We start from the raw sequence: 144,179 nt of genomic DNA on the forward strand, positions 1-144,179 counted from the left end.
TGTTGGTATCAGTTAGAAGTCTCTTTCCGATAAAATTCCACCAAGCTATTATTAGGGGGTTGTACTAGTGGACTTTCCCAAATATTGATTTTAGGGTTCATTTTTAGTGCGTGAAATAATTTTCTCTTTATTATAGTTTTCAAATTTTTTTGCACACATGAACTCGAAAATTTTCATTTTGTTGCGATCATATATCTTTTTTGTTTACGAGAAAAAATGGGAGAGTGGAAACTCAAGTTGAGGATCTGAAAAAAAAAATTTGAACTTCCAAAATGGAAATGCACAAATGCTGAGAGAGATAATTCCAAAAAGCATCTGTGATTTGTAAGGAAAGGCAAAAATTGGGTTGTTTGGCTCTGGTAAATATCCAACCACTTGAGAATTTAACTTTTTCTACTCCCCCTAATTTTTCGATCACTTGGCCACTTGCATCCTCAACATCCTTGTGGCATGCACATCCACCACACTTAAAGCATGTTGGGATCACTTAGAAGTCTCTTTCCTATAAAATTCCTCCAAACAATTATTAGGGGATTGTACTAGTGGAATTTCCTAAACATGGATTTTGGGGTTCATTTTTAGTGGTTGAAATAATTTTCTATTTATTGTAGTTTTCATATTTTTTTGCACACATGAACTCTAAAATTTTCATTTTGTTGCGATCTTATATCTTTTTTGTTTTCGAGGAAAAATGAGAGAGTGGAAACACAAGTTTGGATCTGAAAAAAAAAAATGAACATCCAAAATGGAAATGCACAAATGCTGTGAGAGATAATTCCAAAAAGCATCTGTGATTTTTAAGGATAGGCAAAAAGTGGGTTGTTGGGTCTGGTAAATATCCAACCACTCGAGAATTTAACTTTTTCTACTCCCCCTTATTTTTTTATCACTAGGCCACTTGCATCCTCAACATGCTTGTGGGATGCACATCCACCACACTTAAAGCATGCTGGGATCAGTTAGAAGTCTCGTTCCTCTAAAATTCCACCAAGCTATTATTAGGGGGTTGTACTAGTGGAATTTCCCAAACATGGATTTTGCGGTTCATTTTTAGTGCGTGAAATAATTTTCTATTTATTATTATAGTTTTCAAAATTTTTTGCACACATGACCTCCAAAATTTTCTTTTTGTTGCGATCGTATATCTTTTTGGTTTACGAGGAATAATGGGAGAGTGGAAACTCAAGTTTGGATCTGAAAAAAAATTTGAACATCCAAAATGGAAATGCACAATGCTACGTGAGATAATTCCAAAAACCATCTTTGATTTTTAAGGATAGGCAAAAAGTGGGTTGTTTGGTTCTGGTAAATATCCAACCACTAGAGAATTTAACTTTTTCTACTCTCCCTAATTTTTTGGATCACTAGGCCACTTGCATCCTCAACATGCTTGTGGCATGCACATCCACCACACTTAAAGCATGTTGGGATCAGTTAGAAGTCTCTTTCCTATAAAATTCCACCAACCTATTATTAGGGGGTTGTACTAGTGGAATTTCCCAAACATGGAATTTGGGGTTCATTTTTAGTGCGTGAAATAATTTTCTATTTATAATAGTTTTCAAATTTTTTTGCACACATGAACTCTAAAATTTTCATTTTGTTGCGATCATATATCTTTTTTGTTTACGAGAAAAAATGGGAGAGTGGAAACTGAAGTTTGGATCTGAAAAAAAAAATTTGAATATCCAAAATGTAAATGAACAAATGCTGAGAGAGATAAATCCAAAAAGTATCTGTGATTTTTAAGGATAGGCAAAAAGTGGTTTGTTTGGCTCTGGTAAATATCCAACCACTTGAGAATTTAACTTTTTCTTCTCCCCCTAATTTTTGGATCACTAGGCCACTTGCATCCTCAACATGCTTATGGCATGCACATCCACCACACTTAAAGCATGTTGGGATCAGTTAGAAGTCTCTTTCCAACCAAATTCCACCAAGCTATTATTAGGGGGTTGTTCTAGTGGAATTTCCCAAACAAGGAGTTTGGGGTTCATTTTTAGTGCGTGAAATAATTTTCTAATTATTATTGTTTTCAAATTTTTTTGCTCACATGAACTCTAAAATTTTTATTTTGTTGCGATCTTATATCTTTTTCGTTTACTAGGAAAAATGGGAGAATAGAAACTCAAGTTTGGATCTGAAAAAAAAATTTGAACAATCAAAATGGAAATGCACAAATGCTGAGAGAGATAATTCCAAAAAGTATATGTGATTTTTAAGGATAGGCAAAAAGTGGGATGTTTGGCTTTGGTAAATATCCAACAACTTGAGAATTTAACTTTTTCTTCTCCCCCTAATTTTATGATCACTAGGACACTTGCATCCTCAACTAGCATGTGGCATGCACATCCACCACACTTAAAGCATGTTGGGATCAGTTAGAAGTCGCTTTCCTATAAAAGTCCACCAAGCTATTATTATGGGGTTGTACTAGTGGAATTTCCGAAACATGGATTTTGGGGTTCATTTTTAGTGCGTGAAATAAGTTTTTATTTATTATAGTTTTCAAATTTTTTTGCTAACATAAACTCTAAAATTTTCTTTTTATTGCGATCTTATATCTTTTTTGTTTACGAGGAAAAATGGGTGAGTGGAAACTCAAGTTTGGACCTGAAAAAAAAAAATTGAACATCCAAAATGGAAATGCACAAATGCAGATAGAGATAATTCCAAAAAGTATCTCTGATTTTTAAGGATAGGCAAAAAGTAGGTTGTTTGGCTTTGGTAAATATCCAACCACTTGAGAATTTACCTTTTTCTACTCCCCCTAATTTTTGTATCACTAGGCCACTTGCATCCTCAACATGCTTGTGGCATGCTCATCCACCACACTTAAAGCATGTTGGGATCAGTTAGAAGTCTCTTTCCTACAAAATTCCACCAAGCTATTATTAGGGGGTTGTACTAGTGGACTTTCCCAAATATTGAATTTAGGGTTCATTTTTAGTGCGTGAAATAATTTTCTCTTTATTATAGTTTTCAATTTTTTTTGCACACATGAACTCGAAAATTTTCATTTTGTTGCGATCTTATATCTTTTTTGTTTACGATGAAAAATGGGAGACTGGAAACTCAAGTTGAGGATCTGAAAAAAAAAAATTTGAACTTCCAAAATGGAAATGCACAAATGCTGAGAGAGATAATTCCAAAAAGCATATGTTATTTGTAATGAAAGGCAAAAATTGGGTTGTTTGGCTCAGGTAAATATCCAACCACTTGAGAATTTAACTTTTTCTACTCCCCCTAATTTTTCGGTCACTTGGCCACTTGCATCCTCAACATCCTTGTGGCATGCACATCCACCACCGTTAAAGCATGTTGGGATCACTTTGAAGTCTCATTCCTATAAAATTCCACCAAGCTATTATTATGGGGTTGTACTAGTGGAATTTCCCAAACATGGATTTTGGGGTTCATTTTTAGTGCGTGAAATAATTTTCTATTTATTATAGTTTTCAAATTTTTTTTCCACACATGAACTCTAAAATTTTCATTTTGTTGGATCTAATATCTTTTTTGTTTACGAGGAAAAATGAGTGGAAACTCAAGTTTGGATTTGAAAAAAAAAAATTTGAATATCCAAAATGGAAATGCACAAATGCTGAGAGAGATAATTCCAAAAAGTATCTGTGATTTTTAAGAATAGGCAAAAAGTAGGTTGTTTGGCTCTGGTAAATTTCCAACCACTTGAGAATTTAACTTTTTCTACTCCCCCTAATTTGTGGATCACTAGGCCACTTGCATCCTCAACATGCTTGTGGCATGCACATCCACCACAGTTAAAGCATGTGGGGATCAGTTAGAAGTCTCTTTCCTACAAAATTCCACCAAGCTATTATTAGGGGGTTGTACTAGTGGAATTTCTCAAACATGGATTTTGGGGTTCATTTTTAGTGCGTGAAATAATTTTCTATTTATTATAGTTTTCAAATATTTTTGCACAAATGAACTCTAAAATTTTCATTTTCTTGCGATCTTATATTTTTTTTTTTATGAGGAAAAATGGGAGAGTGGAAACTCAAGTTTGGATCTGAAAAAAAAATGAACATCCAAAATGGAAATGCACAAATGCTGAGAGAGATAATTCCAAAAAACATCTGTGATTTTTAAGGATAGGCAAAAAGTAGGTTGTTTGGCTCTGGTAAATATCCAACCACTTGAGAATTTTACTTTTTCTACTCCCCCTAATTTTTGGATCACTAGGCCACGTGCATCCTCAACATGCTTGTGGTATGCACATCCACCACACTTAGAGCATGTTGGGATCAGTTAGAAGTCTCATTCCTCTAAAATTCCACCTTGCTATTATTAGGGGGTTGTACTAGTGGAATTTCCCAAACATGGATTTTGGGGTTCATTTTTAGTGCGTGAAATAATTTTCTATTTATTATAGTTTTCAAATTTTTTGCACACACGAACTCTAAAATTTTCTTTTTGTCGCGATCGTATATCTTTTTTGTTTACGAGGATTAATGGGAGACTGGAAACTCAAGTTTGGATCTGAAAAAAAAAATTTGAACATCCAAAATAGAAATGCACAAATGTTGAGAGAGATAATTCCAAAAACCATCTTTTATTTTTAAGGATAGGCAAAAAGTGGGTTGTTTGGTTCTGGTAAATATCCAACCACTAGAGAATTCAACTTTTTCTACTCTCTCTAATTTTTGGATCACTAGGCCACTTGCATCCTCAAAATGCTTTTGGCATGCACATCCACCACACTTAAAGCATGTCGGGATTAGTTAGAAGTCTCTTTCCTATAAAATTTCACCAAGCTATTATTAGGGGGTTGTACTAGTGGAATTTTCCAAACATGGATTTTGGGGTTCATTTTTAGTGCGTGAAATAATTTTCTATTTATTATAGTTTTTAAATTTTTTTGCACACATGAACTCTAAAATTTTCATTTTGTTGCGATCTTATATCTTTTTTGTTTACGAGGAAAAATGGGTGCGTGGAAACTCAAGTTTGGATCTGAAAAAAAAAATTTGAACATCCAAAATGGAAATGCACAAATTGTGAGAGAGATAATTCCAAAAAGCATCTGTGATTTTTAAGGATAGGCAAAAAGTGGGTTGTTTTGCACTGGTAAATATCCAACCACTTGAGTATTTAACTTTTTCTACTCCCCCTAATTTTTGGATCACTAGGCCTCTTGCGTCCTCAACATGCTTGTGGCATGCACATCCACCACACTTGAAGCATGTTGGGATCAGTTAGAAGTCTCTTTCCTATAAAATTCCACCAACCTATTATTAGTGGGTTGTACTAGTGGAATTTCCCAAACATGGATTTTGGGGTTCATTTTTAGTGCGTGAAATAATTTTCTATTTATTATAGTTTTCAAATTTTTTGCACACATGAACTCGAAAATTTTCATTTTGTTGCGATCTTATATCTTTTTTGTTTACGAGGAAAAATGGGAGAGTGGAAACTCAAGTTTGGATCAGAAAAAAAAAGATTGAACATCGAAAACGGAACTACACAAATGCTGAGAGAGATAATTCCTAAAAGCATCTGTGATTTTTAAGGATAGGGCAAAAATTGGGTTGTTTTGCACTGGTAAATATCCAACCACATGAGAATTTAACATTTTCTACTCACCCTAATTTTAGGATCACTAGGCCACTTGCATCCTCAACATGCTTGTGGCATGCACATCCACCACACTTAAAGCATGTTGGGATCAGTTAGAAGTCTTTTTCCTATAAAATTCCACCATGCTATTATTAGGGGGTTGTAGTAGTGGACTTTCCCAAATATTGATTTTGGGGTTCATTTTTAGTGCGTGAAATAATTTTCTCTTTATTATAGTTTTCAAATTTCTTTGCACACATGAACTCTAAAATTTTCAATTTTTTCGATCTTATATCTTTTTTGTTTATGAGGAAAAATGGGAGAGTGGAAACTCAAGTTTGGATCAGAAAAATAAAAAATTGAACATCCAAAATGGAAATGCACAAATGCTGAGAGAGATAATTCCAAAAAGTATCTGTGATTTTTAAGGATAGGCAAAAAGTGGGTTGTTTGGCTCTGGTAAATATCCAGCCACATGAGAATTTAACTTTTTCTACTCCCCCTAATTTTTGTCTCACTAGGCCACTTGCATCCTCAACATGTTGTGGCATGCACATCCACCACACTTAAAGCATGTTGGGATCAGTTAGAAGTCTCCTTCCTATGAAATTCCACCAAGCTATTATTAGGGGGTTGTACTAGTGGAATTTCCCAAACATGGATTTTGGGGTTCATTTTTAGTGCGTGAAATAATTTTCTATTTATTATAGTTTTCAAATTTTTTTGTACACATGAACTCCAAAATTTTCATTTTGTTGCGATCTTATATCTTTTTTGTTTACGAGGAAAAGTGGGAGAGTGGAAACTCAAGTTTGGAGCTGAAAAAAAAAATTGAACATCCAAAATGGAAATGCAGAAATGCTGAGAGGGATAATTCCAAAAAGCATCTGTGATTTGTAAGGATAGGCAAAAAGTGGGTTGTTTGGCTCTGGTAAATATCCAACCACTTGAGAATTGAACTTTTTCTCCTCCCCCTAATTTTTGGACCACTAGGCCACTTGCATCCTCAACATGCTTGTGGCATGCACATCCACCAGACTTAAAGCATGTTGGAATCAGTTAGAAGTCTCTTTCCTATAAAATTCCACCATGCTATTATTAGGGGGTTGTAGTAGTGGACTTTCCCAAATATTGATTTTGGGGTTCATTTTTAGTGCGTGAAATAATTTTCTCTTTATTATAGTTTTCAAATTTCTTTGCACACATGAACTCTAAAATTTTCAATTTTTTCGATCTTATATCTTTTTTGTTTATGAGGAAAAATGGGAGAGTGGAGACTCAAGTTTGGATCAGAAAAATAAAAAATTTGAACATCCAAAATAGAAATGCACAAATGCTGAGAGAGATAATTCCAAAAAGTATCTGTGATTTTTAAGGATAGGCAAAAAGTGGGTTGTTTGGCTCTGGTAAATATCCAACCACATGAGAATTTAACTTTTTCTACTCCCCCTAATTTTTGTCTCACTAGGCCACTTGCATCCTCAACATGCTTGTGGCATGCACATCCACCACACTTAAAGCATGTTGGGATCAGTTAGAAGTCTCCTTCCTATAAAATTCCACCAAGCTATTATTAGGGGGTTGTACTAGTGGAATTTCCCAAAAATGGATTTTGGGGTTCATTTTTAGTGCGTGAAATAATTTTCCATTTATTATAGTTTTCAAATTTTTTTGCACACATGAACTCCAAAATTTTCATTTTGTTGCGATCTTATATCTTTTTTGTTTACGAGGAAAAATGGGAGAGTGGAAACTAAAGTTTGGAGCTGAAAAAAAAAATTTGAACATCCAAAATGGAAATGCAGAAATGCTGAGAGGGATAATTCCAAAAAGCATCTGTGATTTGTAAGGATAGGCAAAAAGTGGGTTGTTTGGCTCTGGTAAATAACCAACCACTTGAGAATTTAACTTTTTCTACTCCCCCTAATTTTTGGATCACTAGGCCACTTGCATCCTCAACATGCTTGTGGAATGCACATCCACCATACTTAAAGCATGTTGGGATCTGTTAGAAGTCTCGTTCCTATAAAATTCCACCAAGCTATTATTTGGGGGTTGTACTAGTGGAATTTCCCAAACATGGATTTTGGGGTTCATTTTTAGTGCGTGAAATTATTTTCTATTTAATATACTTTTCAAATTTGTTTGCACACGTGAACTCTAAAATTTTCATTTTGTTGCGATCTTATATCTTTTTTGTTTACGATGAAAAATGGGAGTGTGGAAACTCAACTTTGGATCTGAAAAAAAAAAATTGAACATCCAAAATGGAAATGCACAAATGCTAAGAGAGAAAATTCCAAAAAGCATTAGTGATTTTTAAGGATAGGCAAAAACATGGTTGTTTGGCTCTAGTAAATATCTAACCACTTGAGAATTTAACTTTTTCTACTACCCCTAATTTTTGGCTCACTAGGACACTTGCATCCTCAACATGCTTGTGGCATGCACATCCACCACACTTAAAGCATGTTGGGATCAATTAGAAGTCTCTTTCCTATAAAATTCCACCAAACTATTATTAGGAGGTTGTACTAGTGGACTTTCCCAAATTATGATTATGGGGTTCATTTTTAGTGCGGGAAATAATTTTCTCTTTATTATAGTTTTCAAATTTTTTTGCACACATGAACTCTAAAATTTTGATTTTGTTGCGATCTTATATCTTATTTGTTTACGAGGAAAAATGGGAGAGTGGAAACTCAAGTTTGGATCTGAAAAAAATAATTTTGAATATCCAAAATGTAAATGAACAAATACTGAGAGAGATAAATCCAAAAAGTATCTGTGATTTTTAAGGATAGGCAAAAAGTGGTTTGTTTGGCTCTGGTAAATATCCAACCACTTGAGAATTTAACTTTTTCTTCTCCCCCTAATTTTTGGATCACTAGGCCACTTGCATCCTCAACATGCTTGTGGCATGCACATCCACCACACTTAAAGCATGTTGGGATCAGTTAGAAGTCTCTTTCCAACCAAATTCCACCAAGCTATTATTAGGGGGTTGTTCTAGTGGAATTTCCCAAACAAGGAGTTTGGGGTTCATTTTTAGTGCGTGAAATAATTTTCTAATTATTATTGTTTTCAAATTTTTTGCTCACATGAACTCTAAAATTTTTATTTTGTTGCGATCTTATATGTTTTTTGTTTACTAGGAAAAATGGGAGAGTAGAAACTCAAGTTTGGATCTGAAAAAAAAAATTGAACAATTAAAATGGAAATGCTCAAATGCTGAGAGAGATAATTCCAAAAAGTATCTGTGATTTTTAAGGATAGGCAAAAAGTGGGATGTTTGGCTTTGGTAAATATCCAACCACTTGAGAATTTAACTTTTTCTTCTCCCCCTAATTTTATGATCACTAGGACACTTGCATCCTCAACTAGCATGTGGCATGCACATCCACCACAGTTAAAGCATGTTGGGATCAGTTAGAAGTCGCTTTCCTATAAAATTCCACCAAGCTATTATTATGGGGTTGTACTAGTGGAATTTCTGAAACATGGATTTTGGGGTTCATTTTTAGTGCGTGAAATAAGTTTTTATTTATTATAGTTTTCAAATTTTTTTGCTCACATAAACTCTAAAATTTTCTTTCTGTTGCGATCTTATATCTTTTTTGTTTACGAGGAAAAATGGGTGAGTGGAAACTCAAGTTTGGACCTGAAAAAAAAAATTTTAACATCCAAAATGGAAATGCACAAATGCAGAGAGAGATAATTCCAAAAAGTATCTCTAATTTTTAAGGATAGGCAAAAAGTAGGTTGTTTGGCTTTGGTAAATATCCAACCACTTGAGTTTACCTTTTTCTACTCCCCCTAATTTTTGTATCACTAGGCCACTTGCATCCTCAACATGCTTCTGGCATGCACATCCAGCACACTTAAAGCATGTTGGGATCAGTTAGAAGTCTCTTTCCTACAAAATTCCACCAATCTATTATTAGGGGGTTGTACTAGTCGAATTTCCCAAACATGGATTTTTGGGTACATTTTTTGTGCGTTAAATAATTTTCTATTTATTATAGTTTTCAAATTTTTGTGCTCACATGAACTCTAAAATTTTCATTTTGTTGCGATCTTATATCTTTTTTGTTTACGAGGAAAAATGGGAGAGTTGAAACTCAAGTTTGGATCTGAAAAAAAAATTTGAACATCCAAAGTGGAAATGCACAAATGCTGAGAGAGATAATTCCAAAAAGCATCAGTGATTTTTAAGGTAGGCAAAAATTGGGTTGTTTGGCTCTGGTAAATATCCAACCACTTGAGAATTTAACTTTTTCTACTTACCCTAATTTTTGGATCACTTGGCCAGTTGCATCCTCAACATGCTTGTGGCATGCACAACCACCGCACTTAAAGCATGTCGGGATCAGTTAGAAGTCTATTTCCTATAAAATTCCACCAAGCTATTATTAGGGGGTTGTACTAGTGGAAGTTCCAAAACATGGATTTTGGGGTTCATTCTTAGTGTGTGAAATAATTTTCTATTTATTGTAGTTTTAAATTTTTTTGCACACATGAACTCTAAATTTTTCATTTTGTTCCGATCTTATATCTTTTTTGTTTACGAGGAAAATTGGGAGAGTGGAAACTCAAGTTTGGATCTGAAAAAAAAAATTATAACATCCAAAATGGAAAGGCACAAATGCTGAGAGAGATAATTCCAAAAATTGTCTGTGATTTTTAAGGATAGGCAAAAAGTGGGTTGTTTTGCTCCTGTAAATATCCAACCACTTGAGAATTTACATTTTTCTACTCCCCCTAATTTTTGGATCTCTAGGCAATTTGCATCCTCAACAAGCTTGTGGCATGCACATCCACCACACTTAAAGCATGTCGGGATCAGTTAGAAGTCTCTTTCCTATAAAATTCCACCAAGCTATTATTAATGGGTTGTACTAGTGGAATTTCCCTAACATGTATTTTGGGGTTCATTTTTAGTGCGTGAAATAATTTTCTATTGATTATAGTTTTCAAATTTTTTTGCATACATGAACTCTAAAATTTTCATTTTGTTGCGATCTTATATCTTTTTTGTTTACGAGGAAAAATGGGAGAGTGGAAACTCAAGTTTGGATCTGAAAAAGAAAATTTGAACATCCAAAATGGAAATGCAGAAATGCTGAGAGAGATAATTCCAAACAACATTTTTCATTTTTAAGGGTAGGCAAAAAGTGGGTTTTTTTGCACTGGTAAATATCCAAGCACTTGAAAATTAAACTTTTTCTACTCCCCCTGATTTTTGGATCACTAGGCCTCTTGCATCCTCAACATGCTTGTGGCATGCACATCCACACTTAAAGCATGTTGGGATCTGTTAGAAGTCTCTTTCCAATAAAATTCCACCAAGCTATTATTAGTGGGTTGTACTAGTGGAATTTCCCAAACATGGATTTTGGGGTTCATTTTTAGTGCATGAAATAATTTTCTATTTATTATAGTTTTCAAATTTTTTGCACACATGAACTCTAAAATTTTCATTTTGTTGCGATCTTATATCTTATTTGTTTACGAGGAAAAATGGGGGAGTGGAAAATCAAGTTTGGATCAGAAAAAAAAAATTGAACATCCAAAACGGGAATGCTCAAATGCTGAGAGGGATAATTCCAAAAAGCATCTGTGATTTTTACGGATAGGCAAAAACTGGGTTGTTTGGCTCTTGTAAATATCCACCCACTTGAGAATTTAACTTTTTCTTCTCCCCCTAATTGTTAGATCACTTGACCACTTGCATCCTCAACATGCTAGTGGCATGCACATCCACCACACTTAAAGCATGTTGGGATCAGTTAGAAGTCTCTTTCCTATAAAATTCCACTAAGCTATTATTATGGGGTTGTACTAGCAGAATTTCTCAAACAAGGATTTTGGGGTTCATTTTTAGTGCGTGAAATAATTTTCTCTTTATTTTTCTCACATGAACTCTAAAATTTTCATTTTGTTGCGAAGTTATATCATTTTTGTTTACGAGGAAAAAAGGGAGAGTGGAAACTCAAGTTTGGATCTGAAAAAAAAAATATGAACATCCAAAATGGAAATGCACAAATGCTGAGAGAGATAATTCGAAAAAGTATCTGTGATTTTTAAGGATAGGCAAAAAGTGGGTTGTTTGGCTCCGGAAATATCCAACCACTTGAGAATTTTACTTTTTCTACTCCCCCTAATTTTTGGATCACAAGGCCACTTGCATCCTCAACATGTTTGTGGCATGCACATCCACTACACTTGTTGGGATCAGTTAGAAGTCTCTTTCCTATAAAATTTCACCAAGCGATTATTTGGGGGTTGTACAAGTGGAATTTCCCAAACATGGATTTTGGGGTTCATTTTTAGTGCCTGAAATAATTTTTTATTTGGTATAGTTTTCAAATTTTTTTGCACAGATGAAACTCAAAAATTTTCATTTTGTTGCGATCTTATATCTTTTTTGTTTTCGAGGAAAAATGGGAGAGTGGAAACTCAAGTTTGGATCTGAAAAAAAAAAATTTAACATCCAAAATGGAAATGCACAAATGCTGAGAGAGATAATTCGAAAAAGCATCTGTGATTTTTTAGGATAGGCAAAAAGTGGGTTGTTTGGCTCTGGTAAATATCCAACCATTTGAGAATTTAACTTTTTCTTCTCCCCCTAATATTTGGATCACAAGGCCACTTGCATCCTCCACATGCTTGTGCCATGCACATCCACCACACTTAAAGCATGTTGGGATCAGTTAGAAGTCTCTTTCCTATAAAATTCCACAAAGCTATTATTAGGGGGTTGTTCAAGTGGACTTTCCCAAACATTGATTTTGGGGTTCATTTTTAGTGCGTGAAATAATTTTCTCTATATTATAGTTTTAAATTTTTTTTGCACACATGAACTCTAAAATTTTCATTTTCTTACGATCTTATATCTTTTTTTTTTTACGAGGAAAAATGGGAGAGTGGAAACTCAAATTAGGATCTGAAAAAAAAAATTGAACATCCAAAATGGAAATGTACAAATGCTGAGAGAGATAATTCCAAAAAGCATCTATGATTTTTAAGGATAGGCAAAAAGTGGGTTGTTTGGCTCTGGTAAATATCCAGCCACTTGAGAATTTAACTTTTTCTGCACCCCCTAATTTTCTGATCACTAGGCCACTTGCATCCTCAACATGCTTGTGGCATGCACATCCACCACACTTAAAGCATGTTGGGATCAGTTAGAAGTCTCTTTCCTATAAAATTCCACCAAGCTATTATTAGGGGGTTGTACTAGTGGAATTTCCTAAACATGGATTTTGGGGTTCATTTTTAGTGAGTGAAATAATTTTCTATTTATTGTAGTTTTCATATATTTTTTGCACACATGAACTCTAAAAATTTCATTTTGTTGCGATCTTATATCTTTTTTCTTTTCAAGGAAAAATGAGTGAGTGGAAACACAAGTTTGGATCTGAAAAAAAAAATGTACATCCAAAATGGAAATGCACAAATGCTGAGAGAGATAATTCCAAAAAGCATCTGTGATTTTTAAGGATAGGCAAAAAGTGGGTTGTTTGGCTCTGGTAAATATCCAACCACTTGAGAATATAACTTTTTCTACTCCCCCTAATTTTGGATCACTAGGCCACTTGCATCTTCAACATACTTTTGGCATGTACATCCACCACACTTAAAGCATGTTGGGGTCAGTTAGAAGTCTCGTTCCTCTAAAATTCCACCAAGCTATTATTAGGTGGTTGTACTAGTGGAATTTCCCAAACATGGATTTTGGGGTTCATTTTTAGTGCGTGAAATAATTTTCTATTTATTATAGTTTTCAAATTTTTTTCCGTACATGAATTCTAAAATTTTCATTTTGTTGCGATCATATATCTTTTTTGTTTACGAGGAATAATGGGAGATTGGAAACTCAAGTTTGGATATGAAAAAGAAAATTTGAACATCCAAAATGGAAATGCACAAATGCTGAGAGAGATAATTCCAAACAACATCTGTGATTTTTAAGGATAGGCAAAAAGTGGGTTGTTTTGCACTGGTAAATATCCAAGCACTTGAGAATTAAACTTTTTCTACTCCCCCTGATTTTTGGATCACTAGGCCTCTTGCATCCTCAACATGCTTGTGGTATGCACATCCACCACACTTAAAGCATGTTGGGATCTGTTAGAAGTATCTTTCCAATAAAATTCCACCAAGCTATTATTAGTGGGTTGTACTAGTGGAAATTCCCAAACATGGATTTTGGGGTTCGTTTTTAGTGCATGAAATAATTTTCTATTTATTATAGTTTTCAAATTTTTGCACACATGAACTCTAAAATTTTCATTTTGTTGCGCTCTTATATCTTATTTGTTTACGAGGAAAAATGGGAGAGTGGAAACTCAAGTTTGGATCAGAAAAAAAAAATTGAACATCCAAAACGGAAATGCACAAATGCTGAGAGAGAAAATTCCAAAAAGCATATGTGATTTTTAAGGATAGGCAAAAAGTGGGTTGTTTTGCACTGGTAAAGATCCAACCACATGAGAATTTAACTTTTTCTTCTCCCCCTAATTTTTGGATCACTAGGCCACTTGCATCCTCAACATGCTTGTGGCATGCACATCCACCAACCTTAAAGAATGTTGGGATCTGTTGGAAGTCTCTTTCCTATAAAATTCCACCAAGCTATTATTAGGGGGTTGTAGTAGTGGACTTTCCCAAATATTGATTTTGGAGTTCAATTTTAGTGCGTGAAATAATTTTCTCTTTATTATAGTTTTCAATTTTTTTTGCACACATGAACTCTAAAATGTTTATTTTTTTGCGATCTTATATCTTTTTTATTTATGAGGAAAAATGGGAGAGTGGAAACTCAATTTTGGATCAGAAAGAAAGAAAATTGAACATCCAAAACGGAAATGCACAAATGCTGAGAGAGATAATTCCAAAAAGCATCTATGATTTTTAAGGATAGGCAAAAAGTGGGTTGTTTGGCTCTGGTAAATATCTAACCACATGAGAATTTAACTTTTTTTACTCCCCCTAATTTTTGGATCACTAGGCCACTTGCATCCTCAACATGCTTGTGGCTTGCACATCCACCACACTTAGAGCATGTTGGGATCAGTTAGAAGTCTCTCTCCTATAAAATTCCACCAAGCTATTATTAGGGGGTTGTAGTAGTGGACTTTCCCAGATATTGATTTTGGGGTTCATTTTTAGTGCGTGAAATAATGTTCTCTTTATCATAGTTTTCAAATTTTTTTGCACACATGAACTCTAAAATTTTCATTTTCTTGCGATCTTATATCCTTTTTGTTTAGGAGGAAAAATGGGAGAGTGGAAACTCAAGTTTGGAGCTGAAAAACAAATTTGAACATCCAAAATGGAAATGCACAAATGCTGAGAGAGATAATTCCAAAAAGCATCTGTGATTTTTAAGGATAGGCAAAAAGTGGGTTGTGTTTGTCTCTGGTAAATATCCATCCACTTGAGAATTTAACTTTTTCTACTCTCCCTAATTTTTGGCTCACTTGGCCACTTGCATCCTCAACATGCTTGTGGCATGCCCATCCACCACACTTAAAGCATGTTGGGATCAGTTAGAAGTCTCTTTCCTATAAAATTCCAACAAGCTATTATTAGGGGCTTGTACTAGTGGAGTTTCCCAAACATGGATTTTGGGGTTCATTTTTAGTGCGTGAAATTATTTTCTATTTATTATAGTTTTCAAATTTGTTTGCACACATGAACTCTAAAATTTTCATTTTGTTACGAACTTATATGTTTTTTGTTTACGACGAAAAATGGGAGTGTGGAAACTCAAGTTTGGATCTGAAAAAAAAAATTTGAACATCCAAAATGGAAATGCACAAAAGTTCAGAGAGATAATTCCAAAAAGCATCAGTGATTTTTAAGGATAGGCAAAAAGAGGGTTGTTTGGCTCTGGTAAATATCCAACCACTTGAGAATTTAACTTTCTCGACTACCCCTAATTTTTGGATCACTAGGCCACTTGCATCCTCAACATGCTTGTGGCATGCACATCCACCACACTTAAAGCATTTTGGGATCAGTTAGAAATCTCTTTCCTATAAAATTCCACCAAACTATTATTAGGGGGTTGTACTAGTGGAATTTCCCAAATAAGGATTTTGGGGTTCATTTTTAGTGCGTGAAATAATTTTCTATTTATTATAGCTTTCTAATTTTTTTGCACACATGAACTCTAAAATTTTCTTTTTGTTGCGATCTTATATCTATTTTTTTTACGAGGAAAAATGGGAGAGTGGAAACTGACGTTTGGATCTGACAAAAAAAATTTTGAACATCCAAAATGGAAATGCACAAATGCAGAGAGAGATAATTCCAAAAAGTATCTGTGATTTTTAAGGATAGGCAAAAAGTAGGTTGTTTGGCTCTGGTAAATATCCTACCACTTGAGAATTTAATTTTTTCTACTCGCCCTATTTTTTGGATCACTAGGCCGCTTGCATCCTCAACATGCTTGTGGCATGCACATCCACCACACTTAAAGCATGTGGGGATCAGTTAGAAGTCTCTTTCCTACAAAATTCCACCAAGCTATTATTAGGGGGTTGTACTAGTGGAATTTCTCAAACATGAATTTTGGAGTTCATTTTTAGTGCGTGAAATAATTTTCTATTTATTATAGTTTTCAAATTTTTTTGCTCACATGAGCTTTAAAATTTTCATTTTGTTGCGCTCTTATATCTTTTTTGTTTACAAGGAAAAATGGGAGAGTGGAAACTCAAGTTTGGATCTGAAAAAAAAGAATTTGAATATCAAAAATGGAAATGCACAAATGCTGAGAGAGATAATTCCAAAAAGTATCTGTGATTTTTAAGGATAGGCAAAAAGTGGGTTGTTTGGCTCTGGTAATATCCAACCACTTGAGAATTTTACTTTTTCTACTCCCCCTAATTTTAGGATCACAAGGCCACTTGCATCCTCAACATGCTTGTGGAATGCACATCCACCACAATTAAAGCATGTTGGGATCAGTTAGAAGTCTCTTTCCTATAAAATTCCACCAAGCGATTATTAGGGCGTTGTACTAGTGGAATTTCCCAAACATGGATTTTGGGGTTCATTTTTAGTGCGTGAAATAATTTTCTATTTATTATAGTTTTCAAATTTTTTGCACAAATGAACACCAAAATTTTCTTTTTGTCACGATCGTATATCTTTTATGTTTACGAGGAATAATGGGAGACCGGAAACTCAAGTTTGGATCTGAAAGAAAAAATTTGAACATCCAAAATGGAAATGCAAAAATGTTGAGAGAGATAATTCCAAAAAGCATCTGTTAGAAGTCTCGTTGTTATAAAATTCCACCATGCTATTATTTGGGGGTTGTACTAGTGGAATTTCCCAAACATGGATTTTGGGGTTCATTTTTAGTGCGTCAAATTATTTTCTATTTATTATAGTTTTCAAATTATTTTCTATTTGTTGCGATCTTATTTCTTTTGTTTACGAGGAAAAATGGGAGTGTGGAAACTCAAGTTTGGATCTGAAAAAAAAAATTTGAACATCCAAAATGGAAATGCAAAAATGCTAAGAGAGATAATTCCAAAAAGCATTAGTGATTTTTAAGGATAGGCAAAAACTGGGTTGTTTGGCTCTAGTAAATATCCAACCACTTGAGAATTTAACTTTTTCTACTACCCCTAATTTTTGGCTCACTAGGACACTTGCATCCTCAACATGCATGTGGCATGCACATCCACCACACTTAAAGCATGTTGGGATCAGTTAGAAGTCTCTTTCCTATAAAATTCCACCAAGCTATTATTAGGAGGTTGTACTAGTGGACTTTCCCAAATATTGATTATGGAGTTCATTTTTAGTGCGGGAAATAATTTTCTCTTTATTATAGTTTTCAAATTTTTTTGCACACAGGAACTCAAAAATTTTGATTTTGTTGCGATCTTATATCTTATTTGTTTAGGAGGAAAAATGGGAGAGTGGAAACTCAAGTTTGGATCTGAAAAAAAAAATTTTGAACAACCAAAATGTAAATGAACAAATGCTGAGAGAGATAAATCCAAAAAGTATCTGTGATTTTTAAGGATAGGCAAAAAGTGGATTGTTTGTCTCTGGTAAATATCCAACCACTTGAGAATTTAACTTTTTCTTCTCCCCCTAATTTTTGGATCACTAGGCCACTTGCATCCTCAACATGCTTGTGGCATGCACATCCACCACACTTAAAGCATGTTGGGATCAGTTAGAAGTCTCTTTCCTACCAAATTCCACCAAGCTATTATTAGGGGGTTGTACTAGTGGAATTTCCCAAACATGGAGTTTGGGGTTCATTTTTAGTGCGTGAAATAATTTTCTAATTATTATTGTTTTCAAATTTTTTTGCTCACATGAACTCTAAAATTTTTATTTTGTTGCGATCTTATATCTTTTTTGTTTACTTGGAAAAATGGGAGAGTAGAAACTCAAGTTTGGATCTGAAAAAAAAAATTTGAACATCCAAAATGGAAATGCACAAATGCTGAAAGAGATAATTCCAAAAAGTATCTGTGATTTTTAAGGAAAGGCAAAAAGTGGGTTGTTTGCCTCTGGTAAATATCCAACCACTTGAGAATATGACTTTTTCTTCTCCCCCTAATTTTATGATCACTAGGCCACTTGCATCCTCAACTAGCATGTGGCATGCACATCCACCACACTTAAAGCATGTTAGGATCAGTTAGAAGTCGCTTTCCTATAAAATTCCACCTAGTAATTATTATGGGGTTGTACTAGTGAAATTTCCGAAACATGGATTTTGGGGTTCATTTTTAGTGCGTGAAATAAGTTTTTATTTATTATAGTTTTCAAATTTTTTTGCTCACTTAAACTCTAAAATTTTCTTTTTGTTGTGATCTTATATCTTTTTTGTTTACGAGGAAAAATGGGAGAGTGGAAACTCAAGTTTGGACCTAAAAAAAAAAATTTGAACATCCAAAATGGAAATGCACAAATGCAGAGAGAGATAATTCCAAAAAGTATCTCTGATTTTTAAGGATTGGCAAAAAGTAGGTTGTTTGGCTTTGGTAAATATCCAACCACTTGAGAATTTCCCTTTTTCTACTCCGCCTAATTTTTGTATCACTGCACTTGCATCCTCAACATGCTTCTGGCATGCACATCCACCACACTTAAAGCATGTTGGGATCAGTTAGAAGTCACTTTCCAACAAAATTCCACCAAGCTATTATTAGGGGGTTGTACTAGTCGAATTTCCTAAACAAGGATTTTCGAGTTCATTTTTTGTGCGTTAAATAATTTTCTATTTATTATAGTTTTCAAATTTTTGTGCTCACATGAACTCTAAAATTTTCATTTTGTTGCGATCTTATTTCTTTTTTTTTTACGAGGAAAAATGGGAGAGTTGAAACTCAAGTTTGGATCTGAAAAAAAATTTGAACATCCAAAATGGAAATGCAAAAAAGCTGAGAGAGATATTTCCAAAAAGCATCTGTGATTTTTAAGGATAGGCAAAAAGTTGGTTGTTTGGCTCTGATAAATATCCAACCACTTGAGAATTTAACTTTTTCTACTTCCCCTAAGTTTTGGATCACTTGGCCAGTTGCATCCTCAACATGCTTGTGGCATGCACAACCACCACACTTAAAGCATGTCGGGATCAGTTAGAAGTCTCTTTCCTATAAAATTCCACCAAGCTATTATTAGGGGGTTGTACTAGTGGAAGTTCCAAAACATGGATTTTGGGGTTCATTTTTCGTGTGTGAAATAATTTTCTAATTATTATAGTTTTCAAATTTTTTTGCACTCATGAACTCTAAATTTTTCATTTTGTTCCGATCTTATATCTTTTTTGTTTACGAGGAAAATTGGGAGAGTGGAAACTCAAGTTTGGATCTGAAAAAAAAAATTATAACATCCAAAATTGAAAGGCACAAATGCTGAGTGAGATAATTCCAAAAAGCGTCTGTGATTTTTAAGGATAGGCAAAAAGTGGGTTGTTTTGCTCTGGTAAATATCCAACCACTTGAGAATTTACATTTTTCTACTCCCCCTAATTTTTGGATCTCTAGGCAATTTGCATCCTCAACATGCTTGTGGCATGCACATCCACCACACTTAAAGCATGTTGGGATCAGTTAGAAGTCTCTTTCCTATAAAATTCGACCAAGCTATTATTAATGGGTTGTACTAGTGGAATTTCGCTAACAAGTATTTTGGGGTTCATTTTTTGTGCGGGAAATAATTTTCTTTTCATTATAGTTTTCAAATTTTTTTGCTCACATCAACTCTAAAACTTTCATTTTGTTGCAATCTTATATCTTTTTTGTTTACGAGGAAAAATGGGAGAGTGGAAACTCAAGTTTTGATCTGAAAAAAAAAAAAATTTGAATATCCAAAATGGAAATGCACAAATGCTGAGAGAGATAATTCCAAAAAGCATCTGTGATTTTTAAGGGTAGGTCAAAAGGGGGTTGTTTGGCTCTGGTAAATATCCAACCACTTGAGAATTTAACTTTTTCTACTCCCCCTTATTTTTGGATCACTTGGCCAGTTGCATCCTTAACATGCTTGTGGCATGCACATCCACCACACTTAAAGCATGTTGGGATCAGTTAGATGTCTCTTTCCTATAAAATTCCACCAAGCTATTATTAGGGGGTTGTACTAGTGGAATTTCCCAAACATGGATTTTGGGGTTCATTTTTAGTGTGTGAAATAATTTTCTATTTATTATAGTTTTCAAATTTTTTTGCACACATGAACTCTAAAATTTTCTTTTTGTTGCGATCTTATATCTTTTTTGTTTACGAGGAAAAATGGGAGAGTGGAAACTCAAGTTTGGATCTGGAAAAAAAATTTGAACATCCAAAATGGAAATGCACAAATGCTGAGAGAGATAATTCCAAAAAGCATCCGTGATTTTTAAGGATAGGCAAAAAGTGGGTTGTTTGGCCCTGTTAAATATCCAACCACTTGCGAATTTACCTTTTTCTACTCCCCCTAATTTTTGGATCACTAGGCCACTTGCATCCTCAACATGCTTGTGGCACGCACATCCACCACACTTAAAGCATGTTGGGATCTGTTAGAAGTCTCGTTCCTATAAAATTCCACCATGCCATTATTTGGGGGTTGTACTAGTGGAATTTCCCAAACATGGATTTTGGGGTTCATTTATAGTGCGTCAAATTATTTTCTATTTATTATAGTTTTCAAATTTTTTCGCACACGTGAACTCTAAAATTTTCAATTTGTTGCGATCTTATATCTTTTGTTTACGAGCAAAAATGGGAGTGTGGAAACTCAAGTTTGGATCTGAAAAAAAAATTTGAACATCCACAATGGAAATGCACAAAATGCGAAGAGAGATAATTCCAAAAAGCATTAGTGATTTTTAAGGATAGGTAAAAACTGGGTTGTTTGGCTCTAGTAAATATCCAACCACTTGAGAATTTAACTTTTTCTACTACCCCTAATTTTTGGCTCACTAGGACACTTGCATCCTCAACATGCTTGTGGCATGCACATCCACCACACTTAAAGCATGTTGGGATCAGTTAGAAGTCTCTTTCCTATAAAATTCCACCAAGCTATTATTAGGAGGTTGTAGTAGTGGACTTTCTAGAATATTGATTATGGGGTTCATTTTTAGTGCGGGAAATAATTTTCTCTTTATTATAGTTTTCAAATTTTTTTGCACACAGGAACTCAAAAATTTTGATTTTGTTGCGATCTTATATCTTATTTGTTTACGAGGAAAAATGGGAGAGTGGAAACTCAAGTTTGGATCTGAAAAAAAAAATTTTGAACAACCAAAATGTAAATGAGCAAATGCTGAAAGAGATAAATCCAAAAAGTATCTGTGATTTTTAAAGATAGGCAAAAAGTGGATTGTTTGGCTCTGGTAAATATCCAACCACTTGAGAATTTAACTTTTTCTTCTCCCCCTAATTTTTGGATCACTAGGCCACTTGCATCCTCAACATGCTTGTGGCATGCACATCCACCACACTTAAAGCATGTTGGGATCAGTTAGAAGTCTCTTTCCTACCAAATTCCACCAAGCTATTATTAGGGGGTTGTACTAGTGGAATTTCCCAAACATGGAGTTTGGGGTTCATTTTAGTGGGTGAAATAATTTTCTAATTATTATTGTTTTCAAATTTTTTTGCTCACATGAACTCTAAAATTTTTATTTTGTTGCGATCTTATATCTTTTTTGTTTACTAGGAAATATAGGAGAGTAGAAACTCAAGTTTGGATCTGAAAAAAAAATTTGAACATCCAAAATGGAAATGCACAAATGCTGAGAGAGATAATTCCAAAAAGTATCTGTGATTTTTAAGGAAAGGCAAAAAGTGGGTTGTTTGCCTCTGGTAAATATCCAACCACTTGAGAATTTGACTTTTTCATCTCCCCCTAATTTTATGATCACTAGGCCACTTGCATCCTCAACTAGCATGTGGCATGCACATCCACCACACTTAAAGCATGTTAGGATCAGTTAGAAGTCGCTTTCCTATAAAATTCGATCTAGCTATTATTATGGGGTTGTACTAGTGAAATTTCCGAAACATGGATTTTGGGGTTCATTTTTAGTGCGTGAAATAAGTTTTTATTTATTATAGTTTTCAAATTTTTTTGCTCACATAAACTCTAAAATTTTCTTTTTGTTGCGATCTTATATCTTTTTTGTTTACGAGGAAAAATAGGAGAGTGGAAACTCAGGTTTGGACCTGAAAAAAAAAATTTGAACATCCAAAATGGAAATGCACAAATGCAGAGAGAGATAATTCCAAAAAGTATCTCTGATTTTTAAGGATAGGCAAAAAGTAGGTTGTTTGGCTTTGGTAAATATCCAACCACTTGAGAATTTACCTTTTTCTACTCCTCCTAATTTTTGTATCACTAGGCCACTTGCATCCTCAACATGCTTCTGGCATGCACATCCACCACACTTAAAGCATGTTGGGATCAGTTAGAAGTCTCTTTCCTACAAAATTCCACCAAGCTATTATTAGGGGGTTGTACTAGTCGAATTTCCCAAACAAGGATTTTCGGGTTCATTTTTTGTGCATTAAATAATTTTCTATTTATTATAGTTTTCAAATTTTTGTGCTCACATGAACTCTAAAATTTTCATTTTGTTGCGATCTTATTTCTTTTTTGTTTACGTGTAAAAATGGGAGAGTTGAAACTCAAGTTTGAATCTGAAAAAAAATTTGAACATCCAAAATGGAAATGCACAAATTCTGAGAGAGATAATTCCAAAAAGCATCTGTGATTTTTAAGGATAGGCAAAAAGTGGGTTGTTTGGCTCTGGTAAATATCCAACCACTTGAGAATTTAACTTTTTCTACTTCCCCTAAGTTTTGGATCACTTGGCCAGTTGCATCCTCAACATGCTTGTGGCATGCACAACCATCACACTTAAAGCATGTCGGGATCAGTTAGAAGTCTCTTTCCTATAAAATTCCACCAAGCTATTATTAGGGGGTTGTACTAGTGGAAGTTCCGAAACATGGATTTTGGAGTTCATTTTTCGTGTGTGAAATAATTTTCTATTTATTATATTTTTCAAATTTTTTTGCACACATGAACTCTAAATTTTTCATTTTGTTCCGATCTTATATCTTTTTTGTTTACGAGGAAAATTGGGAGAGTGGAAACTCAAGTTTGGATCTGAAAAAAAAAATTATAACATCCAAAATTGAAAGGCACAAATGCTGAGAGAGATAATTCCAAAAAGCGTCTGTGATTTTTAAGGATAGGCAAAAAGTGGGTTGTTTTGCTCTGGTAAATATCCAACCACTTGAGAATTTACATTTTTCTACTCCCCCTAATTTTTGGATCTCTAGGCAATTTTCATCCTCAACATGCTTGTGGCATGCACATCCACCACACTTAAAGCATGTTGGGATCAGTTAGAAGTCTCTTTCCTATAAAATTCCACCAAGCTATTATAAATGGGTTGTACTAGTGGAATTTCGCTAATATGTATTTTGGGGTTCATTTTTAGTGCGGGAAATAATTTTCTATTTATTATAGTTTTCAAATTTTTTTGCTCACATGGACTCTAAAACTTTCATTTTGTTGGAATCTTATATCTTTTTTGTTTACGAGGAAAAATGGGAGAGTGGAAACTCAAGTTTTGATCTGAAAAAAAAAAAATTTCAACATCCAAAATGGAAATGTACAAATGCTGAGAGAGATAATTCCAAAAAGCATCTGTGATTTTTCAGGGTAGGTCAAAAGTGGGTTGTTTGGCTCTGGTAAATATCCAACCACTTGAGAATTTAACTTTTTCTACTCCCCCTTATTTTTGGATCACTTGGCCAGTTGCATCCTTAACATGCTTGTTGCATGCACATCCACCACACTTAAAGCATGTTGGGATCAGTTTGAAGTCGCTTTCCTATAAAATTCCATCTAGCTATAATTATGGGGTTGTACTAGTGAAATTTCCGAAACATGGATTTTGGGGTTCATTTTTAGTGCGTGAAATAAGTTTTTATTTATTATAGTTTTCAAATTTTTTTGCTCACATAAACTCTAAAATTTTCTTTTTGCTGCGATCTTATATCTTTTTTGTTTACGAGGAAAAATAGGAGAGTGGAAACTCAAGTTTGGACCTGAAAAAAAAAATTTGAACATCCAAAATGGAAATGCACAAATGCAGAGAGAGATAATTCCAAAAAGTATCTCTGATTTTTAAGGATAGGCAAAAAGTAGGTTGTTTGGCTTTGGTAAATATCCAACCACTTGAGAATTTACCTTTTTCTACTCCTCCTAATTTTTGTATCACTAGGCCACTTGCATCCTCAACATGCTTCTGGCATGCACATCCACCACACTTAAAGCATGTTGGGATCAGTTAGAAGTCTCTTTCCTACAAAATTCCACCAAGCTATTATTAGGGGGTTGTACTAGTCGAATTTCCCAAACAAGGATTTTCGGGTTCATTTTTTGTGCGTTAAATAATTTTCTCTTTATTATAGTTTTCAAATTTTTGTGCTCACATGAACTCTAAAATTTTCATTTTGTTGCGATCTTATTTGTTTTTTGTTTACGAGGAAAAATGGGAGAGTTGAAACTCAAGTTTGGATCTGAAAAAAAAATTGAACATCCAAAATGGAAATGCACAAATTCTGAGAGAGATAATTCCAAAAAGCATCTGTGATTTTTAAGGATAGGCAAAAAGTGGGTTATTTGGCTCTGGTAAATATCCAACCACTTGAGAATTTAACTTTTTCTACTTCCCCTAAGTTTTGGATCACTTGGCCAGTTGCATCCTCAACATGCTTGTGGCATGCACAACCACCACACTTAAAGCATGTCGGGATCAGTTAGAAGTCTCTTTCCTATAAAATTCCACCAAGCTATTATTAGGGGGTTGTACTAGTGGAAGTTCCGAAACATGGATTTTGGGGTTCATTTTTCGTGTGTGAAATAATTTTCTATTTATTATATTTTTCAAATTTTTTTGCACACATGAACTCTAAATTTTTCATTTTGATCCGATCTTATATCTTTTTTGTTTACGAGGAAAATTGGGAGAGTGGAAACTCAAGTTTGGATCTGAAAAAAAAAATTATAACATCCAAAATTGAAAGGCACAAATGCTGAGAAAGATAATTTCAAAAAGCGTCTGTGATTTTTAAGGATAGGCAAAAAGTGGGTTGTTTTGCTCTGGTAAATATCCAACCACTTGAGAATTTACATTTTTCTACTCCCCCTAATTTTTGGATCTCTAGGCAATTTTCATCCTCAACATGCTCGTGGCATGCACATCCACCACACTTAAAGCATGTTGGGATCAGTTAGAAGTCTCTTTCCTATAAAATTCCACCAAGCTATTATTAATGGGTTGTACTAGTGGAATTTCGCTAATATGTATTTTGGGGTTCATTTTTAGTGCGGGAAATAATTTTCTATTTATTATAGTTTTCAAATTTTTTTGCTCACATGAACTCTAAAACTTTCATTTTGTTGGAATCTTATATCTTTTTTGTTTACGAGGAAAAATGGGAGAGTGGAAACTCAAGTTTTGATCTGAAAAAAAAAAAATTTCAACATCCAAAATGGAAATGCACAAATGCTGAGAGAGATAATTCCAAAAAGCATCTGTGATTTTTAAGGGTAGGTCAAAAGTGGGTTGTTTGGCTCTGGTAAATATCCAACCACTTGAGAATTTAACTTTTTCTACTCCCCCTTATTTTTGGATCACTTGGCCAGTTGCATCCTTAACATGCTTGTTGCATGCACATCCACCACACTTAAAGCATGTTGGGATCAGTTAGATGTCTCTTTCCTATAAAATTCCACCAAGCTATTATTAGGGGGTTGTACTAGTGGAATTTCCCAAACATGGATTTTGGGGTTCATTTTTAGTGCGTGAAATAATTTTCTATTTATTATAGTTTTCAAATTTTTTTGCACACATGAACTCTAAAATTTTCTTTTTGTTGCGATCTTATATCTTTTTTGTTTACGAGGAAAAATGGGAGAGTGGAAACTCAAGTTTGGATCTGTAAAAAAAATTTGAACATCCAAAATGGAAATGCACAAATGCTGAGAGAGATAATTCCAAAAAGCATCTGTGATTTTTAAGGATAGGCAAAAAGTGGGTTGTTTGGCTATGTTAAATATCCAACCACTTGAGAATTCACCTTTTTCTACTCCCTCTAATTTTTGGATCACTAGGCCTTTTGCATCCTCAACATGCTTGTGGCATGCACATCCACCACACTTAAAGCATGTTGGGATCAGTTACAAGTCTCTTTCCTATAAAATTCCACCAAGCTATTATTAGGAGGTTGTACTAGTGGACTTTCCCAAATATTGATTTTGGGGTTCATTTTTAGTGCGTGAAATAATTTTCTCTTTATTATAGTTTTCAAATTTTTTTGCTCACATGAACTCTAAAATTTTCTTTTTTTTGCGATCTTATATCTTTTTTGTTTACGAGGAAAAATGGGAGAGTCGAAACTCAAGTTTGGATCTGAAAAAAATAAATTGAACATCCAAAATTGAAATGCACAAATGCTGAGAGAGATAATTCCAAAAAGCATCTGTGATTTTTAAGGATAGAGAAAAGTGGGTTGTTTGTCTCTGGTACATATCCAACCACTTGAGAATTTAACTTTTTCTTCTCCCCCTAATTTTTGGATCACTATGCTACTTGCATCCTCAACAAGTTTGTGCCATGCACATCCACCACACTTAAAGCATGTTAGGATCAGTTAGAACTATCTTTCCTATAAAATTCCACGAAGCTATTATTAGGGGGTTGAACTGGTGGAATTTCCCAAACATGGATTTTGGGGTTAATTTTTAGTGCGTGAAATAATTTTCTATTTATTGTAGTTTTCATATTTTTTTGCTCACATGAACTCTAAAATTTTCATTTTGTTGCGATCTTATATCTTTTTTGTTTTTTTTGAGTAAAAATGGGAGAGTGGAAACTCAAGTTTAGATCAGAAAAAAAAAATTGAACATCAAAAATGGAAATGCACAAATGTTGAGAGAGATAATTCCAAAAAGCATCTGTAATTTTAAGGATAGGGGAAAAGTGGGTTGTTTGCCTCTGGTAAATATCCAACAACTTGAGAAATTAACTTTTTCTACTCCCCCTAATTTTTGGATCACTAGGCCACTTGCATCCTATACATGCATGTGGGATGCACATCCACCACACTTAAAGCATGTTGGGATCAGTTAGAAATCTCTTTCCTATAAAATTCCACCAAGCTATTATTAGCGGGTTGTAATAGTGGAATTTCCCAAACATGGATTTTGGGGTTCATTTTTAGTGCGTGAAATAATTTTCTATTTATTAAAGTTTCCAAATTTTTTTGCACACATGAACTCTAAAATTTTCATTTTGTTGCGATCTTATATCTTTTTTGCTTCGAGGAAAAATGGGAGAGTAGAAACTCAATTTTGGATCTGAAAAAAAAAAATTGAACAGCCAAAATAGAAATGCACAAATGCTGAGAGAGATAACTCCAAAAAGCATCTGTGATTTATAAGGATAGGCAAAACGTGGGTTGTTTCGCTCTGGTAAATATCCAACCACTTGAGAATTTAAATTTTTCTACTCCCCCTAATTTTTGGATCACTAGCCCACTTGCATCCTCAACATGCTTGTGGCATGCACATCCACCACACTTAAAGCATGTTGGGATCAGTTAGAAGTCTCTTTCCTATAAAATTCCACCAAGCTATTATTAGGGGGTTGTACTAGTGGACTTTACCAAATATTGATTTTGGGGTTCATTTTTAGTGCGTGAAATAATTTTCTCTTTATTATAGTTTTCAAATTTTTTTGCACACATGAAGTCTAAAATTTTCATTTTGTTGTGATCTTATATCTTTTTTGTTTACGAGGAAAAATGGGTGAGTGGAAACTCAAGTTAGGATCTGAAAAAAAAAAAATTGAACATCCAAAATGGAAATGCACAAATGCTGAGAGAGATAATTCCAAAAAGCATCTGTGATTTTTACGGATAGGCAAAAACTGGATTGTTTGGCTCTGGTAAATATCCAACCACTTGAGAATTTAACTTTTTCTTCTCCCCCTAATTTTTAGATCACTTGGCCACTTGCATCCTCAACATGCTTGTGGCATGCACATCCACCACACTTAAAGCATGTTGGGATCAGTTCGAAGTCCATTTCCTATAAAATTCCACTAAGCTATTATTATGGGGTTGTACTAGCGGAATTTCCCAAACATGGATTTTGGGGTTCATTTTTAGTGCGTGAAATAATTTTCTCTTTATTTTGCTCACATGAACTCTAAAATTTTCATTTTGTTGCGAATTTATATCATTTTTGTTTATGAGGAAAAATGGGATAGTGGAAACTCAAGTTTGGATCTGAAAAAAAAAAAATTTGAACATCCAAAATGGAAATGCACAAATGCTGAGAGAGATAATTCGAAAAAGTATCTGTGATTTTTAAGGATAGGCAAAAAGTGGGTTGTTTGGCTCTGGTAATATCCAACCACTTGAGAATTTTACTTTTTCTACTCCCCCTAATTTTTAGATCACTTGACCACTTGCATCCTCAACATGCTTGTGGCATGCACATCCACCACACTTAAAGCATGTTGGGATCAGTTAGAAGTCTCTTTCCTATAAAATTTCACCAAGCGATTATTAGGGGGTTGTACTAGTGGAATTTCCCAAACATGGATTTTGGGGTTCTTTTTTAGTGCCTGAAATAATTTTCTATTTGTTATAGTTTTCAAATTTTTTTGCACACATGTAACTCAAAAATTTTCATTTTGTTGCGATCTTGTATCTTTTTTGTTTACGAGGAAAAATTGGAGAGTGGAAACTCATGTTTGGATCTGAAAAAAAAAAATTTAACATCAAAAATGGAAATGCACAAATGCTGAGAGAGATAATTCGAAAAATCATCTGTGATTTTTTAGGAGAGGCAAAATGTGGGTTGTTTGGCTCTGGTAAATATCCAACCATTTGAGAATTTAATTTTTTCTTCTCCCCCAAATTTTTGGATCACTAGGCCACTTGCATCCTCCACATGCGTGTGCCATGCACATCCACCACACTTAAAGCATGTTGGGATCAGTTAGAAGTCTCTTTCCTTTAAAATTCCACCAAACTATTATTAGGGGGTTGTACAAGTGGACTTTCCCAAACATTGATTTTGGGGTTCATTTTTAGTGCGTAAAATAATTTTCTCTATATTATAGTTTTAAATTTTGTTTGCACACATCAACTCTAAAATTTTCATTTTCTTGCGATCTTATATCTTTTTTGTTTACGAGGAAAAATGGGAGAGTGGAAACTCAAATTAGGATCTGAAAAAAAAAATTGAACATCTAAAAATGGAAATGTACAAATACTGAGAGAGATAATTCCAAAAAGCATCTACGATTTTTAAGTATAGGCAAGATGTGGGTTGTTTGGCTCTGGTAAATATCCAACCATTTTAGAATATAACTTTTTCTACACTCCCTAATTTTTTGATCACTAGGCCACTTGCATCCTCAACATGCTTGTGGCATGCACATCCACCACACTTAAAGCATGTTGGGATCAGTTAGAAGTCTCGTTCCTCTAAAATTCCACCAAGCTATTATTAGGGGGTTGTACACGTGGAATTTCCCAAACATGGATTTTGGGGTTCATTTTTAGTGCGTGAAATAATTTTCTATTTATTATAATTTTCAAATTTTTTTCCACACATGAACTCTGAAATTTTCATTTTGTTGCGATCGTATATCTTTTTTGTTTACGAGGAATAATGGGAGATTGGAAACTCAAGTTTGGATATAAAAAAAAAATTTGAACATCCAAAATGGAAATGCACAAATGCAGAGAGAGATATTCCAAAAAGCATCTTTGAATTTTAAGGATAGGAAAAAAGTGGGTTGTTTGGTTCTGGTAAATATCCAACCACTAGAGAATTTAACTTTTTCTACTCCCTCTAATTTTTGGATCACTAGGCCACTTGCATCCTCAAAATACTTGTGGCATGCACATCCACCAAACCTAAAGCATGTTGGGATCAGTTAGAAGTCTCTTTCCGATAAAATTTCACCAAGCTATTATTAGGAGGTTGTACTAGTGGAATTTCCCAAACATGGATTTTGGGGTTCATTTTTAGTGGGTGAAATAATTTTCTATTTATTATAGTTTTCAAATTTTTTGCACACATGAACTCTAAATTTTCATTTTGTTGCGATCTCTTATCTTATTTGTTTACGAGGAAAAATGGGAGAGTGGAAACTCAAGTTTGGATCAGAAAAAAAAAATTGAACATCCAAAACGGAAATGAACAAATGCTGAGAGAGATAATTCCAAAAAGCATATGTGATTTTTATGGATAGGCAAAAAGTGGGTTGTTTTGCACTGGTAAATATCCAACCACATGAGAGTTTAACTTTTTCTACTCCCCCTAATTTTTGGATCACTAGGCCACTTGCATACTCAACATGCTTGTGGCATGCACATCCACCACACTTAAAGAATGTTGGGATCAGTTGGAAGTCTCTTTAATATAAAATTCCACCAAGCTATTATTAGGGGGTTGTAGTAGTGGACTTTCCCAAATATTGATTTTGGAGTTCATTTTTAGTGCGTGAAATAATTTTCTCTTTATTATAGTTTTCAAATTTTTTTGCACAGATGAACTCTAAAATTTTCATTTTTTGCGATTTTTTATCTTTTTTGTTTGTGAGGAAAAATGGGAGAGTGGAAACTCAAGTTTGGATCAGAATAAAAGAAAATTGAACATCCAAAATGGAAATGCACAAATGCTGAGAGTGATAATTCCAAAAAGTATCTGTGATTTTTAAGGATAGGCAAAAAGTGGGTTGTTTGGCTCTGGTAATATCCAACCACTTGAGAATTTTACTTTTTCTACTCCCCCTAATATTTGGATCACAAGGCCACTTGCATCCTCAACATGCTTGTGGCATGCACATCCACCACACTTAAAGCATGTTGGGATCAGTTAGAAGTCTCTTTCCTATAAAATTCCACCAAGCGGTTATTAGGGCATTGTACTAGTGGAATTTCCCAAACAATGATTTTGGGGTTCATTTTTAGTGCGTGAAATAATTTTCTATTTATTATAGTTTTCAAATTTTTTTGCACACATGAAACTCAAAATTTTTCATTTTGTTGCGATCTTATATCTTCTTTGTTAACAAGGAAAAATTGGAGAGTGGAAACTCAAGTTTGAATCTGAAAAAAGAAATTTTAACATCCAAAATGGAAATGCACAAATGCTGAGAGAGATAATTCCAAAAAGTATCTAAGATTTTTAAGGATAGGCAAAAAGTGGGTTGTTTGGCTCTGGTAAATATCCAACCACTTGAGAATTTAACTTTTTCTTCTCCCCCTAATTTTTGTCTCACTAGGCCACTTGCATCCTCAACATGCTTGTGCCATGCACATCCACCACACTTAAAGCATGTTGGGATCAGTTAGAAGTCTCTTTCCTATAAAATTCCACCAAGCTATTATTAGGGGGTTGTACTAGTGGAATTTCCTAAACATGGATTTTGGGGTTCAGTTTTTAGTGCGTGAAATAATTTTCTATTTATTGTAGTTTTCATATTTTTTTTGCACACATGAACTCTAAAATTTTCATTTTGTTGCATTCTTATATCTTTTTTGTTTTCGAGGAAAAATGAGAGAGTGGAAACACAAGTTTGGATCTGAAAAAAAAAATAAACATCCAAAATGGAAATGCACAAATGCTGAGAGAGATAATTCCAAAAAGCATCTGTGATTTTTAAGGATAGGCAAAAAGTGGGTTGTTTGGCTCTGGTAAATATCCAACCACTTGAGAATTTAAGTTTTTCTACTCCCCCTAATTTTTGGATCACTAGGCCACTTGCATCCTCGACATGCTTGTGGTATGCACATCCACCACACTTAAAGCATGTTGGGATCAGTTAGAAGTCTCGTTCTTCTAAAATTCCACCTAGCTATTATTAGGGGGTTGTACTAGTGGAATTTCCAAAATATGGATTTTGGGGTTCATTTTTAGTGCGTGAAATAATTTTCTATTTATTATAGTTTTCAAATTTTTTGTACACATGAACTCTAAAATTTTCTTTTTGTCGCGATCGTATATCTTTTTTGTTTACGAGGAATAATGGGAGACTGGAAACTCAAGTTTGGATCTGAAAAAAAAAATTTGAACATCCAAAATGGAAATGCACAAATGTTGAGAGAGATAATTCCAAAAAGGATCTTTTATTTTTAAGGATAGGCAAAAAGTGGGTTGTTTGGTTCTGGTAAATATCCAACCACTAGAGAATTTAACTTTTTCTACACTCTCTAATTTTTGGATCACTAGGCCACTTGCATCCTCAAAATGCTTTTGGCATGCACATCCACCACACTTAAACCATGTTGGGATCAGTTAGAAGTCTCTTTCCTATAAAATTTCATCAAGCTATTATTAGGGGGTTGTACTAGTGGAATTTCCCAAACATGGATTTTGGGGTTCATTTTTATTGCGTGAAATAATTTTCTATTTATTATAGTTTTCAAATTTTTTTGCACACATGAACTCTAAAATTTTCATTTTGTTGCGATCTTATATCTTTTTTGTTTACGAGGAAAAATGGGAGAGTGGAAACTCAAGTTTGGATCTAAAAAAAAAAAATTTGAACATCCAAAATGGAAATGCACAAATTGTGAGAGAGATAATTCCAAAAAGCATCTGTGATTTTTAAGGATAGGCAAAAAGTGGGTTGTTTTGCACTGGTAAATATCCAACCACATGAGTATTTAACTTTTTCTACTCCCCCTAATTTTTGGATCACTAGGCCTCTTGCGTCCTCAACATGCTTGTGGCATGCACATCCACCACACTTAAAGCATGTTGGGATCAGTTAGAAGTCTCTTTCCTATAAAATTCAGCCAAGCTATTATTAGTGGGAGTGGAATTTCCCAAACAAGGATTTTGGGGTTCATTTTTAGTGCGTGAAATAATTTTTTATTTATTATAGCTTTCAAATTTTTTGCATACATGAACTCAAAAAATTTCATTTTCTTGCGATCTTATATCTTTTTTGTTTACGAGGAAAAATGGGAGAGCGGAAACTCAAGTTTGGATCAGAAAAAAAAAATTGAACATCCATAACGGAAATACACAAATGCTGAGAGAGATAATTCCAAAAAACATCCGTGATTTTTAAGGATAGGCAAAAAGTGGGTTATTTTGCACTGGTAAAATATCCAACCACATGAGAATTTAACATTTTCTACTCCCCCTAATTTTAGGATCACTAGGCCACTTGCATCCTCAACATGCTTGTGGCATGCACATCCACCACACTTAAAGCATGTTGGGATCAGTTAGAAGTCTCTTTCCTATAAAATTCCACCAAGCTATTATTAGGGGGTTGTAGTAGTGGACTTTCCCAAATATTGATTTTGGGGATCATTTTTAGTGCGTGAAATAATTTTCTCTTTATTATAGTTTTCAAATTTCTTTGCACACAAGAACTCTAAAATTTTCAATTTTTTCAATCTTATATCTTTTTTGTTTATGAGGAAAAATGGGAGACTGGAAACTCAAGTTTGGATCAGAAAAATAAAAATTTGAACATCCAACATGGAAATGTACAAATGCTGAGAGAGATAATTCCAAAAAGTATCTGTGATTTTTAAGGATAGGCAAAAAGTGGGTTGTTTGGCTCTGGTAAATATCCAACCACATGAGAATTTAACTTTTTCTACTCCCCCTAATTTTTGTCTCACTAGGCCACTTGCATCCTCAACATGCTTGTGGCATTCACATCCACCACACTTAAAGCATGTTGGGATCAGTTAGAAGTCTCCTTCGTATAAAATTCCACCAAGCTATTATTAGGGGGTTGTACTAGTGGAATTTCCCAAACATGGATTTTGGGGTTCATTTTTAGTGCATGAAATAATTTTCTATTTATTATAGTTTTCAAATTTTTTTGCGCACATGAACTCCAAAATGTTCATTTTGTTGCGATCTTATCTTTTTTGTTTACGAGGAAAAATGGGAGAGTGGAAATTCAAGTTTGGAGCTGAAAAAAAAAATTTGAACATCCAAAATGGAAATGCACAAATGCTGAGAGGGATAATTCCAAAAAGCATCTGTGATTTGTAAGGATAGGCAAAAAGTGGGTTGTTTGGCTCTGGTAAATATCCAACCACTTGAGAATTTAACTTTTTCTACGCCCCCTAATTTTTGGATCACTAGGCCACTTGCATCCTCAACATGCTTGTGGAATGCACATCCACCACACTTAAAGCATGTTGGGATCTGTTAGAAGTGTCGTTCCTATAAAATTCCACCAAGCTATTATTTGGGGGTTGTACTAGTGGAATTTCCCAAACATGGATTTTGGGGTTCATTTTTAGTGCGTGAAATTATTTTCTATTTATTATAGTTTTAAAATTTGTTTGCACACGTGAACTCTAAATTTTTCATTTTGTTGCGATCTTATATATTTTTTGTTTACGAGGAATAATGGGAGTGTGGAAAATCAAGTTTGGATCTGAAAAAAAAAATTAGAACATCCAAAATGGAAATGCACAAATGCTAAGAGAGATAATTCCAAAAAGCATTAGTGATTTTTAAGGATAGGCAAAAACTGGGTTGTTTGGCTCTAGTAAATATCCAACCACTTGAGAATTTAACTTTTTCTACTACCCCTAATTTTTGGCTCACTAGGACACTTGCATCCTCAACATGCTTGTGGCATGCACATCCACCACACTTAAAGCATGTTGGGATCAGTTAGAAGTCTCTTTCCTATAAAATTCCACCAAGCTATTATTAGGGGGTTGTAGTAGTGGACTTTCCCAAATATTGATGTTGTGGTTCATTTTTAGTGCGTGAAATAATGTTCTCTTTATAATGGTTTTCAAAATTTTTTTGCACACATGAACTCTAAAATTTTTATTTTCTTGCGATCTTATATCTTTTTTGTTTAGGAGGAAAAATGGGAGAGTGGAAACTCAAGTTTGGACCTGAAAAAAAAAATTTGAACATCCAAAATGGAAATGCACAAATGCTGAGAGGGAAAATTCCAAAAAGCATCTGTGATTTGTAAGGATAGGCAAAAAGTGGGTTGTTTGGCTCTGGTAAATATCCAACCACTTGAGAATTTAACTTTTTCTACTCCCCCTAATTTTTGGATCACTAGGCCACTTGCATCCTCAACATGCTTGTGGAATGCACATCCACCACCCTTAAAGCATGTTGGGATCTGTTAGAAGTGTCGTTCCTATAAAATTTCACCAAGCTATTATTTGGGGGTTGTACTAGTGGAATTTCCCAAACATGGATGTTGGGGTTCATTTTTAGTGTGTGAAATTATTTTCTATTTATTATAGTTTTCAAATTTGTTTGCACACGTGAACTCTAAAATTTTCATTTTGTTGCGATCTTATATCTTTTTTGTTTACGAGGAAAAATGGCCGTGTGGAAACTAAAGTTTGGATCTGAAAAAAAAATTTGAACATCCAAAATGGAAATGCACAAATGCTAAGAGAGATAATTCCAAAAAGCATTAGTGATTTTTAAGGATAGGCAAAAACTGGGTTGTTTGGCTCTCGTAAATATCCAACCACTTGAGAATTTAACTTTTTCTACTACCCCTAATTTTTGGCTCACTAGGACACTTGCATCCTCGACATGCTTGTGGCATGCACATCCACCACACTTAAAGCAAGTTGGGATCAGTTAGAAGTCTCTTTCCTATAAAATTCCACCAAGCTATTATTAGGGGGTTGTAGTAGTGGACTTTCCCAAATATTGATTTTGTGGTTCATTTTTAGTGCGTGAAATAATGTTCTCTTTATTATGGTTTTCAAATTTTTTTGCATACGTGAACTCTAAAATTTTTATTTTCTTGCGATCTTATATCTTTTTTGTTTAGGAGGAAAAATGGGAGAGTGGAAACTCAAGTTTGGAGCTGAAAAAAAAATTTGAACATCCAAAATGGAAATGCACAAATGCTGAGAGAGATAATTCCAAAAAGCATCTATGATTTTTAAGGATAGGCAAAAAGTGGGTTGTGTTTGTCTCTGGTAAATATCCATCCACTTGAGAATTTAACTTTTTCTACTCTCCCTAATTTTTGGATCACTTGGCCACTTGCATCCTCAACATGCTTGTGGCATGCCCATCCACCACACTTAAAGCATGTTGGGATCAGTTAGAAGTCTCTTTCCTGTAAAATTCCAACAAGCTATTATTAGGGGGTTGTACTAGTGGAGTTTCCCAAACATGGATTTTGGGGTTCATTTTTAGTGCGTGAAATTATTTTCTATTTATTATAGTTTTCAAATTTGTTTACACACATGAACTCTAAAATTTTCATTTTGTTGCGAACTTATATGTTTTTTGTTTACAAGGAAAAATGGGAGTGTGGAAACTCAAGTTTGGATCTGAAAAAAAAAAATTTGAACATCCAGAATGGAAATGTACAAAAGTTGAGAGAGATAATTCCAAAAAGCGTTAGTGATTTTTAAGGATAGGCAAAAAGTGGGTTGTTTGGCTCTGGTAAATATCCAACCACTTGAGAATTTAACTTTTTCTACTACCCCTAGTTTTTGGATCACTAAGCCACTTGCATCCTCAACATGCTTGTGGCATGCACATCCACAACACTTAAAGCATTTTGGGATCAGTTAGAAATCTCTTTCCTATAAAATTCCACCAAGCTATTTTTAGGGGGTTGTACTAGTGGAATTTCCCAAACATGGATTTTGGGGTTCATTTTTAGTGCGTGAAATAATTTTCTATTTATTATAGTTTTCAAATTTTTTTGGACACATGAACTCTAAATTTTTCATTTTGTTGCGATCTTATATCTTTTTTGTTTACGAGGAAAAATGGGAGAGTGGAAACTCAAGTTTGGATCTGACAAAAAAAATTTTGAACATCCAAAATGGAAATGCACAAATGTAGAGAGAGATAATTCCAAAAAATATCTGTGATTTTTAAGGATAGGCAAAAAGTAGGTTGTTTGGCTCTGGTCAATATCCAACCACTTGAGAATTTAACTTTTTCTACTCCCCCTAATTTTATGATCACTAGGCCACTTGCATCCTCAACATGCTTGTTGCATGCATATCCACCACACTTAAAGCATATGGGGATCAGTTAGAAGTCTCTTTTCTACAAAATTCTACCAAGCTATTATTAGGGGGTTGTACTAGTGGAATTTCTCAAACATGGATTTTGGTGTTCATTTTTAGTGCGTGAAATAATTTTCTCTTTATTATAGTTTTCAAATTTTTTTGCTCACATGAGCTCTAAAATTTTCATTTTGTTGCGATCTTATATCTTTTTTGTTTACGAGGAAAAATGGGAGAGTGGAAACTCAAGTTTGGATCTGAAAAAAAAAATTTGAACATCCAAAATGGAAATGCACAAATTCTGAGAGAGATAATTCCAAAAAGTATCTGTGATTTTTAAGGATAGGCAAAAAGTGGGTTGTTTGGCTCTGGTAATATCCAACCACTTGAGAATTTTACTTTTTCTACTCCCCCTAATTTTCTGATCACAAGGCCACTTGCATCCTCAACATGCTTGTGGCATGTACATCCACCACACTTAAAGCATGTTGGGATCAGTTAGAAGTCTCTTTCCTATAAAATTCCACCAAGCGATTATTAGGACGTTGTACTAGTGGAATTTCCCAAACATGGATTTTGGGGTTCATTTTTAGTGCGTGAAATAAATTTCTACTTATTATAGTTTTCAAATTTTTTTGCACACATGAAACTCAAAAATTTTCATTTTGTTGCGATCTTATATCTTCTTTGTTAACGAGGAAAAATTGGAGAGTGGAAACTCAAGTTCGGATCTGAAAAAAAAAATTTTAACATCCATAATGGAAATGCACAAATGCTGAGAGAGATAATTCCAAAAAGTATCTGTGATTTTTAAGGATAGGCAAAAAGTGGGTTGTTTGGCTCTGGTAAATATCCAACCACTTGAGAATTTAACTTTTTCTTCTCCCCCTAATTTTTGGATCACAAGGCTACTTGCATCCTCCACATGCTTGTGCCATGCACATCCACCACACTTAAAGCATGTTGGGATCAGTTAGAAGTCTCATTCCTATAAAATTCCACCAAGCTATTATTAGGGGGTTGTACTAGTGGACTTTCCCAAACATTGATTTTGGGGTTTATTTTTAGTGCGTGAAATAAGTTTCTCTTTATTATAGTTTTCAAATTTTTTTGCACACATGAACTCTAAAATTTTCATTTTCTTGCGATCTTTATTTTTTTTTATGAGGAAAAATGGGAGAGTGGAAACTCAAATTAGTATCAGAAAAAAAATTGAACATCCAAACTGGAAATATACAAATGCTGAGAGAGATAATTCAAAAAAGCATCTATGATTTTTAAAGATAGGCAAAAAGTGGGTTGTTTGGCTCTGGTAAATATCCAGCCACTTGAGAATTTAACTTTTTCTACTCCCCCTAATTTTTTTATCACTAAGCCACTTGCATCCTCAACATGCTTGTGGCATGCACATCCACCACACTTAAAGCATGTTGGGATCAGTTAGAAGTTTCTTTCCTATAAAATTCCACCAAGCTATTATTAGGGGGTTGTACTAGTGGAATTTCCTAAACACGGATTTTGGGGTTCATTTTTAGTGCGTGAAATAATTTTCTATTTATTGTAGTTTTCATATATTTTTTGCACACATGAACTCTAAAATTTTCATTTTGTTGTGATCTTATATCTTTTTTGTTTTCGAGGAAAAATGAGAGAGTGGAAACACAAGTTGGGATCTGAAAAAAAAATGAACATCCAAAATGGAAATGCACAAATGCTGAGAGAGATAATTCCAAAAAGCATCTGTGATTTTTAAGGATAGGCAAAAATTGGGTTGTTTGGCTCTGGTAAATATCCAACCACTTGAGAATTTAACTTTTTCTAACTCCCCCTAATTATTGGATCACTAGGCCACTTGCATCCTCAACATGCTTGTGGTATGCACATCCACCACACTTAGAGCATGTTGGGATCAGTTAGAAGTTTCTTTCCTATAAAATTCCACCAAGCAATTATTAGGGGGTTGTAGTAGTGGACTTTCCCAAATATTGATTTTGGGGCTTCATTTTTAGTGCGTGAAATAATTTTCTCTTTATTATAGTTTTCCAATTTCTTTGCACACATGAACTCTAAAATTTTCAATTTTTTTGATCTTATATCTTTTTTGTTTATGAGGAAAAATGGGAGAGTGGAAACTCAAGTTTGGATCAAAAAAATAAAAAATTGAACATCCAAAATGGAAATGCACAAATGCTGAGAGAGATAATTCCAAAAAGTATCTGTGATTTTTAAGGATAGGCAAAAAGTGGGTTGTTTTGCTCTGGTAAATATCCAACCACTAGAGAATTCAACTTTTTCTACTCTCTCTAATTTTTGGATCACTAGGCCACTTGCATCCTCAAAATGCTTTTGGCATGCACATCCACCACACTTAAACCATGTTGGGATCAGTTAGAAGTCTCTTTCCTATAAAATTTCACCAAGCTATTATTAGGGGTTGTACTAGTGGAATTTCCCAAACTTGGATTTTGGGGTTGATTTTTACTGTGTGAAATAATTTTCCATTTATTATAGTTTTCAAATTTTTTTGCACACATGAACTCTAAAATTTTCATTTTTTTGCGATCTTATATCTTTTTTGTTTACGAGGAAAAATGGGAGAGTGGAAACTCAAGTTTGGATCTGAAAAAAAAAATGAACATCCAAAATGGAAATGCACAAATGCTGAGAGAGATAATTCCAAAAAGCATATGTGATTTTTAAGGATAGGCAAAAAGTGGGTTGTTTGGCTCTGGTAAATATCCAATCATTTGAGAAATTAACTTTTTCTTCTCCCCTTAATTTTTGGATCACTAGGCCACTTGCATCCTCAACATGCTTGTGGTATGCACATCCACCACACTTAGAGCATGTTGGGATCAGTTAGAAGTGTCGTTCCTCTAAAATTCTACCTAGCTATTATTAGGGGGTTGTACTAGTGGAATTTCCCAAACATGGATTTTGGGGTTCATTTTTAGTGCGTGAAATAATTTTCTATTTATTATAGTTTTCAAATTTTTTGCACACATGAACTCTAAAATTTTCTTTTTATCGCGATCGTAAATCTTTTTTGGTTACGAGGAATAATGGGAGACTGGAAACTCAAGTTTGGATCTGAAAAAAAAAATTTGAACATCCAAAATGGAAATGCACAAATGTTGAGAGAGATAATTCCAAAAAGGATCTTTTATTTTTAAGGATAGGCAAGAAGTGGGTTGTTTGGTTCTGGTAAATATCCAACCACTAGAGAATTTAACTTTTTCTACTCTCTCTAATTTTTGGATCACTAGGCCACTTGCATCCTCAAAATGCTTTTGGCATACACATCCACCACACTTAAAGCATGTTGGGATCAGTTAGAAGTCTCTTTCCTATAAAATTTCACCAAGCTATTATTAGGGGGTTGTACTAGTAGAATTTCCCAAACATGGATTTTGGGGTTCATTTTTACTGCGTGAAATAATTATCTATTTATTATAGTTTTCAAATTTTTTTGCACACATGAACTCTAAAATTTTCATTTTGCTGGGATCTTATATCTTTCTTGTTTACGAGGAAAAATGGGAGAGAGGAAACTCAAGTTTGGATCTGAAAAAAAAAAAATTTGAACATCCAAAATGGAAATGCCCAAATTCTGAGAGAGATAATTCCAAAAAGCATCTGTGATTTTTAAGGATAGGCAAAAAGTGGGTTGTTTTGCACTGGTAAATATGCAACCACATGAGAATTTAACATTTTCTACTCCCCCTAATTTTTTGATCACTAGGCCACTTGCATCCTCAACATGCTTGTGGCATGCACATCCACCACACTTAAAGCATGTTGGGATCAGTTAGAAGTTTCTTTCCTATAAAATTCCACCAAGCAATTATTAGGGGGTTGTAGTAGTGGACTTTCCCATATATTGATTTTGGGGTTTCATTTTTAGTGCGTAAAATAATTTTCTCTTTATTATAGTTTTCAAATTTCTTTGCACACATGAACTCTAAAATTTTCAATTTTTTTGATCTTATATCTTTTTTGTTTATGAGGAAAAATGGGAGAGTGGAAACTCAAGTTTGGATCAGAAAAATAAAAAATTGAACATCCAAAATGGAAATGCACAAATGCTGAGAGAGATAATTCCAAAAAGTATCTGTGATTTTTAAGGATAGGCAAAAAGTGGGTTGTTTGGCTCTTGTAAATATCCAACCACATGAGAATTTAACTTTTTCTACTCCCCCTAATTTTTGTCTCACTAGGCCACTTGCATCCTCAACATGCTTGTAGCAAGCACATCCACCAAACTTAAAGCATATTGGGATCAATTAGAAGTCTCCTTCCTATAAAATTTCACCAATCTATTATTAGGGGGTTGTACTAGTGGAATTTCCCAAACATGGATTTTGGGGTTCATTTTTAGTGCATGAAATAATTTTCTATTTATTATAGTTTTCAAATTTTTTTGCACGTATGAACTCCAAATTTTTCATTTTCTGCGATCTTATATCTTTTTTGTTTACGAGGAAAAATGGGGGAGAGGAAACTCAAGTTTGGAGCTGAAAAAAAATTTTGAACATCCAAAATGGAAATCCACAAATGCTGAGAGGGATAATTCCAAAAAGCATCTGTGATTTGTAAGGATAGGCAAAAAGTGGGTTGTTTGGCTCTGGTAAATATCCAACCACTTGAGAATTTAACTTTTTCTACTCCCCCTAATTTTTGGATCACTAGGCCACTTGCATCCTCAACATGCTTGTGGCATGCACATCCACCACACTTAAAGCATGTTGGGATCAGTTAGAAGTCTCTTTCCTATAAAATTCCACCAAGCTATTATTACGAGGCTGTACTAGTGGACTTTCCCAAATATTGATTATGGGGTTCATTTTTTGTGCGGGAAATAATTTTTTCTTTATTATAATTTTCAAATTTTTTTGCACACATGAACTCTAAAATTTTGATTTTGTTGCGATCTTATATCTTAATTGTTTACGAGGAAAAATGGGAGAGTGGAAACTCAAGTTTGGATCTGAAAAAAAAAATTTGAACATCCAAAATGTAAATGAACAAATGCTGAGAGAGATAAATCCAAAAAGTATCTGTGATTTTTAAGGATAGGCAAAAAGTGGATTGTTTGGCTCTGGTAAATATCCAACCACTTGAGAATTTCACTTTTTCTTCTCCCCCTAATTTTTGGATCACTAGGCCACTCGCATCCTCAACATGCTTGTGGCATGCACATCCACCACACATAAAGCATGTTGGGATCAGTTAGAAGTCTCTTTCCTACCAAATTCCACCAAGCTATTATTAGGGGGTTGTACTAGTGGAATTTCCCAAACATGGAGTTTGGGGTTCGTTTTTAGTGCGTGAAATAATTTTCTAATTATTATTGTTTTCAAATTTTTTTCCTCACATGAACTCTAAAATTTTTATTTTGTTGCGATCTTATATCTTTTTTGTTTACTAGGAAAAATGGGAGAGTAGAAACTCAAGTTTGGATCTGAAAAAAAAAATTTGAACATCCAAAATGGAAATGCACAAATGCTGAGAGAGATAATTCCAAAAAGTATCTGTGATTTTTAAGGATAGGCAAAAAGTGGGTTGTTTGGCTCTGGTAAATATCCAACCACTTGAGAATTTGACTTTTTCTTCTCCCTCTCATTTTATGATCACTAGGCCACTTGCTCTCAACGAGCATGTGGCATGCACATTCACCACACTTAAAGCATGTTGGGATCAGTTAGAAGTCTCTTTCCTACCAAATTCCACCAAGCTATTATTAGGGGGTTGTACTAGTGGAATTTCCCAAACATGGAGTTTGGGGTTCATTTTAGTGGGTGAAATAAGATTTTATTTATTATAGTTTTCAAATTTTTTTGCTCACATAAACTCTAAAATTTTCTTTTTGTTGCGATCTTATATCTTTTTTGTTTACGAGGAAAAATGGGAGAGTGGAAACTCAAGTTTGGACCTGAAAAAAAAAATTTGAACATCCAAAATGGAAATGCAGAAATGCAGAGAGAGATAATTCCAAAAAGTATCTCTGATTTTTAAGGATAGGCAAAAAGTAGGTTGTTTGGCTTTGGTAAATATCCAACTACTTGAGAATTTACCTTTTTCTACTCCCCCTAATTTTTGTATCACTAGGCCACATGCATCCTCAACATGCTTCTGGCATGCACATCCACCACACTTAAAGCATGTTGGGATCAGTTAGAAGTCTCCTTCCTATAAAATTTCACCAAGCTATTATTAGGGGGTTGTACTAGTGGAATTTCCCAAACATGGATTTTGGGGTTCATTTTTACTACGTGAAATAATTTTCTATTTATTAAAGTTTTCAAATTTTTTTGCACACATGAACTCTATAATTTTCATTTTGTTGCGATCTTATATCTTTTTGTTTACGAGGAAAAATGGGAGAGTGGAAACTCAAGTTTGGATCTGAAAAAAAAAAATTTGAACATGCAAAATGGAAATGTACAAATTGTGAGAGAGATAATTCCAAAAAGCATCTGTGATTTTTAAGGATAGGCAAAAAGTGGGTTGTTTTGCACTGGTAAATAGCCAACCACTTGACTATTTTACTTTTTCTACTCCCCCTAATTTTTGGATCACTAGGCCTCTTGCGTCCTCAACATGCTTGTGGCATGCACATCCACCACACTTAAAGCATGTTGGGATCAGTTAGAAGTCTCTTTCCTATAAAATTCAACCAAGCTATTATTAGTGGGTTGTACTAGTGGAATTTCCCTAACAAGGATTTTGGGGTTCATTTTTAGTGCGTGAAATAATTTTCTACTTATTATAGTTTTCAAATTTTTTGCACACATGAACTCGAAAATTTTCATTTTGTTGCGATCTTATATCTTTTTTGTTTACGAGGAAAAATGGGAGAGTGGAAACTCAAGTTTGGATCAGAAAAAAAAATTTGAACAGCCAAAACGGAAATACACAAATGCTGAGAGAGATAATTCCTAAAAGCATCTGTGATTTTTAAGGATAGGCAAAAAGTGGGTTATTTTGCACTGGTAATTATCCAACCACATGAGAATTTAACATTTTCTACTCCCCCTAATTTTAGGATCACTAGGCGACTTGCATCCTCAACATGCTTGTGGCATGCACATCCACCACACATAAAGCATGTTGGGATCAGTTAGAAGTCTCTTTCCTATAAAATTCCACCAAGCTATTATTAGGGGGTTGTAGTAGTGGACTTTCCCAAATATTGATTTTGGGGTTCATTTTTAGTGCGTGAAATAATTTTCTCGTTATTATAGTTTTCAAATTTCTTTGCACACATGAACTCTAAAATTTTCAATTTTTTCGATCTTATATCTTTTTTTTTTTATGAGGAAAAATGGGAGAGAGGAAACTCAAGTTTGGATCTGAAAAAAAAATTTGAACATCCAAAATGGAAATGCACAAATGCTAAGAGAGATAATTCCAAAAAGCATTAGTGATTTTTAAGGATAGGCAAAAACTGGGTTGTTTGGCTCTAGTAAATATCCAACCACTTGAGAATTTAACTTTTTCTACTACCCCTAATTTTTGGTTCACTAGGACACTTGCATCCTCAACATGCTTGTGGAATGCACATCCACCACACTTAAAGCATGTTGTGAGATTAGAGTGTAAAGTTCTTTTAGGAATTAGTATCCCACTTAAGAAGTAAATAATGAAAGCCATGACAAGTTAGGACCTCCATGGACATTTGAACAAAGCCCAATTTAAGTTTCATACAATTCATAGGTCTCCTACAATTTCCTCGGCAACTTATCATCATTCAGTAATTTGGGATAATCAAGATATGCTCTAAAAGTAACATTAAATTATTTATTATAAAATAACCATGATTATTTAGGTTTATTATTTGTTGAGGTATATGATTCATTTAGGTATATTATAAAAAATAATCAATCATCTTGTTTACACTACTACACTTTTTATTTTGGGCACTAACACAAAAAAGTACTTTCTAGTGCATTTTACATCGAACACGCTAATATGAAAGAGTGATTTACTTTCAATTTCACTTTTCCTTTCCCCAACGATGTTGTTAACAACAAAAATGGGTATATTGTCCCTTTTGCTTTTATCCTAGTAAAAGATCATACTATTTTTTAAGCCAACTTTTCTATTAATGGTTCCTTTAACTTTCATATCAAAATGTGTATATTTCACAAAATATATTTATATTAGATTAATTATTATTTTTGAAATTATTTTTTACCTATGCTTTTTGAAATAGACTACCTTATTTATAATTTATACTAAGAATTATCTTTATTTTGTTAATTTAATTTAAACTTAAAAAAAATGGAGGGAGATGCACATAACCTCAGTCCCTTGCCCTCCCACGCAATGTTAGAAGTGTCGTTCTTATAAAATTCCACCAAGCTATTATTTGGGGGTTGTACTAGTGGAATTTCCCAAACATGGATTTTGGGGTTCATTTTTAGTGCATGAAATTATTTTCTATTTATTATAGATTTCAAATTTGTTTGCACACGTGAACTCTAAAATTTTGATTTTGTTGCGATCTTATATCTTTTTTTGTTTACGAGGAAAAATGGGAGAGTGGAAACTCAAGTTTGAATCTGAAAAGAAAAATTTGAACATCCAAAATGTAAATGAACAAATGTTGAGAGAGATAAATCCAAAAAGTATCTATGATTTTTAAGGATAGGCAAAAAATGGATTGTTTGGCTCTGGTAAATATCCAACCACTTGAGAATTTAACTTTTTCTTCTCCCCCTCATTTTTAGATCACTAGGCCACTTGCATCCTCAACAAGCTTGTGGCATGCACATCCACCACACTTAAAGCATGTTGGGATCAGTTAGAATTCTCTTTCCTACCAAATTCCACCAAGCTATTATTAGGGGGTTGTACTAGTGGAATTTCCCAAACATGGAGTTTGGGGTTCATTTTTAGTGCGTGAAATAATTTTCTAATTATTATTGTTTTCAAATTTTTTTGCTCACATGAACTCTAAAATTTTCATTTTGTTGCGATCTTATATCTTTTTTGTTTACTAGGAAAAATGGGAGAGTAGAAACTCAAGTTTGGATCTGAAAAAAAAAATTTCAACATCCAAAATGGAAATGCACAAATGCTGAGAGAGATAATTCCAAAAAGTATCTGTGATTTTTAAGGATAGGCAAAAAGTGGGTTGTTTGGCTCTGGTAAATATCCAACCACTTGAGAATTTGACTTTTTCTTCTCCCTCTCATTTTATGATCACTAGGCCACTTGCATCCTCAACTAGCATGTGGCATGCACATCCACCACACTTAAAGCATGTTGGGATCATTTAGAAGTTCCTTTCCTATAAAATTCCACCTAGCTATTATTATGGGGTTGTACTAGTGGAATTTCCAAAACATGGATTTTGGGGTTCATTTTTAGTGCGTAAAATATGTTTTTATTTATTATAGTTTTCAAATTATTTTGCTCACATAAACTCTAAAATTTTCTTTTTGTTGCGATCTTATATCTCTTTTCTTTACGAGGAAAAATGGGAGAGTGGAAACTCAAGTTTGGACCTGAAAAAAAAATTTGAACATCCAAAATGGAAATGCACAAATGCAGAGAGAGATAATTCCAAAAAGTATCTCTGATTTTTAAGGATAGGCAAAAAGTGGGTTGTTTGGTTCTGGTAAATATCCAACCACTAAAGAATTTAACTTTTTCTACTCTCTCTAATTTTTGGATCACTAGGCTACTTGCATCCTCAAAATGCTTTTGGCATGCACATCCACCACACTTAAAACATGTTGGGATCAGTTAGAAGTATCTTTCCTACAAAATTCCACCAAGCTATTATTAGGGGGTTGCACTAGTCGAATTTCCCAAACAAGGATTTTCGGGTTCATTTTTTGTGCGTTAAATAATATTCTATTTATTATAGTTTTCAAATTTTTGTGCTCACATGAACTCTAAAATTTTCATTTTGTTGCGATCTTATTTATTTTTTGTTTACGCGGAAAAATGGGAGAGTTGAAACTCAAGTTTGGATCTGAAAAAAAATTTTGAACATCCAAAATGGAAATGCACAAATGCTGAGAGAGATAATTCCAAAAAGCATCGGTGATTTTTAAGGATAGGCAAAAAGTGGGTTGTTTGGCTCAGTTAAATATCCAACCACTTGAGAATTTAACTTTTTCTACTTCCCCTAATTTTTGGATCACTTGGCCAGTTGCATCCTCAACATGCTTGTGGCATGCACAACCACCACACTTAAAGCATGTTGGGATCAGTTAGAAGTGTCTTTCCTATAAAATTCCACCAAGCTATTATTAGGGGGTTGTACTAGTGGAAGTTCCGAAACATGGATTTTGGGGTTCATTTTTAGTGTGTGAATTAATTTTCTATTTAATATAGTTTTCAAATTTTTTTGCACACATGAACTCTAAATTTTTCATTTTGTTCCGATCTTATATCTTTTATGTTTACGAGGAAAATTGGGAGAGTGGAAACTCAAGTTTGGATCTGAAAAAAAAAATTATAACATCCAAAATGGAAAGGCACAAATGCTAAGAGAGATAATTCCAAAAAGCGTCTGTGATTTTTAAGGATAGGCAAAAAGTGGGTTGTTTTGCTCTGGTAAATATCCAACCACTTGAGAATTTACATTTTTCTACTCCCCCTAATTTTTGGATCTCCAGGCAATTTGCATCCTCAACATGCTTGTGGCATGCACATCCACCACACTTAAAGCATGTTGGGATCAGTTAGAAGTCTCTTTCCTATAAAATTCCACCAAGCTATTATTAATGGGTTGTAATAGTGGAATTTCCCTAACATGTATTTTGGGGTTCATTTTTAGTGCGGGAAATAATTTTCTATTTATTATAGTTTTCGAATTTTTTTTCTCACATGAAGTCTTAAACTTTCATTTTGTTGCGATCTTATATCTTTTTTGTTTACGCGGAAAAATGGGAGAGTGGAAACTCACGTTTTGATCTGAAAAAAAAAAATTTGAACATCCAAAATGGAAATGCACAAATGCTGGGAGAGATAATTCCAAAAAGCATCTGTGATTTTTAAGGATAGGACAAAAGTGGGTTGTTTGGCTCTGGTAAATATCCAACAACTCAAGAATTTAACATTTTCTACTCCCCCTTATTTTTGGATCACTTGGCCAGTTGCATCCTTAACCTGCTTGTGGCATGCACATCCACCACACTTAAAGCTTGTAGGGATCAGTTAGATGTCTCTTTCCTATAAAATTCCACCAAGCTATTATTAGGGGGTTGTACTAGTGGAATTTACTAAACATGGATTTTGGGGTTCATTTTTAGTGTGTGAAATAATTTTCTATTTAATATAGTTTTCAAATTTTTTTGCACACATGAACTCTAAAATTTTCATTTTGTTGCGATCTTATATCTTTTTTGTTTACGAGGAAAAATGGGAGAGTGGAAACTCAAGTTTGGATCTGAAAAAAAAAATTTGATCATCCAAAATTGAAATACCCAAATGCTGAGAGAGATAATTCCAAAAACCATATGTGATTTTTAAGGATAGGCAAAAAGTGGGTTGTTTGGCTCTGTTAAATATCCAACCACTTGAGAATTTACCTTTTTCTACTCCCCCTAATTTTTGGATCACTAGGCCACATGCATCCTCAACATGCTTGTGGCATGCACATCCACCACACTTAAAGCATGTTGGGATCAGTTACAAGTCACTTTCCTATAAAATTCCACCAAACTATTATGAGGAGGTTGTACTAGTGGACTTTCCCAAATATTGATTTTGGGGTTCATTTTTAGTGCGTGAAACAATTTTCTCTTTATTATAGTTTTCAATTTTTTTTGCTCACATGAACTCTAAAATTTTCATTTTGTTGCGATCTTATATCTTTTTTGTTTACGAGGAAAAATGGGAGAGTGGAAACTCAAGTTTGGATCTGAAAAAAAAAATTGAACATCCAAAATTGAAATGCACAAATGCTGAGAGAGATAATTCCAAAAAACATCTGCGATTTTTAAGGATAGGCGAAAAGTGGGTTGTTTGGCTCTGGTACATATCCAACCACTTGAGAATTTAACTTTTTCTTCTCCCCCTAATTTTTGGATCACTAGGCCACTTGCATCCTCAACAAGTTTGTGCCATGCACATCCACCACACTTAAAGCATGTTGGGATCAGTTAGAAGTCTCTTTCCTATAAAATTCCACCAAGCTATTATTAGAGGGTTGTACTTGTGGATTTTCCCAAACATTGTTTTTGGGGTTCATTTTTAATGCGTGAAATAATTTTCTCTTTATTCCAGTTTTCTAATTTTTTTGCTCACACGAACTCAAAACTTTTCATTTTCTTGCGATCTAACATCTTTTTTGTTTACGAGGAAAAATGGGAGAGTCGAAACTCAAGTTTGGATCTGAAAAAAAAAAATTATAACATCCAAAAGGGAAAGGCACAAATGCTGAGAGAGATAATTCCAAAAAGCATATGTGATTTTTAAGGATAGGCAAAAAGTGAGTTGTTTGGCTCTGGTAAATATCCAACCACTCTAGAATTTAACTTTTTCTTCTCCCCCTAATTTTTGGATCACTAGGCCACTTGCATCCTCAAGACGCTTGTGGCATGCACATCCGCCACACGTAAAGGATGTTGGGATCAGTTAGAAGTCTCTTTCCTATAAAATTCCACCAAGCTATTATTAGAGGGTTGTACTAGCGGACTTTCCCAAACATTGATTTTGGGGTTCATTTTTAATGCGTGAGATAATTTTCTCTTTATTATAGTTTTCAAATTTTTTTGCCCACATGAACTCTAAAGTTTTCATTTTCTTGCGATCTTATATCTTTTTTTTGTTTACGAGTAAAAAGGGGAGAGTGAAAACTCAAGTTAGGATATGAAAAAAAAAATTTGAAACTCCAAAATGGAAATGCACAATTGCTGAGAGAGATAAATCCAAAAAGCATCTGTTATTTTTAAGGATATGCAAAATGTGGGTTGTTTGGCTCTGGTAAATATCTAACCACTTGAGAATTTAACCTTTTCTACTCACCCTAATTTTTGGATCACTAGGCCACTTGCATCCTCAACATGCATCTGCCATGAACATCCACCACACTTAAAGCATGTTGGGATCAGTTAGAAGTCTCTTTCCTATGAAATTCCACCAAGCTATTATTAGGGGGTTGAACTAGTGGAATTTCCCAAACATGGATTTTGGGGTTAATTTTTAGTGCGTGAAATAATTTTCTATTTATTGTAGATTTCATATTTTTTTGCTCACATGAACTCTAAAATTTTCATTTTGTTGCGATCTTATATCTTTTTTGTTTTCGAGGAAAAATGGGAGAGTGGAAACTCAAGTTTGGATCTGAAAGAAAAAAATTGAACTTCCAAAATGGAAATACACAAATGTTGAGAGAGATAATTCCAAAAAGGATCTGTAATTTTAAGGATAGGGGAAAAGTGGGTTGTTTGGCTCTGGTAAATATGCAACCACTTGAGAAATTAACTTTTTCTACTCCCCGTAATTTTTGGATCACTAGGCCACTTGCATCCTCAACATGCATGTGGCATGCACATCCACCACACTTAAAGCATGTTGGGATCAGTTAGAAGTCTCTTTCCTATAAAATTCCACCAAGCTATTATTAGCGGGTTGTAATAGTGGAATTTCCCAAACATGGATTTTGGGGTTCATTTTTAGTGCCTGAAATAATTTTCTATTTATTATAGTTTTCAAATTTTTTTGCACACATGAACTCTAAAATTTTCATTTTGTTGCGATATTATATCTTTTTTGTTTCGAGGAAAAATGGGAGAGTGGAAACTCAAGTTTGGATCTGAAAAAAAAAAATTTGAACATCCAAAATGGAAATGCACAAATGCTGAGAGAGATAACTACAAAAAGCATCTGTGATTTATAAGGATAGGCAAAACGTGGGTTGTTTGGCTCTTGTAAATATCCAACCACTTGAGAATTTAAATTTTTCTAGTCCCCCTAATTTTTGGATTACTTGGCCACATGCATCCTCAACATGCTTGTGGCATGCACATCAACCACACTTAAAGCATGTTGGGATCAGTTAGAAGTCTCTTTCCTATAAAATTCCACTAAGCTATTATTATGGGGTTGTACTAGCGGAATTTCCCAAACATGGATTTTGGGTTTCATTTTTAGTGCGTGAAATAATTTTCTCTTTATTTTGATCACATGAACTCTAAAATTTTCATTTTGTTGCGAAGTTATATCATTTTTGTTTACGAGGAAAAATGGGAGAGTGAAACTCAAGTTTGGATTTGAAAAAAAAAAAAATTTGAACATCCAAAATGGAAATGCACAAATGCTGAGAGAGATAATTCGAAAAAGTATCTGTGATTTTTAAGGATGGGCAAAAAGTGGGTTGTTTGGCTCTGGTAATATCCAACCGCTTGAGAATTTTACTTTTTCTACTCCCCCTAATTTTTGGATCACAAGGCCACTTGCATCCTCAACATGTTTGTGCCATGCACATCCACTATACTTCAAGCATGTTGGGATCAGTTAGAAGTCTCTTTCCTATAAAATTTCACCAAGCGATTATTAGGGGGTTGTACTAGTGGAATTTCCCAGACATGGATTTTGGGGTTCATTTTTAGTGCCTGAAATAATTTTTTATTTGTTATAGTTTTCAAATTTTTTTTCACACATGAACTCTAAAATTTTCATTTTGTTGCGATCTTTCATCTTTTTTGTTTACATGGAAAAATGGGAGAAGGGACATTCAAGTTTGGATCTGAAAAAAAATTTTGAACATCCAAAATGGAAATGCACAAATGCTGAGAGAGATAATTCCAAAAAGTATCTGTGATTTTTAAGGATGGGCAAAAAGTGGGTTGTTTGGCTCTGGTAAATATCCAACCACTTGAGAATTTAACTTTTTCTTCTCCCCCTATTTTTTGGATCACTAGGCCACTTGCATCCTCAACATGCTTGTGGCATGCACATCCACCACACTTAAAGCATGTTGGGATCAGTTAGAAGCCTCTTTCCTATAAAATTCCACCAAGCTATTATTAGGGGGTTGTACTAGTAGAATTTCCCAAACATAGATTTTGGGGTTCATTTTTAGTGCGTGAAATAATTTTCTATTTATTATAGTAGTCAAATTTTTTTGCTCACATGAACTCTAAAATTTTAATTTTTTTGCGATCTTATATCGTTTTTGTTTACGAGGAAAAATGGGAGAGAGGAAACTCAAGTTTGGTTCTGAAAAAAAATAATTTGAACATCCAAAATGGAAATACACAAATGCTGAGAGAGATAATTCCAAAAAGTTTCTGTGATTTTTGAGGATAGGCAAAAAGTGGGTTGTTTGGCTCTGGTAATATCCAACCACTTGAAAATTTAACTTTTTCTACTCCCCCTAATTTTTGGATCACTAGGCCACTTGCATCCTCAACATGCTTGTGGCATGCACATCCACCACACTTAAAGCATGTTGGTATCAGTTAGAAGTCTCTTTCCTATAAAATTCCACCAAGCGATTATAAGGGGGTAGTACTAGTGGAATTTCCCAAACATAGATTTTGGGGTTCATTTTTACTGCGTGAAATAATATTCTATTTATTGTAGCTTTCAAATTTTTTTGAACACAGGAAGTCTAAAATTTTCATTTTGTTGCGATCGTATATCTTTTTTGTTTACAAGGAAAAATGGGAGAGTGGAAACTCAAGTTTGGATCTGAAAAAAAAAAATTTGAACATCTAAAATGGAAATGCACAATTGCTGAGAGAGATAATTCCAAAAAGTATCTGTGATTTTTAAAGATAGACAAAAAGTGGGCTGTTTGGCTCTGGTAAATATCCAACCATTTGAAAATTTAACTTTTTCTTCTCCCCCTAATTTTTGGATCACTAGGCCACTTGCATCCTCAACATGCTTGTGGCATGCACATCCACCTCACTTAAAGCATGTTGGGATTAGTTAGAAGTCTCTTTCCTATAAAATTCCACCAAGCTATTATTAGGGGGTTGTACTAGTGGACTTCCGCAAACATTGATTTTGGGGTTCATTTTTAGTGAGCGAAATAATTCTCTTTATTATAGTTTTCAAATTTTTTTGCACACATGAACTCTAAAATTTTCATTTTCTTGCTATCTAATATCTTTTTTGTTTACGAGGAAAAATGGGAGAGTGGAAACTCAAATTAGGATCTGAAAAAAAAAAATTGAACATCCAAAATGGAATTGAACAAATGCTGAGAGAGATAATTCAAAAAAGCATCTATGATTTTTAAGGATAAGCAAAAAGTGGGTTGTTTGGCTCTGGTAAATATCCAGCCACTTGAGAATTTAACTTTTTCTACTCCCCGTAATTTTTTGATCACTAGGCCACTTGCATCCTCAACATTCTTGTGGCATGCACATCCACCGCACTTAAAGCATGTTGGGATCAGTTAGAAGTCTCTTTCCTATAAAATTCCACCAAGCTATTATTTGGGGGTTGTACTAGTGGAATTTCCTAAACATGGATTTTGGGGTTCATTTTTAGTGCGTGAAATAATTTTCTATTTATTGTAGTTTTCTTATTTTTTTGCACACATGAACTCTAAAATTTTCATTTTGTTGCGATCTTATATCTTTTTTGTTTTCGAGGAAAAATGAGAGAGTGGAAACACAAGTTTGGATCTGAAAAAAAAAATGAACATCCAAAATGGAAATGCACAAATGCTGAGAGAGATAATTCCAAAAAGCATCTGTGATTTTTAAGGATAGGCAAAAAGTGGGTTGTTTGGCTCAGTTAAATATCCAACCACTTGAGAATTTAACTTTTTCTACTCCCCCTAGTTTTTGGATTACTAGGCCCCTTGCATCCTCAACATGCTTGTGGCATGCACATCCACCACACTTAAAGCATGTTGGGATCAGTTAGAAGTCTCGTTCCTCTACAATTCCACCAAGCTATTATTAGGGGGTTGTACTAGTGGAATTTCCCAAACATGAATTTTGGGGTTCATTTTTAGTGCGTGAAATACTTTTCTAGTTATTATAGTTTTAAAATTTTTTTCCATACATGAACTCTAAAATTTTCATTTTGTTGCGATCGTATATCTTTTTTGTTTACGAGGAATAATGGGAGACTGGGAACTCAAGTTTGGATCGGAAAAAAAAAATTTGAACATCCAAAATGGAAATGCACAAATGCAGAGAGAGATAATTCCAAAAAGTATCTGTGATTTTTAAGGATAGGCAAAAAGTAGGTTGTTTGGCTCTGGTAAATATCCAACCACTTGAGAATTTAACTTTTTCTACTCCCCCTAATTTTTGGATCACTAGGCCACTTGCATCCTCAACATGCTTGTGGCATGCACATCCACCACACTTAATGCATGTGGGGATCAGTTAGAAGTCTCTTTCCTACAAAATTCCACCAAGCTATTATTAGGGGGTTGTACTAGCGGAATTTCCCAAACATGGATTTTGGGGTTCATTTTTAGTGCGTGAAATAATTTTCTCTTTATTTTGCTCACATGAACTCTAAAATTTTCATTTTGTTGCGAAATTATATCATTTTTGTTTACGAGGAAAATTGGAAGAGTGGAAACTCAAGCTTGGATCTGAAAAAAAAAAAATTTGAACATCCAAAATGGAAATGCACAAATGCTGAGAGAGATAATTTGAAAAAGTATCTGTGATTTTTAAGGATAGGCAAAAAGTGGGTTGTTTGGCTCTGGTAATATCCAACCGCTTGAGAATTTTACTTTTTCTACTCCCCCTAATTTTGGATCACAAGGCCACTTGCATCCTCAACATGTTTGTGCCATGCACACCCACTATACTTAAAGCATGTTGGGATCAATTAGAAGTCTCTTTCCTATAAAATTTCACCGAGCGATTATTAGGGGGTTGTACTAGTGGAATTTCCCAAACATGGATTTTGGGGTTCATTTTTAGTGCCTGAAATAATTTTCTATTTGTTGTAGTTTTCAATTTTTTTTGCACACATGAAACTCAAAAATTTTCATTTTGTTGCGATCTTACATCTTTTTTGTTTACGTGGAAATATTGGAGAGTGGAAACTCAAGTTTGGATCTGAAAAAAAAATTTAACATCCAAAATGGAAATGCACAAATGCTGAGAGAGATAATTCGAAAAAGCATCTGTGATTTTTTAGGGTAGGCAAAAAGTGGGTTGTTTGGCCCTGGTAAATATCCAACCATTTGAGAATTTAACTTTTTCTTCCCCCCTAATTTTTGGATCACTAGGCCACTTGCATCCTCCACATGCTTTTGCCATGCCCATCCACCACACTTAAAGCATGTAGGGATCAGTTAGAAGTCTCTTTCCTATAAAATTCCACCAAGCTATTATTAGGGGGTTGTACAAGTGGACTTTCACAAACATTGATTTTGGGGTTCATTTTTAGTGCGTGAAATAATTTTCTCTATATTATAGTTTTAAATTTTTTTTCCACACATGAACTCTAAAATTTTCATTTTCTTGCGATCTCATATCTTTTTTGTTTACGAGGAAAAATGGGAGAGTGGAAACTCAAATTAGGATCTAAAAAAAAAATTGAACATCTAAAATGGAAATGTACAAAAGCTGAGAGAGATAATTCCAAAAAGCATCAATGATTTTTAAGGATAGGAAAAAAGTGGGTTGTTTGGCTCTGTTAAATATCCAGCCACTTGAGAATTTAACTTTTTCTACACCCCCTAATTTTTTGATCACTAGGCCACTTGCATCCTCAACATGCTTGTGGCATGCACATCCACCACACTTAAAGCATGTTGGGATCAGTTAGAAGTCTCTTTCCTATAAAATTCTACCAAGCTATTATTAGGGGGTTGTACTAGTGGAATTTCCCAAACATGGATTTTGGGGTTCATTTTTAGTGCGTGAAATAATTTTCTATTTATTATAGTTTTCAAATTTTTTTGCACACATGAACTCTAAAATTTTCATTTTGTTGCGATCGTATATCTTTTTTGTTTACGAGGAATAATGGGAGATTGGAAACTCAAGTTTGGATCTGAAAAAAAAATTTGAACATCGAAAATGGAAATGCACAAATGCTGAGAGAGATAATTCCAAAAAGCATCTTTGAATTTTAAGGATAGGCAAAAAGTGGGTTGTTTGGTTCTGGTAAATATCCAACCACTAGAGAATTTAATTTTTTCTACTCCCCCAAATTTTTGGATCACTAGGCCACTTGCATCCTCAAAATGCTTGTGGCATGCACATCCACCAAACTTAAAGCATGTTGGGATCAGTTAGAAGTCTCTTTCCAATAAAATTTCACCAAGCTATTATTAGGAGGTTGTGCTAGTGGAATTTCCCAAACATGGATTTTGGGGTTCATTTTTAGTGCGTGAAATAATTTTCTCTTTATTATAGTTTTCAATTTTTTTTGCACACATGAACTCTAAAATTTTCATATTCTTGCGATCTTATACCTTTTTTGTTTAGGAGGAAAAATGGGAGAGTGGAAACTCATGTTTGGAGCTGAAAAAAAAATTTGAACATCCAAAATGGAAATGCACAAATGCTGAGAGAGATAATTCCAAAAAGCATCTGTGATTTTTAAGGATAGGCAAAAAGTGGGTTGTGTTTGTCTCTGGTAAATATCCATCCACTTGAGAATTTAACTTTTTCTACTCTCCCTAATTTTTGGATCACTTGGCCACTTGCATCCTCAACATGCTTGTGGCATGCACACCCCACCACACTTAAAGCATGTTGGGATCAGTTAGAAGTCTCTTTCCTATAAAATTCCACCTAGCTCTTATTAGGGGGTTGTACATGTGGAATTTCCCAAACATGGATTTTGGGGTTCATTTTTTGGTGCGTGAAATAATTTTCTATTTATTATATTGTTTTCAAATTCTTTTAGCAGCCATGAACTTTAAAATTTTCGTTTTGTCACGATCTTATATCTTTTTTGTTTACGAGGAAAAATGGGAGAGTGGAAACTCAAGTTTGGAGCCGAAAAAAAAATTTGAACATCCAAAATGGAAATGCACAAATGCTGAGAGTGATAATTTCAAAAAGTATCTGTGATTTTTAAGGATAGGAAAAAAGTGGAATTTTTGGCTCTGGTAAATATCCAACCACTTGAGAATTTAACTTTTTCTACTCCCCCTAATTTTTGGATCACTAGGCCACTTGCATCCTCAACATGCTTATGGGATGTACATCCACCACACTTAAAGCATGTTGGGATCTGTTAGAATTCTCTTTCTTATAAAATTCCACCAAGCTATTATTAGTGGTTTGTACTAGTGGAATTTCCCAAACATGGATTTTGGGGTTCATTTTTAGTGCGTGAAATAATTTTCTATTTGTTATAGTTTTCAAATTTTTTTGCTCACATGAACTCTAAAATTTTCATTTTGTTGTGATCTTACATCTTTTTTGTTTACATGGAAAAATGGGAGAAGGGACATTCAAGTTTGGATCTGAAAAAAAATTTTGAACATCCAAAATGGAAATGCACAAATGCTGAGAGAGATAATTCCAAAAAGTATCTGTGATTTTTAAGGATAGGCAAAAAGTGGGTTGTTTGGCTCTGGTAAATATCCAACCACTTGAGAATTTAACTTTTTCTTCTCCCCCTAATTTTTGGATAACTAGGCCACTTGCATCCTCAACATGCTTGTGGCATGCACATCCACCACACTTAACGCATGTTGGGATGAGTTAGAAGTCTCTTTCCTGTAAAATTCCACCAAGCTATTATTTGGGGGTTGTACTAGTGGAATTTCCTAAACATGGATTTTGGGGTTCATTTTTAGTGTGTGGAATAATTTGCTATTTATTGTAGTTTTCATATTTTTTTGCACACATGAACTCTAAAATTTTCATTTTGTTGCGATCTTATATCTTTTTTGTTTTCGAGGAAAAATGAGAGAGCGGAAACACAAGTTTGGATCTGAAAAAAAAAATGAACATCCAAAATGGAAATGCACAAATGCTCAGAGAGATAATTCCAAAAAGCATCTGTGATTTTTAAGGATAGGCAAAAAGTGGGTTGTTTGGCTCAGTTAAATATCCAACCACTTGAGAATTTAAGTTTTTCTACTCCCCCTAGTTTTTAGATCACTAGGCCCCTTGCATCCTCAACATGCTTGTGGCATGCACATCCACCACACTTAAAGCATGTTGGGATCAGTTAGAAGTCTCGTTCCTCTAAAATTCCACCAAGCTATTATTAGGGGGTTGTACTAGTGGAATTTCCCAAACATGAATTTTGGGGTTCATTTTTAGTGCGTGAAATAATTTTCTATTTATTATAGTTTTAAAATTTTTTTCCATACATGAACTCTAAAATTTTCATTTTGTTGCCATCGCATATCTTTTTTGTTTACGAGGAATAATGGGAGACTGGAAACTCAAGTTTGGATCTGAAAAAAAAAATTTGAACATCCAAAATGGAAATGCACAAATTCTGAGAGAGATAATTCCTAAAAGCATCTGTGATTTTTAAGGATAGGCAAAAAGTGGGTTGTTTGGTTCTGGTAAATATCCAACCACTTGAGAATTTAACTTTTTCTTATCCCCCTAATTTTTGGATCACTAGGGCACTTCCATCCTCAACATGCTTGTGGCATGCACATCCGCCTCACTTAAAGCATGTTGGGATCAGTTAGAAGTCTCTTTCCTATAAAATTCCACCAAGCTATTATTAGGGGGTTGTACTAGTGGACTTTCCGAAACATTGATTTTGTGGTTCATTTTTAGTGCGTGAAATAATTTTCTCTTTATTATAGTTTTCAAATTTGTTTGCACACATGAACTCTAAAATTTTCATTTTGTTGCGATCTTATATCTTTTTTGTTTTTGAGGAAAAATGAGAGAGTGGAAACACAAGTTTGAATCTGAAAAAAAAAAATGAACATCCAAAATGGAAATGCACAAATGCTGAGAGAGATAATTCCAAAAAGCATCTGTGATTTTTAAAGATAGGCAAAAAGTGGGTTGTTTGGCTCTGTTAAATATCCAACCACTTGAGAATTTAAATTTTTCTACTCCCCCTAATTTTTGGATCACTAGGGCACTTGCGTCCTCAACATGCTTGTGGCATGCACATCCACCACACATAAAGCATGTTGGGATCAGTTAGAAGTCTCGTTCCTCTAAAATTCCACCAAGCTATTATTAGGGGGTTGTACTAGTGGAATTTCCCTATCATGGATTTGTGGGTTCATTTTTAGTGTGTGAAATAATTTTCTATTCATTATAGTTTTAAAATTTTTTTCCACACATGAACTCTAAAATTTTCATTTTGTTGCGATCGTATATCTTTTTTGTTTACAAGGAATAATGGGAGACTGGAAACTCAAGTTTGGATCTGAAAAAAAAAATTTGAACATCCAAAACGGAAATGCACAAATGCTGAGGGAGATAATTCCAAAAAGCATCTGTGATTTTTAAGGATGGGCAAAAAGTGGGTTGTTTGGTTCTGGTAAATATCCCACCACATGAGAATTTAACTTTTTCTACTCCCCCTAATTTTTGGATCACTAGGCCACTTGCATACTCAAAATTCTTGTGGCATGCACATCCACCACCCTTAAAGCATGTTGGGATCAGTTAGAAGTCTCTTTCCTATATAATTTAACCAAGCTATTATTAGGGGGTTGTACTAGTGGAATTTCCCAAACATGGAGTTTGGGGTTCATTTTTAGTGCGTGAAATAATTTTCTATTTATTATAGTTTTCAAATTTTTTTGCTCACAGGAACTCTAAAATTTTCATTTTGTCGCGATCATATATCTTTTTTGTTTACGAGGAAAAATGGGAGAGTAGAAACTCAAGTTTGGATCTGAAAAAAAAAAAATTTCAACATCCAAAATGGATATGCACAAATGCTGAGAGAGATAATTCCAAAAAGCATCTGTGATTTTTAAGGATAGGCAAAAAGTGGGTTCTTTTGCACAGGTAAATATCCAAGCACTTGAGAATTTAAATTTTTCTACTCCCCCTAATTTTTGGATCACTAGGCCACTTGCATACTCAAAATGCTTGTGGTATGAACATCCACCACACTTAAAGCATGTTGGGATCAGTTAGAAGTCTCTTTCCTATAAAATTCCACCAAGCTTTTATTAGGGGATTGTAGTAGTGGACTTTCCCAAATATTGATTTCTGGGTTCATTTTTAGTGTGTGAAATAATTTTCTCTTTATTATAGTTTTCAAACTTTTTTGCACACATGAACTCTAAAATTTTCTTCTTTTTGCGATCTTATATCTTTTTTGTTTACGAGGAAAAATTGGAGAGTGGAAACACTAGTTTGGATCAGAAAAAAAAAATTGATCATCCAAAACGGAAATGCAAAAATGCAGAGAGAGAAAATTCCAAAAAGCATCAGTGATTTTTAAAGATAGGCAAAAAGTGGGTTGTTTTGCACTGGTAAATATCCAACCACATGAGAATTTAATTTTTTCTACTCCCCCTAGTTTTTGGATCACTAGGCCACTTGCATCCTAAACATGCTTGTGGCATGCACTTCCACCACACTTAAAGAATGTTGGGATCAGTTAGAAGTCTCTTTCCTATAAAATTCAACCAAGCTATTATTAGGGGGTTGTACTAGTGGAATTTCCGAAACATGGATTTTTGGGTTCATTTTTAGTGCGTGAAATAATTTTCTATTTTTTATTGATTTCAAATTTTTTTATAAACATGAACTCTAAAATTTTCATTTTGTTGCGACCTTATCTTTTTTGTTTACGAGGAAAATTGGGAGAGTGGAAACTCAAGTTTGGATCTGAAAAAAGAAATTTGAACATCCAAAATGGAAATGCACAATTGCTGAGAGAGATAATTCTAAAAAGTATCTCTGATTTTTTTGGATAGGCAAAAAGTGGGTTGTTTGGCTCTGGTAAATATCCAACCACTTGAGAATTTCACTTTTTCTTCTCCCCCTAATTTTTGGATCACTAGGCCACTTGCATCCTCAACATGCTTGTGGCATGCATCCACCACACTTAAAGCATGCTGGGATCAGGTAGATGTCTCTTTCCTATAAAATTACACTAAGCTATTACTAGAGGAATTTCCCAAACAAGGATTTTGGGGTTCATTTTTAGTGCGTGAAATAATTTTCTATTTATTATATTTTTCAAATTTTTTTGCACACATGAACTCTAAAATTTTCATTTTGTTGCGATCTTATATCTTTGTTGTTTACGAGGAAAAATGGGAGAGTGGAAACTCAAGTTTGGATCTGAAAAAAAAAATTTGAACATCCAAAATGGAAATGCACAAATGCTGAGAGAGATAATTCCAAAAAGTATCTGTGATTTTAAGGATAGGCAAAAAGTGGGTTGTTTGGCTCTGGTAAATATCCAACCACTTGAGAATTTAAGTTTTTCTACTCCCCCTAATTTTTGGATCACTAGGCCACTTGCATCCGCAACATGCTTGTGGCATGCACATCCATCACACTTAATGCATGTTGGGATCAGTTAGAATTCTCTTTCCTATAAAATTCTTCCAAGTGATTATTAGGGGGTTGTACTAGTGGAATTTCCCAATCATGGATTTTGGGGTTCATTTTTATTGCGTGAAATAATTTTCTATTTATTATAGTTTTCAAATTTTTTTGCACACATGAAATCTAAAATTTTCATTTTGTTGCGATCTGATATCTTTTTTGTTTACGAGGAAAAATGGGAGAGTGGACATTAAAGTTTGGATCTGAAAAAAAAAATTTGAACATCCAAAATGGAAATGCACAAATGCTGAGATAGATAATTCAAAAAAGTATCTGTGATTGTTAAGGATAGGCAAAAAGTGGGTTGTTTGGATCTGGTAAATATCCAACCACTTGAGAATTTAACTTTTTCTTCTCCCCCTAATTTTTGAATCACTAGGCCACTTGCATCCTCAACATGCTTGTGGCACGCACATCCACCACACTTAAAGCATGCTGGGATCAATTAGATGTCTCTTTCCTATAAAATTCCACCAAGCTATTATTTGGGGGTTGTACTAGTGGAATTTCCCTAACATGTATTTTGGGGTTCATTTTTAGTGCGGGAAATAATTTTCTATTTATTATATTAGTGAAAATTTTTTGCTCACATGAACTCTAAAATTTTCATTTTGTTGTGATCTTAAATCTTTTTTGTTTACGAGGAAAAATAGGAGCGTGGAAACTCAAGTTTGGATCTGAAAAAGAAAATTTGAACATCCAAAAAGGAAATGCACAATTGCAGAGAGAGATAATTCCAAAAAGTATCTGTGATTTTTCTGGATAGGCAAAAAGTGGGTTGTTTGGCTCTGGTAAATATCCAACCACTTTAGAATTTCACTTTTTCTTCTCCCCCTAATTTTTGGATCACTAGGGCACTTGCACCCTCAACATGATTGTGGCATGCACATCCACCACACTTAAAGCATGCTGGGATCAATTACATGTCTCTTTCCTATAAAATTCCACCGAGCTATTATTAGGGGGTTGTACTAGTGGAATTTCCCAAACAAGGATTTTGGGGTTCATTTTTTCTGCGTGAAATAATTTTCTATTTATTATTGCTTTCAAAATTTTTTGCACACATGAACTCTAAAATTTTCATTTTGTTGCGATCTTATATCTTTTTCTTTTACGAGGAAAAATGGGAGAGTGGAAACACAAGTTTGGATCTGAAAAAAAAAATTATAACATCCAAAATGGAAATGCACAAATACTGAGAGAGATAATTCCAAAAAGCATCTGTAATTTTTAAGGATAGGCAAAAAGTGGGGTGTTTGGCTCGGGTAAATATCCAACCACTTGAGAATTTAACTTTTTCTACTCCCCCTAATTTTTGGATCACTAGGCCTCTTGCATTCTCAACATGCTTGTGGCATGCACATCCACCACACCCAAAGCATGTTGGGATCAGTTAGAAGTCTCTTTCCTATAAAATTCCACCACGCTATTATTAGGGGGTTGTAATAGTGGAATTTCCAAAACATGGATTTTGGGGTTCATTTTTAGTGCGTGAAATAATTTTCTATTTATTATAGGTTTCAAATTTTTTTGCACACATGAAGTCTAAAATTTTCATTTTGTTGCGATCTTATATCTTTTTTGTTTACGTGCAAAAATGGGAGAGTGGAAACTCATGTTTGGCCCTGAAAAAAAAAATTTGAACGTCCAAAATGGAAAAGCATAATTGCTGAGAGAGATAATTCCAAAAAGTATCTGTAATTTTTAAGGATAGGAAAAAAGTGGGTTGTTTGGCTCTGGTAAATATCGAACAACTTGAGAATTTAACATGTTCTTCTCCCCCTAATTTTTGGATCACTAGGCCACTTGCATCCTCAACATGCTTGTGGCATGCACATCCACCACACTTAAAGCATGTTGGGATCAGTTAGAATTCTCTTTCCTATAAAATTCCACCAAGCGATTATTAGGGGGTTGTACTAGTGGAATTTCCCAAACATGGATTTTGCGGTTCATTTTTATTGCGTGAAATAATTTTCTATTTATTATTGTTTTCAAATTTTTTTGCACACATGAACTCTAAAATTTTCATTTTGTTGCGATCTGATATCTTTTTTGTTTACGAGGAAAAATGGGAGAGTGGACATTAAAGTTTGGATCTGAAAAAAAAAATTTGAACATCCAAAATGGAAATGCACAAATGCTGAGAGAGATAATTCAAAAAAGTATCTGTGATTGTTAAGGATAGGCAAAAAGTGGGTTGTATGGATCTGGTAAATATCCAACCACTTGAGAATTTAACTTTTTCTTCTCCCCCTAATTTTTGAATCACTAGGCCACTTGCATCCTCAACATGCTTGTGGCACGCACATCCACCACACTTAAAGCATGCTGGGATCAATTAGATGTCTCTTTCCTATAAAATTCCACCAAGCTATTATTTGGGGGTTGTACTAGTGGAATTTCCCAAACATAGATTTTGGGGTTTATTTTTTAGTGTGCGAAATAATTTTCTATTTACTATATTAGTCAAATTTTTTTGCTCACATGAACTCTAAAATTTTCATTTTGTTGCGATCTTATATCTTTTTTGTTTACGAGGAAAAATAGGATAGTGGAAACTCAAGTTTGGATCTGAAAAAGAAAATTTGAACATCCAAAACGAAAATGCACAATTGCTGAGAGAGATAATTCCAAATAGTATCTGTGATTTTTCTGGATAGGCAAAAAGTGGGTTGTTTGGCTCTGGTAAATATCCAACCACTTTAGAATTTCATTTTTTCTTCTCCTCCTAATTTTTGGATCACTAGGACACTTCCATCCTCAACATGCTTGTGGCACGCACATCCACCGCACTTAAAGCATGCTGGGATCAATTAGATGTCTCTTTCCTATAAAATTCCACCAAGCTATTATTTGGGGGTTGTACTAGTGGAATTTCCCAAACAAGGATTTTGGGGTTCATTTTTACTGCGTGAAATAATTTTCTATTTATTATAGCTTTCAAATTTGTTTGCATACATGAACTCTAAAATTTTCAGTTTGTTGCGATCTTATATCTTTTTCTTTTACGAGGAAAAATGGGAGAGTGGAAACTCAAGTTTGGATCTGAAAAAAAAATTATAACATCCAAAATGGAAATGCACAAATACTGAAAGAGATAATGCCAAAAAGCATATCTGATTTTTAAGGATAGGCAAAAAGTGGGGTGTTTGGCTCGGGTAAATATCCAACCACTTGAGAATTTAACTTTTTCTACTGCCCCTAATTTTTGGATCACTAGGCCTCTTGCATTCTCAACATGCTTGTGGCATGCACATCCACCACACCCAAAGCATGTTGGGATCAGTTAGAAGTCTCTTTCCTATAAAATTCCACCAAGCTATTATTAGTGGGTTGTACTAGTGGAATTTCCCAAACATGGATTTTGGGGTTCATTTTTAGTGCGTGAAATAATTTTCTATTTATTATAGTTTTCTAATTTTTTTGCACACATGAACTCTAAAATTTTCATTTTGTTGCGATCTTATATCTTTTTTGTTTATGAGAAAAAATGGGAGAGTGGAAAGTCAAGTTTGGATCTGAAAAAAAAAATTGAACATCCAAAATGGAAATGCACAAATGCTGAGAGAGATAATTCCAAAAAGCTTCTGTGATTTTTAAGGACAGGCAAAAAGTGGGTTGTTTGGCTCTGGTAAATATCCTACTACATGAGAATTTAACTTTTTCTACTCCCCCTAATTTTTCGATCACAAGGCCACTTGCATCCTCAACATGCTTGTGGCATGCACATCCACAACACTTAAAGCATGTTGGGATCAGTTAGAAGTCTCTTTCCTATAAAATTCCACAAAGCTATTATTAGGGGGTTGTACTAGTGGAATTTCCCAAACATGGATTTTGGGGTTCCTTTTTAGTGCGTGAAATAATTTTCTATTTATTATAGTTTTCAAATTTTTTTGCTCACAAAAACTCTAAAATTGTCATTTTGTTGTAATCTTATATCTTTTTTGTTTACGAGGAAAAATGGGAGAGTGGAAACTCATGTTTGGATCTGAAAAAAAATTTGAACATCCAAAATGGAAATACACAAATGCTGAGAGAGGTAATTCCAAAAAGTATCTGTGATTTTTAAGGATAGGCAAAAAGTGGGTTGTTTGGCTCTGGTAAATATCCATCCACTTGAGAATTAACTTTTTCTTCTCCCCCTAATTGTTGGATCACTAGGCCACTTGCATGTTCAACATGCTTGTGGCATGCACATCCACCACACTTAAAGCATGTTGGGATCAGTTTGAAGTCTCTTTCATATAAAATTCCACCATACTATTATTAGGGGGTTGTACTAGTGGAATTTCCCAAACATGGATTTTAGGGTTCATTTTTAGTGCGTGAAATAATTTTCTATTTATTATAGTTTTCAAAATTTTTTGCACACATGAACAACAAAATTTTAATTTTGTTGCGATCTGATATCTTTTTTTTTACGAGAAAAAATGGGAGTGTGGAAACTCAAGTTTGGATATGAAAAAAAAAATTTGAACATCCAAAATGGAAATGCACAAATGCTGAGAGAGATAATTCCAAAAAGTATCTGTGATTTTTAAGGATAGGCAAAAAGTGAGTTGTATGGCTCTGGTAAATATCCAACCACTTGAGAATTTAACTTTTTCTACTCCCCCTAATTTTTGCATCACTAGGCCACTTGCATCCTCAACTTGCTCTTGGCATGCACATCCACCACACTTCAAGCTTGTTGGGATCAGTTAGAAGTTTCTTTCCTATTAAATTCCACCAAGCTATTATTAGTGGGTTGTACTAGTGGAATTTCCCGAACATGGATTTTGGGGTTCATTTTTAGTGCGTGAAATAAATTTCTATTTATTATAGTTTTCAATTTTTTTTGCACACATGAACTCTAAAATTTTCATTTTGTTGCGATCTTATATATTTTTTGTTTATGAGGAAAAATGGGAGAGTGAAACTCAAGTTTGGATCAGAAAAAAAAAATTGAACATCCAAATGGAAATGCACAAATGCTGGGAGAGATAATTCCAAAAACCATCTGTGATTTTTAAGGACAGGCAAAAAGTGGGTTGTTTGTCTCTGGTAAATATCCTACTACATGAGAATTTAACTTTTTCTACTCCCCCTAATTTTTGGATCACTAGGCCACTTGCATCCTCAACATGCTTGTGGCATGCACATCCACCACACTTAAAGCATGTTGGGATCAGTTAGAAGTCTCTTTCCTATAAAATTCCACAAAGCTATTATTAGGGGGTTGTACTAGTGGAATTTCCCAAACTTGGATTTTGGGGTTCCTTTTTAGTGCGTGAAATAATTTTCTATTTATTATAGATTTTCAAATTTTTTTGCTCACAAAAACTCTAAAATTATCATTTTGTTGCGATCTTATATCTTTTTTGTTTACGAGGAAAAATGGGAGAGTGGAAACTCAAATTTGGATCTGAAAAAAAAATTTGAACATCCCAAATGGAAATGCACAAATGCTGAGAGAGGTAATTCCAAAAAGTATCTGTGATTTTTAAGGATAGGCAAAAAGTGGGTTGTTTGGCTCTGGTAAATATCCAACCACTTGAGAATTTAACTTTTTCTTCTCCCCCTAATTGTTGGATCACTAGCCCACTTGCATGCTAAACATGCTTGTGGCATGCACATCCACCACACTTAAAGCATGTTGGGATCAGTTTGAAGTCTCTTTCATATAAAATTCCACCATGCTATTATTAGGGGGTTGTACTAGTGGAATTTCCCAAACATGGATTTTAGGGTTCATTTTTAGTGCGTGAAATAATTTTCTATTTATTATAGTTTTCAAATTTTTTTGCACACATGGACAACAAAATTTTCATTTTGTTGCGATCTGATATCTTTTTTTTTTACGAGGAAAAATGGGAGAGTGGAAACTCAAGTTTGGATCTGAAAAAAAAAAATTTGAACAGCCAAAATGGAAATGCACAAATGCTGAGAGAGATAATTCCAAAAAGTATCTGTGATTTTTAAGGATAGGCAAAAAGTGGGTTGTTTGGCTCTGGTAAATATCCAACCACTTGAGAATTTAACTTTTTCTACTCCCCCTAATTTTTGGATCACTAGGCCACTTGCATCCTCAACATGCTCTTGGCATGCACGTCCACCACACTTAAAGCATGTTGGGATCAGTTAGAAGTCTCTTTCCTATTAAATTCCACCAAGCTATTATTAGTGGGTTGTACTAGTGGAATTTCCTGAACATGGATTTTGGGGTTCATTTTTAGTGCGTGAAATATATTTCTATTTATTATAGTTATCAAATTTTTTTGGACACATGAACTCTAAAATTTTCATTTTGTTCCGATCTTATATCTTTTTTGTTTATGAGGAAAAATGGGAGAGTGAAACTCAAGTTTGCATCAGAAAAAAAAATTGAACATCCAAAATGGAAATGTACAAATGCTGAGAGAGATAATTCCAAAAACCATCTGTGATTTTTAAGTACAGGCAAAAAGTGGGTTGTTTGGCTCTGGTAAATATCCTACTACAAGAGAATTTAACTTTTTCTACTCCCCCTAATTTTTGGAGAACTAGGCCACTTGCATCCTCAACATGCTTGTGGCATGCACATCCACCACACTTAAAGCATGTTGGGATCAGTTAGAAGTCTCTTTCCTATAAAATTCCACAAAGCTATTATTAGGGGGTTGTACTAGTGGAATTTCCCAAACATGAATTTTGGGTTTCCTTTTTAGTGTGTGAAATAATTTTCTATTTATTATAGTTTTCAAATTTTTTTACTCACAAAAACGCTAATATTGTCATTTTGTTGTGATCTTATATCTTTTTTGTTTACGAGGAAAAATGGGACAGTGGAAACTCAAGTTTGGATCTGAAAAAAAAAAATTGAACATCTAAAATGGAAATGCACAAATGCTGAGAGAGATAATTCCCAAAAGTATCTTTGATTTTTAAGGATAGGCAAAAAGTGGGTTGTTTGGCTCTGGTAAATATCCAACCACTTGAGAATTTAACTTTTTCTTCTTCCCCTAGATGTTGGATCACTAGGCCACTTGCATCCTCAACATGCTTGTGGCTTGCATATCCACCACACTTAAAGCATGTTGGGATCAGTTTGAAGTCTGTTTCCTATAAATTTCCACCAAGCTATTATTAGTGGGTTGTACTAGTTGAATTTCCCAAACATGGATTTTGGGGTTCATTTTTAGTGCGTGAAATAATTTTCTATTTATTTTAGTTTTCAAATTTTTTTGCACACATGAACAATAAAATTTTCATTTTGTTGCGATCTGATATCTTTTTTCTTTCGAGGAAAAATGGGAGAGTGGAAACTCAAGTTTGGATCTCAAAAAAAAAATTTGAACATCCAAAATGCAAATGCACAAATGCTGAGAGAGATAATTCCAAAAAGTATCTGTGATTTTTAAGGATAGGCAAAAAGTGGGTTGTTTGGCTCTGGTAAATATCCAACCACTTGAGAATTTAAGTTTTTCTACTCCCCCTAATTTTTGGATAACTAGGCCCCTTGCATCCTCAACATGCTCTTGGCATGCACATCCACCACACTTAAAGCATGTTGGGATCAGTTAGAAGTCTCTTTCCTAAAAAATTCCACCAAGCTTTTATTAGGGGGTTGTACTAGTGGAATTTCCGAAACATGGATTTTGGGGTTCATTTTTAGTGAGTGCAATAATTTTCTATTTATTATAGTTTTCAAATTTTTTTACTCGCATGAACTCAAAAATTTTCTTTTTGTTGCGTTCTTATATCGTTTTTGTTTACAAGGAAAAATGAGAGAGAGGAAACTCAAGTCTGGATCTGAAAAAAAAAATTTGAACATCCAAAATGGAAATGCACAAATACTGAGAGAGATAATTCCAAAAAGTATCTGGGATTTTCAAGGATAGGCAAAAAGTGGGTTGTTTGGCTCTGCTAATATCCAACCACTTGAGAATTTAAATTTTTCTACCCCCCCCAATTTTTTGATCACTAGGCCACTTGCATCCTCAACATACTTGTGGCATGCACATCCACCACACTTAAAGCATGTTGGGATCAGTTAGAAGTCTCTTTCCTATAAAATTCCACCTAGCGATTATTAGGGAGTTGTACAAGTGGAATTTCCCGAACATGGATTTTGGGGTTCATTTTTAGTGCGTGAAATAATTTACTATATATTGTAGTTTTCAAATTTTTTTGCAAACATGAACTCTAAAATTTTCATTTTGTTGCGACCTTATATCTTTTTTGTTTACGAGGAAAAATGGGAGAGTGGAAAGTCAAGTTTGGATCTAAAAAAAAAAATTTGAACATCCAAAATGGAAATGCACAATTTATGAGAAAGATAATTCCAAAATTATCTGTGATTTTTCTCGATAGGCAAAAAGTGGGTTGTTTGGCTCTGGTATTTATCTAACCACTTGAGAAATTCACTTTTTCATCTCCGCCTAATTTTTGGATCACTAGGCCACTTACATCCTCAACATTCTTGTGGCATGCACATCTACCACACTTAAAGCATGTAAGGATCAGTTCGATGTCTCTTTCCTATAAAATTCCACCAAGCTTTTACTAGGGGGTTGTACTAGTGGAATTTCCCAAACAAGGATTTTGGGGTTCATTTTTAGTGCGTGAAATAATTTTTTATTTATTATAGTTTTCAAATGTTTTTGCTCACATGAACTTTAAAATTTTCATTTTGCTGCGATCTTATATCTTTTTTTTTTACGAGGAAAAATGGGAGAGTGGAATCTCAAGTTTGGATCTGAAAAAAATAATTTGAACATCCAAAATGGAAATGCACAAATGCTGAGAGAGATAATTCCAAAAAGCATCTGTGATTTTTAAGGATAGGAAAAAAGTGGGTTGTTTGGCTCGGGTAAATATCCAACCACTTGAGAATTTTACTTTTTCTACTCCCCCTAATTTTGGGATCACTAGGCCACATGCATCCTCAACATGCTTGTGGCATGCACATCCACCACACTTAAAGCATGTTGGGAGCAGTTAGATGTCTCTTTCCAATAAAATTCCACCAAGCTATTATTAGGGGGTTGTACTAGTGGAATTTTCGAAACATGGATTTTGGGGTTCATTTTTAGTGCGTGAAATAATTTTTTATTTGTTATAGTTTTCAAATGTTTTTTTCTCACATGAATTTTAAAATTTTCATTTTGTTGCGATCTTATATCTTTTTTGTTTACGAGCAAAAATGGGAGAGTGGAAACTCAAGTTTGGATCTGAAAAAAACAATTTGAAAATCCAAAATGGAAATGCACAAATGCTGAGAGAGATAATTCCAAAAAGCATATGTGATTTTTAAGGATAGGCAAAAAGTGGGTTGCTTGGCTCGGGTAAATATCCAACCACTTGAGAATTTAACTTTTTCTACTCCCCCTAATTTTTGCACCACTAGGCCACTTGCATCCTCAACATGCTTTTGGCAGGCACATCCACCACACTTAAAGCATGTTGGGATCAGTTAGAAGTCTCTTTCCTATAAAATTCCACCAATCTATTATTAGGGGGTTGTACTAGTGGAATTTCCCAAACATGGCTTTTGGGGTTCATTTTTAGTGCATGTAATAAATTTCTATTTATTATAGTTTTCAAATTTTTTTACACACATGAACTCTAAAATTTTCATTTTGTTGCGATCTTATATCTTTTTTGTTTACTAGGAAAAATGGGAGAGTGGAAACTCAAGTTTGGATCTGAAAAAAAAAATTTGAACATCTAAACTAGAAATGCACAAATGCTGAGAGAGATAATTCCAAAAAGTATCTGTGATTTTTAAGGATAGGCAAAAAGTGGGTTGTTTTGCTCTGGTAATATCCAACCTCTTGTGAATTTACCTTTTTCTACTCCCCCTAATTTTTGGATCACTAGGCCACTTGCATCCTCAACATGCTTGTGGCATGCACATCCACCACACATAAAGCATGTTGGGATCAGTTAGAAGTCTCTTGCCTACAAAATTCCACCAATCTATTATTAGGGGGTTGTACTAGTGGAATTTCCCAAACATGGCTTTTGGGGTTCATTTTTAGTGCATGTAATAAATTTCTATTTATTATAGTTTTCAAATTTTTTTGCACACATGAACTCTAAAATTTTCATTTTGTTGCGATCTTATATCTTTTTTTTAACGAGGAAAAATGGGAGAGTGGAAACTCAAGTTTGGATCTGAAAAAAGAAAATTTGAACATCCAAAATGGAAATGCACAAATGCTGAGAGAGATAATTCCAAAAGGTATCTGTGATTTTTAAGCAGAGGAAAAAAGTGGGTTGTTTGGCTCTGGTAATATCCAACCTCTTGAGAATTTAACTTTTTCTACTCCCCCTAATTTTTGGATCACTAGGCCACTTCCATCCTCTACATGCTTGTGGCATGCACATCCACCACACTTAAAGCATGTTGGGATCAGTTAGAAGTCTCTTTCCTATAAAATTCCACCAAGTGATTATTAGGGGGTTGTACTAGTGGAATTTCCCAAACATGGATTTTGGGGTTCATTTTTAGTGCGTGAAATAATTTTCTATTTATTATAGCTTTCAAATTTTTTTGCACTCATGAACTCTAAAATTTTGATTTTGTTGCGATCTTATATCTTCTTTGTTTACAAGGAAAAATGGGAGAGTGGAAACTCAAGTTTTGATCTGAAAAAAAAAATTTGAACTTCCAAAATGGAAATGCACAATTGCTGAGAGAGATAATTCCAAAAAGTATCTATGATTTTTAAGGATAGGCCAAAAGTGGGTTGTTTGGCTCTGGTAAATATCCAACCACTTGAGAATTTAAATTTTTCTTCTCCCCCTAATTTTTGAATCACTAGGCCACTTGCATCCTCAACATGCTTGTGGCATGCACATCCACCACACTTAAAGTATGTTGGGATCAGTTAGAAGTCTCTTTCCGATAAAATTCCACCAAGCTATGATTAGGGGGTTGTACAAGTGGAATTTCCCAAACATGGATTTTGGGGTTCATTTTTAGTGCGTGAAATAATTTTCTATTTATTATAGTGTTCAAATTTTTTTGCTCACATGAACTCTAAAATTTTCATTTTGTTGCGATCTTATATCTTTTTTGTTTACGAGGAAAAATGGGAGAGTGGAAACTCAAGTTTGGATATGAAAAAAAATTTGAACATCCAAAATGGAAATGCACAAATCCTGAGTGGGATAATTCCAAAAAGTATCTGTGATTTTGAAGGATAGGCAAAAAGTGGGTTGTTTGGCTCTGGTAAATATCCAACCACTTGAGTATTTAACTTTTTCTACTCCCCCTAATTTTTGGATCACTAGGCCACTTGCATCCTCAACATGCTTGTGGCATGCACATCCACCACACTTAAAGCATGTTGGGATCAGTTAGAAGTCTCTTGCCTCCAAAATTCCACCAAGCTATTATTAGGGGGTTGTACGAGTGAAATTTCAAAAACATGGATTTTGGGGTTCATTTTTAGTGTGTGAAATAATTTTCTATTTATTATAGTTTTCAAATTTTTTCGCTCACATGAACTCTAAAATTTTCATTTTGTTGCGATCTTATATCTTTTTTGTTTACGAGGAAAACTGGGACAGTGGAAACACAAGTTTGGATCTAAACAAAAAAAATTTGAACATCCAAAATTGAAATGCACAAATGCTGAGAGGAATAATTCCAAAAAGTATCTGTGATTTTTAAAGATAGGCAAAAAGTAGGTTATTTGCCTCTGGTAAATATCCAACCACTTGAGTATTTAACTTTTTCTACTCCCCCTAGTTTTTGGATCACTAGGACACTTGCATCCTCAACATGCTTGTGGCATGCACATCCACTACACTTAAAGCATGTTGGGATCAGTTAGAAGTCTCTTTCCTACAAAATTCCACCAAGCTATTATTAGGGGGTTGTACTAGTGGAATTTCCCGGATTTTGGGGTTCATTTTTAGTGCGTGAAATCAATTTCTATTTATTATAGTTTTCAAATTTTTTTGCTCACATGAACTCTAAAAATTTCATTTTGTTTCGATCTTATATCTTTTTGGTTTATGAGGAAAAATGGGAGAGTGGAAACTCAAGTTTGGATCTGAAAAAAAAAATTTGAACATCCCAAATGGAAATGCACAAATGCTGAGAGAGATAATTCCAAAAAGTATCATGATTTTTAAGGATAGGCAAAAAGTGGGTTGTTTGGCTCTGGTAATATCCAACCTCTTGAGAATTTATCTTTTTGTACTCCCCCTAATTTTTTGATCACTAGGCCACTTGCATCCTAAACATGTTTGTTGCATGCACATCCACCACACTTAAAGCATGTTGGGATCAGTTAGAAGTCTCTTTCCTATAAAATTCCACCAAGCGATTATTAGGGGGTTGTACTAGTGGAATTTCCCAAGCATGGATTTTGGGGTTCATTTTTAGTGCGTGAAATAATTTTCTATTTATTATAGCTTTTAAATTTTTTTGCACACATGAACTCTAAAATTTTCATTTTGTTGCGATCTTATATCATTTTTGTTTACAAGGAAAAATGGGAGAGAGGAAACTCGAGTTTTGATTTGAAAAAAAAAAAATTGAACATCTGAAATGGAAATGCACAATTGCTGAGACAGATAATTCCAAAAAGTATCTGTGATTTTTAAGGATAGGCAAAAAGTGGGTTGTTTGGCTCTGGTAAATATCCAACCACTTGAGAATTAAAATTTTTCTTCTCCCCCTAATTTTTGGATCACTAGGCCACTTGCATCCTCAACATGCTTGTGGCATGCACATCCACCACACTTTAAGTATGTTGGGATCAGTTAGAAGTCTCTTTCTATAAAATTCCACCAAGCTATGATTCGGGGTTGTACAAGTGGAATTTCCCAAACATGGATTTTGGGGTTCATTTTTAGTGAGTGAAATAATTTTCTATTTATTATAGTTTTCAAATTTTTTTGCTCACATGAACTCTAAAATTTTCATTTTGTTGCGATCTTATATCTTTTCTGTTTACGTGGAAAAATGGGAGAGTGGAAACTCAAGTTTGGATATGAAAAAAAAAATTAAAACATCCAAAATGGAAATGCACAAATGCTGAGTGGGATAATTCGAAAAATTATCGGTGATTTTTAAAGATAGGCAAAAAGTGGGTTGTTTGCCTCTGGTAAATATTCAACCACTTGAGTATTTAACTTTTTCTACTCCCCCTAATTTTTGGATCACAAGGCCACTTGCATCCTCAACATGCTTGTGGCAGGCACATCCAGCACACTTAAAGCATGTTGGGATCAGTTAGAAGTCTCTTTCCTACCAAATTCCACCAAGCTATTATTAGGGGGTTGTACTAGTGGAATTTCTTAAACATGGATTTTGGGATTCATTTTTAGTGCGTGAAATAAATTTCTATTTATTATAGTTTTCAATTTTTTTTGCTCACATGAACTCTAAAATTTTGATTTTGTTGCGATCTTTTATCTTTTTTGTTTACGCGGAAAAATGGGAGAGTGGAAACTCAAGTTTCGGCCTGAAAAAAAAAATTGAACATCCAAAAATGGAAATGCACAAATGCTGAGAGCGATAATTCCAAAAAGTATCTGTGATTTTTAAGGATAGGTAAAAAGTGGGTTGTTTGGCTCTGGTAATATCCAACCTCTTGAGAATTTAACTTTTTCTACTCTCCCTAATTTTTGGATCACTAGGCCACTTGCATCGTCAACATGCTTGTGGCATGCACATCCACCACACTTAAAGCATGTTGGGATCAGTTAGAAGTCTCTTGCCTACAAAATTCCACCAAGCTATTATTAGGGGCTTTTACTAGTGGAATTTCCCAAACTGGGATTTTGGGGTTCATTTTTACTACGTGAAATAGTTTTCTATTTATTATAGTTTTCAAAATTTTTTGCTCACATGAACTCTAAAATTTTCATTTTGTTGCGATTTTATATCTTTTTTTTTTACGAGGAAAAATGGGAGAGTGGAAACTCAAGTTTGGATCTGAAAAAAAAAATTTGAACATCCAAAATTGAAATGCACAAATGCTGAGAGAGATAATTCCAAAAACTATCTGGGATTTTTATGGATAGGCAAAAAGTGGGTTGTTTTGCTCTGGTAATATCCAACCTCTTGAGAATTTAACTTTTTCTACTCCCCCAAATTTTTGGATCACTAGCCCACTTGCATCCTCAACATGCTTGTGGCATGCACATCCACCACACTTAAAGCATGTCGGGACCAGTTAGAAGTCTCTTTCCTATAAAATTCCACCAAGCGGTTATTAGGGGTTGTACTAGTGGAATTTCCCAAACACGGATTTTGGGGTTCATTTTTAGTGCGTGAAATAAATTTCTATTTATTATAGCTTTCAAATTTTTTTGCACACATGAACTCTAAAATTTTCATTTTGTTGCGATCTTATATCTTTTTTGTTTACAAGGAAAAATGGGAGAGTGGAAACTCAAGTTTTGATCGGAAAAAAGAAAATTTGAACTTCCAAAATGGAAATGCACAATTGCTGAGAGAGATAATTCCAAAAAGTATATGTGATTTTTAAGGATATGCAAAAAGTGGGTTGTTTGGCTCAGTTAAATATCCAACCACTTGAGAATTAAAATTTTTCTTCTCCCCCTAATTTTTGGATCACTAGGCGACTTGCATCCTCAACATGCTTGTGGCATGCACATCCACCACACTTAAAGTATGTTGGGATCAGTTAGAAGTCTCTTTGCTATAAAATTCCACCAAGCTATTATTAGGGGTTGTACAAGTGGAATTTCGCAAACATGGATTTTGGGGTTCATTTTTAGTGCGTGAAATAATTTTCTATTTATTATAGTTTTCAAATTTTTTTCCTCACATGAACTCTAAAATTTTCATTTTGTTGCGATCTTATATCTTTTTTGTTTACGAGGAAAAATGGGAGAGTGGAAACTCAAGTTTGGATATGAAAAAAAAATTTGAACATCCAAAATGGAAATGCTAAAATCCTGAGTGGGATAATTCCAAAAAGTATCTGTGATTTTTAAAGATAGGCAAAAAGTAGGTTGTTTGCCTCTTGTAAATATCCAACCACTTGAGTATTTAACTTTTTCTACTCCCCCTAATTTTTGGATCACTAGGCCACTTGCATCCTCAACATGCTCTTGGCATGCACATCCACCACACTTAAAGCATGTTGGGATCAGTTAGAAGTCTCTTTCCTATAAAATTCCACAAAGCTATTATTAGGGGGTTGTACTAGTGGAATTTCTTAAACATGGATTTTGGGGTTCATTTTTAGTGCGTGAAATAAATTTCTATTTATTATAGTTTTCAAATTTTTTTGCTCACATGAACTCTAAAATTTTGATTTTGTCGCGATCCTTTATGTTTTTTGTTTACGAGGAAAAATGGGAGAGTGGAAACTCAAGTTTTATCTGAAAAAAAAAATTTGAACATCCAAAATGGAATTGCAAAAATTCTGAGAGTGATAATTCCAAAAAGTATCTGTGATTTTGAAGGATAGGCAAAAAGTGGGTTGTTTGGCTCTGGTAATATCCAACCTCTTGAGAATTTAACTTTTTCTACTCCCCCTTATTTTTGGATCAGTAGGCCACTTGCGTCCTCAACATGCTTGTGGCATGCACATCCACCACACTTAAAGCATGTTGGGATCAGTTAGAAGTCTCTTGCCTCCAAAATTCCATCAAAACTATTATTAGGGGGTTGTACTAGTGAAATTTCCCAAACATGGATTTTGGGGTTCATTTTTAGTGCGTGAAATAATTTTCTATTTATTATAGTTTTCAAATTTTTTTCCTCACATAAACTCTAAAATTTTCATTTTGTTGCGATCTTATATCTTTTTTGTTTACGAGGAAAAATGGGAGAGTGGAAACTCAAGTTTGGATCTGAAAAAAAAAATTGAAAAATCCAAAATGGAAATGCACAAATGCTGAGAGAGATAATTCCAAAAAGTCTCTGTGATTTTAAAGGATAGGCAAAAAGTGGGTTGTTTCGCTCTGGTAATATCCAACCTCTTGAGAATTTAACTTTTTCTCCTCCCCCTAATTTTTTGGATCACTAGGCTACTTGCATCCTCAACATGCATGTGGCATGCACATCCACCACACTTAAAGCATGTTGGGACCAGTTAGAAGTTTATTTCCTATAAAATTCCATCAAGCGATTATTAGGGGGTTGTACTAGTGGAATTTCCCAAACATGGATTTTGGGGTTCATTTTTAGTGCGTGAAATAATTTTCTATTTATTATAGCTTTCAAATTTTTTTGCACACATGAACTCTAAAATTTTCATTTTGTTGCGATCTTATATCTTTTTTGTTTAAAAGGAAAAATGGGAGAGTAGAAACTCAAGTTTTGATCTGAAAAAAAAAAATTGAACTTCCAAAATGGAAATGCACAATTGCTGAGAGATATAATTCCAAAAAGTATCTGTGATTTTTAAGGATAGGCAAAAAGTGGGTTGTTTGGCTCTGGTAAATATCCAACCACTTGAGAATTAAAATTTTTCTTCTCCCCCTAATTTTTTGATCACTAGGCCACTTGCACCCTCAACATGCTTGTGGCATGCACATCCACCACACTTAAAGTATGTTGGGATCAGTTAGAAGTCTCTTTCCTATAATATTCCACCAAGCTATTATTAAGGTTGTACAAGTGGAATTTCCCAAACATGGATTTTGGGGTTCATTTTTAGTCCGTGAAATAATTTTCTATTTATTATAGTTTTCAAATTTTTTCGCTCACATGAACTCTAAAATTTTCATTTTTTTGCGATCTTATATCTTTTTTGTTTACGTGGAAAAATGGGAGTGTGGAAACTCAAGTTTGGATCTAAAAAAAAAAAATTTGAACATCCAAAATTGAAATGCACAAATGCTGAGAGGGATAATTCCAAAAAGTATCTGTGATTTTTAAAGATGGGCAAAAAGTAGGTTATTTGCCTCTGGTAAATATCCAACCACTTGAGTATTTAACTTTTTCTACTCCCCCTTGTTTTTGGATCACTAGGCCACTTGCATCCTCAACATGGTTGTGGCATGCACATCCACCACACTTAAAGCATGTTGGGATCAGTTAGAAGTCTCTTTCCTACAAAATTCCACCAAGTTATTCCCGGATTTTGGGGTTCATTTTTAGTGTGTGAAATAAATTTCTATTTATTATAGTTTTCAAATTTTTTTCCACACATGAACTGTAAAAATTTCATTTTGTTTCGATCTTATATCTTTTTTGTTTACGAGGAAAAATGGGAGAGTGGAAACTCAAATTTGGATCTGAAAAAAAAAATTTGAACATCCCAAATGGAAATGCACAAATGCTGAGAGAGATAATTCCAAAAAGTATCTGTGATTTTTAAGGATAGGCAAAAAGTGGGTTGTTTGGCTCTGGTAATATCCTACCTCTTGAGAATTTAACTTTTTGTACTCCCCCTAATTTTTTGATCACTAGACCACTTGCATCCTAAACATGCTTGTTGCATGCACATCCACCACACTTAAAGCATGTTGGGATCAGTTAGAAGTCTCTTTCCTATAAAATTCCACCAAGCGATTATTAGGGGGTTGTACTAGTGGAATTTCCCAAACATGGATTTTGGGGTTCATTTTTAGTGCGTGAAATAATTTTCTGTTTATTATAGCATTTAAATTTTTTTGCACACATGAACTCTAAAATTTTCATTCTGTTACGATGTTATATCTTTTTTGTTTACAAGGAAAAACGGGAGAGAGGAAACTCAAGTTTTGATTTGAAAAAAAAAAATTTGAACATCTGAAATGGAAATGCACAATTGCTGAGAGTGATAATTCCAAAAAGTATCTGTGATTTTTAAGGATAGGCAAAGAGTGGGTTGTTTGGCTCTAGAAAATATCCAACCACTTGAGAATTTAAAATTTTCTTCTCCCCCTAATTTTTGGATCACTAGGCCACTTGCATCCTCAACATGCTTGTGGCATGCACATCCACCACACTTTAAATATGTTGGGATCAGTTAGAAGTCTCTTTCCTATAAAATTCCACCAAGCTACGATTAGGGGTTGTACAAGTGGAATTTCCCAAACATGGATTTTGGGGTTCATTTTTAGTGCATGAAATAATTTTCTATTTATTATTGTTTTCAAATTTTTTGCTCACATGAACTCTAAAATTTTCATTTTGTTGCGAACTTATATCTTTTTTGTTTACGAGGAAAAATGGGAGAGTGGAAACTCAAGTTTGGATATGAAAAAAAAAATTAAAACATCCAAAAAGGAAATGCACAAATGCTGAGTGGGATAATTCGAAAAATTATCGGTGATTTTTAAAGATAGGCAAAAAGTGGGTTGTTTGCCTCTGGTAAATATCCAACCACTTGAGTATTTAACTTTTTCTACTCCCCCTAATTTTTGGTTCACTAGGCCACTTGCATCCTCAACATGCTTGTGGCAGGCACATCCTGCACACTTAAAGCATGTTGGGATTAGTTAGAAGTCTCTTTCCTACCAAATTCCACCAAGCTATTATTAGGGGGTTGTACTAGTGGAATTTCTTAAACATGGATTTTGGGGTTCATTTTTAGTGCGTGAAATAAATTTATATTTATTATAGTTTTCAATTTTTTTTGCTCACATGAACTCTAAAATTTTGATTTTGTTGCGCTCTTTTATCTTTTTTGTTTATGCGGAAAAATGGGAGAGTGGAAACTCAAGTTTGGACCTGAAAAAAAAAAAATTGAACATCCAAAAATGGAAATGCACAAATGCTGAGAGCGATAATTCCAAAAAGTATCTGTGATTTTTAAGGATAGGCAAAAAGTGGGTTGTTTGGCTCAGGTAATATCCAACCTCTTGAGAATTTAACTTTTTCTACTCCCCCTAATTTTTGGATCACTACGCCACTTGCATCCTCAACATGCTTGTGGCATGCACATCCACCACACTTAAAGCATGTTGGGATTAGTTAGAAGTCTCTTGCCTACAAAATTCCACCAAGCTATTATTAGGGGGTTTTACTAGTAAAATTTCCCAAACATGGATTTTGGGGTTCATTTTTAGTGCGTGAAATAATTTTCTATTTATTATAGTTTTCAAAATTTTTTGCTCACATGAACTCTAAAATTTTCATTTTGTTGCGATGTATATCTTTTTTTTTTTTACGAGGAAAAATGGGAGAGTGGAAACTCAAGTTTGGATCTGAAAAAAAAAATTTGAACTTCCAAAATTGAAATGCACAAATGCTGAGAGAGATAATTCCAAAAACTATCTGGGAGTTTTATGGATAGGCAAAAAGAGGGTTGTTTGGCTCAGTTAAATATCCAACCACTTGAGAATTAAAATTTTTCTTCTCCCCCTAATTTTTGGATCACTAGGCCACTTGTATCCTCAACATGCTTGTGGCATGCACATCCACCACACTTAAAGTATGTTGGGATCAGTTAGAAGTCTCTTTGCTATAAAATTCCACCAAGCTATTATTAGGGGTTGTACAAGTGGAATTTCGCAAACATGGATTTTGGGGTTCATTTTTAGTGCATGAAATAATTTTCTATTTATTATTGTTTTCAATTTTTTTTTATCACATGAACTCTAAAATTTTCATTTTGTTGCGAACTTATATCTTTTTTGTTTACGAGGAAAAATGGGAGAGTGGAAACTCATGTTTTGATCTGAAAAAAAAAATTTGAACATCCAAAATGCAAATGCACAAATGCTGAGAGAGATAATTCCAAAAAGTATCAGTGATTTTTAAGGATAGGCAAAAAGTGGGTTGTTTGGCTCTGGTAATATCCAACCTCTTGAGAATTTAACTTTTTCTACTCCCCCTAACTTTTGGATCACTAGCCCACTTGCATCCTCAACATGCTTGTGGCATGCACATCCACCACACTTAAAGCATGTAGGGATCAGTTAGAAGTCTCTTTCCTATAAAATTCCAGCAAGCGATTATTAGGGGGTTGTACTAGTGGAATTTCCCAAACATGGATTTTGGGGTTTATTTTTAGTGCGTGAAATAATTTTCTATTTATTATTGCTTTCTAATTCTTTTGCACACATGAACTTTAAAATTTTCATTTTGTTGCGATCTTGTATCTTTTTTCTTTACGAGGAAAAATGGGAGAGTGGAAACTCAAGTTTTGATCGCAAAAAAAAAAAATGAAATTCTAAAATGGATATGCACAATTTCTGAGAGAGATAATTCCAAAAAGTCTCTTTGATTTTTAAGGATAGGCAAAAAGTGGGTTGTTTGGCTCTGGTAAATATCCAACCACTTGAGAATTTAAATTTTTCTTCTCCCCCTAATTTTTGGATCACTAGGCCACTTGCATCCTCAACATGTTTGTGGCATGCACATCCACCACACTTAAAGTATGTTGGGATCCGTTAGAAGTCTCTTTCCTACAAAATTCCACGAAGCTATTATTAGGGGGTTGTACTAGTGGAATTTCCCAAACACGGATTTTGGGGTTCATTTTTAGTGCGTGTAATAAATTTCTATTTATTATAGTTTTCAAATTTTTTTGCTCACATGAACTCTAAAATTTTAATTTTGTTGCGATCTTATATCTTTTTTGTTTACGAGGAAAAATGGGAGAGTGGAAAGTCAAGTTTTGATCTGATAAAAATAAATTTGAACATCCAAAATGGAAATGCACAAATGCTGAGAGAGATAATTCCAAAAAGTATATGTGATTTTTAAGTATAGGCAAAAAGTGGGTTGTTTGGCTCTGGTAATCTCCAACCTCTTGAGAATTTAAATTTTTCTACTCCCCTAATTTTTGGATCACTAGGCCACTTGCATCCTCATCATGCTTGTGGCATGCACATCCACCACCCTTAAAGCATGTTGGGATCAATTAGAAATCTCTTTCCTATAAAATTCCACCAAGCAATTATTAGGGGGTTATACTAGAGGAATTTCCCAAACATGGATTTTGGGGTTCATTTTTAGTGCGTGAAATAATTTTCTAATTATTATAGCTTTCAAAGTTTTTTTGCACACATGAACTCTAAAATTTTCATTTTGTTGCGATCTTATATCTTTTTTCTTTACAAGGAAAAATGGGAGAGTGGAAACTCAAGTTTTGATCTGAAAAAAAAATTTGAACTTCCAAAATGGAAATGCACAATTGCTAAGAGAGTTAATTCCAAAAAGTATCTGTGATTTTTAAGGATAGGCAAAAAGTGGGTTGTTTGGCTCTGGTAAATATCCAACCACTTGAGAATTTAAATTTTTCTTCTGCCCCTAATTTTTGGATCACTAGGCCACTTGCTTCCTCAACATGCTTGTGGCATGCACATCCACCACACTTAAAGTATGTTGGGATCAGTTAGAAGTCTCTTTCCTAAAAAATTCCACCAAGCTATTATTAGGGTTTGTACAAGTGGAATTTCCCAAACATGGATTTTGGGGTTCGTTTTTAGTGCGTGAAATAATTTTCTATTTATTATAGTTCTCAAATTTTTTTGCTCACATGAACTCAAAAATTTTCATTTTGTTGCGATCATATATCTTTTTTGTTTACGAGGAAAAATGGGAGAGTAGAAACTCAAGTTTGGATCTGAAAAAAAAAATTTTGAACATCCAAAATGGAAATGCACAAATGCTGAGAGGGATAATTCCAAAAAGTATCTGTGATTTTTGAAGAAAGGCAAAAAGTAGGTTGTTTGCCACTGGTAAATATCCAACCACTTGAGTATTTAACTTTTCTACTCCCCCTAATTTTTGGATCACTAGGCCACTTGCATCCTCAACGTGCCTGTGGCATGCACATCCACCACACTTAAAGCATGTTGGTATCTGTTAGAAGTCTCTTTCCTATAAAATTCCACCAAGCTATTATTAGGGGGTTGTACTAGTGGAATTTCCCAAACATGGATTTTGGGGTTCATTTTTAGTGTGTGAAATAATTTTCTATTTATTATTGTTTTCAAATTTTTTTGCACTCATGAACTCTAAAATTTTCATTTGTTACGATCTTATATCTTTTTTGTTTACGAGGAAAAATGGGAGACTGGAAACTCAAATTTGGATCTGAAAAAAAAATTTCAGCATCCAAAATGGAAATGGACAAATGCTGAGAGAGATAATTCCAAAAAGTATCTGTGATTTTTAAGGATAGGCAAAAAGTGGGTTGTCTGGCTCTGGTAAATAACAAACCACTTGAGAATTTAACTTTTTCTACTCTCCCTAATTTTCGGATCACTAGGCCACTTGCATGCTCAACATGCTTATGGCATGGACATCCACCACACTTAAAGCATGATGGGATCAATTAGAAGTCTCTTTCCAAAAAACTCCACCAAGCTATTATTAGGGGGTTGTACTAGCGCAATTTCCCAAACATGGATTTTGGGGTTCATTTTTAGTGCGTGAAATAATTTTCTATTTATAGTAGTTTTAAATTTTTTTTGCACACATGAACTCCAAAATTTTCATTTTGTTGCGATCTTATATCTTTTTTGTTTACGAGGAAATATAGGAGAGAGGAAACTAAAGTTTGGATGTGAAAAAAAAAATTTGAACATCCAAAATGGAAATGCACAAATGCTGAGAGAGATAATTCCAAAAAGTATTTGTGATTTATAAGGATAGGCAAAAAGTGGGTTGTTTGGCTTTGGTAATTATCCAACTACTTTAGAATTTAACATTTTCTACTCGCCCTAATTTTTGGATCACTAGGCTGCTTGCATCCTCAACATGCTTGTGGCATGCACATCCACCACACTTAAAGAATGTTGGGATCATTTAGAAGTCTCTTTCCTATAAAATTCCACCAAGCTATTATTAGGGGGTTGTACTAGTGGAATTTCCCAAACATCGATTTTGGGGTTCATTTTTGGTGCGTGAAATAATTTTCTATTTATTATAGTTTTCAAATTTTTTTGCTCACATGAACTCTAAAATTTTCATTTTGTTGCCATCTTATATCTTTTTTGTTTTCGAGGAAAAATGGGATAGTGGAAACTCAAGTTTGGATTTGAAAAAAAAAATTGAACATCCAAAAAAGAAATGCACAAATGCTGAGAGAGATAATTCCAAAAAGTATCTTTGATTTTTAAAGATAGGCAAAAAGTAGGTTTTTTTCCTCTGGTAAATATCCAACCACTTGAGAATTTAACTTTTTCTACTCCCCCTAATTTTTGGATCACTAGGCCACTTGCATCCTCAACATGCTTGTGGCATGCACATCCACCATACTTAAAGCATGTTGGTATCAGTTAGAAGTCTCTTTCCAACAAAATTCCACCAAGCTATTATAAAGGGGTTGTACTAGTGGAATTTCCCAAACTTTGATTTTGGGGTTCATTTTTAGTGCGTGAAATAATTTTTTATTTATTATAGCTTTCAAATTTTTTTGCACGCATGAACTCTAAAATTTTCATTTTGTTGCGATCTTATATCCTTTTTGTTTACGAGGAAAAATGGGAGAGTGGAAACTCAAGTTTGGATCTGAAAAAAAAATTTTGAACATCCAAAATGGGAATGCACAAATGCTGAGAGGGATAATTCCAAAAAGTATCTGTGATTTTTAAAGATAGGCAAAAAGTAGGTTGTTTGCCTCTGGTAAATATCCAACCACTTGAGTATTTAACTTTTTCTACTTCCCCTAATTTTTGGATCACTAGGCCACTTGCATCCTCATCATGCTTGTGGCATGCACATCCACCACACTTAAAGCATGTTGGTATCAGTTAGGAGTCTTTTCCTATAAAATTCCACCAAGCAATTATAAGGGGGTTGTACTAGTGGAATTTCCAAAACATGGATTTTTGGGTTCGTTTTTAGTGCGTGAAATAATTTTCTATTTATTATAGTTTTCAAAATTTTTTGCACACAAGAACTCTAAAATTTTCATTTTGTTGCGATCTTATATCTTTTTTGTTTACAAGGAAAAATGGGAGAGTGGAAACTCAAGTTTTGATCGGAAAAAAGAAAATTTGAACTTCCAAAATGGAAATGCACAATTGCTGAGAGAGATAATTCCAAAAAGTATCTGTGATTAAGAATAGGCAAAAAGTGGGTTTTTGGCTCAGTTAAATATCCAACCACTTGAGAATTTAAATTTTTCTTCTCCCCCTAATTTTTGGATCACTAGGCCACTTGCATCCTCAACATGCTTGTGGCATGCACATCCACCACACTTAAAGTATGTTGGGATCAGTTAGAAGTCTCTTTGCTATAAAATTCCACCAAGCTATTATTAGGGGTTGTACAAGTGGAATTTCACAAACATGGATTTTGGGGTTCATTTTTAGTGCGTGAAAGAATTTTCTATTTATTATTGTTTTCAAATTTTTTTGATCACATGAACTCTAAAATTTTCATTTTGTTGCGATCTAATATCTTTTTTGTTTACGAGGAAAAATGGGAGAGTGGAAACTCATGTTTTGATCTGAAAAAAAAAATTTGAAGATCCAAAATGCAAATGCACAAATGCTGAGAGAGATAATTTCAAAAAGTATCTGTGATTTTTAAGGATAGGCAAAAAGTGGGTTGTTTGGCTCTGGTAATATCCAACCTCTTGAGAATTTAACTTTTTCTACTCCCCCTAACTTTTGGATCACTAGCCCACTTGCATCCTCAACATGCTTGTGGCATGCACATCCACCACACTTAAAGCATGTAGGGATCAGTTAGAAGTCTCTTTCCTATATAATTCCAGCAAGCGATTATTAGGGGGTTGTACTAGTGGAATTTCCCAAACATGGATTTTGGGGTTTATTTTTAGTGCGTGAAATAATTTTCTATTTATTATTGCTTTCAAATTCTTTTGCACACATGAACTTCAAAATTTTCATTTTGTTGCGATCTTGTATCTTTTTTGTTTACGAGGAAAAATGGGAGAGTGGAAACTCAAGTTTTGATTTGAAAAAAAAAATGAAATTCTAAAATGGATATGCGCAATTGCTGAGAGAGATAATTCCAAAAAGTCTCTGTGATTTTTAAGGATAGGCAAAAAGTGGGTTGTTTGGCTCTGGTAAATATCCAACCACTTGAGAATTTAAATTTTACTTCTCCCCCTAATTTTTGGATCACTAGACCACTTGCATCCTCAACATATTTGTGGCATGCACATCCACCGCACTTAAACTATGTTGGGATCCGTTAGAAGTCTCTTTCCTACAAAATTCCACGAAGCTATTATTAGGGGGTTGAACTAGTGGAATTTCCCAAACACGGATTTTGGGGTTCATTTTTAGTGCGTGTAATAAATTTCTATTTATTATAGTTTTCAAATTTTTTTGCTCACGTGAACTCTAAAATTTTAATTTTGTTGCGATCTTATATCTTTTTTGTTTACGAGGAAAAATGGGAGAGTGGAAAGTCAAGTTTTGATCTGAAAAAAATAAATTTGAACATCCAAAATGGAAATGCACAAATGCTGAGAGAGATAATTCCAAAAAGTACATGTGATTTTTAAGGATAGGCAAAAAGTGGGTTGTTTGGCTCTGGTAATCTCCAACCTCTTGAGAATTTAACTTTTTCTACTCCCCCTACTTTTTGGATCACTAGGCCACTTGCATCCTCAACATGCTTGTGGCATGCACATCCACCACACTTAAAGCATGTTGGGATCAGTTAGAAATCTCTTTCCTATAAAATTCCACCAAGCAATTATTAGGGGGTTCTACTAGAGGAATTTCCCAAACATGGATTTTGGGGTTCATTTTTACTTCGTGAAATAATTTTCTATTTATTATAGGTTTCAAATTTTTTTGCACACATGAACTCTAAAATTTTCATTTTGTTGCGATCTTATATCTTTTTTGTTTACAAGGAAAAATGGGAGAGTGGAAACTCAAGTTTTGATCAGAAAAAAAAAATTTGAACTTCCAAAATGGAAATGCACAATTGTTAAGAGAGTTAATTCCAAAAAGTATCTGTGATTTTTAAGGATAGGTAAAAAGTAGGTTGTTTGCCTCTGGTAAATATCCAACCACTTGAGTATTTAACTTTTTCTACTCCCCCTAATTTTTGGATCACTAGGCCACTTGCATCCTCATCATGCTTGTGGCATGCATATCAACCACACTTAAAGCATGTTGGTATCAGTTAGAAGTCTCTTTCCTATAAAATTCCACCAAGCAATTATAAGGGGGTTGTACTAGTGGAATTTCCAAAACATGGATTTTGGGGTTCGTTTTTAGTGCGTGAAATAATTTTCTATTTATTATTGTTTTCAAATTTTTTTGCACACATGAACTCCAAAATTTTCATTTTGTTGCGATCTTATATCTTTTTTATTTACGAGGAAAAATGGGAGAGTGGAAACTCAAGTTTGGATCTGAAAAAATAAAAATAGAAGTTCCAAAATGGAAATGCACAAATGCTGACAGAGATAATTCCAAAAAGTATCTGTGATTTTTAAAGATAGGCAAAAAGTAGATTTTTTGGCTCTGGTAAATATCCAACAACTTGAGAATTTAACTTTTTCTACTCCCCCTAATTTTTGGATCACTAGGCCTCTTGCATCCTCAACATGCTTGTGGCATGCACATCCACCACACTTAAAGCTTGTTGGGATCAGTTAGAAGTCTCTTCCCTACAAAATTCCACCAAGCTATTATTATGTGGTTGTACTAGTGGAATTTCCCAAACATGGATTGAGGGGTTCATTTTTAGTGCGTGAAATAATTTTCTATTTGTTATAGTTTTGAAATTTTTTTTCTCACATGAACTCTGAAATTTTTTTTTTGTTGCGATCTTTTATATTTTTTGTTTACGAGGAAAAATGGGAGAGTGGAAACTCAAGTTTGGATCTGAAAAAAAAAAATTTGAACATCCAAAATGGAAATGCACAAATGCTGAGAGAGATAATTCGAAAAAGTATCTGTGATTTTTAAGGATAGGCAAAAAGTGGGTTGTTTTGCTCTGGTAATATCCAACCTCTTGAGAATTTAACTTTTTCTACTCCCCCTAATTTTTGGATCACTAGGCCACTTGCATCCTCACCATGCTTGTGGCATGCTCATCCACCACACTTAAAGCATGTAGGGATCAGTTAGAAGTCTCTTTCCTATAAAATTCCACCAAGCGATTATTAGGGGGTGTACTAGTGGAATTTCCAAAACATGGATTTTGGGGTTCATTTTTCGTGCGTGAAATAATTTTCTATTTATTATAGCTTTCAAATTTTTTTGCACACATGAACTCTAAAATTTTCATTTTGTTGCGATCTTATATCTTTTTTGTGAACGAGGAAAAATGGGAGAGTGGAAACTCAAGTTTTGATCTGAAAAAAAAAAATTTGAACTTCCAAAATTGAAATGCACAATTGCTGAGAAAGATAATTCCAAAAAGTATCTGTGATTTTTTAGGATAGGCAAAAAGTGGGTTGTTTGGCGCTGGTAAATATCCAACCACTTGAGAATTTAAATTTTTCTTCTCCCCTTAATTTTTTGATCACTAGGTCACTTACATCCTCAACATGTTTGTGGCATGCACATCCACCACACTTAAAGTATGTTAGGATCAGTTAGAAGTCTCTTTCCTATAAAACTCCACCAAGCTATTATTAGGGGGAGAAGAATTTTCCTATAAAACATGGATTTTGGGGTTCAGTTTTAGTGCATGAAATAATTTTCTATTTATTATAGTTTTCAAATTTTTTTGCTCACATGAACTCTAAAATTTTCAATTTGTTGGGATCTTATATCTTTTTTGTTTACGAGGAAAAATGGGAGAGTGGAAACTCAAGTTTGAATCTGAAAAAAAAATTTGAACATCCAAAATGGAAATGCACAAATGCTGCGAGAGATACTTCCAAAAACTATCTGTGATTTGTAAGGATAGGCAAAAAGTGGGTTGTTTGGCTCAGGTAAATATCCAACCACAGAATTTAACTTTTTCTACTCCCCCTTCGTTTTGGATGACTAGGCCACTTGCATCCTCAACATGCTTCTGGAATGCACATCCACCACACATAAAGCTTGGTGGGATCAGTTAGAAGTCTCGTCCCTTTAAAATTCCACCAAGCTATTATAAGGGGGCTGTACTAGTGGAATTTCCCAAACATGGATTTTGGGGTTCATTTTTATTGCGTGAAATAAATTTCTATTTATTATAGTTTTCAAATTTTTTTGCACACATGAACTACTAATTTTTCATTTTTTTGCGATCTTATATCTTTTTTGTTTACGAGGAAAAATGGGAGAGTGGAAACTACAGTTTTGATCTGAAAAAAAAAAATTTGAACATCCAAAATGGAAATTCACTAATGCTGAGAAAGATAATTCCAAAAAGTATCTGTGATTTTTAATGATAGGCTAAAAGTGGGTTGTTTGGCTCTAGTAAATATCCAACCACATGAGAATTTAACTTTTTCTAGTCCCCTTAATTTTTGAATCACTAGGCCACTTGCATCCTCAACTTGCTTGTGGCATGCACATCCACAAAACTTAAACATGTTGGGATCAGTTAGAAGTCTCTTTCCTATAAAATTCGTCCAAGCTATTATTAGGGGGTTGTACTAGAGGAATTTTCGAAACATGGATTTTGCGGTTCATTTTTAGTGCGTGAAATAATTTTCTATTTATTATAGTTTTCATATTTTTTTGCTCACATGAACTCTTAAATTTTCATTAGGGGCCGATCATATATCTTTTTTGTTTACGAGGAAAAATGGGATCGTGGAAACTCAAGATTGGATCGGAAAAAAAAAATTTCAACATCCAAAATGGTAATGCACAAATGCTGAGAGAGATAATTCCAAAAAGTATCTGTGATTTTTAAAGATAGGCCAAAAGTAGGTTGTTTGGCTCTGGTAAATATCCAACAACTTGAGAATTTAACTTTTTCTACTCCCCCTAATTTTTGAATCACAAGGCCACTAGCATCCTCAACATGCTTGTGGCATGCACATCCACCACACTTAAACATGTTGGGATCAGTTAGAAGTCTCTTTCCAACAAAATTCCACCATGCTATTATTAGGGGGTTGTACTAGTGGAATTTCCCAAACATGGATTTTGAGGTTCATTTTTAGTGCATGAAATAATTTTCTATTTATTATAGTTTTCAATATTTTTTTCCTCACATAAACTATAAAATTTTCATTTTGTTGCGATCTTATATCTTTTTTGTTTACGAGGACAAATGGGAGAGTGGAAACTCAAGTATGGATCTGAAAAAAAAAATTTAAACATCCAAAATGGAAATGCACAAATGCTGAGAGAGATAATTCCAAAAAGTATCTATGATTTTTAAAGATAGGCAAAAAGTAGGTTGTTTGGCTCTGGTAAATATCCAACCACTTGAGAATTTAACTTTTTCTACTCCCCCTAATTTTTGGATCTCTTGGCCACTCGCATCCTCAACATGCTTCTCGCATGCACATCCACCACTCTTAAAGCATGTTGGGATCAGTTAGAAGTCTCTTTCCTACAAAATTCCACCAAGCTATTATTAGGGGGTTGTACTAGTGGAATTTCCCAAACATGGATTTTGGGGTTCATTTCTAGTGCGTGAATAATTTTCAATTTGTTATAGTTTTCAAATTTTTTTGGTCACTTGAACTCTAAAATTTTCATTTTGTTGCGATCTTATGTCTTTTTTGTTTACGAGAAAAATGGGAGAGTGGAAACTGAAGTTTGGATTTGGAAAAAAAAATTTGAACATCCAAAATGGAAATGCACAAATGCTGACAGAGATAATTCCAAAAAGTATCTGTGACTTTTAAGGATAGGCAAAAAGTGGGTTGTTTGGCTCTTGTAAATATCCAACCACTTGAGAATTTAACTTTTTCTACTCCCCCTAAATTTTTGGATCACTAGGCCACTTGCATGCTCAACATGCTTGTGGCATGCACATCTACCACACTTAATGTATGCTGGGATCAGTTAGAAGTCTCTTTCCTATAAAATTCCACCAAGCTATTATTAGGGGGTTGTACAATTGGAATTTCCCAAACATGGATTTTGGGGTTCATTTTTAGTGTGATAAATAATTTTCTATTTATTATAGTTTTCAAATTTTTTTGCTCACATGAACTCTAAAATTCTCACTTTTTTTGCGATTTATTTCTTTTTGTTTTACGAGGAAAAATTGGAGAGTGGAAACTCAAGTTTGGATCTGAAAAAAAAAATTTGAACATCCAAAATGGAAATGCACAAATCCTGTGAGAGATAATTCCAAAAATTATCTGTGATTTGCAAGGATAGGCAAAAAGTAAGTTGTTTGGCTCTGGTAAATATCCAACCACTTGAGAATTTAACTTTTTCTACTCCCCCTAATTTTTGGATCACTAGGCCACTTGCATCCTCAACATGCTTGTGGCATGCACATCCAGCACACTTAAAGAATTCCACCAAGCTATTATTAGGGGGTTGTACTAGTGGAATTTTCCAAACATGGATTTTGGGGTTCATTTTTAGTGCGTGAAATAATTTTCTATTTATTATAGTTTTCAAATTTTTTTGCTGATATGAACTCTAAAATTTTCATTTTGTTGCGATCTTATATCTTTTTTGTTTACGTGGAAAATGGGAGAGTGGAAACTCAAGTTTGGATCTGAAAAAAATAAATTTGAACGTCCAAAATGGAAATGCACAAATGCTGAGAGAGATAATTCCAAAAAGTGTCCATGATTTTTAAGGATAGGCAAAAAGTGGGTTGTTTGGCTATGGTAAATATCCAACCACTTGAGAATTTAAATTTTTCTTCTCCCCCTTGTTTGTGGATCACTAGGCCACTTGCACCCTCAACATGCTTGTGGCATGCAGATCCACCACACTTAAAGTATGTAGGGATCCGTTAGAAGTCTCTTGCTATAAAATTCCACCAAGCTATTATTAGGGGGTTGTAGAAGTGGAATTTCCCAAAAAGGATTTTGGGGTTCATTTTTAGTGCGTGAAATAATTTTCTATTTGTTATAGTTTTCAAATTTTTTTGCTCACATGAACTCTAAAATTTTCATTTTGTTGCTATCTTATATCTTTTTTGTTTACGAGGAAAATGGGAGAGTGGAAACTCAAGTTTGGATCTGAAAAAAATAAATTTGAACGTCCAAAATGGAAATGCACAAATGCTGAGAGAGATAATTCCAAAAAGTGTCCATGATTTTTAAGGATAGGCAAAAAGTGGGTTGTTTGGCTATGGTAAATATCCAACCACTTAAGAATTTAACTTTTTCTACTCCCCCGAGTTTTTGGATCACTAGGCCACTTGCATCCTCAACATGCTTGTGGCATGCACATCCACCACACTTAAAGCATGGTGGGATTAGTTAGAAGTCTCTTCCCTATAAAATTCCACCAAGCTATTGTTAGGGGGTTGTACTAGTGGAATTTCCCAAACATGGATTTTGGGGTTCATTTTTAGTGCGTGAAATAATTTTCTATTAATTATAGTTTTCAAATTTTATCGCACACATGAACTCCAAAATTTTCATTTTGTTGCATTCTTATATCCTTTTTGTTTACGAGGAAAAATGAGAGAGTGGAAACTCAAGTTTGGATCTGAAAAAAAAAATTTGAACATCCAAAATGGTAATGCACAAATGCTGAGAGAGATAATTCCAAAAAGTATCTGTGATTTTTAAGGATAGGCCAAAAGTGGGTTGTTTGGCTCTGGTAAATATCCAACCACTTGAGAATTTAACTTTATCAACTCCCCCTAATTTTTGAATCACAAGGCCACTTGCATCCTCAACATGCTTGTGGCGTGCACATCCACCACACTTAAACATGTTGGGATCAGTTAGAAGTCTCTTTCCTATAAAATTCCACCAAGCTATTATTAGGGGCTTGTACTACTGGAATTTTCCAAACATGGATGTTGAGGTTCATTTTTAGTGCATGAAATAATTTTCTATTTATTATAGTTTTCAATTTTTTTTGCTCACATGAACTTTAAAATTTTCATTTTGTTGCGATCTTATATTTTTTTTGTTTACGAGGACAAATGGGAGAGTGGAAACTCAAGTATGGATCTGAAAAAAAAAAATTTGAACATCCAAAATGGAAATGCACAAATGCTGAGAGAGATAATTCCAAAAAGTATCTATGATTTTTAAAGATAGGCAAAAAGTAGGTTGTTTGGCTCTGGTAAATATCCAACCACTTGAGAATTTAACTTTTTCTACTCCCCCTCATTTTTGGATCACTAGGCCACTCGCATCCTCAACATGCTTCTCACACGCACATCCACCACTCTTAAAGCATGTTGGGATCATTTAGAAGTCTCTTTCCTACAAAATTCCACCATGCTATTATTAGGGGGTTGTACTAGTGGAATTTCCCAAACATGGATTTTGGGGTTCATTTTTAGAGCGTGAATAATTTTCAATTTGTTATAGTTTTCAATTTTTTTTGCTCACACGAACTCTAAAATTTTCATTTTGTTGCGATCTTATGTCTTTTTTGTTTACGAGGAAAAATGGGAGAGTGGAAACTGAAGTTTGGATTTGAAAAAAACAATTTGAACATCCAAAATGGAAATGCACAAATGCTGAGAGAGATAATTCCAAAAAGTATCTGTGATTTTTAAGGATAGGCAAAAAGTGGATTGTTTGGCTCTTGTAAATATCCAACCACTTGAGAATTTAACTTTTTCTACTCCCCCTAATTTTTGGATCACTAGGCCGCGTGTATTATCAACATGCTTGTGGCATGCACATCCACCACACTTAAAGCATGTTGGGATCTGTTAGAAGTCTCTTTCCTATAAAATTCCACCAAGCTATTATTAGGGGGTTGTACTAGTGGAATTTCCCAAACATGGATTTTGGGGTTCATTTTTAGTGTGTGAAATAATTTTCTATTTATTATTGTTTTCAAATTTTTTTGCACTCATGAACTCTAAAATTTTCATTTGTTACGATCTTATATCTTTTTTGTTTACGAGGAAAAATGGGAGACTGGAAACTCAAATTTGGATCTGAAAAAAAAATTTCAGCATCCAAAATGGAAATGGGCAAATGCTGAGAGAGATAATTCCAAAAAGTATCTGTGATTTTTAAGGATAGGCAAAAAGTGGGTTGTCTGGCTCTGGTAAATAACAAACCACTTGAGAATTTAACTTTTTCTACTCCCCCTAATTTTCGGATCACTAGGCCACTTGCATGCTCAACATGCTTATGGCATGGACATCCACCACACTTAAAGCATGATGGGATCAATTAGAAGTCTCTTTCCTAAAAAACTCCACCAAGCTATTATTAGGGGGTTGTACTAGCGCAATTTCCCAAACATGGATTTTGGGGTTCATTTTTAGTGCGTGAAATAATTTTCTATTTATAGTAGTTTTAAATTTTTTTTGCACACATGAACTCCAAAATTTTCATTTTGTTGCGATCTTATATCTTTTTTGTTTACGAGGAAATATAGGAGAGAGGAAACTAAAGTTTGGATGTGAAAAAAAAAAATTGAACATCCAAAATGGAAATGCACAAATGCTGAGAGAGATAATTCCAAAAAGTATTTGTGATTTTTAAGGATAGGCAAAAAGTGGGTTGTTTGGCTTTGGTAATTATCCAACTACTTTAGAATTTAACATTTTCTACTCGCCCTAATTTTTGGATCACTAGGCTGCTTGCATCCTCAACATGCTTGTGGCATGCACATCCACCACACTTAAAGAATGTTGGGATCATTTAGAAGTCTCTTTCCTATAAAATTCCACCAAGCTATTATTAGGGGGTTGTACTAGTTTAATTTCCTGAACATGGATTTTGGGATTCATTTTTAGTGCGTTAAATAATTTCCTATGTATTACAGTTTTCAAATTTTTTTGCACACATGAACTCTAAAGTTTTCATTTTGTTTCGATCTTATATCTTTTTTGTTTAAGAGGAAAAATGGGAGAGCGGAAACTCAAGTTTGGATCTGAAAAAAATAATTTGAGCTACCAAAATGGAAATGCACAAATGCGGAGAGAGATAATTCCAAAAAGTATCTGTGATTTTTAAGGATAGGCAAAAAGTTGGTTGTTTGGCTCTTGTAAATATCCAACCACTTGAGAATTTAACTTTTTCTACTCCCCCTAATTTTTGATTCACTGGGCCACTTGCATACTCAACATGCTTGTGGCATGCACATCCACCACACTTAAAGCATGTTGGGATGAGTTAGAAGTCTCTTTCCTATAAAATTTCACCAAGCTATTATTAGGGGGTTGTACTAGTGGAATTTCCCAAACATGGATTTTGGGGTTTATTTTTAGTGCGTGAAATAATTTTCTCTTTATAGTATTTTTCAAATTTTTTTGTACACATGAACTCTAAAATTTTCATTTTGTTGCGATCTTATATCTTTTTTGTTTTCGAGGAAAAATGGGAGAGTCGAAACTCAAGTTTGGATCTGAAAAAAAAAATTTGAACATCCATAATGGAAATGCACAAATGATGAGAGAGATAATTCCAAAAAGTATCTGTGATTTTTAAGGATAGGCAAAAAGTGGGTTGTTTGGCTCTGGTAAATATCCAACCACTTGAGAATTTAGCTTTTTCTACTCCCCCTAATTTTGGGACCACTAGGCCACTGGCATCCACAACATGCTTGTAGCATGCACATCCTCCACACTTAAAGGATGTTGGGATCAGTTAGAAGTCTCTTTTCTAAAAAATTCCACTGAGCTATTATTAGGGGGTTGTACTAGTGGAATTTCCAAAACATGGATTTTTGGGTTCATTTTTAGTGCGTGAAATAATTTTCTATTTATTATTATTGTTTTCAAATTTTTTTGCACACATGAACACTAAAATTTTTATTTTGTTACGATCCTATATCTTTTTTGTTTACGAGGAAAAATGGGAGGGAGGAAACTCAAGTTTGGATCTGAAAAAAAAATTTTGAACATCCAAAATGGAAATTCACAAATGCTGAGAGAGATAATTCCAAAAAGTATCTGTGATTTTTAAGGATAGGCAAAAAGTGGGTTGTTTGGCTCTGGTAATATCCAACCTCTTGAGAATTTAACTTTTTCTACTCTCCCTAATTTTTGGATCACTAGGCCACTTGCATCCCCAACATGCTTGTGGCATGCACATCCACGACACTTAAAGCATGTAGGGATCAGTTAGAAGTCTCTTTCGTATAAAATTCCACCAAGCGATTATTAGGGGGTTGTACTAGTGGAATTTCCCAAACATGGATTTTGGGGTTCATTTTTAGTGCGTGAAATAATTTTCTATTTATTATAGCTTTCAAATTTTTTTACACACATGAACTCTAAAATTTTCATTTTTTTGCGATCTTATATCTTTTTTGTTTACGAGGAAAAATGGGAGAGTGGAAACTCAAGTTTTGATCTGAAAAAAAAGAAATTGAACTTCCAAAATGGAAACGCACAATTGCTGAGTGAGATAATTCCAAAAAGTATCTGGGATTTTTAAGGATAGGCAAAAAGTGGGTTGTTTGGCACTGGTAAATATCCAACAACTTGAGAATTTAAGTTTTTCTTCTCCCCCTAATTTTTGGATCACTAGGCCACTTGCATCCTCAACAAGCTTGTGGCATGCACATCCACCACACTTAAAGTATGTAGGGATCCTTTAGAATCCCTACAAGTGGAATTTCCACCAAGCTATTATTAGGGGGTTGTACAAGTGGAATTTCCCAAACATGGATTTTGGGGTTCATTTTTAGTGCGTGAAATAATTTTCTATTTATTATAGTTTTCAAAATTTTTTCCTCACATGAACTCTAAAACTTCCATTTTGATGCGATCTTATATTTTTTTTGTTTACGAGGAAAAATGGGAGAGTGGATACTAAAGTTCGGATCTAAAAAAAAATTTTAACATCCAAAATGAAAATGCATAAATGCTGAGAGAGATAATTCCAAAAACGATCGGTTATTTGTAAGGATAGGCAAAAACTGGGTTGTTTGGCTCTGGTAAATATCCAACCATTTGAGAATTTAACTTTTTCTACTCCCCCGAATTTTTGGATCACTAGGCCACTTGCATCCTCAACATGCTTCTGGCATGCACATCCATCACACTTAAAGCATGGTGGGATGAGTTAGAAGTCTCTTTCCTACAAAATTCCACCAAGCTATTATTAGGGGGTTGTACTAGTGGAATTTCCGAAACATGGATTTTGGGGCTCATTTTTAGTGCGTGAAATAATTATCTATTTATTATAGTTTTAAAATTTTTTTGCTCACATGAACTCTAAAATTTTCATTTTGTTGCGATCTTAAATCTTTTTTGTTTACGAGGAAAAATGGGAGAGTGGAAACTCATGTTTGGATCTGAAAAAAAAAAAATTTGAACATCCAAAATGGAAATGCACAAATGCTGAGAGAGATAATTCCAAAAAGTATGTGTGATTTTTAAGGATAGGCAAAAAGTGGGTTGTTTGGCACTGGTAATATCCAACCTCTTGAGAATTTAACTTTTTCTACTCTCCCTAATTTTTGGATCACTAGGCCACTTGCATCCCCAACATGCTTGTGGCATGCACATCCACGACACTTAAAGCATGTAGGGATCAGTTAGAAGTCTCTTTCGTATAAAATTCCACCAAGCGATTATTAGGGGGTTGTACTAGTGGAATTTCCCAAACATGGATTTTGGGGTTCATTTTTAGTGCGAGAAATAATTTTCTATTTATTATAGCTTTCAAATTTTTTTGCACACATGAACTCTAAAATTTTCATTTTTTTGCGATCCTATATCTTTTTTGTTTACGAGGAAAAATGGGAGAGTGGAAACTCAAGTTTTGATCTGAAAAAAAAAGAAATTGAACTTCCAAAATGGAAACGCACAATTGCTGAGTGAGATAATTCCAAAAAGTATCTGGGATTTTTAAGGATAGGCAAAAAGTGGGTTGTTTGGCACTGGTAAATATCCAAAAACTTGAGAATTTAAGTTTTTCTTCTCCCCCTAATTTTTGGATCACTAGGCCACTTGCATCCTCAACAAGCTTGTGGCATGCACATCCACCACACTTAAAGTATGTAGGGATCCTTTAGAATCCCTACAAGTGGAATTTCCACCAAGCTATTATTAGGGGGTTGTACAAGTGGAATTTCCCAAACATGGATTTTGGGGTTCATTTTTAGTGCGTGAAATAATTTTCTATTTATTATAGTTTTCAAAATTTTTTCCTCACATGAACTCTAAAACTTCCATTTTGATGCGATCTTATATCTTTTTTGTTTACGAGGAAAAATGGGAGAGTGGATACTAAAGTTTGGATCTAAAAAAGAATTTTAACATCCAAAATGAAAATGCATAAATGCTGAGAGAGATAATTCCAAAAATGATCGGTTATTTGTAAGGATAGGCAAAAAGTGTGTTGTTTGGCTCTGGTAAATATCCAACCATTTGAGAATTTAACTTTTTCTACTCCCCTGAATTTTTGGATCACTAGGCCACTTGCATCCTCAACATGCTTCTGGCATGCACATCCACCACACTTAAAGCATGGTGGGATCAGTTAGAAGTCTCTTTCCTACAAAATTCCACCAAGCTATTATTAGGGGGTTGTACTAGTGGAATTTCCGAAACATGGATTTTGGGGCTCATTTTTAGTGCGTGAAATAATTATCTATTTATTATAGTTTTACAATTTTTTTGCTCACATGAACTCTAAAATTTTCATTTTGTTGTGATCTTAAATCTTTTTTGTTTACGAGGAAAAATGGGAGAGTGGAAACTCATGTTTGGATCTGAAAAAAAAAAAATTTGAACATCCAAAATGGAAATGCACAAATGCTGAGAGAGATAATTCCAAAAAGTATCTGTGATTTTTAAGAATAGGCAAAAAGTGGATTGTTTGGCTCTGGTAAAATCCAACCACTTGAGAATATAACTTATTCTACTCCCCCTAATTTTTGGATCACTAGGCCACTTGCATCCTCAACATGCTTGTGGCATGCACATCCACCACACTTAAAGCATGTTGGGATCAGTTAGAAGTCTCTTTCCAACAAAATTCCACCAAGCTATTATTAGGGGGTTGTACTCGTGGAATTTCCCAAACATGGATTTTGGGGTTCATTTTTAGTGCGTCAAATAATTTTCTATTTATTATAGTTTTAAATTTTTTTTGCTCACATGAACTCAAAAATTTTCATTTTGTTGCGATCTTATATCTTTTTTGTTTACGTGGAAAAATGGGAGAGTGGAAACTCATGTTTGGATCTGAAAAAAAAAAAATTTGAACATCAAAAATGGAAATGCACAAATGCTGAGAGAGATAATTCCAAAAAGTATCTGTGATTTTTAAGGATAGGCAAAAAGTGGATTGTTTGGCTCTGGTAAATATCCAACCACTTGAGAATATAACTCATTCTACTCCCCCTAATTTTTGGATCACTAGGCCACTTGCATCCTCAACATGCTTGTGGCATGCACATCCACCACACTTAAAGCATGTTGGGATCAGTTAGAAGTCTATTTCCTAAAAAATTCCACCAAGCTATTATTAGTGGGTTGTACTAGTGGAATTTCCCAAACATGGATTTTTGGGTTCATTTTTAGTGCGTGAAATAATTTTCTATTTATTATAGTTTTCAAATTTTTTTGCTCACATGAACTCTAAAATTTTCCTTTTGTTGCAATCTTATTTCTTTTTTGTTTACGAGGAAAAATGGGAGAGTTGAAACACAAGTTTGGATCTGAATAAAAAAAATTTTAACATCCAAAATGGAAATGCACAAATGCAAAGAGAGATAATTCCAAAAAGTATCTGTGATTTTTAAGGATAGGCAAAAAGTGGGTTGTTTAGCTCTGGTAATATCCAACCTCTTGAGAATTTAACTTTTTCTACTCTCCCTAATTTTTGGATCACTAGGCCACTTGCATCCTCAACATGCTTGTGGCATGCACATCCACGACACTTAAAGCTTGTAAGGATCAGTTAGAAGTCTCTTTCCTATAAAATTCCACCAAGCGATTATTAGGGGGTTGTACTAGTGGAATTTCCCAAACATGGATTTTGGGGTTCATTTTTAGTGCGTGAAATAATTTTCTATTTATTATAGCTTTCAAATTTTTTTGCACACATGAACTCTAAAATTTTCATTTTTTTGGGATCTTATATCTTTTTTGTTTACGAGGAAATATAGGAGAGTGGAAACTCAAGTTTTGATCTGAAAAAAAAAATTTGAACTTCCAAAATGGAAATGGTCAATTGCTGAGTGAGATAATTCCAAAAAGTATCTGGGATTTTTAAGGATAGGCAAAAAGTGGGTTGTTTAGCTCTGGTAAATATCCAACCACTTGAGAATATAAGTTTTTCTTCTCCCCCTAATTTTTGGATCACTAAGCCAGTTGCATCCTCAACATGCTTGTGGCATGCACATCCACCACACTTAAAGTATGTAGGGTTCCGTTAGAAGTCTCTTTGCTATAAAATTCCACCAAGCTATTATTAGGGGGTTGTACAAGTGGAATTTCCCAAACATGGATTTTGAGGTTCATTTTTAGTGCGAGAAATAATTTTCTATTTATTATAGTTTTCAATTTTTTTTCCTCACATGAACTCTAAAACTTCAATTTTGTTGCGATCTTATATCTTTTTTGTTTACGAGAAAAAATGGGAGAGTGGACACTCAAGTTTGGATATGAAAAAAAAATTTTAACATCCAAAATGAAAATGCATAAATGCTGAGAGAGATAATTCCAAAAACGATCGGTGATTTGTAAGGATAGGCAAAAAGTGGGTTGTTTGGCTTGCGTAAATATCCAACCATTTGAGAATTTAACTTTTTCTACTCCCCCGAATTTTTGGATCACTAGGCCACTTGCATCCTCAACATGCTTGTAGCATGCACATGCACCACACTTAAAGCATGGTGGGATGAGTTAGAAGTCTCTTTCCTACAAAATTCCACCAAGCTATTATTAGGGGGTTGTACTAGTGGAATTTCCCAAACATGGATTTTGGGGCTCATTTTTAGTACGTGAATTAATTATCAATTTATTATAGTTTTTAAATTTTTTTCCTCACATGAACTCTAAAATTTTCATTTGGTTGCGATCTTATATCTTTTTTGTTTACGAGGAAAAATGGATAGTGGAAACTCATGTTTGGATCTGAAAAAAAAAAAATTTTGAACATCCAAAATGGAAATGCACAAATGCTGAGAGAGATAATTCCAAAAAGTATCTGTGATTTTTAAGGATAGGCAAAAAGTGGGTTGTGTGGCTCTGGTAAATATCCAGCCACTTGAGAATATAACTTATTCTACTCCCCCTAATTTTTGGATCACTAGGCCACTTGGATCCTCAACATGCTTGTGGCATGCACATCCACCACACTTAAAGCATCTTGGGATCAGTTAGAAGTCTATTTCCAACAAAATTCCACCAAGCTATTATTAGTGGGTTGTACTAGTGGAATATCCCAAACATGGATTTTGGGGTTCATTTTTAGTGCGTGAAATAATTTTCTATTTATTATAGTTGTCAAATTTTTTTGCTCACATGAACTCTAAAATTTTCATTTTGTTGCGATCTTATATCTTTTTTGTTTACGAGGAAAAATGGGAGAGTAGAAACTCAAGTTTGGATCTGAAAAAAAAAAATTTTGAACATCCAAAATGGAAATTCACAAATGCTGAGAGAGATAATTCCAAAAAGTATCTGTGATTTTTAAGGATAGGCAAAAAGTGGGTTGTTTGGCTCTGGTAATATCCAACCTCTTGAGAATTTAACTTTTTCTACTCTCCCTAATTTTTGGATCACTAGGCCACTTGCATCCCCAACATGCTTGTGGCATGCACATCCACGACACTTAAAGCATGTAGGGATCAGTTAGAAGTCTCTTTCGTATAAAATTCCACCAAGCGATTATTAGGGGGTTGTACTAGTCGAATTTCCCAAACATGGATTTTGGGGTTCATTTTTAGTGCGTGAAATAATTTTCTATTTATTATAGCTTTCAAATTTTTTTGCACACATGAACTCTAAAATATTCATTTTTTTTCGATCTTATATCTTTTTTGTTTACGAGGAAAAATGGGAGAGTGGAAACTCAAGTTTTGATCTGAAAAAAAAAAAATTGAACTTCCAAAATGGAAACGCACAATTGCTGAGTGAGATAATTCCAAAAAGTATCTGGGATTTTTAAGGATAGGCAAAAAGTGGGTTGTTTGGCACTGGTAAATATCCAACCACTTGAGAATGTAAGTTTTTCTTTTCCCCCTAATTTTTGGATCACTAGGCCACTTGCATCCTCAACAAGCTTGTGGCATGCACATCCACCACACTTAAAGTATGTAGGGATCCTTTAGAAGTCTCTTTCCTATAAAATTCCACCAAGCTATTATTAGGGGGTTGTACAAGTGGAATTTCCCAAACATGGATTTTGGGGTTCATTTTTAGTGCGTGAAATAATTTTCTATTTATTATAGTTTACAAAATTTTTTCCTCACATGAACTCTAAAACTTCCATTTTGATGCGATCTTATATCTTTTTTGTTTACGAGGAAAAATGGGAGAGTGGACACTCAAGTTTGGATCTAAAAAAAAAATTTTAACATCCAAAATGGAAATGCACAAATGCTGAGAGAGATAATTCCAAAAACGATCTGTGATTTGTAAGGATAGGCAAAAAGTGGGTTGTTTGGCTCTGGTAAATATCCAACCACTTGAGAATTTATCTTTTTCTACACCCCCTAATTTTTGGATCACTAGGCCACTTGCATCCTCAACATGCTTGTAGCATGCACATCCACCACACTTAAAGCATGGTGGGATCAGTTAGAAGTCTCTTTCCTACAAAATTCCACCAAGCTATTGTTAGGGGGTTGTACTAGTGGAATTTGCCAAACATGGATTTTTGGGTTCATTTTTAGTGTGTGAAATAATTTTCTATTTATTATAGTTTTCAAATTTTTTTGCACACATGAACTCTAAAATTTTCATTTTGTTGCGATCTTATATCTTTTTTGTTTATGAGGAAAAATGGGAGACTGGAAATTCAAATTTGGATCTGAAAAAAAAAATTCAGCATCCAAAATAGAAATGCACAAATACTGAGAGAGATAATTCCAAAAAGTATCTGTGATTTTTAAGTATACGCAAAAAGTGGGTTGTTTGGCTCTGGTAAATATCCAACCACTTGAGAATTTAACTTTTTCTACTCCCCCTAATTTTTGGATCACTAGGGCACTTGCATGCTCAACATGCTTATGGCATGGACATCCACCACACTTAAAGCATGTTGGGATCAGTTAGAAGTCTCTTGCCTACAAAATTCCACCAAGCTATTATTAGGGGGTTTTACTAGTAAAATTTCCCAAACATGGATTTTGGGGTTCATTTTTAGTGCGTGAAATAATTTTCTATTTATAGTAGTTTTCAATTTTTTTTCCACACATGAACTCTAAAATTTTCATTTTTTCGCGATCTTATATCTTTTTTGTTGACGTGGAAAAATGGGAGAGTGGAAACTCAAGTTTGGATCTGAAAAAAAAATTTGAACAACTAAAATGAAAATGCACAAACGCTGAGAGCGATAATTTGAAAAAGTATCTGTGAGTTTAAGGGATAGGCAAAAAGTGAGTTGTTTGGCTCTGGTAAATATCCAACCACTTGAGAATTTAACTTTTTCTGCTCCCCCTACTTTTTGGATCACTAGGCCACTTGCATCCTCAACATGCTTGTGGCATGCACATCCACCACACTTAAAGCATGTTGGGATGAGTTAGAAGTCTCTTTCCTATAAAATTCCACCAAGCTATTATTAGGGTGTTGTACTAGTGGAATTTCCCAAACATGGATTTTGGGGTTCATTTTTAGTGCGTGAAATAATTTTCTATTTATTATAGTTTTCAAATTTTTTTGCACACATGAACTCTAAAATTTTCCTTTTGTTGCGATCTTACATCTTTTTTGTTTTCGAGGAAAAATGGGAGAGAGGAAACTCAAGTTTGGATCTGAAAAAAAAATATTTGAACATCCAAAATGGAAATGCACAAATGCTGGGAGAGATAATTCCAAATAGTATCTGTGATTTTTAAGCATAGGCAAAAAGTGGGTTGTTTGGCCCTGGTAAATATCCAACCACTTGAGAATTTATCTTTTTCTACTGCCCCTAATTTTGTAATCACTGGGCCACTTGCATCCTCAACATGCTTGTGGCATGCACATTCACCACACTTAAATCATGTTGGGATCAATTAGAAGTCTCTTTCCTATAAAATTCTACCAAACTATTATTAGGGGGGTGTACTAGCGGAATTTTCCACACATGGATTTTGGGGTTCATTTTTAGTGCGTGAAATAATTTTCTATTTATAGTTGTTTTCAAATTTTTTTGCACACATGAACTCAACAATTTTCATTTTGTTGCTATCTTATATCTTTTTTGTTTACGAGGAAAAATAGGAGAGTGGAAACTAAAGTTTGGATGTGAAAAAAAAAATTTGAACATCCAAAATGGAAATGGACAAATGCTGAGAGAGATAATTCAAAAAAGTATATGTGATTTTTAAGGATAGGCAAAAAGTGGGTTGTTTGGCTCAGGTAAATATCCAACCACTTGAGAATTTAACTTTTTCTACTCCCCCTAAGTTTTGGATCACTAGGCCGCTAGCATCCTCAACATGCTTATGGCAAGCACATCCCCCACACTTAAAGCATGTTGGGATCAGTTAGAAGTCTCTTTCCTATAAAATTCCACCAAGCTATTCTTAGGGGGTTGTACTAGTGGAATTTGCTGAACATGGATTTTGGGATTCATTTTTAGTGCGTGAAATAATTTTTTATTTATTATATTTTCAAATTTTTTTGCACATATGAACTATAAAATTTTCATTTTGTTTCGATCTTATATCTTTTTTGTTTACGAGGAAAAGTGGGTGAGCAGAAACTCAAGTTTGGATCTAAAAAAAATAATTTCAGCTTCCAAAATGGAAATGCACAAATGCTGAGACATATAATTCCAAAAAGTATCTGTGATTTTTAAGGATAGGCAAAAAGTGGGTTGTTTGGCTCTTGTAAATATCCAACCACTTGAGAATTTAACTTTTTCTACTCCCCCTAATTTTTGGATCACTGGGCCACCTGCATCCTCAACTTGCTTCTGGCATGCACATCCACCACACTTAAAGCATGTGTGGATCAGTTAGAAGTCTCTTTCCTGTAAAATTCCACCTAGCTATTATTAGGGTGTTGTACTAGTGGAATTTCCAAGACATGGATTTTTTGGTTCATTTTTAGTGCGTGAAATAATTTTCTATTTATAGTAGTTTTCAAATTTTTTTGCACACATGAACTCTAAAATTTTCATTTTGTTGCGATCTTATATCTTTTTTGTTTACGAGGAAAAATGGGAGAGTGGAAACTCAAGTTTGGATCTGAAAAAAAAAATTTGAACATCCAAAATGGAAATGTACAAATGCTGAGAGAGATAATGCCAAAAAGTATCTGTGATTTTTAAGGATAGGCAAAAAGTGGGTTGTTTTGCTCTAGTAAATATCCAACCACTTGAGAATATAACTTATTCTACTCCCCCTAATTTTTGGATCACTAGGCCACTTGCATCCTCAACATGCTTGTGGCATGCACATCCACCACACTTAAAGCATGTTGGGATCAGTTAGAAGTCTCTTTCCTATAAAATTCCACCAAGCTATTATTAGGGGGTTGTACTAGTGGAATTTCCCAAACATGGATTTTGCGGTTCATTTTATTGCATGAAATAATTTTCTCTTTATTATTATTGTTTTCAAATTTTTTTGCACACATGAACTCTAAAATTTTCATTTTGTTGCGATCTTATATCTTTTTTGTTTACGACGAAAAAAGGGAGAGTGGAAACTCAAGTTGGGATCTGAAAAAAAAAATTTTGAACATCCAAAATGGAAATGCACAAATGCAGGGGAGATAATTCCAAAAAGTATCTATGATTTTTAAGGATAGGCAAAAAGGGGTTGTTATGGCTCTGGTAAATATCAACCACTAGAGAATTTGACTTTTTCTACTCCCCCTGATTTTGGGAACTCTAGGCCTCTTGCATCCTCAACATGCTTGTGGCATGCACATCCACCTCACTTAAAGCATGTTGGGATCAGTTAGTAGTCTCTTTCCTATAAAATTCCACCAAGCTATTATTAGGGGGTTGTACTAGTGAAATTTTCAAAACATGGATTTTGGGGTTCATTTTAAAGTGCGTGAAATAATTTTCTATTTATTATAGTTTTCAAAATTTTTTCCACACATGAACTCTAAAATTTTCATTTTGTTGTGATCTTATATCTTTTTTGTTTACGAGGAAAAATGGGAGAGTGGAAACTCATGTTTGGATCTGAAAAAAAAAAATTTGCTCATCCAAAATGGAATTGCACAAATGCTGAGAGAGGTAATTCCAAAAAGTATCTGTGATTTTTTAGGATAGGCAAAAAGTGGGTTGTTTGGCTTTGGTAAATATCCAACCACTTGAGAATTTAACTTTTACTACTCCCCCTAATTTTGGGATCACGAGGCCACTTGCATCCTCAACATGCTTCTGGCATGCACATCCACCACACTGAAAGAATGTTGGGATCAGTTAGACGTCTCTTTCCTTTAAAATTCCACCAAGCTATTATTAGGGGGTTGTACTATTGGAATTTCCCAAACATGGATTTTGAGGTTCACTTTTAGTGCGTCAAATAATTTTCTATTTATTATAGTTTTCAAATATTTTTGCACACTAGAACTCTAAAATTTTCATTTTGTCGCGATCTTATACCTTTTTTGTTTACAAGGAAAAATGGGAGAGTGGAAAGTCAAGTTTGGATCTGAAAAAAAAAAATTTGAACATCTAAAATGGAATTGCACAAATGCTGAGAGAGATAATTCCAAAAAGTATCTGTGATTTTAAAGGATAGGCAAAAAGTGGGTTGTTTGGCTCTGGTAAATATCCAACCACTTGAGAATTTATCCTTTTCTACTCCCCCTAATTTTTGGATCACTAGGCCACTTGCATCATCAACATGCTTGTGGCATGCACAACCACCATACTTAAAGCATGTTGGGATCTGTTAGAAGTCTCTTTCCTATAAAATTCCACCAAGCTATTATTAGGGGGTTGTACTAGTGGAATTTCCCAAACATGGATTTTGGGGTTCATTTTAAGTACGTGAAATAATTTTCTATTTATTATAATTTTCAAAGTTTTTTGCACAGATGATGAACTGTAAAATTTTCATTTTTTTGCGATCTTATATCTTTTTTGTTTACGAGGAAAAATGGGAGAGTGGAAACTCAAGTTTGGATCTGAAAAAAAATAATTTGAGCTTCCAAAATGGAAATGCACAAATGCTGAGAGAGATAATTCCAAAAAGTATCTGTGATTTTTAAGCATAGGCAAAAAGTGGGTTGTTTGGCTCTGGTAATTATCCAACCACTAGAGAATTTAACTTTTTCTACTCCCCCTAATTTTTGGATCACTGGGCCACTTGCATCCTCAACATGCTTGTGGCATGCACATCCACCACACTTAAAGCATTTTGGGATCAGTTAGAAGTCTCTTTCCTATAAAATTCCACCACGCTATTATTAGGGGGTTGTACTAGCGGAATTTCCCAAACATGGATTTTGGGTTCATTTTTAGTGCGTGAAATAATTTTCTATTTATAGTAGTTTCAAATATTTTTGACACATGAACTCCAAAATTTTCATTTTGTTGCGATCTTATATCATTTTTGTTTACGAGGAAAAATAGGAGAGTGGAAAATAAAGTATTGATGTGAAAAAAAAAATTGAACATCCAAAAGGGAAATGCACAAATGCTGAGAGAGATAATTCCAAAAAGAATCTGTGATTTTTAAGGATAGGCAAAAAGTGGGTTGTATGCCTCTGGTAAATATCCCACCACTTCAGAATTTAACTTTTTCTACCCCCCCTAATTTTTGGATCACTAGGCCGCTTGCATCCTCAACATGCTTGAGGCATGCACATCCACCACACTTAAAGAATGTTGGGATCAGTTAGAAGTCTCTTTCCTATAAAATTCCACCAAGCTATTATTAGGGGGTTGTACTAGTGGAATTTCCCAAACATGGATTTCAGGGTTCATTTTTAGTGCGTGAAATAATTTTCTATTTATTATTATTGTTTTAAAAGTTTTTTCCACACATGAATTCTAAAATTTTCATTTTGTTGCGATCTTATGTCTTTTTTGTTTACGAGGAAAAATGGGAGAGTGGAAACTCAAGTTTGGATCTGGAAAACAAAATTTGAACATCCAAAATGGAAATGCACAAATATTGAGAGAGATAATTCAAAAAAGTATCTGTGATTTTTAAGGATGGGCAAAAAGTAGGTTGTTATGGCTCTGGTAAATATCCAACCACTTGAGAATTTTACTTTTTCTACTCCTCCTAATTTTTGGATCACTAGGCCTCTTGCATCCTCAACATGCTTGTGGCATGCACATCAACCTCACTTAAAGCATGTTGTTATCAGTTAGAAGTCTCTTTCCATTAAAATTCCACCAAGCTATTATTAGGGGGTTGTACTAGTGGAATTTCCCAAACATGGATTTTGGGGTTCATTTTTAGTGCGTGAAATAATTTTTTATTTATTATAGTTTTCAAATTTTTTTGCACACTAGAACTCTAAAATTTTCATTTTGTCACGATCTTATATCTTTTTTGTTTACGAGGAAAAATGGGAGAGTGGAAAGACAAGTTTGGATCTGAAAAAAAATTTGAACATCTAAAATGGAAATGCAAAAATGCTGAGAGAGATAATTCGAAAAAGTATATGTGATTTTAAGCGATAGGCAAAAAGTGGGTTGTTTGGCTCTGATAAATATCCAACCACTTGAGAATTTAACTTTTTCTACTCCCACTAATTTTTGGATCACTAGGCCACTTGCATCCTCAACATGCTTGTGGCATGCACATCCACCACACTTAAAGCATGTTGGGATCAGTTAGAAGTCTCTTTCCTATAAAATTCCACCAATCTATTATTAGGGGGTTGTACTAGTGGAATTATCCAAACAAGGATTTTGGGGTTCATTTTTAGTGCGTGATATAATTTTCTATTTATTATAGTTTTGAAATTTTTTTGCACACTTGAACTCTAAAATTTTCTTTTTGTTGCGATCTTATATCTTTTTTGTTTATGAGGAAAAATGGGAGAGTGGAATCTCAAGTTTGGAGCTGAAAAAAAAAAAATTTGAGCATCCAAAAATGGAAATGCTCAAATGCTGAGAGTGATAATTCCAAAAAGTATCTGTGACTTTTAAGGATAGGCACAAAGTGGGTTGTTTCGCTCTTGTAAATATCCAACCACTTGAGAATCTAACTTTTTCTACTCCCCCTAATTTTTGGATCACTAGGCCACTAGAGGGCTCAACAAGCTTTTGGCATGGACATCCACCACACTTAAAGCATGTTGGGATCAATTAGAAGTCTCTTTCCTATAAAATTCCACCAAGCTATTATTAGGGGGTTGTACTAGTGGAATTTCCCAAACATGGATTTTGGGGTTTATTTTTAGTGCGTGAAATAATTTTCTATTTATTATAGTTTTCAAATTTTTTTGCACACATGAACTCTAAAATTTTCATTTTGTTGTTATCTTATATCTTTTTCTTTTACGAGGAAAAATGGGAGAGTGGAAACTCAAGTTTGGATCTAAAAAAAAAAATTTGAGCATCCAAAATGGAAATGCACAAATGCTGAGAGAGATAATTCCAAAAAGTATTTGTGATTTTTAAGGATAGGAAAAAAGTGGGTTGTTTGGCTCTGGTAAATATCCAACCACTTCAGAATTTGACTTTTTCTACTCCCCCTAATTTTTGGATCACTAGGCCACTTGCATCCTCAAGATGCTTGTGGCATGGACGTCCACCACACTTAAAACATGTTGGGATCAGTTAGAAGTCGCTTTCCTACAAAATTCCACCAAGCTATTATTAGGGGGTTGTAGTAGTGGAATTTCCCAAACATGGATTTTGGGGTTCATTTTTAGTGCGTGAAATAATATTTTATTTATTATAGTTTTCAAAAAAAAATTTCACACATGAACTCTAAAATTTTCATTTTGTTGCGATCTTATATCTTTTTTGTTGACGAGGAAAAATGGGAGAGTGGAAACTCATGTTTAGATCTGAAAAAAAAAATTTGAGCATCCACAATGGAAATGCACAAATGCTGAGAGAGATAATTCCAAAAAGTGTCTGTGATTTTTAAGGATAGGCAAAAAGTGGGTTGTTTGGCTCTGGTAAATATCCAACCACTTGAGAATTTAATTTTTTCGTCTCCCCCTAATTTTTGGATCACTAGGCCACTTGCATGCTCAACATGCTTGTGGCATGCACATCCACCACACATAAAGCATGTTGGGATCTGTTAGAAGTCTCTTTCTTATAAAATTCCGCCAAGCTATTATTAGGGTGTTGTACTAGTGGAATTTCCCAAACATGGATTTTGGGGTTCATTTTTAGTGTGTGAAATAATTTTCTATTTATTATAATTTTCCAATATTTTTGCACACATGAACTTTAAAATTTTCATTTTGTTGCGATCTTATATCTTTTTTGTTTACGAGGAAAAATGTGAGAGTGGAAACTCAAGTTTGGATCTGAAAAAAAAAACATTTGAGCATCCAAAATGGAAATGCAGGAATGCTGAGAGAGATAATTCCTAAAAGTATCTGTGATTTTTCAGGATAGGCAAAACGTGGGTTGTTTGGCCATGGTAAATATCACACCACTTGAGAATTTAACTTTTTCTACTCCCCCTAATTTTTGCATCACTGGGCCACTTGCATCCAAAACATGTTTGTGGCATTCACATCTACCACACATAAAGCATGTTGGGATCAGTTAGAAGTCTCTCCCCAATAAAATTCCACCAAGCTATTATTAGGGGGTTGTACTAGTAGAATATACCAAACATGGATTTTGGGGTTCATTTTTAGTGCGTGAAATAATTTTCTATTTATAGTAGTTTTCAGATTTTTTTGCACACATGAACTCCAAAATTTTCATTTTGTTGCGATCTTATATCTTTTTTATCTACGAGGAAAAATGGGAGAGAGGAAACTCAAGTTTGGATCAGAAAAAAAAATTTTGAACATCCAAAATGGAAATGCTCAAATGCTGAGAGAGATAATTCCAAAAAGTATCTGATATTTTTAAGGATAGGATAAAAGTGGGTTGTTTGGCTCTGATAAATATCCAACCACTTGAGAATTTAACTTTTTCTACTCCCCCTAATTTTTGGATCACTAGGCTGCTTGTATCCTGAACATGTTTGTGGCATGCACATCCACCACACTTAAAGTATGTTGGGATCAATTAGAAGTCTCTTTCCTATAAAATTCCACCAAGCTATTATTAGGGGGTTGTACTAGTCGAATTTACCGAACATGGATTTTGGGGTTCATTTTTAGTGCATGAAATAATTTTCTATTTATTATAGTGTTCAAAATTTTATGCACCCATGAACTCTAAAATTTTCAATTTTTTGCGATCAAATATCTTTTTTGTTTACGAGGAAAAATGGGAGAGTGGAAACTCAAGTTTGGATCTGAAAAAAAAAATTTGAACATCCAAAATAGAAATGCACAAATACTGAGAGAGATAATTCCAAAAAGCATCTATGATTTTTAAGGATTGGCAAAAAGTGGGTTGTTTGCTCTGGTAAATATCCAACCACTTGAAAATTTAACTTTTTCTACTCCCCCTAATTTTTGGATCACTAGACCACTTGCATCCTCAACATGCTTGTCGCATGCACATCCACCACACTTAAAGCATGTTGGGATCAGTTAGAAGTCTCTTTCCTTTAAAATTCCACCAAGCTATTATTAGGGGGTTGTACTAGTGGAATTTCCCAAACTTGGATTTTGGGGTTCATTTTTAGTGCGTGAAATAATATTTTATTAATTTTCGTTTTCAAATTTTTTTTCACAAATGAACTCTTAAATTTTCATTTTGTTGACGATTAAAAATGGGTGAGTGGAAACTCAAGTTTGGATCTGAAAAAAAAAAATTTTGAGCATGCAAAATGGAAATGCACAAATGGTGAGAGAGATAATTCCAAAAAGTGTCTCTGATTTTTAAGGATAGGCAAAAAGTGGGTTGTTTGGCTCTGGTAAATATCCAACCACTTGAGAATTTAATTTTTTCGTCTCCCCCTAATTTTTGGATCACTAGGCCACTTGCATGCTCAACATGCTTGTGGCATGCACATCCACCACACTTAAAGCATGTTGGGATCTGTTAGAAGTCTCTTCCCAATAAAATTCCACCAAGCTATTATTAGGGGGTTGTACTAGTAGAATTTACCAAACATGGATTTTGGGGTTCATTTTTAGAGCGTAAAATAATTTTCTATTTATAGTAGTTTTCAGATTTTTTTGCACACATGAACTCCAAAATTTTCATTTTGTTGCGATCTTATATCTTTTTTATCTACGAGGAAAAATGGGAGAGAGGAAACTCAAGTTTGGATCAGAAAAAAAAAAAATTTGAACATCCAAAATGGAAATGCACAAATGCTGAGAAAGATAATTCCAAAAAGTATCTGATATTTTTAAGGATAGAATAAAAGTGGGTTGTTTGGCTCTGATAAATATCCAACCACTTGAGAATTTAACTTTTTCTACTCCCCCTAATTTTTGGATCACTAGGCTGCTTGTATCCTCAACATGCTTGTGGCATGCACATCCACCACACTTAAAGCATGTTGGGATCAATTAGAAGTCTCTTTCCTATAAAATTCCACTAAGCTATTATTAGGGGGTTGTACTAGACGAATTTACCGAACATGGATTTTGGGATTCATTTTTAGTGCGTGAAATAATTTTCTATTTATTATAGTGTTCAAAATTTTATGCACCCATGAACTCTAAAATTTTCAATTTTTTGCGATCAAATATCTTTTTTGTTTACGAGGAAAAATGGGAGAGTGGAAACTCAAGTTTGGATCTGAAAAAAAAAAATTTGAACATCTAAAATACAAATGCAAAAATACTGAGAGAGATAATTCCAAAAAGCATCTATGATTTTTAAGGATTGGCAAAAAGTGGGTTGTTTGGCTCTGGTAAATATCCAACCACTTGAAAATTTAACTTTTTCTACTCCCCCTAATTTTTGGATCACTAGACCACTTGCATCCTCAACATGCTTGTCGCATGCACATCCACCACACTTAAAGCATGTTGCGATCATTTAGAAGTCTCTTTTCTTTAAAATTCCACCAAGCTATTATTAGGGGGTTGTACTAGTGGAATTTCCCAAACTTGGATTTTGGGGTTCATTTTTGGTGCGTGAAATAATATTTTATTAATTTTAGTTTTCAAATTTTTTTTCACAAATGAACTCTAAAATTTTCATTTTGTTGCGATCTTATATCTTTTTTGTTGACGATGAAAAATGGGAGAGTGGAAACTCAAGTTTGGATCTGAAAAAAAAAATTTTGAGCATGCAAAATGGAAATGCACAAATGGTGAGAGAGATAATTCCAAAAAGTGTCTGTGATTTTTAAGGATAGGCAAAAAGTGGGTTGTTTGGCTCTGGTAAATATCCAACCACTTGAGAATTTAATTTTTTCGTCTCCCCCTAATTTTTGGATCACTAGGCCACTTGCATGCTCAACATGCTTGTGGCATGCACATCCACCACACTTAAAGCATGTTGGGATCTGTTAGAAGTCTTTTCCCAATAAAATTCCACCAAGCTATTATTAGGGGGTTGTACTAGTGGAATTTCCCAAACATGGATTTTGGGGTTCATTTTTAGTGTGTGAAATAATTTTCTATTTATTATAATTTTCAACTTTTTTGCACACATGAACTCTAAAATTTTCATTTTGTTGCGATCTTATATCTTTTTTGTTTACAAGGAAAAATGGGAGAGTGGAAACTCAAGTTTGGATCTGAAAATAAAAAATTTGAGCATCCAAAATGGAAATGCACAAATGCTGAGAGAGATAATTCCAAAAAGTATCTGTGATTTTTAAGGATAAGAAAAAAGTAGGTTGTTTGGCTCTGGTAAATATCCAACCACTTGAAAATTTAACTTTTTCTACTCCCCCTAATTTTTGGATCACTAGACCACTTGCATCCTTAACATGTTTGTTGCACGCACATCCACCACACTTAAAGCATGTTGGGATCAGTTAGAAGTCTCTTTCCTTTAAAATTCCACCAAGCTATTATTAGGGGGTTGTACTAGTGGAATTTCCCAAACTTGGATTTTGGGGTTCATTTTTAGTGCGTGAAATAATATTTTATTAATTTTAGTTTTCAAATTTTTTTTCACAAATGAACTCTAAAATTTTCATTTTGTTGCGATCTTATATCTTTTTTGTTGACGATGAAAAATGGGAGAGTGGAAACTCAAGTTTGGATCTGAAAAAAAAAAATTTTGAGCATGCAAAATGGAAATGCACAAATGGTGAGAGTGATAATTCCAAAAAAAAGTGGGTTGTTTGGCTCTGGTAAATATCCAACCACTTGAGAATTTAATTTTTTCGTCTCCCCCTAATTTTTTGATCACTAGGCCACTTGCATGCTCAACATGATTGTGGCATGCACATCCACCACACTTAAAGCATGTTGGGATCAATTAGATGTCTCTTTCCTATAAAATTCCACCAAGCTATTATTAGGGGGTTGTACTAGACGAATTTACCGAACATGGATTTTGGGATTCATTTTTAGTGCGTGAAATAATTTTCTATTTATTATAGTGTTCAAAATTTTATGCACCCATGAACTCTAAAATTTTCAATTTTTTGCGATCAAATATCTTTTTTGTTTACGAGGAAAAATGGGAGAGTGGAAACTCAAGTTTGGATCTGAAAAAAAAAAATTTGAACATCCAAAATAGAAATGCACAAATACTGAGAGAGATAATTCCAAAAAGCATCTATGATTTTTAAGGATTGGCAAAAAGTGGGTTGTTTGGCTCTGGTAAATATCCAACCACTTGAAAATTTAACATTTTCTACTCCCCCTAATTTTTGGATCACTAGACCACTTGCATCCTCAACATGCTTGTCGCATGCACATCCACCACACTTAAAGCATGTTGCGATCATTTAGAAGTCTCTTTTCTTTAAAATTCCACCAAGCTATTATTAGGGGGTTGTACTAGTGGAATTTCCCAAACTTGGATTTTGGGGTTCATTTTTGGTGCGTGAAATAATATTTTATTAATTTTAGTTTTCAAATTTTTTTTCACAAATGAACTCTAAAATTTTCATTTTGTTGCGATCTTATATCTTTTTTGTTGACGATGAAAAATGGGAGAGTGGAAACTCAAGTGTGGATCTGAAAAAAAAAATTTTGAGCATGCAATATGGAAATGCACAAATGGTGAGAGAGATAATTCCAAAAAGTGTCTGTGATTTTTAAGGATAGGCAAAAAGTGGGTTGTTTGGCTCTGGTAAATATCCAACCACTTGAGAATTTAATTTTTTCGTCTCCCCCTAATTTTTGGATCACTAGGCCACTTGCATGCTCAACATGCTTGTGGCATGCACATCCACCACACTTAAAGCATGTTGGGATCTGTTAGAAGTCTTTTCCCAATAAAATTCCACCAAGCTATTATTAGGGGGTTGTACTAGTGGAATTTCCCAAACATGGATTTTGGGGTTCATTTTTAGTGTGTGAAATAATTTTCTATTTATTATAATTTTCAACTTTTTTGCACACATGAACTCTAAAATTTTCATTTTGTTGCGATCTTATATCTTTTTTGTTTACAAGGAAAAATGAGAGAGTGGAAACTCAAGTTTGGATCTGAAAATAAAAAATTTGAGCATCCAAAATGGAAATGCACAAATGCTGAGAGAGATAATTCCAAAAAGTATCTGTGATTTTTAAGGATAAGAAAAAAGTAGGTTGTTTGGCTCTGGTAAATATCCAACCACTTGAGAATTTATCTTTTTCTACTCCCCCTAAATTTTGGATCACTAGGCTACTTGCATGCTCAACATGCTTATGGCATGGACATCCACCACACTTAAAGCATTTTGGGATCAGTTAGAAGTCTCTTTCCTATAAAATTCCACCAAGCTATTATTTGGGGGTTGTACTAGTGGAATTTCCCAAACATAGATTTTGGGGTTCATTTTTAGTGCGTGAAATAATTTTCTATTTATTATAGTTTTCAAATTTTTTTGCACACCTGAACTCTAAAATTTTCATTTTGTTGCGATCATATGTCTTTTTCGTTTACGAGGAAAAATGGGAGAGTGGAAAGTCAAGTTTGGATCTGAAAAAAAAAATTTGAGCATCCAAAATGGAAATGCACAAATGCTGAGAGAGATAATTCCAAAAAGTATTTGTGATTTTTAAGGATAGGAAAAAAGTGGGTTGTTTGGCTCTGGTAAATATCCAACCACTTGAGAATTTGACTTTTTCTACTCCCCCTAATTTTTGGATCACTAGGCCACTTGCATCCTCAAGATGCTTGTGGCATGCGCGTCCACCACACTTAAAACATGTTGGGATCAGTTAGAAGTCGCTTTCCTACAAAATTCCACCAAGCTATTATTAGGGGGTTGTACTAGTGGAATTTCCCAAACATGGATTTTGGGGTTCAATTTTAGTGCGTGAAATAATATTTTATTTATTATAGTTTTCAAAAAAAATTTCACACATGAACTCTAAAATTTTCATTTTGTTGCGATCTTATATCTTTTTTGTTGACGAGGAAAAATGGGAGAGTGGAAACTCATGTTTAGATCTGAAAAAAAAAAATTTGAGCATCCACAATGGAAATGCACAAATGCTGAGAGAGATAATTCCAAAAAGTGTCTGTGATTTTTAAGGATAGGCAAAAAGTGGGTTGTTTGGCTCTGGTAAATATCCAACCACTTGAGAATTTAATTTTTTCGTCTCCCCCTAATTTTTGGATCACTAGGCCACTTGCATGCTCAACATGCTTGTGGCATGCACATCCACCACACATAAAGCATGTTGGGATCTGTTAGAAGTCTCTTTCCTATAAAATTCCGCCAAGCTATTATTAGGGTGTTGTACTAGTGGAATTTCCCAAACATGGATTTTGGGGTTCATTTTTAGTGTGTGAAATAATTTTCTATTTATTATAGTTTTCCAATATTTTTGCACACATGAACTCTAAAATTTTCATTTTGTTGCGATCTTATATCTTTTTTGTTTATGAGGAAAAATGGGAGAGTGGAAACTCAAGTTTGGATCTGAAAATAAAAAATTTGAGCATCCAAAATGGAAATGCAGGAATGCTGAGAGAGATAATTCCTAAAAGTATCTGTGATTTTTCAGGATAGGCAAAACGTGGGTTGTTTGGCCATGGTAAATATCACACCACTTGAGAATTTAACTTTTTCTACTCCCCCTAATTTTTGCATCACTGGGCCACTTGCATCCAAAACATGTTTGTGGCATGCACATCTACCACACATAAAGCATGTTGGGATCAGTTAGAAGTCTCTTTCCTATAAAATTCCTCCAAGCTATTATTAGGGGGTTGTACTAGTTGAATTTACCAAACATGGATTTTGGGGTTCATTTTTAGTGCGTGAAATAATTTTCTATTTATAGTAGTTTTCAGATTTTTTTGCACACATGAACTCCAAAATTTTCATTTTGTTGCGATCTTATATCTTTTTTATCTACGAGGAAAAATGGGAGAGAGGAAACTCAAGTTTGGATCAGAAAAAAAAAAAATTTGAACATCCAAAATGGAAATGCACAAATGCTGAGAGAGATAATTTCAAAAAGTATCTGATATTTTTAAGGATAGGATAAAAGTGGGTTGTTTGGCTCTGATAAATATCCAACCACTTGAGAATTTAACTTTTTCTACTCCCCCTAATTTTTGGATCACTAGGCTGCTTGTATCCTCAACATGCTTGTGGCATGCACATCCACCACACTTAAAGCATGTTGGGATCAATTAGAAGTCTCTTTTCTATAAAATTCCACCAAGCTATTATTAGGGGGTTGTACTAGTCGAATTTACCGAACATGGATTTCGGGATTCATTTTTAGTGCGTGAAATAATTTTCTATTTATTATAGTGTTCAAAATTTTATGCACCCATGAACTCCAAAATTTTCAATTTTTTGCGAACAAATATCTTTTTTGTTTACGAGGAAAAATGGGAGAGTGGAAACTCAAGTTTGGATCTGAAAAAAAAAATTTGAACATCCAAAATAGAAATGCACAAATACTGCGATAGATAATTCCAAAAAGCATCTATGATTTTTAAGGATTGGCAAAAAGTGGGTTGTTTGGCTCTGGTAAATATCCAACCACTTGAAAATTTAACTTTTTCTACTCCCCCTAATTTTTGGATCACTAGACCACTTGCATCCTTAACATGTTTGTTGCACGCACATCCACCACACTTAAAGCATGTTGGGATCAGTTAGAAGTCTCTTTCCTTTAAAATTCCACCAAGCTATTATTAGGGGGTTGTACTAGTGGAATTTCCCAAACTTGGATTTTGGGGTTCATTTTTAGTGCGTGAAATAATATTTTATTAATTTTAGTTTTCAAATTTTTTTTCACAAATGAACTCTAAAATTTTCATTTTGTTGCGATCTTATATCTTTTTTGTTGACGATGAAAAATGGGAGAGTGGAAACTCAAGTTTGGATCTGAAAAAAAAAAATTTTGAGCATGCAAAATGGAAATGCACAAATGGTGAGAGTGATAATTCCAAAAAAAAGTGGGTTGTTTGGCTCTGGTAAATATCCAACCACTTGAGAATTTAATTTTTTCGTCTCCCCCTAATTTTTGGATCACTAGGCCACTTGCATGCTCAACATGCTTGTGGCATGCACATCCACCACACTTAAAGCATGTTGGGATCTGTTAGAAGTCTCTTCCCAATAAAATTCCACCAAGCTATTATTAGGGGGTTGTACTAGTAGAATTTACCAAACATGGATTTTGGGGTTCATTTTTAGTGCGTGAAATAATTTTCTATTTATAGTAGTTTTCAGATTTTTTTGCACACATGAACTCCAAAATTTTCATTTTGTTGCGATCTTATATCTTTTTTATCTACGATGAAAAATGGGAGAGAGGAAACTCAAGTTTGGATCAGAAAAAAAAAAATTTGAACATCCAAAATGGAAATGCACAAATGCTGAGAGAGATAATTCCAAAAAGTATCTGATATTTTTAAGGATAGGATAAAAGTGGGTTGCTTGGCTCTGATAAATATCCAACCACTTGAGAATTTAAGTTTTTCTACACCCCCTAATTTTTGGATCACTAGGCTGCTTGTATCCTCAACATGCTTGTGGCATGCACATCCACCACACTTAAAGCATGTTGGGATCAATTAGAAGTCTCTTTCCTATAAAATTCCACCAAGCTATTATTAGGGGGTTGTACTAGACGAATTTACCGAACATGGATTTTGGGATTCATTTTTAGTGCGTGAAATAATTTTCTATTTATTATAGTGTTCAAAATTTTATGCACCCATGAACTCTAAAATTTTCAATTTTTTGCGATCAAATATCTTTTTTGTTTACGAGGAAAAATGGGAGAGTGGAAACTCAAGTTTGGATCTGAAAAAAAAAAATTTGAACATCTAAAATACAAATGCAAAAATACTGAGAGAGATAATTCCAAAAAGCATCTATGATTTTTAAGGATTGGCAAAAAGTGGGTTGTTTGGCTCTGGTAAATATCCAACCACTTGAAAATTTAACTTTTTCTACTCCCCCTAATTTTTGGATCACTAGACCACTTGCATCCTCAACATGCTTGTCGCATGCACATCCACCACACTTAAAGCATGTTGGGATCATTTAGAAGTCTCTTTCCTTTAAAATTCCACCAAGCTATTATTAGGGGGTTGTACTAGTGGAATTTCCCAAACTTGGATTTTGGGGTTCATTTTTAGTGCGTGAAATAATATTTTATTAATTTTAGTTTTCAAATTTTTTTCGCAAATGAACTCTAAAATTTTCATTTTGTTGCGATCTTATATCTTTTTTGTTGACGATGAAAATGGGAGAGTGGAAACTCAAGTTTGGATCTGAAAAAAAAATTTTGAGCATGCAAAATGGAAATGCACAAATGGTGAGAGAGATAAATCCAAAAAGTGTCTGTGATTTTTAAGGATAGGCAAAAAGTGGGTTGTTTGGCTCTGGTAAATATCCAACTACTTGAGAATTTAATTTTTTCGTCTCCCCCTAATTTTTGGATCACTAGGCCACTTGCATGCTCAACATGCTTGTGGCATGCACATCCACCACACTTAAAGCATGTTGGGATCTGTTAGAAATCTGTTCCCAATAAAATTCCACCAAGCTATTATTAGGGGGTTGTACTAGTGGAATTTCCCAAACATGGATTTTGGGGTTCATTTTTAGTGTGTGAAATAATTTTCTATTTATTATAATTTTCAACTTTTTTGCACACATGAACTCTAAAATTTTCATTTTGTTGCGATCTTATATCTTTTTTGTTTACAAGGAAAAATGGGAGAGTGGAAACTCAAGTTTGGATCTGAAAATAAAAAATTTGAGCATCCAAAATGGAAATGCACAAATGCTGAGAGAGATAATTCCAAAAAGTATCTGTGATTTTTAAGGATAAGCAAAAAGTAGGTTGTTTGGCTCTGGTAAATATCCAACCACTTGAGAATTTAACTTTTTCTACTCCCCCTAAATTTTGGATCACTAGGCCACTTGCATGCTCAACATGCTTATGGCATGGAAATCCACCACACTTAAAGCATGTTGGGATCAGTTAGAAGTCTCTTTCCTATAAAATTCCACCAAGCTATTATTTGGGGGTTGTACTAGTGGAATTTCCCAAACATGGATTTTGGGGTTCATTTTTAGTGCATGAAATAATTTTCTATTTATTATAGTTTTCAAATTTTTTTGCACACCTGAACTCTAAAATTTTCATTTTGTTGCGATCTTATATCTTTTTTGTTTACGAGGAAAAATGGGAGAGTGGAAAGTCAAGTTTGGATCTGAAAAAAAAAATTTGAGCATCCAAAATGGAAATGCACAAATGCTGAGAGAGATAATTCCGAAAAGTATCTGTGATTTTTAAGGATAGGCAAAAATTGGGTTATTTGGTTCTGGTAAATATCCAACCACTTCAGAATTTAATTTTTTCTACTCCCCCAAATTTTTGGATCACTAGGCCTCTTGCATGCTCAACATGCTTGTGGCATGCACATCCACCTCACTTAAAGCATGTTTTGATCAGTTAGTAGTCACTTTCCTATAAAATTCCACCAAGCTATTACTTGGGGGTTGTACTAGTGGAATTTCCCAAACATGGATTTTGGGGTTCATTTTTAGTGCGTGAAATAATTTTCTATTTATTATAGTTTTCAAATTTTTTTGCACACATGAACTCTAAAATTTTCATTTTGTTGCGATCTTTTATCTTTTTTGTTTACGATGAAAAATGGGAGAGTAGAAACTCAAGTTTGGATCTGAAAAAAAAATGCACATCCAAAATGGAAATGCACAAATGCAGAGAGAGATAATTCTAAAAAGTATCTGTGATTTTTAAGGATAGGCAAAAACTGGGTTGTTTGGCTCTCGTAAATATCCAACCACTTGAGAATTTGACTTTTGCTACTCCCCCTAAATTTTGGATCAGTAGGCCACTTGCATGCTCAACATGCTTATGGCATGGACATCCACCACACTTAAAGCATTTTGGGATCAGTTAGAAGTCTCTTTCCTATAAAATTCCACCAAGCTATTATTTGGGGGTTGTACTAGTGGAATTTCCCAAACATGGATTTTGGGGTTCATTTTTAGTGCGTGAAATAATTTTCTATTTATTATAGTTTTCAAATTTTTTTACACACAAGAACTCTAAAATTTTCATTTTGTTGCGATCTTATATCTTTTTTGTTTACGAGGAAAAATGGGAGAGTGGAAACTCAAGTTTGGATCTGAAAAAAAAAATTTGAGCATCCAAAATGGAAATGCACAAATGCTGAGAGAGATAATTCCAAAAAGTATCTGTGATTTTAAGGGATAGGCAAAAAGTGGGTTGTTTGGCTCTGGTAAATATCCAACCACTTGAGAATTTAACTTTTTCTACTCCCCCTATTTTTTGGATCACTAGGCCAATTGCATCCTCAACATGCTTCTGGCATGCACATCCACCACAATTAAAGCATGTTGGGATCAGTTAGAAGTCTCTTTCCTATAAAATTCCACCAAGCTATTGTTAGGGGGTTGTACTAGTGGAATTTCCCAAACATGGATTTTGGGGTTCATTTTTAGTGCGTGAAATAATTTTCTATTTATTATAGTTTTCAAATTTTTTTGCACACATGAACTCTAAAATTTTCATTTTGTTGCGATATTATATCTTTTTTGTTTACGAGGAAAAATGGGAGAGTAGAAACTCAAGTTTGGATCTGAAAAAAAAAATGCACATCCAAAATGGAAATGCACAAATACTGAGAGAGATAATTCTAAAAAGTATCTGTGATTTTTAAGGATGGGCAAAAAGTGGGTTGTTTGGTTCCGGTAAATATCCAACCACTTGAGAATTTAACTTTTTCTTCTCCCCCTAATTTTTGGATCAGTAGGCCACTTGCATCCTCGACTTGCTTCTGGCATGCACATCCACCACACTTAAAGAATGTTGGGATCAGTTAGAAGTATCTTTCCTTTAAAATTCCACCACGCTATTATTAGCGGGTTGTACTAGTGGAATTTCCCAAAAATGTATTTTGGGGTTGATTTTTAGTGCGTGAAATAATTTTCTATTTATTATTGTTTTCAAATTTTTATACACACAAGAACTCTAAAATTTTCATTTTGTTGCGATCTTATATCTTTTTTGTTTATGAGGAAAAATGGGAGAGAGGAAACTCAAGTTTGGATCTGAAAAAAAAAAGTTGAACATCCAAAATGGAAATGCACAAATGCTGAGAGAGATAATTCCAAAAAGTATCTGTGATTTTAAGGGATAGGCAAAAAGTGGGTTGTTTGGCTCTGGTAAATATCCAACCACTTGAGAATTTAACTTTTTCTACTCCCCCTAATTTTTGGATCACTAGGCCAATTGCATCCTCAACATGCTTCTGGCATGCACATCCACCACACTTAAAGCATGTTGGGATCAGTTAGAAGTCTCTTTCCTATAAAATTCCACCAAGCTATTGTTAGGGGGTTGTACAAGTGGAATTTCCCAAACACGGATTTCGGGGTTCATTTTTAGTGCGTGAAATAATTTTCTATTTATAGTAAGTTTCAAATTTTTTTGCACACTTGAACTTCAAAATGTTCATTTTTTTGTGATATTATATCTTTTTTGTTTACGAGGAAAAATACGAGAGTGGAAACTCAAGTTTGGATCTGAAAAAAAAAACTTTGAACATCCAAAACGGAAATGCACAAATACTGAGAGAGATAATTCCAAAAAGTATCTGTGATTTTTAAGGATAGGCAAAAAGTGGGTTGTTTGGTTCTGGTAAATATCCAACCACTTGAGAATTTAACTTTTTCTTCTCCCCCTAATTTTTGGATCACTAGGCCACTTACATCCTCAGCATGTTTGTGGCAAGCACATCTACCACACTTAAAGCATGTTGGGATCAGTTAGTAGTCTCTTTCCTACAAGATTCCACCAAGCTATTATTAGGGGGTTGTACTAGTGCAATTTTCCTAACATGGATTTTGGGGTTCATTTTTATTAGGTGAAGTAATTTTCTATTTATTATAGTTTTAAAATATTTTTGCACACAAGAACTGTAAAATTTTAATTTTGTTGCGATCTTATATCTTTTTTGTTTACGAGGAAAAATGGGAGAGAGGAAACTCAAGTTTGGATCTGACAAAAAAAAATTCAGCATCCAAAATGGAAATTCAAAAATGCTGAGAGAGATAATTCCAAAAAGTATCTGTGATTTTTAAGGGATAGGCAAAAAATGGGTTGTTTGGCTCTAGAAATATCCAACCACTTGAGAATTTCACTTTTGCTACTCCCCCTAATTTTGGATCACTAGGCCACTTGCATCCTCAACATGCTTGTGGCATGCACATCCACCGCACTTAAAGCATGTTAGGATCAGTTAGAAGTCTCTTTCCTATAAAATTCCACCAAGCTATTATTAGGGGGTTGTACTAGTGGAATTTCCGAAACATGGATTTTCGGGTTCATTTTTAGTGCGTGAAATAATTTTCTATTTATTATAGTTTTCAGGTTTTTTTGCACACATGAACTCTAAAATTTTAATTTTGTTGGGATCTTATATCTTCTTTGTTTACGTGGAAAAATGGGAGAGAGGAAATTCAAGTTTGGATATGAAAAAAAAATTTTGAACATCCAAAATGGAAATGCACAAATGTTGAGAGAGATAATTCCAAAAAGTATCTGTGATTTTAAGGGATAGGCAAAAAGTGGGTTGTTTGGCTATGGTAAATATCCAACCACTTGAGAATTTAACTTTTTCTGCTCCCCCTAATTTTTGGATCACAAGGCCACTTGCATCCTCAACATGCTTGTGCCATGCACATCCACCACACTTAAAGCATGTTGGGATCAGTTAGAAGTCTCTTTCCTATAAAATTCCACCGAGCTATTATTACGGAGTTGTACAAGTGGAATTTCCCAAACATGGATTTTGGGGTTCATATTTAGTGGGTGAAATAATTTTCTATTTATTATAGTTTTCAAATTTTTTTGCACACATGAACTCTAAAATTTTCATTTTGTTGCGATCTTACATCTTTTTTGTTTACGAGGAAAAATGGGAGAGTGGAAACTCAAGTTTGGATCTGAAAAAAAAAATTTGAACTTCCATAATTGAAATGCATAAATGTTGAGAGAGATAATTCCAAAAAGTATATGTGATTTTTAAGGATAGGCAAAAAGTGGGTTGTTTGGCTCTGGTAAATATCCAACCACTTGAGAATTTAACTTTTTCTATTCCCCCTAATTTTTGGATCAATGGGCCACTTCCATCCTCAACATGCTTGTGGCATACACATCCACCACACTTAAACCATGTTGGGATCAGTTAGAAGTCTCTTTCCTATAAAATTCCACCAAGCTATTATTAGGGGGTTGTACTAGTGGAATTTCCCAAACATGGATTTTGGGGTTCATTTTTTGTGCGTGAAATAATTTTTTATTTATAGTAGTTTTCAAATTTTTTTCCACACATGAACTCCAAATTTTTTATTTTGTTGCGATCTTATATCTTTTTTTTGTTTACGAGGAAAAATGGGAGAGTGGAAACTCAAGTTTGGATCTGAAAATAAAATTGAACATCGAAAATGGAAATGGACAAATGCTGAGGGAGATAATTCCAAAAAGTATCTGTGATTTTAAGGGATAGGCAAAAAGTGGGTTGTTTGGTTCTGGTAAATATCCAACCACTTGAGAATTTAACTTTTTCTACTCCCCCTAATTTTTGGATCACTAGGCCAATTGCATCCTCAACATTCTTCTGGCATGCTCATCCACCACACTTAAAGCATGTTGGGATCAGTTAGAAGTCTCTTTTCTATAAAATTCCACCAAGCTATTATTAGGGGGTTGTACTAGTGGAATTTCCCAAACATGGATTTTGGGGTTCATTTTTAGTGCGTGAAATAATTTTCAATTTTTAGTAGTTTTCAAATTTTTTTGCTCACATGAACTCTCAAATTTTCATTTTTTTGCGATCTTATATCTTTTTTGTTTACGAGGAAAAATGCGAGAGTGGAAACTCAAGTTTGGATCTGAAAAAAAAAATTTGAACATCCAAAATGGAAATGCACAAAGGCTGAGAGGGATAATTCCAAAAAGTATCTGTGATTTTTAAGGATAGGTAAAAAGTAGGTTGTTTGGCTCTGGTAAATTTCCAACCACTTGAGAATTTAACTTTTTCATCTCCCCCTAATTTTTGGATCACTGGGCCACTTACATCCTTAACATGCTTGTGGCATGCACATCTACCACACTTAAAGCATGTTGGGATCAGTTAGTAGTCTCTTTCCTATAAGATTTCATCAAGCTATTATTAGGGGGTTGTACTAGTGGAATTTCCCAAACTTGGATTTTGGGGTTCATTTTTATTGCGTGAAATAATTTTCTATTTATTATAGTTTTAAAATATTTTTTCACACATGAACTCTAAAATTTTAATTTTGTTGCGATCTTATATCTTTTTTGGTTACGAGGAAAAATGGGAGTGTGGAAACTCAAGTTTGGATCTGACAAAAAAAAATTCAGCACCCAAAATGGAAATGCAAAAATGCTGAGAGAGATAATTCCATAAAGTATCTGTGATTTTTATGGATAGGCAAAAAGTGGGTTGTTTTGCTCTAGTAAATATCCAACCACTTGAGAATTTAACTTTTTCTACTCCCCCTAATTTTTGGATCACTAGGCCGCTTGTATCCTCAACATGCTCGTGGCATGCACATCCACCACACTTAAAGCATGTTGGGTTTAGTTGGAAGTCTCTTTCCTATAAAATTCCACCATGCTATTATTAGGGGGTTGTACTAGTGGAATTTACCAAACATGGATTTTGGGGTTCATTTTTAGTGTGTGAAATAATTTTCTATTTATAGTAGTTTTCAAATTTTTTTGCACACGTGACCTCCTAAAGTTTTATTTTGTTGCAATCTTTTATCTTTTTTGTTTACGAGGAAAAATGGGAGAGTGGAAAGTCAAGTTTGCATCTGAAAAAAAAAAAATTTGAACATCCAAAATGGAAATGCACAAATGCTGAGAGAGATAATTCCAAACAGTATCTGTGATTTTTAAGGATAGGCAAAAAGTGGGTTGTTTGGCTCTGGTAAATATCCAACAACTTGAGAATTTAAATTTTTCTACTCCCCCTAATTTTTGGATCACTAGGCCACTTACATCCTCAACATGCTTGCGGCATGCACATCTACCACAATTAAAGCATGTTGGGATCAGTTAGAAGTCTCTTTCCTAAAAAATTCCACCAAGCTATTATTAGGGGATTGTACTAGTGGAATTTCCCAAACATGGATTTTGGGGTTCATTTTTAGTGCGTGAAATAATTTTCTATTTATTATAGTTTTCAAATTTTTTGCACACATGAACTCTAAAATTTTCATTTTGTTGCGATCTTATATCTTTTTTGTTTACGAGGAAAAATGGGAGAATGGTAACTCAAGTTTGGATCTGAAAAAAAAAATTTGAACATCCATAATGGAAATGCACAAATGCTGAGAGAGATAATTCCAAAAAGTATCTGTGATTTTTAAGGATAGGCAAAAAGTGGGTTGTTTGGCTCTGGTAAATATCCAACCACTCTAGAATTTAACTCTTTCTACTCCCCCTAATTTTTGGATCACTAGGCCACTTGCATCCTCAAATTGCTTGTGGCATGCACATCCACCACACTTAATGCATGTTGGGATCTGTTAGAAGTCTCTTTCCTATAAAATTCCACCAAGCTTTTATTAGGGGGTTGGACTAGTGGAATTTCCCAAACATGGATTTTGGGGTTCATTTTTAGTGTGTGAAATAATTTTCTATTTATTGTAGTTTTCAAATTTTTTTGCACACATGACCTCCTAAATTTTCATTTTGTTGCAATCTTATATCTTTTTTGTTTACGAGGAAAAATGGGAGAGTGGAAAGTCAAGTTTGGATCTGAAAAAAAAAAAATTTGAACATCCAAAATGGAAATGCACAAATGCTGAGAGAGATAATTCCAAAAAGTATCTGTGATTTTTAAGGATAGGCAAAAAGTGGGTTGTTTGGCTCTGGTAGATATCCAACAACTTGAGAATTTAAATTTTTCTACTCCCCCTAATTTTTGGATCACCAGGCCACTTACATCCTTAACATGCTTGCGGCATGCACATCTACCACAATTAAAGCATGTTGGGATCAATTAGAAGTCTCTTTCCTATAAAATTCCACCAAGCTATTATTAGGGGGTTGTACTAGTGGAATTTCCCAAACATGGATTTTGGGGTTCATTTTTAGTGCGTGAAATAATTTTCTATTTATTATAGCTTTCAAATTTTTTTCACACATGAACTCTAAAATTTTCATTTTGTTGCGATATTATATCTTTTTTGTTGACGATGAAAAATGGGAGAGTGGAAACTCAAGTTTGGATCTGAAAAAAAAAAAATTTTGTGCATGCAAAATGGAAATGCACAAATGCTGAGAGAGATAATTCCAAAAAGTGTCTGTGATTTTTAAGGATAGGCAAAAAGTGGGTTGTTTGGCTCTGGTAAATATCCAACCACTTGAGAATTTAATTTTTTCGTCTCCCCCTAATTTTTGGATCACTAGGCCACTTGCATGCTCAACATGCTTGTGGCATGCACATCCACCACACTTAAAGCATGTTGGGATGATTTAGAAGTCTCTTCCCAATAAAATTCCACCAAGCTATTATTAGGGGGTTGTACTAGTGGAATTTCCCAAACTTGGATTTTGGGGTTCATTTTTAATGTGTGAAATAATTTTCTATTTATTATAGTTTTCAAATTTTTTTGCACACATGAACTCTAAAATTTTCATTTTGTTGCGATCTTATATCTTTTTTGTTTACAAGGAAAAATGGGAGAGTGGACATTCAAGTTTGGATCTGAAAAAAAAATTTGAACATCCAAAATGGAAATGCACAAATGCTGAGAGAGATAATTCCAAAAAGTATCTGTGATTTTTAAGGATAGGCAAAAAGTGGGTTGTTTGGCTCTGGTAAATATCCAACCACTTGAGAATTTAACTTTTTCTACTCCCCCTAATTTTTGTATCACTAGGCCACTTGCATGCTCAACATGCATATGGCATGGACATCCACCACACTTAAAGCATGTTGGGATCAGTTAGAAGTCTCTTTCCTATAAAATTCCACCAAGCTATTAGTAGGGGGTTGTACTAGTGGAATTTCCCAAACATGGATTTTGGGGTTCATTTTTAGTGCGTGAAATAATATTCTATATATTATAGTTTTCAAAATTTTTTGCACTCTTGATCTCTAAAATTAGGGGTTGTACTAGTGGAATTTCCCAAACATGCATAACAAAACTTTGGAGTTCATTTTTAGTGCATGGTATAATTTTCTTCACTTACATTTATTATAGTTTTGAAATTTTTTTGCATACATGATGTCTTAAATTTTATTTTTGTTTACGGGCAATGTGGTACAGTTTGGATTTGAAAAAAAGATTGAAATCCAAAATGGAAATACACAAATGCTGAGAGATATAATTCCGAAAAGTATCTCTGATTTCGAAGGATAGGCAAAAAGTGGGATGTTTGGCTTTTGTAAATATCCAACCATACGTTAACTTGAGAATTTAATTTTGTTCTACTCCTTGAAGTTTTTGGATCATTAGGTCATTTCCATCTTCAACATGTTTCTGGTGTGCATACCCACCACATTCAAAACATGTCATGATCAATTAAAAATTGTTTGTTATAAAATTCCACCAAGCTATTAGGGGTGGTACTAGTGGATTTCCCAAACATGGATATAAAAACTTTAGAGTTCATTTTTAGTGCGTGAAATAATTTTCTTGACTAACATTTATTATAGTTTTCAAAATTTTTGACATACATGAACTCTAAAATTTTCATTCTGTTTACGAGAAAAGTGGGACAAGTTTGGATTTGAAAAAATGAATGAACATACATAATGGAAATGCACAAATGCTGAGAGATATAATTCCAAAAAGTATCTCTGATTTTGAAGGATAGGCAAAAATTGGGTTGTTTGGCACTGGTAAATATCCAACCACACGTTTACTTGAGAATTTAATTTTTTCTACTCTTTGAAGTTTTGGATCATTAGGTCATTTGCATCTTCAACATGTTTCTCGCATGCATACCTACCACATTTAAAACATGTTAGGATCAATTAGAAATATCTTTCTTATAAAATTCCACCAAGCTATTAGGAGTTGTACTAGTGGAATTTCCCAAACTTAGATAACAAAACTTTGGAGTTTATTTTTAGTGCGTAAAATAATTATCTTCACTTACATTTATTGTAGTTTTCAAATTTTTTTGCATACATGAACTCTTAAATTTTTATTTTGTTTAATAGAAAAGTGGGACAAGTTTAGATTTGAAAAAAAAAATTGAACATCCAAAATGAAAATGCACAAATGCTGAGAGAGATAATTCAAAAAAGTATCTCTGATTTAGAAGAATAGGCAAAAAATGGGTTGTTTGGCTTTGGTAAATATCCAACCACACGTTAACTTTAGAATTTAATTTTTTCAACTCCTTGAAGTCTTTGGATCATTAGGTTATTTGCATCTTCAAAATGTTTAAATAATTTTCTTCACTTACATTTATTATGGTTTTCAAATTTTTTTGAATACATGAACGCTAAAATTTTCATTTTGTTTATGAGAAAAGTGGGACAAGTTAGGATTTGAAAAAAAGATTGAATATCCAAAATAGAAATGCACAAATGCTGAGAGAGATAATTCCAAAAAGTATCTCTGATTTTGAAGAATAGGCAAAAAGTGGGTTGTTTGGCTCTGGTAAATATCCAACCACCCGTTAACTTTAGAATTTAATTTTTTCTACTCTGTGAAGTTTTTGGATCATTAGGTCATTTGCATCTTCAACATGTCTAAATAATTATCTTCACTTACATTTATTATAGTTTTCAAATTTTTTTGCATACATGAACTCTAAAATTTTAATTTTGTTTACGAGAATAGTGGGACAAGTTTAGATTTGAAAAAAAAAATTGAACATCCAAAATGAAAATGCACAAATGCTGAGAGAGATAATTCCAAAAAGTATCTCTGATTTTGAAGAATAGGCAAAAAGTGGGTTGTTTGGCTCTGGTAAATATCCAACCACACGTTAACTTTAGAATTTAATTTTTTCAACTCGAAGTGGATCATTAGGTCATTTGCATCTTCAAGATGTTTAAATAATTTTCTTCACTTACATTTATTATGGTTTTCAAATTTTTTTGCATACATGAACGCTAAAACTTTCATTTTGTTTACGAGAAAAGTGGGACAAGTTAGGATTTGAAAAAAAGATTGAATATCCAAAATAGAAATGCACAAATGCTGAGAGAGATAATTCTAAAAAGTATCTCTGATTTTGAAGAATAGGCAAAAAGTGGGTTGTTTGGCTCTGGAAAATATCCAACCACCCGTTAACTTTAGAATTTAATTTTTTCTACTCTGTGAAGTTTTTGGATCATTATGTCATTTGCATCTTCAACATGTCTAAATAATTATCTTCACTTACATTTATTATAGTTTTCAAATTTTTTTGCATACATGAACTCTAAAATTTTAATTTTGTTTACGAGAATAGTGGGGCAAGTTTAGATTTGAAAAAAAAATTGAACATCCAAAATGAAAATGCACAAATGCTGAGAGAGATAATTCAACAATGTATCTCTGATTTTGAAGAATAGGCAAAAAGTGGGTTGTTTGGCTTTGGTAAATATCCAACACACGTTAACTTTAGAATTTAATTTTTTCAACTCGAAGTGTTTGGATCATTAGGTCATTTGCATCTTAAAGATGTTTAAATAATTTTCTTCACTTACATTTATTATGGTTTTCAAATTTTTTTGCATACATGAATGCTAAAACTTTCATTTTGTTTACGAGGAAAGTGGGACAAGTTTGGATTTGAAAAAAAAGATTGAACATCCAAAATAGAAATGCACAAATCCTGAGAGAGATAATTCCAAAAAGTATCTCTGATTTTGAAGGATATGCTAAAAGTGTGTTGTTTGGCTTTGGTAAATATCCAGCCACACGTTAACTTGAGAATTTAATTTTTTCTACTCCCTGAAATTTTAGGATCATTTTGTCATTTGCATCTTCAACATGTTTCTTGCATGCATACCCACCACATTTAAAACATGTGAGGATCAATTAGAAATCTCTTTCTTACAAAATTCCACCAAGCTATTAGGGGTTGTACTAGTGGAATTTCCCAAACATGCATAACAAAACTTTGGAGTTCATTTTTAGTGCATGGTATTCTTCAATTACATTTATTATAGTTTTGAAATTTTTTTGCATACATGATGTCTAAAATTTTATTTTTGTTTATGAGCAAAGTGGTACAGTTTGGATTTGAAAAAAAGATTGAAAATCCAAAATGGAAATACACAAATGCGGAGAGATATAATTCTAAAAAGTATCTCTGATTTCGAAGGATAGGCAAAAAGTGGGATGTTTGGCTTTTGTAAATATCCAACCATACGATAACTTGAGAATTTAATTTTTTCTACTCCTTGAAGTTTTTGGATCATTAGGTCATTTCCATCTTCAACATGTTTCTGGCATGCATACCCACCACATTCGAAACATGTCATGATCAATTAAAAATTCTTTCTTATAAAATTCTACAAAGCTATTACGGGTGGTACTAGTGGAATTCCAAAATATGGATAACAAAACTTTGGAGTTCATTTTTAGTTCGTGAAATAATTTTCTTGACTTTCATTTATTATAGTATTCAAATTGTTTTACATACATGAACTCTTAAATTTTCATTTTGTTTACGAGAAAAGTGGGACAAGTTTAGATTTGAAAAAAAAATTGAACATCCAAAATGAAAATGCACATATGCTGAGAGAGATAATTCAAAAAAGTATCTCTGATTTTGAAGTATAGGCAAAAAGTGGGTTGTTTGGCTCTGGTAAATATCCAACCACACGTTAGCTTTAGAATTTAATTTTTTCAACTCCTTGAAGTTTTTGGATCATTAGGTCATTTGCATCTTCAAGATGTTTAAATAATTTTCTTCACTTACATTTATTATGGTTTTTAAATTTTTTATCATACATGAACGCTAAAATTTTCATTTTGTTTACAAGAAAAGTGGGACAAGTTAGCATTTGAAAAAAAGATTGAATAGCCAAAATGGAAATGCACAAATGCTGAGAGAGATAATTCCAAAAAGTATCTCTGATTTTGAAGAATAGGCAAAAAGTGGGTTGTTTGGCTCTGGTAAATATCCAACCACCTGTTAACTTTAGAATTTAATTTTTTCTACTCTGTGAAGTTTTTGGATCATTAGGTCATTTGCATCTTCAACATGTCTAAATAAATTATCTTCACTTACATTTATTATAGTTTTCAAATTTTTTTGAATACAAGAACTCTAAAATTTTCATTTTGTTTACGAGAATAGTGGGACAAGTTTAGATTTGAAAAAAAAAATTGAACATCCAAAATGAAAATGCACAAATGCTGAGAGAGATAATTCAAAAAAGTATCTCTGATTTTGAAGAATAGGCAAAAAGTGGGTTGTTTGGCTCTGGTAAATATCCAACCACACGTTAACTTTAGAATTTAATTTTTTCAACTCCTTGAAGTTTTTGGATCATTAGGTCATTTGCATCTTCAAGATGTTTAAATAATTTTCTTCACTTACATTTATTATGGTTTTCAAATTTTTTTGCATACATGAACGCTAAAATTTTCATTTTGTTTACGAGAAAAGTGGGAGAAGTTAGGATTTGAAAAAAATATTGAATATCCAAAATGGAAATGCACAAATGCTGAGAGTGATAATTCCAAAAAGTATCTCTGATTTTGAAGAATAGGCAAAAAGTGGGTTGTTTGGCTCTGGTAAATATCCAACCACCCGTTAACTTTAGAATTTAATTTTTTTCTACTCTCTGAAGTTTTTGGATCATTAGGGCATTTGCATCTTCAACATGTCTAAATAATTTTCTGCACTTACATTTATTATAGTTTTCTAAATTTTTTGTATACATGAACTCTAAAATTTTCATTTTGTTTACGAGAAAAGTGGGACAAGTTTGGATTTGAAAAAAAGATTGAACATCCAAAATGGAAATGCACAAATGCTGAGAGAGATAATTCCAAAAAGTATCTCTGATTTTGAAGGATATGCTAAAAGTGTGTTGTCTGGCTTTGGAAAATATCCAACCACACGATAACTTGAGAATTTAATTTTTTCTACTCTCTGAAATTTTAGGATCATTTTGTCATTTGCATCTTCAACATGTTTCTTGCATGCATACCCACCACATTTAAAACATGTTAGGATCAATTAGAAATTTCGTTCTTATAATATTCCACCAAGCAATTAGGGGTTGTAGTAGTGGAATCTCCCCAACATGGATAACAAAACTTTGGAGTTCATTTTTAGTGCGTGGTATAATTTTCTTAACTTACATTTAATATAATTTTGAAACTTTTTTGCATACATGAAATCTAAAATTTTCATTTTGCTTACCACCATAGTGGGACAAGTTTGGATCTGAAAAAAAGATTGAACATCCAAAATGGAAATGCACAAATGCTGAGAGAGATAATTGCAAAAAGTATGTCTGATTTTGAAGGATAGACAAAAAGTGGGATGTTTGGCTCTTGTAAATATCCAACCATACGTTAACTTGAGAATTTAATTTTTTCTACTCCTTGAAGTTTTTGGATCATTAGGTCATTTCCATCTTCAACATGTTTCTGGTGTGCATACCCACCACAATAAAAACATGTTATGATCAATTAAAAATCTCTTTCTTATAAAATTCCACCAAGCTATTAGGGGTGGTACTTAATGGATAACAAAACTTTGGAGTTCATATTTAGTGCGTGAAATAATTTTCTTCACTTACATTTATTATAGTTTTCAAAATTTTTTGCATACATGAACTCTAAAATTTTCATTTTGTTTACGAGAAAAGTAGGACAAGTTTGGATTTGAAAAAATAATTGAACTTCCAAAATGGAAATGCACAAATGCTGAGAGATATAATTCCAAAAAGTATCTCTGATATTGAAGGATAGGTAAAAAGTGGGTTGTTTGGCACTGGTAAATATCCAACCATACGTTTACTTGAGAATTTAATTTTTTCTACTCTTTGAAGTTTTTGGATCATTAGGTCATTTGCATCTTCAACATGTTTCTGGCATGCATACCTACCACATTTAAAACATCTTAGGATCAATTAGAAATATCTTTCTTATAAAATTCCACCAAGCTATTAGGGGTTGTACTAGGGAAATTTCCCAAACATGGATAGTAAAACTTTTGAGTTTATTTTTAGTGCGTAAAATAATTTTCTTCACTTAAATTTATTATAGTTTTCAAATTTTTTTGCATACATGAACTCTAAAATTATCATTTTGTTTATGAGAAAAGTGGGACAAGTTTGGATTATAAAAACAAAATTGAACAACCAAAATGAAAATGCACAAATGCTGAGAGAGATAATTCAAAAAAGTAACTCTTATTTTGAAGAATAGGCAAAAAGTGGATTGTTTCGCACTGGTAAATATTCAACCACACATTAACTTTAGAATTTAATTTTTTATACTCCGTGAAGTTTTTGGATAATTAGGTCATTTGCATCTTCAAAATGTTTAAATAATTTTCTTCACTTACATTTATTATGGTTTTCAAATTATTTTGTATCCATGAACACTAAAATTTTTATTTTTTTTACGAGAAAAGTGGGAGAAGTTAGGATTTGAAAAAAGATTGAACATCCAAAATGGAAATGCACAAACGCTGAGAAAGATAATTCCAAAAAGTATCTCTGATTTTGAAGAATAGGTAAAAAGTGGGTTGTTTGGCTCTGGTAAATATCCAACCACACGTTGACTTTAGAATTTTATTTTTTCTACTCCTTGAAATTTTCTGATCATTAGGTCAATTGCATCTTCTACATGTTTCTGGCATGCGTACCCACCACATTTAAAACATGTTCGGATCAAGTAAAAATCTCTTTCTTATAAAATTCCACCAAGCTATTATGGGTTGTACTAGTGGAATTTCCAAAACATGGATAACAAAACTTTGGAGTTCATTTTTAGTGTGTGAAATAATTTTCTTCGCTTACATTTATTATAGTTTTCAAATTTTTTTGCATACATGAACTCTAAAATTTTCTTTTTGTTTACGAGAAAAGTGGGACAAGTTTTGATTTGAAAAAAAAAATTGAATGTCTAAAATGAAAATGCACAAATGCTGAGAGAGAGATAATTCCAAAAAGTATATATGATTTTGAAGGATAGGCAAAAAGTGGGTTGTTTGGCTCTGGTAAATATCCAACTACAAGTTAACTTGAGAATTTAATTTTTTCTACTCCTTGAAATATTTGGATCATAAGGTCATTTGCATCTTCAACATATTTCTGGCATGCAAACCCACCACATTTAAAACATGTAAAGATTAATTAGAAATCTCTTTCTTATCAAATTCCACCAAGCTATTAAGGGTTGTACTAGTGGCATTTCCCAAACATGGATAACAAAGCTTTGGAGTTAATTTTTAGTGGGTGAAATAATTTTCTTCACTTACATTTATTATAGTTTTCTATTTTTTTTTGCATACATGAACTCTGAAATTTTCATTTTGTTTACGAGAAAAGTGGGACAAGTTTGAATTTGAAAAAAAAAAAAAATATCCAAAATGGAAATACACCAATGCTGAGAGAGAGATAATACCAAAAAGTATCTCTGATTTTGAAGGACAGGTAAAAAGTGGGTTTTTTGGTTCTGGTAAATATCCAACTAAACCTTAACTTGAGAATTTAATTTTTTCTACTCCTTGAAGTTTTTGGATCATTAGGTCATTTCCATCTTCAACATGTTTCTGGCATGCATACCCACCACATTTAAAACATGTTAGGATCAATTAGAAATCTCTTTCTTATAAAATTCCACCAAGCTATTAGGGGTTGTTTCTGGCATGCATACCCACCACATTTAAAACATGTTAGGATCAATTAGAAATCTCTTTCTTATAAAATTCCACCAAGCTATTAGGGGTTGTACTAGTAGAATTCCCCAAACATGGATAACAAAACTTTGGAGTTCATTTTTAGTGCATGAAATAATTTTCTTCACTTACATTTATTATAGTTTTCAAATTTTTTGGCATACATGGACTCAAAAAATTTTCGTTTGTTTACAAGAAAAGTGGGACAAGTTTGGAATTGAAAGAAAAAAATTGAACATCCAAAATGGAAATGCACAAATGTTGAGAGAGAGATAATTCCAAAAAGTATCTCTGATTGTGAAGGATAGGCAAAAAGTGGGTTGTTTGGCTTTGGTAAATATCCAACCACACGTTAACTAGAGAATTTAATTTTTTCTACTTCTTGAAATTTTTGGATCATTGGGTCATTTACATCTTCAACATGTTGTTGGCATGCATACCCACACATTTAAAACATGTTAGGGTCTATTAGAAATCTTTTTCTTATAAAATTCCACCAAGCTATTAGGGGTTGTACTATTGGGATTTCCCAAACATGGATAACAAAACTTTGCACTTCTTTTTTTGTGCGTGAAATAATTTTCTTCATTTACATTTATTATAGTTTTCAAATTTTTTTGCATACATGAACTCTAAAATTTTCATTTTATTTACAAGAAAAGTGGGACATGTTTGGATTTGAAAAAAAAAAATTGAGCATCCAAAATGGAAATGCACAAATGTTGAGAGGGAGATGATTCCTAAAAAGTATCTCTGATTTTGAAGGATATGCAAAAAGTGGGTTGTTTGGCTCTGGTAAATATCCAACAACACTTTAACTTGAGAATTTAATTTTTTCTACTCCTTGAATTTTTTGGAACATTAGGTCATTTACATCTTCAACATGTTTCCTACATGCATACCCACCACATTTAAAACATGTTAGGATCAATTAGAAATCTCTTTCTTATGAAATTCCATGGAGCTATTAGGGGTTGTACTAGTGGAATTTCCCAAACATGGATAACAAAATTTTGGAGTTCATTTTTAGTGTGTGTAATAATTTTCTTAACTAACATTTATTATAGTTTTCATATTTTGTTGCATACATGAACTCTAAAATTTTCATTTTGTTTACGAGAAAAGTGGGACAAGTTTGGATTTCAAAAAAAAAATTGAACATCCAAAATGGAAATGCACAAATCCTGAGAGCAAGATAATTCCAAAAAGTATCTCTGATTTTGAAGGATAGGCAAAAAGTAGGTTGTTTGGCTCTGGTAAATATCCAACCACACGTTAATTTGAGAATTTGATTTTTTCTACTCCTTGATATTTTTGGATCATTAGGTCATTTGCATCTGCAACATGTTTCTGGCATGCGTCCACCCCTTTAAGACATTTTAGGATCAATTTGAAATCACTTTTTTATAAAATTCCACCAAACAATTAGGGGTTGTACTAGTGGAATTTCCCAAACATGGATAACAAAACTTTGGAGTTCATTTTTAGTGCGTGAAATAATTTTCTTCACTTACATTTATTAAAGTTTTATAATTTTTTTGCATGCATGAACTCTAAAATTTTAATTTTGTTTACGAGACAAGTGGGACAAGTTTTGATTTAAAAAAAATGAACGTCCAAAATAGAAATGCACAAATGCTGAGAGAAAGATAATTCCAAAAAGTAACTATGATTTTGAAGGATAGGCAAAAAGTGGGTTGTTTGGGTCTGGTAAATATCCAACCACAAGTTAACTTGTGAATTTAATTTTTTCTACTCCATGAAATATTTGGATCATAAGGTCATTTGCATCTTCAACATGTTTCTGGCATGCATACCTACTACATTTAAAACATGTTAGGATCAATTAGAAATCTCTTTCTTATAAATTACCACCAAGCTATTAGGGGTTGTACTAATGGAATTTCCCAAACATGGATAACAAAACTTTGGAGTTCATTTTTAGTGCGTGTAATAATTTTCTTAACTAACATTTATTATAGTTTTCATATTTTGTTGCATACGTGAACTCTTAAATTTTCATTTTGTTTACGAGAAATGTGGGACAAGTTTGTATTTGAAAAAAAAAATTGAACATCCAAAATAGAAATGCACAAATCCTGAGAACGAGATAATTCCAAAAAGTATCCCTGATTTTGAAGGATAGGCAAAAAGTGGGTTGTTTGGCTGTGGTAAATATCCAACCACACGATAACTTGAGAATTTAATTTTTTCTACTCCTTGATATTTTTGGATCATTAGGTCATTTGCATCTGCAACATGTTTCTGGTATGCATCAACCACTTTAAAAAAAGTTAGGATCAATTAGAAATCTCTTTCGTATAAAATTACACCAAGCTATTAGGGGTTGTACTAGAAGAATTTCACAAACATGGATAACAAAACTTTGGAGATCATTTTTAGTGTGTGAAATAATTTTCTTCGTTTACATTTATTATAGTTTTAATTTTTTTTTGCATACATGGACTCTGAAATTTTCGTTTGTTAACAAGGAAAGTGGGACAAGTTTGGAATTGAAAGAAAAAAATTGAACATCCAATATGGAAATGCACAAATGCTGAGAGAGAGAAAATTCCAAAAAGTATCTCTGATTTTGAAGGATAGGTAAAAAGTGGGTTGTTTGGCTCTGGTAAATATCCAACCACACGTTCACTCGAGAATTTAATTTTTTCTACTCCTTGAAATTTTTGGATCATTAGGTCATTTCAACATGTTGTTGGCATGCATACCCACGACATTTAAAACATGTTAGGATCAATTAGAAATCTTTTTCTTATAAAATTCCACCAATCTATTAGGGGTTGTACTATTGGGATTTCCCAAACAAGGATAACAAAACTTTGGACTTCATTTTTAGTGTGTGAAATAATTTTCTTTATTTACATTTATTACACTTTTCAATTTTTTTTGCATGCATGAACTCTAAAAGTTTCATTTTGTTTACGAGAAAAGTGGGCCAAGTTTGGATTTGAAAAAAAAATTGAACGTCCTAAATGGAAATGCACAATTACTGAGAAAGAGATAATTCCAAAAAGTATCTCAGATTTTGAAGGATAGGCAAAAATTTGTTTGTTTGGCTCTTGTAAATATCCAACCACACGTTAACTTGACAATTTAATTGTTTCTACTCCTTGAAATTTTTGGATCATTAGGTCATTTGCATCTTCAACATGTTTCGGGTATGCATACCCACCACATTTAAAACATGTTAGGATCAACTAGAATTATCTTTCTTATAAAATTCCACCAAGCTATTAGGGGTTGTAATAGTGGAATTTCCCATACATGGATAACAAAACTTTGGAGTTCATTTTTAGTGTGTGAAATAAATTTCTTCACATTCTTTTTTTATATTTTTCAAATTTTTTTGCATACATATACTCTATAATTTTCATTTTGTTTACGACAAAAGTGGGACAAGTTTGGATTTGAAAAAAAAATGGAACATCCAAAATGGAAAGGGACAAATGCTGAGAGAGAGCTAATTCCAAAAATTTTCTCTGATTTTGAAGGACAGGCCAGAAGTGGGTTGTTTGGCTCTAGTAAATATCCAACCACACGTCGCCTTGACAATTTCATTTTTTCTACTCCTGGAAATATTTTGATCATTAGTTCATTTGCATCTTCAACATGTTTTAGGCAAGCATACCCACCACATTTAAAACATGTTAGGATCAATTAGAAATCTCTTTCTAATAAAATTCCACCAAGCTATTAGGGGTTGTACTAGTGAAATTTCTCAAACATGGATAACAAAACTTTGGAGTTCATTTTTAGTTCGCGGAATAATTTTCTTCACTTACATTTATTATAGTTTTCTAATTTTTTGTCTACTTGAACTCTAAAATTTTTATTTTGTTTACGAGAAAAGTGGGACAAGTTCTGATTTGAAAAAAAAATTGAACATCCAAAATGGATATGCACAAATGCTGAGAGAGATAATTCAAAAAAGTATCTCCGATTTTGAAGGATAGGCAAAAAGGTGGGTTGTTTGGCTCTGGTAAATATCCAACCACACGCAAAATTTTTTGATAATTAGGTCATTTACATCTTCAACATGTTTCCGGCATGCATACCCACCACATTTAAAACATGTTTGGATCAATTAGAAATCTCTTTCTTATAAAATTCAACCAAGCTATTAGGGGTTGTACTAGTGGAATTTCCCATACATGGATAACATAAATTTGGAATTCATTTTTAGTGCATGAATTAATTTTCTTTACTTACATTTGTTATAGTTTTCAAATTTTTTTACATACATGAACTCTAAAATTTTCATTTTGTTTATGAGATAAGTGGGACAAGTTTGGATTTCAAAAAAAAAATTGAACGTCTAAAATGGAAATGCACAAATGCTGTGAGAGAGATAATTCCAAAAAGTATCTCTTACTTTGAAGGACAGGAAAAATGTGGGTTGTTTGGCTCTAGTAAATATCCAACCACACGTTAACTTGAGAACTTAATTTTTTCTACTCCAAAATTTTTGGATCATTAGGTCATTAGCATCTTCATCATGTTTCTTGAATGCATACCCACCACATTCAAAACATGTTAGGATCAATTAGAAATCTCTTTCTTATAAAATTCCACCAAACTATTAGTGGTTGTACTAGTAGAATTTCACAAACATGGATAACAAAACTTTGGAGTTCATTTTTAGTGCGTGAAATAATTTTCTTCATTTACATTTATTATAGTTTTCAAATTTTTTTGCATACATGGACTCTAAAATTTTCGTTTGATAACAAGAAAAGTGGGACAAGTTTGGAATTGATAGAAAAAAATTGAACATCCAAAATGGAAATGCACAAATGCTGAGAGAAAGAAAATTCCAAAAAGTATCTCTGATTTTGAAGGATAGGCAAAAAGTGGGTTGTTTGGCTCTGGTAAATATCCAACCACACGTTCACTCGAGAATTTAATTTTTTCTACTCCTTGAAATTTTTGGATCATTAGGTCATTTCCATCTTCAACATGTTGCTACCACGCATACCCACAACATTTAAAACATATTAGGATCAATTAGAAATCTTTTTCTTATAAAATTCCACCAAGCTATTAGGGGTTGTACTATTGGGATTTCCCTAACAAAGATAACATCACTTTGGACTTCATTTTTAGTGCGTGAAATAATTTTCTTCATTTACATTTATTATAGTTTACAATTTTTTTTGCATACATGGACTCTAAAATTTTTGTTTGTTTACAAGAAAAGTGGGACAAGTTTGGAATTGAAAGAAAAAAATTGAACATACAAAATGGAAATGCACAAATGCTCAGAGAGAAAAAATTCCAAAAAGTATCTCTGATTTTGAAGGATAGGCAAAAAGTGGGTTGTTTGGCTCTGGTAAATATCCAACCATACGTTAACTCGAGATTTTAATTTTTTCTACTCCTTGAAATTTTTGGATCATTAGGCCATTTCCATCTTCAACATGTTGCTGGCATGCATACCCACCACATTTAAAACATGTTAGGATCAATTAGAAATCTTTTTCTTATAAAATTCCATCAAGCTATTAGGGGTTGTACTATTGGGATTTCTCAAACAAGGATAACAAAACTTTGGACTTCATATTTAGTCTGTAAAATAATTTTCTTTATTTACATTTATTATACTTTTCAATTTTGTTTGCATACAAGAACTCTAAAAGTTTCATTTTGTTTACGAGAAAAGTGGGACAAGTTTGGATTTGAAAAAAAAAATAGAACGTCCAAAATGGAAATGCACAAATGCTGAGAAAGAGATAATTCCAAAAAGTATCTCAGATTTTGAAGGATAGGCAAAAAGTTGGTTGTTTGGCTCTTGTAAATATTCAACCACACGTTAACTTGAGAATTTAATTTTTTCTTCTCCTTGAAATTTTTGGATCATTAGGTCATTTGCATCTTCAACATGTTTCGGGCATGCATACTCACCACATTTAAAACATGTTAGGATCAATTAGAATTATCTTTCTTATGAAATTCCACCAAGCTATTAGGGGTTGTACTAGTGGAAATTCCCATACATGGATAACAAAACTTTGGAGTTCATTTTTAGTGCGTGAAATAATTTTCTTCACTTACTTTTTTTATATTTTTCAAATTTTTTTTCATACATAAACTCATAATTTTCATTTTGTTTACGAGAAAAGTGGGACATGTTTGGATTTGAAAAAAAAATAGAACATCCAAAATGGAAATGCACAAATGCTGAGAGGAGCTAATTCCAAAAAGTTTCTCTATTTTGAAGGATAGGCCAGAAGTGGGTTGTTTGGCTCTAGTAAATATCCAACCACACGTTACCTTGAGAATTTAATTTTTTCTACTCCTTGAAATTTTTTGATCATTAGGTCATTTGCTTCTTAAACATGTTTTAGGCATGCATACACACCATATTTAAAACACGTTAGGATCAATTATAAATCTCTTTCTTTTAAAATTCCACCAAGCTATTAGGGATTGTACAAGTGGAATTTCCCAAACATGGATAACACAACTTTGGAGTTCATTTTTAGTGCATGAATTAATTTTCTTCACTTACATTTATTATAGTTTTCATATTTTTTTGCATACATGAACTCTAAAATTTTCATTTTGTTTACGAGATAAGTGGGACAAGTTTGGATTTGAAAAAAAAAATTGAACGTCTAAAATGGAAATGCACAAATGCTGTGTGAGAGATAATTCCAAAAAGTATCTCTTACTTTGAAGGACAGGCAAAATGTGGCTGTTTGGCTTTGGTAAATATCCAACCACACGTTAACTTGAGAACTTAATTTTTTCTACTCCTTCAAAATTTTTGGATCATTAGGTCATTTGCATCTAAATCATGTTTCTGGCATGCATACCCACCACATTCAAAACATGTTAGGATCAATTAGAAATCTCTTTCTTATAAAATTCCACCAAGCTATTAGGGGTTGTACTAGTAGAATTTCACAAACATGGATATCAAAACTTTGGAGTTCATTTTTAGTGCATGAAATAATTTTCTTCATTTTCATTTATTATAGTTTTCAAATTTTTTTTCATACATGCACTCTAAAAATTTTCGTTTGTTTACAAGATAAGTGGGACAAGTTTGGAATTGAAAGAAACCAATTGAACATCCAAAATGGAAATCCACAAATGCTAAGAGAGAGATAATTCCAAAAAGTATCT

The sequence above is a fragment of the Aristolochia californica genome, unplaced genomic scaffold, assembly GCF_029961685.1.
Source record: "Aristolochia californica isolate CCGP_79_NKW_82.1479 unplaced genomic scaffold, dmAriCali1.0.hap1 SCAF_2, whole genome shotgun sequence".
NCBI lineage: Eukaryota > Viridiplantae > Streptophyta > Magnoliopsida > Piperales > Aristolochiaceae > Aristolochia > Aristolochia californica.